General features: G+C 40.3%; 2 protein-coding genes across 6 annotated transcripts; one reads left to right on the top strand and one right to left on the bottom strand.

Annotated features, from left to right (window-relative positions):
- The first annotated feature begins 12,786 nt into the window (after window positions 1–12,786).
- INTS6 (integrator complex subunit 6) lies at window positions 12,787–65,359 on the top strand. Of its 5 annotated transcripts, none has more exons than XM_064504876.1 (19): window positions 12,787–12,853; window positions 13,244–13,329; window positions 13,596–13,673; window positions 14,222–14,371; window positions 33,717–33,806; window positions 44,373–44,556; window positions 46,235–46,360; window positions 47,215–47,369; window positions 50,351–50,503; window positions 50,643–50,775; window positions 51,314–51,408; window positions 51,865–51,975; window positions 53,654–53,869; window positions 53,978–54,104; window positions 55,425–55,567; window positions 56,227–56,461; window positions 57,229–57,600; window positions 58,097–58,190; window positions 64,765–65,359. In XM_064504876.1, the coding sequence occupies exons 2-19, from the start codon at window positions 13,258–13,260 to the stop codon at window positions 64,856–64,858; spliced, it is 2,628 nt and encodes an 875-aa protein (XP_064360946.1). In that variant the 5' UTR covers window positions 12,787–12,853; window positions 13,244–13,257; the 3' UTR covers window positions 64,859–65,359. The 5 variants fall into 5 exon arrangements, with proteins under 5 accessions (XP_064360946.1, XP_064360947.1, XP_064360944.1 ...); XM_064504875.1 differs by having other exon boundaries at window positions 12,790–12,853; window positions 13,169–13,329; XM_064504877.1 differs by having other exon boundaries at window positions 12,787–13,329; window positions 53,786–53,869.
- Window positions 65,360–66,657: 1,298 nt separating this feature from the next.
- On the bottom strand, window positions 66,658–87,835 carry SERPINE3 (serpin family E member 3). The gene is made up of 9 exons (XM_026108378.2): window positions 87,783–87,835; window positions 86,666–86,964; window positions 82,822–83,058; window positions 81,450–81,647; window positions 75,966–76,164; window positions 74,779–74,879; window positions 71,340–71,426; window positions 69,276–69,359; window positions 66,658–66,802 (listed from the first exon to the last, which is right to left on the bottom strand). The coding sequence occupies exons 2-9, from the start codon at window positions 86,922–86,924 to the stop codon at window positions 66,762–66,764; spliced, it is 1,206 nt and encodes a 401-aa protein (XP_025964163.1). The 5' UTR covers window positions 86,925–86,964; window positions 87,783–87,835; the 3' UTR covers window positions 66,658–66,761.
- Window positions 87,836–108,536: the final 20,701 nt, after the last annotated feature.

Genomic DNA, 108,536 nt, shown 5'->3' with positions numbered 1-108,536 from the left:
TCTCACCTTTACTACCAGTCCCATGGCCCAACAATGGGATTTGTTAGGCTGAGAGGATGCTTTCAATCATTTGAGTTTTGACTACCACCTATCAAAGTCTGGTCTGAGAAAGTCAAACAAGAAAATTACTATTAAATAGTGGGTTTTGCTTGCTAAGTTGGAAGTACTTTAGAAGAAGCAGTGAGGGAATATTTTACAAAAAAAAAAAAAAAAAAGTCTGGTATAGAGAGAGCTTATGACCAAAATGATTCTAATACTGCTACTGCTAACTTCTAGCATCATTTTGATATGCTTTTTTTTGATAGGAACTATCTGAAGCTGGGCAGTTTTCTAGGAGTCAAGCCATTTTGTAGATTACCTCTTACTGCAATTATACAAAAGGTTCATATTGTACAAAACAAGCATCTGAGTCTTTAAGAAAATAGGTAGACCCTCACTAATATGTCAATTTTTGTTGATTTAAACCTGTGACACAAGATTGATTTAAAAGTATGACATTCCTAAACCAGTGTGGATGAACAACTCCTTTCTGTGGAAAAGTAAGTCCTGGAGGAAGCTTGACAGTAAAATGCAGAAGTGTATACAGGGGGCTTATGACTCAGTACTATAGCCTGCAAGTCAAAAACAAATTGCAGATTGTCTATTCAAACATGTTCATGGCTTACTCTGTGTAAATGTTATGACAGTCACCTTTGCGTTTGCAGGTAAGTCGGCATTTCTGTCCTTCACTCAAGCAAGGAGTTCCTCAGTCTGTGAGCATAGATAAGACATCCCAGTGAAACTGCATTTAGATGGGTACTACCACAGATGGTGTCATGGAGCATTTGGTTCCCTGATTACTTCATGGCCACTCCTGATAAGCATCATTTTTATTCTAGATAGATTACAGCCAGAATGTCTGCTTGTTTTGAACATCTTGCAGGCCCATATGTCTATAGTCAGAATCCACAGAGTGCGCTTTGATTTTGAAGTGATAATCATATCTAACTCTGGTTTAGTTGCCTTGGGGAGATGTCCTTTGAGACAAAAGTGGGTGTGGAAGCACTGGCCTATTCCAGGACAGCCACCTAATGAAAGGATTAATTAAAGTGGGTACAGTGCTCTTTGTAAAATTGCAAATGCTCTAGAGACAAGAGGCCACAGGTTTGGAGGGGAAAAACAGTTATTTAGCCATGTCCTCATCTATAACTTGGTGACCTCCTTGTGCAAAGCTATCATCTGAGAAGATAGTAGAATTACCTCTGTGGAGATTGAGGAATAGGGAATGTGCATCTTGTACCTCTGAAAGTAGATGAGGAAAGACCAGATGGAAAACAAAGAAAACCCCTGAGTCAGCCCATCTGGGAGTGACTGAAAAAAAAAACTCTGACATTCTCAGTAGTTTAGATTAGCCGTTGATGTTCAGGTTAACTGGAGCCAGAGTAGCTGCTGTATTGTATGATTAATATGAGAACAGGAGAATTTCCACACACAGGCTGTACATCAGAACTGAATCAAGAAGAAAGGTGCTCAAAAGGCCAAGTGATGCTCTGAAGTCAAAAGAACTCACCTGTTATGTTAGATCATTTTCAGTAGTAGGAGGGAACCAGGCAATAGTTATTTTTCCCTGAAACACTTCAATCAACAAGAAATGTGATAAGAATTAGTTACATTAGTGGTCTTGAAGTGTTAAGGTGAGAAGACATTAGAGGAAGGACAGAGATTCCTTAATCCTAATGAACGAAGAGTTGGAAACAGGTTTCTCCATTTGAAAGCCAAATGGATATGTATGTTTGCACACATTAAAAAAAAAGAAAATAAAAGAATTTTCTAAAACTTAGAGACCCTGAGGCCAAAACTGTAGCATGAAATTGTGGTACCTGCATCAGGATTGGTCCAGCTCTGTTACTTACTAAAATAGGACAGAGATTGTTTTTTTGGTTCTGAGACCAGTGTGGCCCAGCTTGTATCACAGAGCTAAATTTTTTTTCCTCCCCCTAAGAAAGTGTGGTGATATAAAAGTGCCTATTGAGAATGGTTCCTATTCCATGCTATCCTTGAAGCCATGCCCAGATATCACTTGGGAGAGTGCTAAGTGACACATGCCCAAATTGCCAAGGAGCATGCTAACAGTTCAACTGTAAGAACTCTTTATAGCAGTGCTGGAGTGCTGGCCCTGTTAAGTTTACTAGTGTAGATTCAGCTGACGAGACTTTCTCCATAGTTTTGGTACCTCCCAACCAGCAATTTGACTGCAATGACCCTTCCATCACAGAAGCACATCTCAACAACAAACCTAGCAAACTTCTTGGCATTCTGGAGCTATGTGATAGGAGTCCCAGGCAGCAGCTCAGGAGTCTGACTGCTGCAGAAGCACTTGTGTGCAGGCAGTCCAAGTTCTCCCCTTCACAGCGGCATGCAGCCAAGTATGGCCCATACTCTCAAGCAGTATGGTTCATATTCTAGGGACTTCAGCATCTGGCTTGCAGAATCCGCCCATAGGGATAGCTGAGCAGATCTGTATCAGTCAACATTCAATTCCTCAATTCCCTCCTTGCAACAGGAGTGCCAGATGTTACAGACTGTCTTACCTCCTCTCTGATGCAGTCCTGCTTGATACTTTTCTTCCCCCAAATGCAAGGTGTCTGAAGAGAGAAAGAGAAAAAGCAGAGAGAAACGAGGACAATTTTCCTATGTAGGGATGGGCTCAATCCTGATCCAAATAAGGAGAAGGAAAGAGAAGGAATGACTGCGCAGCTGCAGTGTGAGGTTGGAGCATGTACAGCACACCAACCAGGTCTAACGATCTGGCAAGGGGTCCTCAAAATCCTCTGGTAAAGCTATGTCTGCCATATGCATGAAGGTGGCATTCAAAGGGGCTTTCCTATCATGGACTTTTCTAGGCATCCATCCCTTTTCCAATTTGAGGGCTGAGTATCAGTTCTGGATTGCATTTTTAAAGTATTTTTGTTTTGAATTTATATTTTGATGCTTTTCAGGTTTTTTTATTCATGTTCTCATATGCTTTGTTTTTGAACAGAAAAAATTAAGTATGCACATGTATGTATGTACACATGTGCACACGCATGTGAACATGCAGATTCAAAGGAAAATGAGGGAGAAATACTACTTCTGACTAGATATAACAATTCTGAGGGGAAAATTTACACACTTCTAATGCTGTTGGTATTTAGTAAGAGGTGACATTCTGTCCTAGTGCTGACTTGTAGCAGAAGAGATTAAAAATTCTTGTACCATCAGTAGCAAGAAATCACTGGGCTGTACTTAGAGAGGTCATTAACTGTCCAGACATCTGTTGGGTAACAAATTCTGCTAAACATAGATCATGAAACAGTTCTTAAATTATGCAGAGGATAATTTCACAATCCAGAAAACAGAGAATTCAAGCAGAGAAAAAAACATATAAGACCTCCTTATTGCCAGTTGGGGAGGAATTCACTACAATGTCAGAATTATAGGAAAGTTTGGTACTAGTGACAGTGGTCTACTGGATTGCTACCAGTGTGCTAAGGAACAGATTTAGATGATGGTCACAATTACAGTTCTATACTCCACCAACTAACTGACTTTATAGCACAATTGTCCATATTAATTAGAGGAACGCTGTGCCAATGCTAACTAGACAAAGGTGAAAGCTGCTAATACAGTTTTAATACAATATAAAACATGCTAATACATGGGTAATAGATTGCAGTATTAAAAAAAAGGGAATTAGGAAACAATGAGCAGATGCAGCAATGGAAAAAATGGTGTTATGGTGGAAACAGGCTGGAACATTCCAAACATTTAATTAAAGCACAACAAATCTTAATTCCTCTTCAAATAAAAAGGAATACTACTCCATTCCCTTTAAGTTAATTGTGGTAACCACTTGGTAGAGGATCACAAGTGAGTCCAGTTCTGCTGCACTGGACTGTAGTTGGCTTAAAGGGCTGTCACTTACCTCTGAAATGAGAGCTCAAGTGATATCTGTCAACCTTTGGCAGCTTTTGCTGGATCAGGAGTTACTTATTAGCTACTGCTGAAGTCAAGCACACAGCACAACCAATCATTTACAACACTGAGAGTGAAGAGACTTGTCAGGGCAAATGAATAGTTTTGGTTTTTTTCCCTCACCCAGCTGAAGAGAACCACACTGAATATCTAAGTAGAGATGGCAAGAAAAAAAATAGTAACTTTTTCTAAAGGATAAAACAACATAAAAGGGACCTGAAATGAAGGACATTAAGAAAAAATAAGAACTGATTAAGGAAATTTAAAAAAAATACCTTGAAAATAGCTGAAATGCATATAATAGTCAAAAGCCTGATTTTTGTCTCCTTTGCATTATTAACTAACATCTTGCTTCAAGACCACAGTTATATAAATCCGTTGTGTATTCACAACTCACAGACCAATCAACACCAATTCATGTAACAATGTCAAGGCTCTAGGAAAACTGAAATAGCAGGTACCTTAAAGGAGAGAAGGAGCAGAAGAATCTCAGAGACGATGTTACACTAATCACAGAACCAGTGTACACAATATACTTCGTCAGAATTGGGGAAGTGTACACTTAGTAAGTGTTGGTCTGAATTACAGGATGAGCTTCTGTGGACTTTTTATTTTGGACCAGTGTTTGGAAAATAACCATAAACTACATCACCTTAAAAAGGCTTACAAGCAGGAAACTATTAGAACTGATTCTGAGATGTTCAAGGCTTTCCAATTGCAACATCATGAAATTCAAAGCCATCTCCAACAACAAAAGAACTCACTGCTGACCAAAACACCACTGTTTGGTCATGACTGTATTTACAAAAAAAGGTTATGCTTATCATTCAAGGTTCATTAAAAGCCTGTCTCAACTCTATTCTAAAATCTTCCTAATGAGAAATGCTTTTGTAGTTTCAACTAGTTAAAAGTTATTCTTTTGTACTTCTCAAAGCTGTGCTGTAAGTGTCCTCCCTTTCCATTAGAAGTACTTCTAAAACAAGACCCTTTTTCTGCAAGTTAGTGCAGGAGAATTTGCACACTGTGGCATCCATTCAAGTTTGCTGTGCAAGACCCAGGACCACCTGTAACAAACAGGCCTTATCTTAGGACTTCACTGTGTATATAAAAGTAGAAAAAAACTCTCATACAAAAGGTATAGCTAAAATGAAATAACATGCTGAGCAAATAGTCCCAAACCCATAGTCAAAGATGCTTAAAGACTGAGAATAGATATTAACAGATTTCTTCTCTTGATGAGAAAAGTATTTTTATCAGCTTTGTTTTATCCCCAAAGACCTATATCTTTGCTTCAGAGGTGTCTTTTTCAGAGATTTCCAATTACCTATTAGTTGAGATTTGGCAAGTTTTCATTAATTGCTAAGTGGCAAAAGAGAGACCAACTGATACATATTCCATCTGACACCAGTCATGCCAACTGCATTGTAGAGAGCAACCAAGTGCATATTTTTTTGAGTGTATTTTGATTTTAGGCAAAAGATGGCATAATAATCACTTTTTGGAGTAGAGGTTGGATAATAAACTTCTACAGTGCGGCAATATTTTACAGAAACAGCTCCCAGCTCTCAAATACCACATGCAGGTGTGGATACCTCCACGGAAAACAATTTCTGGAAAAATGAATAATTTTGCCTTGTTGCTTACAGAGACTATACCCATTATACTGGCTATTAAAGAAAAAAAGAAAAAGCACACCTCCTTTTTTGCCTCCCTTGGAGGTGCTTGTAGAGTATCTTTTAGCTGTAGCCACTTTATACTCCAAGTTGACTGTAGCTGGGATTGGTGTTCCTTAACTACTCGATTGGTTAAATAAATTCTGCACTCCTGTGTCTGGGATCCATGGTAATAGAGTTACGTTGCTATGCTATGAAATGTGCAGGAGAGTCCAGCACTTCAGAAAGGATATGATTTGCTGGGCTACTGAAACTTTGTAATGTAGGCAGGAAAGAATGCTTAGAGGAACAAACAAAAGAAATCTCTGGAACAGTGACAAATGGGATTGCTCAGGTCACTGGATATGGGCAGGGCACTAATATCCCAAAGAAAGTTTTCTTCGAATGATTTAACAGCTTATCTGAAAGATGGTTAAAAAATGGTGTTGTGGGGGAAGATTATCATAGTTTTGTTCCTGTCAGCTTGAGAATAGTCTAAATGCCAACATTGTGTATTACATGTGCTTGTGTGAAGGACTGAATTAACCCATTATGGTATATGCTGGAGCTTTCGACCACAACTAAAAGTGCAAGAAAAGAAAGCTAAACAAAACCAGGATGGATTGCTACAAATATCTTCTCTCTCAAACCATCTGTTGGATATAACTATTATCTCTGGTCCTACTCACAAGAAAAAAATATTTTTTTTTGCTGGCATAATAAGCAAAGATCTCCTCAGACCTGTTGTTCTAGTGAATACAGAAGACTCTCCCTGTTTCTGTGGCTTGGGCACAGTGGGGAGAAAGATGAGAAGTCTGCAGCAGTACTTCCAGGGCACTGCGCTATTATCAGGAATCAAGTGGAATGCTGCTGCCTGCTGCTACCAACATCTCAAGGGACAGAAAATAACTTCAGAAGAAAAAGAAAATGACAGGTAAAAAAATCCCTAGCTTCTGTATGCTAGAGGGTGTTTTCTGTTCTCTTTGGGTCTCAACACTGCCAGCTGAGATACCCAGGAGACAGGATAAATTTGAAGGACTGGAATCAAGACAGGTTTTTGTTATTGACCAGGATCCTGCCTTGAGTGAAAGGAGCAATGCAACATGTCAAGAAGGATATATAAAAACTGCAAATCAATTTAAACTCTCACATGTACTACCTTAATACAACTGTAATTTTTAAGTGTTTGTTTTAAGCAGGTTTCTCCATGTTAAACTTAATATTCCCCCAGAGTACCAAATGGAAAAGGTCCTACTGTGTTAAACACTATTAAATACATACGAAGACATCCCATTGCCTAGGAGACCTTTCAATCTAGGACCAGTAATACTAAAGAAAAAGCATGCATCAAACATACAGTTTAATTTGATTTTATTGACAAAAGCCTCCTCATCTTCCATTCAGGTGCCTTGCAACCTCTCCATCATTAATCAACTGACTTCCCTTAAGCGTCACAGGATAGATTGCCCTTGAAGAGGTTAGTTTTTCCTCTGAAAATAATTTTACCATGCACTTCTATCATAACTTCCTTGGGAAGATCTTAAATAAGATCACAAATATTCATGAACTTAGTCTCTCAGTACCCACATACAGTCTAAACAGTTAGAAAACAAACTAAGTCAAAGCATCAAACTACTATAATCCCAGTTTCCTTGAAATTCCACATTAACTCTATACTCCTGGATTGTGCACTGCTGTTCACTGTGGTTCCAACTACTGAGCCTGAACACAGCAAAGGATTTGGATGACAGAAGTGGTGGTGGGGAATACAAAAATCCTTAGGAAGCTTCAAAGGCTATCCTCTGGGTTTCCCAATCTAAGAATAATGAAAATGAGGCTGGCTTTGAAGACGGGCCAAGAGAAGCCAGAATGCAACTTCGCTTTGCAGAATGATGACCTCTAAAAGAAGTTGTTTCACTGCATTCTGGTGTTGGGGAAGCCAAAATACAGACTTCTAAAAGGTACCAGACAGTTTCAAAGGCAGGCAGCTGGCTTTGCAAGTTAAAACAAAACAAAACAAAACAAAACAAACAAAAAAAAACCCCTCCCAGACATTTTCAATCAAAGTCCTAGAACATACATAAAAACTTAAGATCCAGTAATCTTAATGTCATCTCAGTTGTACCTCTGCTTAAAGCCTTCTTAATACTTTGAAAAACTGAACAAGGATGGGGGGAAAGGGTTGTGTAATAATGTAGGAATTATGAAGAAAGAATCGCCATTGTTCTTGTTCTGTAGGTAGTAAGTTCTTATGATTTCCATTGACATTGAACGAAAGAAAACAAAAAAACCCCATAGTTTCCAACTCTAAAAATCAACCTGTGCTTTTCTAGAAAAATTTCTGGGTTTACAACTCAGCTTAATCCAGCTTTCTCAGTAATTGCTCACTCTAGACTGAATATTGTATGTTTTCCTAAGCTACCTTGAATTGTAAGGAGGAATCAGTTTCTCTTTGGTAATAATTTGGGGGACAGGGGGAAGCAGGGTTAAAAACCGCTGACTGAAATTAGGTAGAAAAACAAAGCACCAACAATATAAACTGCCATGTATACAATATAAGTGGAAAATAGCATTTTATTTATAAAGAAAGCAAATAAAGTGAATGCACAGAGCCTGGCTAAAGTAAGACTAAAAGGATTAGGGTACATGTATTAAAAGATAATAAATTGAGACTCAGAGTGCTCCTCAAGGATAAATATTTTAATGATAAGCAGTAACATAAAATTAAGCAATGGATAATTTAAGACCTTTAAATGGGGGAAAAGAGTCTTAGTAGTGACAAACTATTAGGCTATGCAATAGTTTTCTGAAGGAAGCTATGAAAAATTTGCTCTGTGTTGTTAAACTTGGGCTGACCAAGATCTTGAAATAAACTTCATAAAACAGTTCTGTATTGAGGAGAAGACAAGCCAAAAAAAAAAAAAAAAAAATCAAAGTAATATTGTCAATTCTAGTTCCAAGATCCACTTGAAGGTTTTTAACATAACATCTTCCATTCAAGCCTGTTATTTAGGACAAAATAATGCTAACAATATGTGATGATACAGAAAAAGATGATTGCACAAATATCATTTGGGAGAAGAAAAAGTTTAACTTTAAAAAACAGCAATAGCAAATGATACCAAAGTAGTTTTGCTATCATTTTTTCAAATGATTTTTTATATACATTTTCAAATTCATATTTAAGTTTTGATTTATGGATTTAGCATTCAAAGTTAAAGCCAAATTTGCACTTTTAATACTGTTATTGTCCTCAAATGGACAATGGCCTCTCCGAAGATGAGAAAACGAGCCTTCTTAGACATGCATGTGTTTCCATAATCCTTCATGGATGTATGAAAAGTAACAGAAATGAAATCTGTGTAAGAAACAAGCTGGAAAAGAAATAATTCCTACATCTTAAGTCTAAACTGATAATCTTATGCATTACCACTACAGCAAAAGTATTCCTTCAGAGAGAGCTGGCTGAGACCATTCATCTAGATTTAAGAGAAAACATAGAACTGTCTCATTTAGACTACACATGGGGTATAAATTTGCCCACCATGGAAAAAAGCTGAAACCACAGAAAGATGCATCTGTTTTCACAGGGATAGTCTCAGGCTCCCTCCCTGCTCAGCTGTGTCAGCTCTACCAGTAATGAGCATAAGCACTAATATCACTGGGTTTTGTTCCTTCATAGCAAATCCCTTGTCCAGATTTATAAATGCAGCACTAGCCACTAAGACTCTCACATCAAGAGGCCGATATGCACTTTAAGACTTGGGTTGATTATCTTTTTTTAAAAGAATCTTTCTCAACATTAATCAAATTGGCCAGCTCCCAACAGAAAAGTACTAATGCCTACTACAGGCAATACAAAACTAACCTTCATTCTGCCCTATAGGGGATCTAATACAGAGCTAATATAACATGCACAGGAGCAGGAAGGACCAAATGTTCCAAATGGCTTCAAAGATAATAGCAAGAAAGTATGTATAGAATTCACAGAGTGGTTTTGCTTGTATAAATTCTACTGGAACTGCATATAAGTTTTGTGCATGAGATTCTTTTATCAGCGGTAATCCCTGGGTCTGAGGGGACTAGGGACAGAGTAGGCCCAGCTGCTTCAGTCCCACCTTCCTCTCATGTTGGTAAGAGAAAGTTACAGTGTGCCTACAGCTTGCAGTTTTCATGCTGATTCAGAACTCATGCTGGGTTGTGACCAACTCTACCACTAAGAGTTAATGTCTTTTCCCCTCTCTCTCTCAGCTTACTGATAGTAAAAGAAAAATCAAAAATTCCAAATGACCTTCTAAGATTTATGCAAAGTCTCCATGTCTCAGGCTACCTTTCACAATGACATTTTTCTTGTGTGGCAGTGCTATAAAATGCCTTTGCCTCCCCCCCGCCCTTTGGATAAGGCTACATTACAGAAGTTGCCCATTTTTACAATGCTCCTCAAGAAGATGCATAATGCTTGGCACTGAGGAGTGACATTATTTTTATTTGGATGGTCAATGAAACGTCAGTGACATAGAAGAAAAGATGGCATATCTGAAGAATGTGCCCATCTCAGAGATTTAAAGGGAAGCCAATTAGAGGCTGACAACATACACTTACTCAACAGTACTCCCAAATGAAGCTACTAATCCCAAGGCATTATTCGTTAAAGCAGTCTTTACTTAACAACTTGAATCCCACCAACTTTGGGAGATGATTAGTGGTCCAGCAGCAGCCAGTCTTGCTGACCTCAAGAGCGGCACACCTGAGAACCAGAAGATACATGCCACTTTCCACAGAGGGCCAAGAGGTAAAAAGGTGCTCCAGTACAGATTTGCAGACAGAAAGTGACCATGAACCACGTCTCTCCGACAGTCCAAATGTTTTCCTGCATAATGGGGCTTGGCATGCAGCTGGATTCCAGGGCAACCCAGCAATCCGGCCTCAGCAGCACCTGCTGGTTCGCTTCCTCTGACAGCAGGGATTCAGATTAACTGACAGAATCTGGACCCGAATGGCCTTGCTGCTGGTCACAAGACACACCGCCACTGTTGGAGATCTAAAATCGAGCTCCTGGAAAGATGCAAGCTGCTCAAGAGCCAGCGGGTACACACAAGCTTGGTCACTCTTATCACTGCCAGCAAGATCCACACTGAGAAATACTCATAGCAAGAAATGTTACTTATTTGCCAACAGTGACCGTATTTTGTCTGCACAGACTCCAAAGTCTCCTCCTTCCTTGCTCCCGTGGAGCCCTTCACACTGGCAACTCCTTAGCGGCCTTGAATGGACAACTGAACTGAAGGGAAGCATCCCTCTCTTCACCCCAATGCCTCACGTCACAGACACAGCCCCAACAAGAAAGCCAAAATAATCTGCCCATAGGCATAAGAATGCACACAAATCTATAATGGAAATATGATTCCTACCCCTCTCTTTTCAGCCTCCTTAGAAACTAAATGCTGATCTTTCATTAATCTTAAAAAAAAAAAAAAAACCCAAAACCAAAAAGCCAAAACTAGCTCTTGCCTAACAAGGCAGAAATCTTGCCTGGAAAAGCAAGATGAATCAAACCAGAACACTGCTGCTATTTTCATATTTTAAGGAGAAGGAAGGAGCACAGTGGCTTCCTACCTGCTAGAGCAGTGGCTGGGAGAGCACATCAGCTCAAGCTGGGGAAAAAAATCAAGTCAGATAGGAAGCAGAGCAATCTCCTGAACTGATTATGCTACGAAATGGCTTCAGAGCCGGTGCTCCAAGGCTGGGAGAGCATAAACAGCAGAGACACAACTGCTGGGGAAAGAAAACCCCCAAAACAACCAAGAACAGAGATCTTCATCGTTAATTGGTTGGAAGCACTCCACAATTACATGACTGATAGGGAGTAAATTTGGAGCGCCCTGCCATGGATCAAAGAAACATTAGTGTTAATCTCTGTCTGTATGTAGGGGAAGAGGTCACTGCTAGAGCTAGCCAACGTTTACTTTTTTTCTTACATTGAGTGAAAAGCCAGTCCACGTCTCTGAGAATTTACCATTTAAACGGCCCTGAGCGGTGTTTTCTGCAGCCTAAACCCACTGGGTAGGGTAAGGTGGGCTAGGGAAGCACTGCGTGCCAGAAGCCCAAGCACCAACTTCTCGAGCAAGGAGCTCCCTGTCCTCCCATCCCGGGCTCTGAGGCCGGCACGTCTCGGACCTTGGGCCACCTGGCCTCACCTAGGGAACAGCTGCGCCGTATGAACAGCATAGAGGACCCCCCGACACAAAACCCCTCAGACCTTGGAGGGAACAGTCCTTCACGCCGTAAAGGGGTGACTGGGGGGGGGGCACACAAACGCCCAAAAGCAGGGCCAAGGGAAGCCGCCGCGGGTCCAGGCGAGGCCGGGGCAGCGGCGGAAGGGCGCCGCGGTAAAAAGCCCCCACGGGGCTGCGCCGGGAGGCGCCTGCCCCCGCCTCCCAGAGGAGGGGCCGGGCCGGGGGGGGGTCCCCGTGCCGCCCGGCCCGCGCGAGCCCTGCCCGCAGCCTCAAGGAGAACCGCGGCGGCCGCCAGCAGCGCGGGGGGCGGCACCGCCCCCTCCCCCGTGACTCACCCGCCCGCTCCCGGCCGAGGCGAGCCGCCGGCGCAGGAGTCGCCGCCCCGCCCGCCGCGGGGGAGCCGCCGGCGGCCCGCGCTCCCCCGGGCCCCCCCCAGGTTTCCCCCCCCCCCGGCGGCCGGCCCCAGCAGCAGGGCGGGCAACCGCCCGTTACTACCGCAGGCAACGGCCGCGGCGCCTCAGCGCCCACCGAGTAACGAGCGAGACTGGCTTCCCCCGTCCGCGCCGCCACCCTCCCCCCCGCAACGACCGTTTTGCGTGGAGCTGCGCCCCTCCCCGCACAGGGCTATGTCACCCTTCCGCCCCCTCCCCCCCGCCCCGCCGGGCACGGCAGCGCGCCTGCGCGGCGGCAGTACCAAGGCGCGCGCTCCCCCTCCGCCTGCTCCCTCCGCGGCTGCCACCGCCCCCCCGCCCCGCCTTCCCCCGGCGATTTGAATATGCTAATGAGGGGGCTGCCGGGAGCCCTATGGCGGGGCCGGGAGGCGGTCACGTGGCGCGAGTACGTGTCCTTCGGGGGCGGGCCCCGACCTGCCCAGGCTGCCTTAAAAACGGGCGGCGAGCGAGGAAGCGCCTCAGTCAGAGAGAGAAAGTGCCGGGGTGGTGGGGCTGCGGCTGCTCCGCCTGAAACTTCTGAGTAACATCAACAGGGGGAGGGGAGGGCGGGCGGCGGTGGAGGAAGGTGGGAGCGGGGGGAAGGTTAGCAGCAGCGCAGCCCTATCCGCCGCTCCCTCATAAACCAGCCTGTGTTGGGCTGAGCAGGCCCCTCACACAAAGGAGGGCAGGGCAGGCAGGGCTGCCCCCCTTCCCCCCCTCCTCGGGCGAGGGGCAGCGGGGAGGCGCCCTTCCCCGTGCAGAGCACTCACAGCCACTTACTCCTCTCCTGTCCCCCCCCCGTCTTCTTCTTCTCTTCCCCCCTTCCTCCCACCCCGCCCCGCGGTTCTCCCCTCAGCCCCCCGCCCTCTGTCCATGTAGCCGCCCGGCCGCCGGCCCCTCCGCACTATGCCCATCTTACTCTTCCTGATAGACACGTCCGCCTCCATGAACCAGCGCACCCATCTGGGCACCACCTATCTGGACATAGCCAAAGGCGCTGTAGAGACTTTCATGAAGGTACCGGCTCTGCCTTGCGAGAGGCGGCGAGAGAGAGCGAGAGTGACTGTGCGGGGAGGGGAGCGAGCGAGCGAGGGAGGGGGAGGCCGGGCGCGGGGGGCCGCCGGGGCCGGGGGCGCGGGGCGAGGGCGGGCGGGCGGGCGGCTGTGCGTGTGTGTGCGGGCGGGGAGGGCAGCGCCGCGCCGGGAGGCCGCGCGGGGGGCTCCGGCGCGGGGGCCGCCGCCGCCTCGGGGCTCACCGTCTCGCTTTGTCCGCCACCCCCGCAGCTCCGCGCCCGCGACCCGGCCAGCAGGGGCGACAGGTACATGCTGGTCACTTTCGAGGAGCCTCCCTACGCTATCAAGGTAACCCCCGTTAAGCCGCGCCGAGCCGCCCCGCGGGCGGCCGCCCCCGGCGCCGCCCGCCCCCCGCCGCGGCCCGGCGCGCCCGCCCGCCCAGCGCGGCCCTGGCTGCGGCTGGGGCTGGGGCTGGGGCTCCGGCGGCGGCGGCGCTGACATCAACATGGCCGACATCCCCCCCCCTCCCCGTGCGGTGCGCGAGCAGCAATGAACTGTGGGGGATATTTACCCGAGTTGGGAGAAGTGACAGCAACTCCGCCGGGAGCCCCGCCGCGGCAGCGGGGCCGCCCGAGCCGGAGCCCCGCTCCCGGGAGTCGCGCGTGGGTGACCTGCCCGCGGCGAGTCCCGCGGGGCGCCCGAAAAACACGCGGGTCGGGGGGGGGGGTGTGCGTGAGGATCTTAATCCACGCGCGGAGCAAGGCCAAGTATCGCTTTCGAGGTGTTTTGGTAGCCCTTTCACTGTTAGGAGCGCTCCGTTGTAGCCCGAGAGGAAGGCGTTATCCTGAACGCAGCTCCTGTCCGAAGAATAAGTCTTGTCACGTTTCTCTTTTCAGGCTGGATGGAAAGAAAATCATGCCACGTTTATGAATGAACTCAAAAACCTTCAAGCTGAAGGACTTACGACTCTTGGCCAGTCCCTAAGGACAGCTTTTGATTTATTAAATTTAAATAGATTAGTAACTGGCATAGACAACTATGGGCAGGTAGGTTGACTATTAATAGGGGGAAAAGTCATAAAATACAAACTTCCCAGGGATAACAGTTAACTAATTGTCCAAAATGGCATCTTCATGAAAAACAGAATATGGGGCTGCTTTGAAAGAAAAGCAGAGTTCAGGCAGTTTGAGGAAATGTGGTAGTTGACTGTTTTTTTTTTAATCCAACTTTCCTTTTTTATTTCAGTTATTCTTCAATTTTTAAATGCTAACTTAGCCTTCAAGTTGACCTTTTCACTTAAACTTTATCATTTTTTTTTCATAACAAATCCTGTGCTTCAGAACCCTAGCTGATAAGCATGGTGGGATTATGAAAACTTTTCCCTGCATATACAGTGTTGCATAATCAATTAAGTACACTGAAAAATGAGCTGCTTTTCTAAAGGCGCTGTGTGTTTCAGAAATACTGAATAGAGCATGTCTTCTTCAAAATCTTTTCTTTCCAATGAGTTACTACTTTCTCTGAACACCTATATTTTTGTAAACCTGCCCATTGTATCAGAGCTTTGAAGCTGTGCTTTTCTAGTGCCTGTGATGCAGCTGTCACTTTAAAGCAGGACATCTTTTGGGGTATTCCAACATTCTCTTGCTCAGTAGTATGAGTTGTGATAAGCTGGTAACTTTACATTAAACATATGCTTTAGGAAGCATACCCAGTTTTTTCTGGCACTGGATCAAACCCAGATTTGTTCTGCGTAATAATGGACATTATTAGTATCAGGCAAGTATATTGTGTATTTTTTTCACAGGAGGCATACTAATGTGAATCTCCCCATTTCATTTGTTGCTCTCATGAAAAATACTTCTTTCTTGTCAGGGGTTAGTTACTCCTCTCGGGAATTAACATGGGCGTGTGGTTGTGAAAGTAAGTCCTGTCCCCCCAGCCTCCAGTCTGAGCACAGTCTCTGTGATAACATGCACTATTTGTTTGGGAAGGAAATTCATCTCTCTCACGTTGCATTGTATGACTTTGCCACTAGGTGATCAAGTGAGCCTAAACATTTTTAAAATGCCAGTTTAGTGATGAAACTTTAAAAAGAAAAAAAAAGTGCTAGTTCCACACATGGCTTTTTTCTCTCTCTGTTCCCATCTGCTGTCCTCTTATACATCTGTGTGCTAATCTCTTCTGCTTTCCATTATTTTTGGTTCAGTTGCATGAACTATACAAAGCTTTTTTAACTTTACCATTCTAGGCACACACATTAAACACTTGCCCTTACCATTGCTATTGACGATGTTAAAATTCTAATTAAGCTCATGTCACATAATTTGCTCCGAGTGAACCAGTTGTGCTCAACTACTCAGTCAAGTGGGCAGCTGAGTTCATGTCATGACTGTTTTGAGTGGTTAGTGTTCATTACTGCAAATAGCTGCTCTTTTGTCTATATAGCAGTGGCTTTTCTTTGTCTGGTTTGTTTTGATTGCTAGTGTCTCTCAGGGCTTGAACCCATCCCTGCTTATGTATTTTAGTTGTTCTGTTCCACATGTGGAACAGACTGTTGAAGAGATGCTCAAATGTGCAGTCAGGTGACTAGGTGCTAACCTTTTTTTAGTGCCTGCAATAATAGATGTAGCAAGTGCCAGATCATCTGCTGAAGTCTCCCGTTCTCATTCTGGCCCTACTAATCAAACTAGCAGGTTTTCATAAATTAGATGAAATTTGGGAGCGCTTAACGAGTCCTTCAGCACTCATGGGATGAGTTTCAGTGCGGTTAACTTTCCTCAAGTTCACATTGGCCTTTGAGCAATATGCTTTGTTAACTCACCATTGTTGATGTTAGTTACTTTTGCTCAAGATAAATGTGTATTTAAACATACATGCCATGAGAAACTTAAGAATTCAGGACAATAAAAGTGGTAAGAACACTCAGTTTTATTTGAAATAGTCTCCACCCCGAACATAAAGTACTGATTCACTTGTTTTTAAAGAGTTAAAATTAAGACTATAAAATATTTGAGTTGTTCACTTAACTGAAATACAGCAGACAAAGGTGTTTGAAGAGTGATTATTTTAGAATGTGAGGAAAAGACAATTCTACAAAAACAATATTTAGATGATCTTAGGTGTGGTATTGTGTGAAGTAATAAATATACACTTTTTTAAGCTTTTCTTTTTTAAAAAAAGTTGTCTGGCTTAACATCTTTTCGCTAATGTGCTTATTTTTGATGGATTGACAGGCTTCTAAAATATTTGCTGAGATCCACTTTTGTTTCTCATATGTGAATTGTAAATCAGATTTTTAGTATATATACATATGACAAGATATGACACAAACTTGGTGAGATTGTCTGGTTATGCCATCCAACAGTGTGGTGTCTTATCCCCCTGCTAACATTGAACTGTTTGTTTAAATGGCAGTGTGACTCACTACACTTGATTTCTTTTGAAGTAGACCAGAGTTCTCCATCAGCTGACTTCCTGAACAAGAGCAATGGCTGAATGGTCATTCTGAAATTGAGGAAAAGCTCCTGCTTCATATTTTCTTGCAACATTAATGTGCACATCTTTAATACAAATATTTCTATTTATCATATTACTTTTTCAGTAAATAAGCACTGACTAGGTTGCTCATGATGATTGAGTTACCAAGTGTACAGCTGTATTAGCTGACCATGGTCTGCATTCGGGTCTTAAAGGGACACTGTCAACACATTTAGATTATCAAGAACCTGGAAGATTTTTTCATAAACCGCTTCTCATTTTAATGCTATAGTCTTTATAAACCCTTTGTCTTATCAAGGGTTGTTTAGATCCACATTTTTGTGAAGATTTTTGTCCATAAACAATACACAGGGAAGCAGTAAAACTGACTAGAGGAAAATATTTTGACATACTTAAGGTAAACTTGTTACATTTTTAGATAGGGTATATATTTTTAAGGTGACTCTCCCATTAATTTTTACAGCACTTTCACTTTGATAAGTTCTGTGTTATGTTGCTTGAGTCCAATAATAATCTTTTCCATATACTGTGCTTTCTGCTGATTATGATAGCAGAAGGATGAACCTTCAGATAAGGTGTCAGCTTTTTGTGTTAGCTAGAAATAGTGGTCCTCTTCACCTTCTGTATTTTTATACAAAGCTTAATAGAAAAGCACACAGGAGCTAGATGTGTTTAGTAAGAAAGCAGTTTAAGCACATTAATTTCACTAAGCTCACTATTATATCACACAAAACATGGCACTCCATTGGCACTTCGTTAGCCCTGTTTGCACTTAGTTAACTGTCCTTTTAGTTGTGTTTTCCCTGGGTCAGTTTCTCCATTGTTTTGGGTACTCTGAAAAACCAAGCCTTTTACTAGCAAATTTCCCATCCTCTTGTAATACACTGGTGAATCTTGCAGCTATGGCTTGTTCAGCACAACATTTGTAGTCACAATTTGACTGAATGTTTTTATGAATGAGGCAGACAACAAATGCAGCTTGTTATAATTGACAGAAGGGTTAATACCAATAAATGCATTCCTGAAACTATTATTTCCACTGAAATAAAAAGCATGAAAAACCATAGTTTTTATCTAATACATCAAAAATGTAAATAAGCGGTTGAGTTGGGCCGCCTATATACAGAACTTTTTGTAGTTTGTAGTAAAGCTGCTAAGCTGAATTTTATATGCTAAGCTTAGTTTTATAGCTGAGCTGTAAAACTAAGGTAGGTTAAAATATGCATCACTGGTATTTCAATACTTGTATGCAAAGGACCAGTACAGCGGTATCAAAACTTTAATCTGATGGATGTTTGAAATAGCTAAAACTCTGATTCTCTTATCATCAGCATTGCATAGAGTGAGGATAAAATGTACTTATTCGAATGGATTTTCAAAATAGTTGTGAAGCTTTTTTGTGTTAACTGACAACTGTACCTTCATATTTTGTCCAGGATCAAATTTTCTTTTAGTATTGTGGGTAGAAACTGTTCATGCCGAAAGCATGAGCTCTTTATCTCAGTGGAGTATCTTGCACTTCTTGAGAATCATGATTATTGATATGGTGAAACTGGCTGAGAGATAAGTTTAATTTGATAGATTTCATGTAACAAAAGCACATGCTAACTGAGTTGCTGTGAAACAAAAAAGAAGACTTCAACACTGTTCTAGTCCAAATGCACTTGGGAAAGATGCTTTTCTTTCACAGTGATGAATAAGCTACTCTGAATTTAAGTTAATACAAGAAATACTGTTACGAAGACTTACAAGTCTGTGCTTAGTCTGGTGGAAGTTCTTTTCTTACAATGCATGTCACATACATACAAGACCACGACTAAACCTTTTGAAACAAACTAAAGTCTAAATGCAATTCAGTAGAGTAAGGACATTTTGAGACATTTAAAAATATGCCAAGGGCTGGAAGGTTGTTTTCCTGACCTGGAAGTTGAAAGGCGTCCTGCATGCAATGGAATTTTTTTAACAATGCACTTTATCCAAGGCTTTTATTTATATCATGTGTGGCCATCAAATAGTCTAATCTTAGGTTATCTACTACATTATAGTTTTCTCTGAATGTATGATTAAACCCATTTGTAGCTACAGTAACAATATCGCTGATGTGTTCACACAATAAAACTTCACACTGGTCTGTAGAGAGATCAGCACATTTTGACGTAATGGCAAAAACTGCTACTTTTCAAGTACATATAAACAACATGCTTAGGAGAGCAATTACAAATGTATTTGTAGGCGTACTTAAGCTTTGATTAAGAAAGAAAACAAGCATATATTTTAGACTGTGTAGATTTTGGACTCCTTGCATATGTGCTCATTTATGCTAAAGGTCTGCTGAAGTTAGGGAAAGATATATATATATATCTCCCTAAGATTGCATGCATTGTGTTTCAGCAGTGATAAATTCTGTTTTCTTTAAGTAGTTGAGTAATTTTATTTTCTGATGGGCATCTGAGGATTATTACTGGAATTCCTTGCTTTCAAAAGTCAAAATCCCTGAAGTATGACTTTTGTCTTGGCATTTTAGGGTCATAAACACTGCAGTGGAATGGCCTGTGTGGAGTGTACATCCAAATTTGGAACCAAAGTTTAGATTAGCATTTCCTGCTTTGTCATGCTGGCACTGTTGCACAGGCAGTTTGCTTTTCGTGTTGGTAGAGGCAGTTTTGCACTTTCTAGAGCAGCTGTTCTCTACTTTCCCCTTCTCCAACAAAAGCAAGTGGCAGAATTTCACACAACAGAAAACATTAGCAAGCTTAAGCATGGTAATGGTAACGATAACTTTAAAAAGCATTAAATTCTAATACATATAGGAACAGACTTTTCATAGTCTCCTATTTTCTGTGGAATAGTCATGGTCTTAGTGTAAACCTATATAGTTCCTGTTATGTCAAAGTCCTGTATGTGAAGTGCTGGTGGAAGTCTGAATCTTTCTCACCTCTTTCATGTGAAATTCTCCCCCCCCCCCGGCCTTTTTTTTGGCTGTAACCTTTAGGCATGCCATCTGGCCCACTCCTTCCTTGAAACATTTAATTTTTAGGTAATTTTGTTTCATGGTATCCTTTAATGAGAGCCATTGCAAACAATGTTGCAGGTGTCTCTTTCACATCTGAAAGTGGAACTGCATGCTTTTCCATGAACTTTTTTGCTCTGGGCAAGCTGAAAGTCTTAAGAATAGTAATCAGTTCAAACTTACGTGTCCTTAAACTCATCTGGTTCTAATCCAGCATATTTTTAAAGAAGAATTAAAAGTTAAAACAAACTTGCACAAAGTATTTTTCTTCCTGGTCAACGTGATCTCATCATGAGTCTGTTTCATTAATGGAAACAAGGGAGGAACTTCCTCATGTTTTGAAAATTAAAGGTGCTTTGGCCATTTTTGTTCTTTAAGTGCTCAGTATTTTAATAAAAGTTGATTTGGAAGGGGTGTTACCTTAATACGTTAGTTGTGGCTTTGATTTTAAACATTAGGTGAGGGCAGTCATGCTGCCAAAGCTTAAGCAGCCGATCTAGGTGTCTGTCTTTGGCTGGTGGTATTGGCCTCACTGAAGAGTGAGCAGAGGAAGTCTGAGGGCAGTTTGGAGTACCAGAATTATATCTCTTGCCCTGACTTTTTTTTATCTGGAGAAGCTTATCTGCCTCGGTTCATTCAAGGACTCCTTAGATATACTGGCTTTCTTAGGTGCTTAAAGGTAGGTGGCCTGTACTTGAAGTAGTCTTGACTTTTGACATCCATTTGCACTTCATCACAGCCAAATGTCAGGGAGGCAAAGAAGCAAAGCAAAAGCTTTTATTTATGTTTTGATCATGGCAGGGAAGATTAAACCCTATAGATACAGAGCCTGGAGATCAGTTATCTTGTGAAGCATGAATGTTTATTTTTTTTCCCCTGGTGTCTGCATCATGATGTTTGTTCTCTTTAAGCTTGTTTTCACTTACTGAATAGCTACAATTTCTAAGCATTGGATTTCTGTTGTAGATGGTCCATATGTCTTGACGCTTGAAGGGAGAAGGGAAGAAATGTTATTTGTGTATATCTCTGACTTTCCTTATTCAACTGAGGCTCAGTTGAAACTGTAATTGTGTTGCATGAGAGTCCTGTTTGCTGTTACTTTTTTCTTCTTGTAATACATTGTGTACCTTTAACAACAGAATGAGTCTTTTAGTCCACAGAATATTCCCATATCTGCATCTCCCACTTAAAGAACATATTAATGTTTCTGTTTCGTGCTGTGGTTTTTAGCATTGTGTCATGTGACCGTTTTTTCAAGTTGCTTTCAGCTGCTCTTTATGCAACAGAGCAGAACTTCATATAATTTGTGATCCTGTTTTAGTATCTGGCTAATCCAGAACGCTGTCAAAATGTGTGGTTTGCCTTGCATGATTAGGGTGTTAATTTTAGTTGTCCAAAGTGGACACCAGTCTCATTTCAAAAAAGGAGATATCTCAAATAGGAGATAATGGTCATTTGAGTATTTAGGATAAATCTTTGTTGTGTATCAAAAGGTGGACTAGCCAGTGACCGAGCAGGTATTTCTGATGATCCTGTGGTATATATCTGTGGTGTCTATATAAGGTACCAGATGATCATGAAGTGTTTCCTATTCATCAACATTTTTTTACTGTCATAATTCTAAATGTTGATAGCAAATAGGATTTTAAGTTCTTTATCGTTGCCTGTATATCTTATTTTAAATTAAGATGGAAAGAATGTATTTAAGGGATCTAGTACTGTGAAGCTGACCCCTAATGGATGAGGTGTTTCAAAAACATATTCTGCAGGCAATTTCAGTCTTATAGTAATGAGAAATCAAGTATTTGTCATCTGAGCACCTGTTGTTCTCATTCTAGAGATAGTATCGATGCCAAGTTAATTGACTTGCCCTAGCTTACATAAATCTACAGTCCGCTATAGATTTAAGCCTAATTTTTTCCAGTGGGAAATTGGGTTAGAGCCTACAGCTGAATTAAAGCAGGCAGGTAGGAAGTCACTGACTACAAGATATGATATTAACTTTAATCAGGAAACTCGAATGAGTATGATTGGGAAACTGAATAGATAAGATTTCTGGTTGCATGAGAGGACAACAGATTCGTCAAAATCTGATTTGCAGTTTTGCTAAAAATGGGTGGTAAGCGTGGGTCTTGCAGCACTGCAGTGGTAGATAACTTAGAGTAGTAGATAAATAAAGTGTTGATTATGTCTAATGTAGATCCATGGCTTTAACATTGAGGTCTTTTAAAAAAGACTCTGTCACTGTTCCTGCCAGATCAGATTGTATGGTTTCTGACTATAGCTGAAGGATATACATATTGAAAATCATGCTTCATATGCCACTGTTGACTTGGTCAGGAAGCTTTTACCTGAGCAATTGAATTTGGTGTCTGCTCAGTGTAGCCACTCTAACTTTTCTTAACTTATGGGTTTTTCTATCTACGTGTAACTGCTGCTGCTTGTGGAGAGCAGAGTGTTAATCTGATTTCATCCAATGTGGTAACGTTTGAGCATAAATGATCTGAACGTGCTATGCATTTTGTCAATGTCTCCTTGAGTCAAAAAGCTACATTAAAAAAATCCAGCATATTTGTCACAGGAATTAATTTAAGACTGACATTTCTGCTTTTGTTAAAGTGTACAGAACATGAGCAAAAAGCAGCTATCTCTTTCCATCCGACACCCAAACCCCAGAGTCTTTGGATCTCCACAATGTTGACTTGATTTTATTTATCACTGTTTGCAAGACAGCTGAAGAGGTGTCCATCTCCTAGCTGTCTGCTCTGCTCCCTTCCTGAGCTTATGGCCCCCTCAAGAGGTCAAAGTTGTGCTAAACTTGAAGCAAGTTGTGACTGTGACATGAAATTAGAGTGCTGACTGATTCAGATAGTTCAGCATGCTGGACTGTGAAATGTGGTGGTTCAGAAACTGTTCTGTAACACTTAAGTCACTCTGGCTGTAGTGGTGATAAATTCCAGGAGAGAATCATGGTGGAGTGTTGGGGCAGCTATCCAATGTTCATGCATCAATATACCACCTTCAGGCTGCTTATCAGTACTCTGGGTTGATACCCCCCTCCAAAAAAAGGGGAGAATTTTGTATGCAGCCCTCTCTTCATCTTTTTCAGCTATGCCCTTCTCCAGCCATGGGCCTGGCTTAGCGTTATGAATTCCACTGCCTGAACCAGGATCAGCTATGTAAAGTCGCTGCTGTGAAACAGAAAGGCTGCAATAATTAGGGACTTGATCCAAAGCCTGACAAGGTCAATTATTTTTAGAAGAAAACATTCAGAAATAGTTTTAGGAAATATGACCAAAATAATCAGGAAAGCCAGATTCTTTGGGGCTGACTTTAAAGATGAAGTTGTTACGTTTGGGTCTGGATTGGTTATTTTAGCATTTGTTTTTCTGAAGTTTATATAAGCTCAAATATAATATACTTTTTAGCAGCTTGCATTTGCTTAATTCAGCCACTTAGATTTCAAATAAGTTTGGAAACTTCCATGATTAGTCAGCTGATTTATCCAAATTCAGAGTGACTCTACTAGCGATTCATTTACTAATCTGTAGCTAGCTGATAAGATCCATCTTTTTTCAAGTGACAGCTTCCATTGCTTTAAAAATAAGTTCCAGATGTGCTTACAGTTGTTTTGCTGTTTATATATTTCAATTAATTTCATGCAAAAAAGTTAAACTTCTTTCATTTTTAGGATTATCACAAATCTGTTACTTCAGTGCTTACATGTTTAAAATATTAGTAGAGTTTTTTTTTTTGTTGTTGTTCTTTGGTTTATTGCTGTTCTTCACTGTTCAGTTATGTGCTGGAGTTCACTACATATGAAGTCCATTCTACATTTTTCTGAGGATGGCAAGTAATAAGCTATTGTCATAAATTGCAAAAGACTCAAGGACTGAATTGTTTTTGAAACTCATCAAGGACCTAGTCTAAATTGGAGCACTTAGAAGTTAATCAAGAAGTTATCACTTACATAATATGTTATTTAGAACTCAATTAAATTTGTTCTTAGATGAAAGAAACAGGACAAACTTTTATACTAAAGTGGCATTTTTGAAACTGTATGATTTAGGAACATTAGTCTCATTGTTTTTCAGTGAGTCTTAGGGTTTGATAAGTGCGATATCTTAAATTTTACTGTGTGTTCATCATTCCTATATTGTTCAGTATGAGCCTAGTCTATAAAAATGCTTCTTTGACATGCATCCCTTCTGTTTTCACACCTGCACAATTCAATATGGAGATTTAGTATTCCAAAATGATTCTGTCTTGCATTGAATCTCCATTTTAGGCTGCTTTGAGTTACTTTTACAGTGGTGTTTCTTGCTGTTAGTTTCGTTTTTGTTCTTAGCACAAACTTTTTTAGTACAACTCTGAAATGACTGAAGTTGCACAACAGGTAGTTAAAGAGTCTTTAAGCAGTATATTCAGTGCCACATTTGGGAGCCTAGAATGTATAAAGTTATGACTTCTATAAAAATGATACTAAGCACAGATAATTTTTTGTGTTGCACATTTCAAGATGGTTATGCAATGAAGTAATTATCTATAGAACTTAAATTTGTAAGCGCAGGTAAAGCAAGAAGATTATATGCTTAAATATATTTCTGTAATTTCTTTTGACCAAGGGTTTGGGATTTATTTTCTTAGGCAATTCAGATGTTCTGTCTCTATAACCCTTTTACCTATAGTAGGTGATATTTGATTTGATCTTAGCTTTTGGTGTAGGGCTTCCAGGCTAAGAAGAAACTAAGATGACGTGTTTGGAACTTTAGTAGTTAATTAAGCCATAAATCATTACATTTTGTAGGACTAAGCATCGATATTATGTTTCTCAGTAGCTATTTAATAATTTATCCATTTTAATTTTCAGTTTCTTAACTTTATTTAGTTCTTTACCTCTCATACTCTGATCAGGAGGAGGCAGTCTTTTTTGGGTCTTGCAAACCTTAATATGTCATTCTGGCTTTCATTCACATGGTAAAATGATTTGCACTGAGTGGAGGAATAGCAGTATAGACCTTTAAGGTATTTGTTACAGCCATGAGATGTGGTCTGGTTGCTTTATCATCTTTTGATGTTCTGAGTATGAGGAGCAAATGATTTTTTCATCCCATTTCATCCATCCTAACAACCTGAAATCTCTTTTTCTTAAATGGAACTTACGTAGCCTGTATTATGAACACAGCTGCTGTTTCAAGAATGCTCCCTTTATTCATATTCTGTAACTGGTGTGCTGATGAGTTTAATATCTGGTCTGGATTTAGGAAAAGTCTGCTGTTGCACTTGTGTTTTGAAGAACCTTTTGCTAACTCTGTTTCATATTATCACTTTTGTTTAAACCTGCAACTCATTTATTTTGTCACCTGAAATACAGAAAACTTTAATCATACTACAGAAGCAGTGTTCTAACTGCATATGCAAAGATTGCTTAATCTACTGGTAATCTGTAGTGTCACTAGGGGATGAAGTGACAACCATGTAACTATCTTGTGATCTTCCATAGGCATGCCAAATAAGAAATTGTGATTATTGCATGTCTTGGACGTTGGAGCAACTCTTAGGTATTTGTAATGTAGTTAACTAAAGAAGAATTGTCTAGGACATGAAAAATTACTTTGCCTATAATAATCTTGCTATAGTTTGTGGTGAAGGAAAGTTGTATTCAAATGAATACAGGTTTTGGAATCTCTTTACCTCATCGGGGGAAGATCCTTTGTGGTAGCCATTGTTGCTGCAAAATCCTTTGGATCGATACCTTGACTTTCAGAGTGGGAATGAGTGGAGGAGAAATCAAGGCTGCTTGAACTGCGTTCTCCGTTTCTTTTGGAGAAAAGAAGATGAATTAATGGAAGTATTAGTTCAGACCTTGCTAAATTCTAGGAGAGTGTTTCTTAAAACTCCGTTTTTAAGAAGATAAAGTAGTTCTTTCTATCTCTTAGCTTCAAAAACAAAGGGGGGGATACTGTTGAATGTTGGTTGCCAAGGCTTCCAAATGATAGGGAAATAGAATAAGGGCAATTGGGATCAAAAAAGGCAAAACTGGAATAATGGTATATTCTTTTCTTCATTTCAGAACTATTGGATTAAACATAGAGGTAGATCAAGAGTGTAAGGTGCCATGACTGATTGCTTCTAATTTGTGCTAATACAGTCATTTAACCTTTCTTTGGGTATGTACACTCACAGAAAAAAGTACTTACCTGTTCATGTGTATTTTGACAGTATTCATACAGAACATGCCTCAGGTTTTCTAATCTCATTGTTATGTGATTAGCACATGAAAGGATATATTATTAACTTGTGCACCCTCTGCTGGCTAGTTTCATAACTACAAAGTAAAAATACAAATCTGTGTTGATGAGAAACTCTGATACATAATTTTAGCCAAATGCCAATTTATAAAAGTTCCTTTTATGGAATTAAAGCTATAATGAAAACCCTGTTAGCTCAATTTATGGGAATCAGTGGTGGTGTTTGGAGCTGGTGCTCTTGCAAGTCATCATGTCACTCGTAGGGTGCAGTTATCATTGTGGGCTGTTTGTTCAAGCTCAGTCAAGACTCATTCCACATTCATCAAACCATTTTCTTTTCCTTATCCCTCAGTGGTAGAGGGTTTGTTTTTGCTACCCTGTGTTCAAATTCCTTACGGGCTTGGTTAAATTGTTGCATATATGGAGGAGCCAGATCTTTATGGTCCTTGGGACTATTGAGGGCTGCACTTTGAGCTCCTAGGAACCTGCTACTATCATTTGTATTCCAGATAGCAGTCACTTTGAAAACAAGCGGTGAAACTCTCTTCTTTTGGGTAAAGTCTTTATGGAGCTCTCTCAAATTACCCTTAATAGAAGATTAATTTACCTGTGGTCTTCCTGAAACCTGTCCTTAAGGGTGAGGCAGTATTCCCTCCTGCTGAGCTTGAAAGGATGGTAGGGCAAGAGTCCTCCCATCTTGGATACTGCAAGGATAACAAAAAGGTTTCAGTGGTGTGATAGAGAACCTGTGTCTGTACCACAGATGTTTATGGATTGCAGAACTCAAAGAACTAGAATTAATGGTAGATAGCCTCCCTCTGTTCTTCACCCCTTTCAGAAAAATATTGACATTTTTCATGGTGGTACTGGAATTCCTGAATAGTATTTCACTAGGTTATTTCATAAGGTTCCAGTCTATCTTCTTTGCTATTGAAAAAGGCATCAAGAGAGATTTCTGTTTCATATTAAAATTTCTTCTATTACTTGGAGACTAGATAACAGACTTCAAAACACTTGTATCTTGGGTAAGACTCCAAATTGTTAGTTTAGCTTTCATAAAGCTTTCTTGTGAGGCTACTGAAAATGATCTTGAAATACATCCAGTGTACAAATATTTGATATTCTAGTAGCAACTCAGAACTACTACCACTGCAAAGTTTTGTTGTCTTTTGAATTATCAACAGGGAGTGTAACAAAATCTTAGAGGTAGCAAGGCAAAGATGGTAGTTAGCAGCCGTCTTCATGCATGAAGCCTGACTTGTCAGAGAGAGCTTAATCATGTGCAGAATTCCAGGATATTCTTCAGCTTTTAGTCATTCAGGCTGAAATCATCAGGGTCTATCTGACACCTACACAGTGGTTCCCATTCATGGAATCAGTTTCAATTCCAAGACAGCCATAGTGAAGACAGTTAAATGCAGTTTCAAAGCTGTTTTTATCATGCGGCATAAGTCCCCTGGATAACCCCATGATGTAATTCCTGGGTACTTTGCTTTAGCGGGCTTGGCTTTCCTAAGTGGTCTGGCCTCAGGATCATGGAGCTCCTGTGGCATATCCAGTGAGAAGTCAGTCAGTAATGTTCAGGTAGACCCTGATTGCCCTTGTTGCTCTTTTTCCTCCCAGCATATTCTTCCTTGCATTTTGGAAAGTCAGTGAGTATCGCAGTGTGTTTGTGCTACATATTAGTTAGATGATATGCAGCATAGCTTCCTCTGGGAAAGCTGCTGTTTAGAGCGGTTTTGCTTCTTATCAAGTAGTAGGAAAGAATTTACTACTCTACTGAACTGGAAAGCTTATTCATCTGAGTACTGTATACTGTGTAGGTATATGTGCATAGTTATGGTGCATGTCTACATACATTAAAAAAATCTCAAAGGCAAAGTAATTTCTAGTAACAGTGGTATAGCCAATTATATATTCACTAAAATACTAATAAGATCCCAATGTATTCAGCTATGTTTGGAACTTGGGAAACTGTTTACTGAATGCCTAAAATAGAATTGAATCTACAGCTCTTCGTGACTATATTGATTGGTTTTGCAGGGATTATGGGCAATAGTGAAAGCTGCTGAAAATGTAAGTGGAACAGATAAGTTGAACAAGGTGCTACAGCTCTCATGTTGCTGACTATCAGAGCATGGAGCAATCCTTGCATGCCTCTGGGTACTTGATTGACAATACTCTGCCTTGAGCAATTAAGGGAGAAGTCTGTAATAAAAGAAATGTTAAATTAGTGTTTTAAACATTTCATAATTTTGCTAAAGCATGACTGAAATTGCTGAGATGTAAAAGGGAGTATCAACATATTATTGTGATAGACTTCAACCATTTATTTTAGACTACTGAAATTCAATTTTGGTCTAATGGTATTTTTTAAACTGTTACAAGTTTAGAGTCCTAGTTATGGGTATAAATCCTCCAGCATCAAAGCTAACAATTCTGTTGTAATTCTGATATTTTTAGATTTCTCTTAAAACTGTTGCTTTTGAGCAGTTATTGCTCACAGATTCTCATGATCAATTATGAGAATCCTTACCTGTTAAATTTGCAAAAAAAATGAATTGAAAAATTGGGTAGCGCACTTCTGTACTTCCTAGTCAGATAACTAAATTCACCTTACTGGCCGTTAGGGCTGATACTTCTGAAAATAATAAGAGGCTATTGAGATAATTTGATGTATGATGGATGTGCAGGAGAACTTTTATTCTTCTTTTAAATGACATGATGTAGTAAACAAAAGCATTCCTTTTAGACACTTCATCATGATCTTAAAAAAAGTGCAAGGAAGGTTTTTGTGTAAACTTTTTCCTAGTGACTAGCAGTATGTTCGGTTAACAATGTGCACCTTTTTCGGTTTACATTTAATTTCAGCTTTGAGCCTTTGGATTTTCCTTAGATGTGAAACTTTTGCACTGCTGAATACTTTTTTTCTTATCGTATGTGCTTGTTGAACAAGTAATTTTTAGTCTCTTTGACTTCTTCTTTTTGAAAGTCATGTTTTTACCTCAGCTATTTCTTAAGTTTTTGAACACTTCTGACTTTGAAAGTAATATTTAACTGTGTGCATGAGGTAACAGTGGTCTTCAATCAAATTTCTCTTACGGTATAATCCATGTTTGCACATCCAAAGACCAGAACTGCTTTTTATTTGCTCTATTTGTACACCTTTAGGAAGGAAAAGAATCCGTGGATGTATTCATCAATCATGCTGAAACTAGTTAGTAAACTTATTTGCCTATGAAAGTGAATTTGTAGTTTTGACAATCTTAAGCAGGCAATAATGTCACTTGATAGTTTCATACAATTCTGTGCCTCTTACTGTGACAAGAGAGAAGTATCTGTTGGTGAGGAGCTTTCTAATGTCCTCAGCTCTTGCTTCATTTTGTATTATGTGACCACAGAACTACTTCATCTGGAGACAGAAGAAATGGTGACTAGCGAAACTGAGTTGCTTTGTGATTTGGAACAAATAGTTACGAAGCTATCAAATTGTTCAGAAGAATTCATGTTGCTTAACAGTTATGTTAGTTTTAGGGCTTTGAATATCTTGCCCTGGTATTTATGCTAATTTTAAATAGCTTTCTCCCAGAATTAAATGTTTGGGGTTTTCTTCTCTCTTTGCATATCTGTTCTTGAGAAGGCAGATGGTAGGTGAATGAAAAGCTCCTGTACCACTTCCTAACACCAGGTGGTTGAATAGAATGATCAAATACTATAACCTCAGGTGCTTTTTCCTTGGTACCCTTTTTTCACCACTGCAAGAAGCCTTCAGAAGGAAGAACGTGTTATTCAAAGGAACTTGCAGTCAGATGACCCTAGCAGCTATTTGGACTAAAACGAATATCAAATGAGCCAATTTGCCAATATGACAGGTTTAACTGCAGTCCCTGTAGGAGCTAGTTGCCACTGAGTTTTTAAAAAGAAAAATAGTATTTAGCTTTTCCAAGGTACTTGTTTATAAACAAATATAGTTTAAATAAGCAAATAAAATTTAAAAGAATACTTGAATATACCTTTCTTTTATTGTAGCTTGAGTAGTAAATTGTCAATGGTTATAATCTATCTGAGGATAGATAGCATAGAAACAGAAGCATCTTTCCTTATGTGCAAATAAATAGAATAAGCTTTTATAATGCTAGCATAAATTGCGAGCAAGGCTCTTATGTTTCCCAGGCATTGATACTGAGGCTGAGTTTTTGTTTACCCTGTTTAAAGAACTCAGCGTTTCCTGTGCTTCACGCTTTTGATCTTTTATTTTCCTGTTTAGGAATGTTAGATACTGTTAAAAATTTGGTTCTGGATTATTTTTGCTTTTGACATGAACAAAAGCTCAGGGTGATTAGTTAGTTGTAAGAGTAAGTTGTAAGCAGACCTATTAATATTTATACCTCACCTCAAATTGTGTACTAGACTGATTTCTAGTACATTTCAGCATATCTGTAACTTGTCAAAGAACTGGTAATTGTGCTCTGTCACTATATCACTGATTATGACTAAAATAATTGAGCTGTGTTGAATTGATTTCATATATATTCACAGTCAATGGTGTAGCTATGTTATTTCTAAGATGTGTAAATTAAGTGTTTTATCATAATAGTATATTTCAAAAGAAAGGAAAATGGAAAATAACATGGTTAGGTTAAAATGAGAAATAAAGTTCCAGAACAGAAATTGACAAAAGTGCTGCAGCTTATAAAAAGGGGATGCACCGAAGTCTGTTGGCATTTCCTTTTGCCAAATACGAAAACATTTCTAAATTCTGATAAATTATGTGAATAAGTCTTTTTTTTTTTTAAATAAACACCTGACTTAATGCTGATTCTTATACCTTTCTGTGAATAAGGTGAGGAGAAGAGTCAAAAGGATCAGTGGTCTCCTTTAAAAATTAATGACATTGAATTTTTTGGTGAAAAATAGGAAACTTTAATAATAGGCCTTTTACCTGAAATTCTTCCCTCTTGATATATATTTTTATTGCTTCTGCTCCTTTAGGTGGAAAATAGATATTCATTTCATGTTCTGAATTGCATGCAGCTGTGAATTGAGTCCAGTTGATAAGCGAACTCAGCTCTGTTCACTTGTCTTTACATACTACTTTGATTTGATTTCATTGCTTCTCTTTAGAGAGGACAATGTTCACAGCTGTATTGATGAACTAAAAATTACTGTATTTTTGCATGTAGCTAGTAAAGAAGAAATTTCCAAGGGAAACCTTTCCTTATTACTTATTGAGATATGTAGCATTCAGCCACAGTGCATTGCTGGTGTTTCTGCAGTTAACCTGTAGATTTTACATGTGAAAATATGACAGATCTTTTTGATCAGAGATTCTCAAATCAGTTGTTACTCTGGCTACAAATGAGCATTGTTCTTGTTCCAGTAAAAATAGATTCTTGCTTTTGTAAATATGTTTTTATACTATTTGCATTCTTGACTTAGTATCTTGGTTGTCATCTGTTTTACAGTTAAAATGCTTGTGAAATTAGTCAGAAGATAGTCTGAGGCTGAAGCTGGTATTCAGCAAATCTCCCTCAGACTTTAGTCTTGGGACTGGAGCTTAGAATCTCTATTTCATTTGTTATAATTTCATAATCATTCTGAACCCAAAGTGTTTAAATTTAAAGCTTAAATTTTAGATACATAAAATGGTAAAAGTTAAAATTAGAGTACACAAAAAAAAAAATTAAGATAATAACGCTGTCTGGACAATAGGGGTTGTCAGAGTTGTAGTTGTCACTGAATTTTTAATATTTATACTTCAAATTATAAATTGCACCAGAATAAATTGCACTAGAAGAACATCTTCTATAACGTTCTAAATCTAAAATCACAACTTTATTGTCTTTTTGTTATCATTTAGTATTGATAGAATCAACGTATTTCTCGTATGTTCTGTGTTGAAGAGAATGATATCCTTTTCCTTGAGTTAGAAACACCATTTTAAATATTATTCCAGTGCAATACAATTAGCTTCCAGCTGATACTTTGCAGTTGGAATGAACTACTAGTTGACAGAATAATATACTGTAACTGTTCTTGAGAGTTAATAAGACTAAATATTCCTGAGAAACTATTTTAATTAAAATTAAGTTTATTTGAGAGTTTTCAAATTATTCTGAGTAATTGTTTAAATTAGATTATAGACTAGCTTACCTTTTGTGGAGGAGATTGATCTTTACTGTTTAATTTCTATTTTTCCATAGTTTTTTCTTTAGTAATGATGTGCTATATTAAAAGAAATATTACGATTTTGACAAAGTTTTGAGAAAACATTGTGCAAATCTTTTAAGCTTCAATTTTTCTACTGGCCTGTAGTAAATTGTGAAGATGTTGCCACTTAAAACTAGGCATCTCTTACCAAATGTAACTGAAATTCCTTATGGCGATACTTCCATTCTAAACACACAATGAGTAAGTGATCCTTTGTATTAAATGAGTTTAAAGAAATGGATCTGAAAGATCGTTTTATTAATACCTATTAATTCTATCTCCATGTTTTTGGAATGAATTAAAAGTATTCATGAGAGTTTCTGTTTATGTCAATAAATAATTGTTTTTGATTATATGATTTTGTTTATGTGCTGATTATGGCTGCAAAAGTAAATGAAATAGGAACTTCAAGCATGTAGTAAGGGGTAGTCAGATTAATGGTGCAGTGCCTTTCCAGACATAATATTAGACAAAACTGGCAAGAAAGAATGTGTATTTTGATAGGCTTTTAGTCTAGTTATACTTTTATTCATTGTTTTCTGAAGAAGAAAAATAAGGCCTCAAGCTTGGGGATATAAAGAGACTAGGAGCCATTAAACAAAAGTTTGTGGTGGCCTTTATGCCTTTTCTGTCTTCAATCCTAGCTAGAGCAAAACGTGCTTACTCAGCTTGGTTTTGATATGTCCATGGATTACTTTGAAATCCTTTTCTTTCAGGAGGCACTGAAGGCTCTTAGCACACTAGTGGTAGAAATAGGAAGTGCCAAAAGCAAACCAGGTCTTTTTGTTAAACAGGTTGAACAGCTTTGTCAGTGGTATCACAGAGTGTCTTACCTTGTATATGCTTGTATCTTAAATGATTAATGTAGAAAGTTAATTTTTTAAATTATTTAAGTTGTTTCTGAAGTAAGTGTTGCATGCATGGTTGAATTGCTTTGGTCAGAACATAACGGGCTATTCAATTCAAAATTTTCCTTCGTACACAGAGCATTAGTTCTTAACTGTAGGATCATGATCTCAAGATACTACAAAAATGCTTTAGTTGGTCACACTAATTAAATCAAGCACAAAAATCAACCCTGGAATAAGGGAAATTAGAAGTAGTTCTGGTCTGAAGAGAATGTTGCTCCTTTAAGTAGCTGGAAGGTTACTTGAATTCTGCAGTACGTATTGTTCTTGAAGTCATATAGTAACTTTTTTTGACACATTATATGCATTTATTGAATGCAAGTACCTAGCTTTATATGACCAAACTGTAATAAGGCTGAGAAACCCATAGCACTGTACTGTTGTACATGGGAATAAATGCTTTCCTAGGGCCTTATCCTTTCATCAGTGGATATCAATGACAGTTTAAGGACTGAACAGAAGCTTACAAATTTGTTATGGCATTTTTAATGAAATTATTCTTTTTCTTTAGGGAAGAAACCCCTTTTTTCTGGAGCCAGCAATAATTATAACAGTTACTGATGGGAGTAAATTAACGACTACCAGTGGGATACAGGAAGAGGTAAGATCTGACCTCTGTTTACAATGAACTATACCAAACACTGCGTTAGAATGCTGTTACAGTAGGATCATGAATGACTCTCTGAAAGTATGCTTGTTAATTGCTTAAACTTGCGTGGTTTTTCCTTTAACTTGAGATAATTTTATGAAATAGTACTACAAAAATCTGAATAGCTTTTTTTTTCTTATCACGTGAACTTCTGGCAGAAGCATGTAGTACAACTTCTGTTCTGTTTAGTTGACTCATTGTTTCACTGTTTCTGTCAAATGAGGTCATGGCTTTTCAAATATGTTAGCAAAAGAAATTGATTTCTGTGAAGCGTGTGTATCTTCAACTGGTATAGATCTAAATTCTTTGCATATAGACCCAAATTAATGCAGTGATTTTGCAAAGGATGTGGCCAGTAGGGAACAGATGAAGCACATACCTCTTTCACAAGGGTCCCTTCAGTGATTACTGATTGTAATGTCCTTATAATCTAAAATAAGAGCTGAAGAATATATCTCAAATTAAATTTGCAGAACAGTTTAGAACACCAGATCTTAATAAACTGAAGTACCTGTTCAGACATCTAGCAAACTCGGAGCTGAGGCACTGAACAATTTTAATAGCAGCTATAAAAGGTCTATGAAATATAAGTTATTGGCTGCATTGATTGTTGGACTTTTTCCTTGAAAAGATGGAGGGATGTATGTCTTGGGATGTATCTTGAATGATTAATGTAGAAAGTTACTTCAGAAACAACTTAAATAATTAAAAAAATTGTGTTGCATGCGTGGTTGAATTGCTTTGGTCAGAACATAACAGGGGCTGTTCACACTGCCACTACCGGCAGCAAGAAAAAAAATGAAGCTCTTTCCTTTTCAGGGAAAAGGCTAATATCCAAAGGACTGTTCTAAAATTTAAAGAAAGAGTTCAGGCTTTTCTGTGTGGTAGACAACAGTTGAATAAACAGATTAGCTTATTGAGCATCACTGTTCATTAGTTATTCGGCCTTCTCCTATTACTCTGTTGTATTGCATTCTGATGGCATTTACAGAAGTTCTTTGTATGGAAAGGTGGTATGTGAGTATTTTTGTAATGTGTCTGACTTGCAGGAAAAAGTCGAGTGACTTTGACTTTTTCAAAGCCAAGTTGAGTATGTAATTCTATAAGGACTACTAACAAATAGCCATAGCCAGTAACTGAAAGGGCATGCCTGGATCCAAGATATCAGGTAGTTATCTGTATAAAACCTCATTTTCATTGCTTTTTTTTAAATCCAAAAAGCTACTTTCAGCTAAGTCCAGTGGTTGATTGGGTGTGGTCCAAAATGCTGAGTAGAATATCAGCATCATATCTGTCCTGATTCTCAGTGAGCTAGTGTTAATTAAACAGAGGGCAGTTTGTCATTTTATACTCCTACAACATGGAGTACTGTTAGCAGCAGAATACTGGTGATTTTTATTTGAACAGCCAATTGGGTAAGCAGTGAGCTTCAAATGCCTAATGCTTTTTCACCTTAAACATTACAAGAAGACTTCTTATGGTCAGGCAACCACTTGGTCACACATTCATATCTTTAAATTGCTGCAAGTTGTATTGAGACATGCATTTTCTGTCTGCTTTTTAAATCTGCATTAAGCTTGGCTCTTGAGCAATGCTGACCATTGTGTATACACTAGTGTTTTACAGCCTCATGAGTAAGTTGCTTCATGACAGAAAAAGGCGTTTACAAGATCTTATGATTGCTAAGCTACATTCTAGAGAGGCCACATCTGCCCAACCAGTGATAGTGGACTTCTTAGTAATGGATTTCTTAGATAGTGGATTTCTTAGTAAATGAGCAGATTCAAAGGCATGTCACCTTCTGGAGAAGCTGAAAGTGACCACTATTCTTACTTCCTGAAAAACAAAATGCAAGATTCTTTGAGTGCTTTTCTATGTGTGTTTACAGGATATGTATTTCATACCCAGTGCCAGACGTGATTTTTGTTTGCTGCGCCTGTTACCGGTTGGGACATCCCTAACACTATCAAAGAGCAGGGGAACAAAGCATCCAAGGGGGCTTGTCTTTCAGGGATGGTCTTTTTCTTCTGTCAACATGTGTCCTATTGATCAGAATTTTTCTTAGTGTTGCTTGTGTGTCCTTTACAATCACCTCTCAGGTTGAACATACAGAAATGAAGCACAATTTGTACAGTGCCATTTTAGTTCTTTTCAATCACCCAGCTGATATAAAAGTCTGTTGTTGCTATTCTGTTCAATAACAAAGGTTTTCAGTCATTTCCGGATGTCTGTTCTGTTCCTCTGGGTTTGACTTTGGAGAGTTGTTCAGAGGTGGTTTTGGAAGTGATCATGTCCCACTGAGTGACTATGGCATCAGATGTTTTTACTTCCTGTGTAAAGTTTTTATGAACTAAGGCAGTATGATTTTAGTTCTTTTAAACCTTATGTACAAGAGAACTGGCAGAACGTTGTTTTTGGAAAGTCTGTGAAGACAGTATGGGACCAGGAGGCAAATTTTCTCAAAACTGTCACGCAGATGAACATTTTCCTTCTTACCAATGAAATCAGCTTTATCACTGCGGGGACTTGAAAATTTTGTTATTTGCCCCAGTGTGAAGCAGTCAAGCATAAACTCCGTTTCAGAACTCTAGCCTAATTCTTAAGATTTCCTGTTCCTTTGTAGAATTTAGTATGGGTCTTGCAGATGATGAGCCTACCCATTCAGCACTACCTTGTCTCTGATGAATGTGGTTCCTCAGACTGAAGACAAAGATATGATATGATCTATCCAGTTGTCATCTCCACCAGCACAAATTAATAGGGTTTTCAGTCCTGACTTCTAATGCACCAGTGCTGATGTACTGAGAGTGCCAGCATCAGTCGTACGGTCAGCATCATGTGTTGACCTGATTCTTTTCTGGATTTGCTTGACCCTGTTATAGCTTGAACAGATGGGCTCATACTGTTGGAATACCATCATTAATTATGGCTCTCATGCTATAGATTCCTTCTGGGGGGGAGGGGAAGCTTTACTTTCTGGTATGGCCCCTCAGATGTGTTCTTAGCCCTTCCCTGACCAAAAGGGGGTTCTTGACCCATTGATATTTTCCGATGAATGATTATGCAAACAAAAGACATGAGCAATCCTTCGTGGCTTCTGTATGTTGTCATTCTTCTGATATTCCCATTACAAGAGTCTTGGGAGAGACTCTGTTCCCTCATCCCAGAACTGATTGCACTGTCACATTGATCCTTTCAAGGACTAATCATTTTGCTTCCCTGCTGTAATAACTGTAACAAGTGGCAAGATCCTGCTTACTTTCAAGAGTGATCAGAAACTATTTTTCCTAATGTTTTTAACAGTAATTCCTCTTCAGCTGAAATATTAGTTTCTAATCAGCTCAGCAAAAAATATGTGGCAGAGCCCTTTCACTGTATGTTCTTCTTCCTCATCCTTGTTGAGGAATGTGTAGATGGCATTCTAACAAAGGACATTAAGGTCCTCTTTCATCTAGTCCATTTGTTACGATGTACTGTTTTTTCAAAGCCCCTGAAATTTAGTAGAGACAGGATTTGATAAACAAAGACATACGCCTTAGTAGTTCTTCCAGCTAGACTCTGTGCCACTGATCACAACCCTCCGAGTTCTACCATTCAGCCAGTTCTAAGTCCACCTCACTGTCCACTCATCTAGCCCGCACTTCCTCAGCTTTATGTGTGAGGATGTTGTGGGATACAGTGTCAAAAGCCTTGCTGAAGTCAAGGTAGACAATGTCCACTGCTCTCCCCTCATCTACCCAGCCAGTCATCCCATCATAGAAGGCCATCAGATTGATTAAGCATGATTTCCCCATGGTAAATCTATGTCAACTACTCCTGATCACCACCTTTTCCTTCACATGCTTAGAGATGACAACCAGGATGAGCTGTTCCATCACCTTTCCAGGGATGGACGTGAGGATGACTGGCCTGTAGTTTCCTGAGTCCTCCTTCTTGCCCTTTTTGAAGACTGGATTGATATTGGCTTTCTTCCATTTCTCAGGCATCTCTCCTGTTCTCCATGACCTTTCAAAGATGATGGAGAGTGGCCTAGCAATAACATCTGCCAGCTTCCTCAGCATTGGGGGTGCACCCCATCAGGACCCATGGATTTGTGGGTGTCAAGTTTGCCTAAATGATCTCTAACTCGCTCCTCCTTGACCAAGGGAAAGTCTTCCTTTCTCCAGACTTTCTCCCTTGTCTCCAGGGTCTGGGATTCCTGAAGGCTGGCCTTAGCAGTAAAGACTGAGGCATAAAGAAGGCATTCAGTAAGTCTGCCTTCTCTGTATTGTTTGTCACCAGGGCACCCACCCCATTCAGCAGCAGGCACACATTTTCCCTAGTCTTCCTTTTGCTACTGATGTATTTGAAGAAGCCCTTCTTGTTGTCCTGGACATCCTTTGCCTCATTTAATTCCAAATGGGCCTTGACCTCCCTCATTGCATCCCTGCCTACTCTGACAATGCTCCTATATTCCTCCCAAGTGGCCTGTCCCTTTTTCCACCTTCTTACACTTCCTTCCTCTGAGTTTTGCCAGGAGCTCCTTGCTCATCCATGCAGGTCTCCTGCCCCCTTTGCTTGACTTCTTGCTCATAGGGATGCGCTGATCTTGAGTGTGGAGGAAGTGATCCTTGAATATTACCAGCTCTCTTGGATCCCCCTTCCTTCTAGGGCCCAACCCCCTGGGATTCCTCCAAGTAGGTCCTGGAAGAGGCCAAAGTTTGCTCTCCTGAAGTCCAGGGTTGTGATCCTACTTACTGCCCTGCTTCCTCCTCGCAGGATCCTGAACTCCTCCATCTCATAGTCACTGCAACCAAGGCTGCCCCCAGCCTTCACATCTTCAACCAGTCCTTCTTTGTTAGTACAGGTCCAGCAGCATACCTGTCCTTGTTGGCCCCTCCACCACCTGTGTCAAAAAGTTATCATCAGTGCTCTGTAGGAGCCTCCTGGACTGTTTGTGCCTAGCTGTGTTGTTCCTCCAGCAGATATCAGGGTGCTTGAAGTCCCTCATGAGAACCAGTGCCTGTGATCATGAGGCTACTTCCAGCTGTCTGTAGATGACCTCATTGACTTCCTCTTCCTGATCAGGTGGGCTGTAGTAAACACCCACAACAGTGTCACCCATGTTAGCCTGCCCTTTAATCCTTACCCATAAGCTCTTGACTCGCTCTTCATCTGCCCCTAGGCAGAGCTCCATACATTCCAGTTGCTCTCTCACATAAAGAGCAACTCCACCACCTCGCCTTCCTGGCCTGTCTTTCCTAAAAAGCATGTAGCCATCCATGACAGCATTCCAGTCATGTGAGCTATCCCATTGTGTCTCTGTAATTGCAATGAGATCATGGCCCTGCGACCGCACGCAGATCTCTAATTCTTCCTGTTGATTCCCCATGCTGCGTGCATTGGTGTACAGGCATTTCAAAGAGGTAATCAAGCACACAGGTTTCCCAGGAGGCGTGCAAGAGGATCCTCCGTAGTCATGTCCCATGTGCACTTCCCCAGCTGCATGCACCTGCTGAAGGCATCCCAACTTGAGCCATGTTTTGCTGACTACATTGTCTCTATAACTCTACCCTTCCCCCATCTTTCCTAGTTTAAAGCCCTCCTTACCAGGATTGCCAACCTGTTGGCAAAGACACCCTTGTTCCGCTTAGTGAGGTGGATCTCTGCAGCTCTGCTGGAAAGCAGCTCTGTGAAGAAGGACCTGGGAGTTCTGGTGGACAAGTTAACTGTGAGCCAGTAATGTGCCATTGTGGCCAAGAAGGCCAATGGTATCCTGCGGTGCATTAGGAAGACCATTGCCAGCAGGTCAAGGGAGGTGATCCTTCCCCTCTACTCAGCCCTGGTGAGGCCACACTTGAAGTACCGTGTCCATTTCTGGGCTCCCCAGTACAAGAGAGACATGGCAATACTGGAGAGATTTCAGTGTAAGGCTACGAAGATGATTAGGGGACTGGAGCATCTCCCCCATGAGGAAAGGCTGAGAGCTGGGCCTGTTTAGCCTGTAGAAGAAAAGATTGAGAGGGGGTCTTATCAGTGTATACAAATGTCTTAAGGGAGGGTGTCAAGAGAATGGGGCCAGACTATTTTTAGTGGTGCCCAATGACAGGACAAGAGGCAATGGGCACAAACTGAAACACAGGAAGTTCCATCTGAATATGAGGAAGAACTTTTTTACTGTGAGGGTGACAGAGCACTGGAACAGGTTGCTCGGAAAGGTTGTAGAGCCTCCTTCTCTGGAGGTACTCAAAACCCGCCTGGACACAATGCTGTGCAACGTGCTCTAGGTGACCCTGCTTGAGCAAGGGGATTGGACTTGATGATCTCTAGAGGTCTCTTCCAACCTCAACCATTCTGTGATTCTTTTTCACTTTGTATGACCAGTTATTACCTAGACATTAATTATTGAATAAGCATTCAAAACATTTTTTGCTATTGACTCTAGATATTTCTTGCTAGTCTTGGTTATATTCTACTAGCATCATGCAACTCTGATTCATTCCCCTCCTGAATGATACCCAGCAGTTCAATCTAAAAAGAGTAATTTTGCTCCTTATCTTCCATCTCAGCTTCTACTGAAGTTGTGGGTAACTTTTCACAGCACGTGACACTGAGCCCTAGTGCTCTTGATGTGTGAATACAGCATGACTGTAAACCCTGTCTACACTTGCTCATGGTTAGTTGTAGTATCAGGATGGCAAAGTGCATCATGCCATTGACATGGTGTGGCAGCTGGCCTGCTGTGTCTGTGATCTTAACTTATCTCCTGTGGAAGAGCAAACTGTGGCATTCTATCTCTGTCTTACAACTGCAAGTGACTGGATGGAAAAAGATAGGAAAACCTAATTCTGTCATTTCCTAAGGATCTAACTAGGGTTTCTTAGCCTGATAGGGGCCTGTTTTCTCAGCTGGACTTCAACCTTATTCTCCATCTTTAGTCCTTCTGTCCTCTAAAGGATGAAATGCTATATGTTTGGAATGTCAGATGTTCCTTGTCTTTCTTACAGGTACAAGAAAAGCTTCTTCAAGAAGTCTACTTGCAAATAGATGTTTTTAGATACAAAAAGACAAAGAAGTTCACTCGCTCAGTATGAATATTTTTATGGGGTACCTAATTGTGCAACAACCTTTTGTGAGACTTCCCAAGGCATAACTGCCTGTAATTGCCAGGGTACGCTTCACTAAAGCTTAAGCCCTGCTAATGCTGTCCCTTGCAATGTATGAGCCTCTCTTTGCAATCATTACCAGAAGTGCCTTGCACTCTTTCACCAACTACTGTGCCACTGCAGAGTTCTCTAATGTAATGCTGATCTAGCTTTTATTCAACCTAGAGATGCTAGGATCCTCTCAATGATGGTTTTTGAGAACTTCAGACTATGCTTCTACTTAGGATAGCATGAATGTAAATATAGACAGGCGCTTAAAGACCTGCTCACCAGTAACAGGATTCTTTAAGATGTCTTCATGCAACAGGTTGTCCTCCAACCCCTCTCATTCATTTCTTGAACATTTTAGTGAATTTAAAGGCTGAGAAGAAGGAGGGCATAAGGTGCACGCTTTTATCTTAAAATAGCAGTATGGCATTCTGGAGTGGTAGGGCTTATGTATACTCTTACAAAGAAGTGTAAAACAAAACAAATCTGGTTTTCAATACTAAGCTGGGAGGATGCTTATGTGTGATTATAGATAGACAACATGTTGAAGACCATTGCTCCCTTTCACTTGTTCAGTCTATCTTTTTCACAACAACCAATACGAAAGTCAAAGCAGAGTAAGACATGCATGCCTTCATGTTGATACGTGAATGGGGAAAGGGAAATAAGATGCGAGGTGGATCTTTTTTAGCCCATCTTACTTTCTTATTATTCATTTGAAGTGGTAATACCAGTTAAAATAATTAACAAGAGATGAAAAGGCTAAGTTACTAAGCTCTGTGAAGAATGAGGCCTAGATTGAATGCATATCTTCTCTGATAACATGGATGTTAAATTTAATTTAGATTAAACTGTGGGGAAGGAATTGAAGACATTTGACTTGATGCTGATAGTTTTTCATGTCTTCTTACAGATTGAAGACATTTCTGATAATGTGTACATAATGCAGTGGCCTGCTCCCGAGAACTATTTGTTTTTTGGATTCACTCAGTGTAACTGGCTGAGCCAAGGTTTCATAGTTTGAGATAAACTGAAGTGAGAATAGCATTTGTGCAGGATCCATGGGATCTTTGTATACACTTCTCCATATCCCTCAACAGTCCGAACTATGTTGCCTGAAGAGGTAGAATGCTGTTTTATGTCTCCCAGAGGAAATGTACTCTGTAGGGCTTGTAAATGCTACTCTTCTGTTGCTCAGAGCTTTGTAGGAAAGTTTGGTGAATGTCATTCCTTAATAATAGTCTCAAGTGAGGACAGTGTGATGCTTGCAACTGAACCCTCTTACAGTCAGGATTCTGGGCTGCTTACTAGGAATGTGGCTATGCTTTTAGCTGAATTTCCTTTGCCAGGCAGGCATTGCTGGCTTTTTGTATGAGGGAAAAGACATGCATATGAATTAGTAATGAGCTAGGTGCATAGCTGAGTGCTCTTTGACCAATTTCACGTGAAACATTTGGGAGAAATACTGCTCTTCTCATGTGTACTATCTGCTTGCATCAGCAAAAGCAGAAATTCAGGAGAGAAAGTATCAGGTAGGCTGAAAAGTCCAAAGTGTCCTGATGCTTTCTCACATGTTACAAGAGTGGATTTGTCATGTTTGTTCCAGGCTTTGACATTGCATCAATAAATTGATTATTCTTCAAAAGGCATGTATTTTTTCCCAATGCAAGATGCTTGCAGTTATGCAAATAAAAATAACTAAGCTTTCCTGTTTGGTAATTAGGTTTAATGCTTTCATGTTCATCTATTAAAAAAAAAAATCTTCTTTTTCAGCAGTTTGTTGCAAACTCCTCAGCTAACCAGTATGAACTAAATGAAGGCAATTTGTCATGTTAGCTTGTGCAGATTTAAAAACTGGACATCCTAAAATATTTTTTTATGGGCATGCATCAAGATTTGAAATAGTTTCCTTTGCTAACATATAGATGAGATTTAGTACCAGATTTTTTTTTTACTGCTGTGTGAAAAGGAGAGTGTTTGAGATTCTATTTAGGCAGCTGTACCTCAGATTCTGTTTTTTGAGCTTAACCCTTGAATTTGGCATCAGTGTTGTTGGCCAGGTAATGGAACTGTTTGAACCACTTGAGTCATTGCTTGGGGTTTCTTTTCCCCCATGCTTATGGCTGTGGTGTTTTAGATGAAGCCAGGGTTCCACTTTTGCTGAGAATGAGATCTTCAGACAGGTATCTATCAGATTTTTCCAAAACTTGGAATTATTTGTGAAAAGCCTAGTTTAGCTCTTCAGGGATGCGTTAGTTGAAGATTTTGGTCAGTCGTCTTGTTCCTGCTAAACTCTCTGTGTGAGGTATATGGATACAAATAAGATACTACAGTCTTCTGAATGCCTTGTGCTATCACTTAGAAGCTGGAGCATTTTTTTTCCTCTTGTTTCAGTTAACTTGTTATGAAACTACTCGTAACGCTAGGAATTTTAGATGTTCTCTGAGTCTCTCAATGGTAGTTATTGTTGCTGTTAGTGGTTAATAAATAATATCATGACCATTGCTGTATCTCTAGCTCAGTATGTTTGAAGTCAGAAACTTTTGAATATTTTTACCAGTTCTTCTGGGAATTAAAGCAAAAATGAAATATTGTCTTGTATTGTGCGTTCCTGGATGGTATCTTCTGTCTTTTAAATTAAAAATTTTGTGTAGCTTGTCCCAAACAGAGGCAACACAACAGCCCATGGCAAGCAATTCTTATATAGATAGCTACAGCTGTTGCCATCTGTTGCCTAAATGTGAGAACTCATTTTGCATTTCCATATTGATTTTAATTGCCTCTTTTCAGTTAGAGCAGGGCATGAGTAGCCTTCTTGTTCTTGTAACATAACCACACATTAGTCCACTTGTTAAAGCTGTTGTTTGGAGTAGATTACCATGGCAGCTAGATTTTTTGAGTAGCTATTGCAAAGATATATTTCTTCTGCAGAGTTCTTAGATTAACATTACCTTTTCATTTAGTTGTACCTTTTATGTTGAAGAATCAAAAAAAGACTTTGAGCTGAGAAAGGGCCTACTGTGCAGAAAATCATTTGGAAATTGAACAAATGAGCGCTGCAGTTGAGCTTTTCTTACTGCTGAAATCATAAAGAAAATATTCTATGGACTCTGAGGCTTTTTTTTTAGTTTAAAAGATGGTGTTCCCTATTGACTTGTAGCTCTCAAGTTTGCACATCATGTTGCCATAAAATGTGCTTAAAGTGTTGATAAATGATGAGCGTCTAGCTTGGCATATATGGTACCTGCATTTGAAGTATAAATATCCGTGAAGCATTTATAAGTGTGTTGGTATACTGTGAATTGGCATCAGTGTAACCTGAATCCTTGAATCTTTTTCTTTTTTTTTTCAAGTCGTATATTCACAGATTTAAATTCCTTTTCAGCTCCATTTACCTCTCAATTCCCCTTTACCTGGAAGCGAGTTGACTAAGGAGCCGTTCCGATGGGATCAGAGGTTATTTGCTTTGGTTCTCCGTCTGCCTGGTATCACAGCGCCAGAGTCGGAGCAGATAGCAGGAGTGCCTGTGGATGATTCGGCAATCACACCGATGTGCGAAGTCACAGGAGGTGAGTGCCATGCCTTTGCCTGACGAGTCCGTTCTTTGAAAAATGAAAATCAATTGTCCTTAGCTTTGTTAATCATCTACCTATGGCGGAAGACATGTTTCTGAATTCTTGTATTACTTGTAAAAACTCAGAACTCAGATATAATAAAACTAAAGGTGCTTTTCTAGTAAATTTGCAGATAATTGTCTAACCTGTTGTGGAACAATGTGGATTGGCTTTCTTTAGCGGCTTTTTAGAAGAGAATTTTTTTCCCAGTGCATTTTAGTATTACAACTAGAAATTTTAAAAACTGAGTCTGTTCTATATTACAGTTTTGTTAATTTCCTGGTATACTCCCATCTAAGCAAGCCAAAAGTGAAGGAAATTGTTTTAGCATTTTTTTTCCTGAGTAGCTAAGTGCAGAATAAATATTTCTGCTAAAGCAATATTTTTCTCTCGATCATTACCCACGTTCTTAACCTATTAAATATTATATTTAAGCTCATAAGCTCAGGCATTAATTTCATAAGTTGTTTGTAAAAAGTTTTGATAACATCACATACTGAAAATATAACGATTCCTTTGATACATTGACAGGGATGGTAAAAAGCAAGAGAAGGAATTTAAAAAGCATTCCAAAATTATTTGATTCCTCTGCGTTCTGACTGTAATGCAGACTACACTATTGCTGCTTTGACTGAAATTCATGGGCAGTTTAAGTGTTGAGCTCTGTCACAAGGGGGAGCCTATTTTCCATGAATGAACAGAGATTTTGAAGTAAAATCATTAAGTAGTGAAAAACAAATATTTCTGATGAGATGCTTATAACACAGTCTCAGCTTTGCTGTGCTACCTTGCTGCTTAAACAAAGCAAAATAACTTTTTTTTTTCCTCTCTATGGAGAGAACCTGAAAATAGATCAGCAAAAATAATCAGGAAGTTGGAATAGGGTGACATACGAGGAAAGGTTAAAGAGGTGAAAATGAATAGCATGGCTGCTGGATGACTGAGAGGATGTAATTCTAAAAATATATGATAGTCATTGAACCAAATGGGAGTTAGCAATAGTTGAGTGATATAAGTGATATAATAAAGAATAAAAAAGTGCTGTTATGAAGGAAAAGCTTTGTCAGTTGCCTTAATAAATGAAAGATTCCCAAGACAGGTGGCTGAAACTTCATCCTAAAAATAGGTGAACCTAAAGGCTTCACTGTAAGAAAAACCTTGCACTCATTGTGGAGAGAATTACCTAATAGGTTTTCTTACAGAGCTTTGTGTAAAGCTAATTTCGAATGTGAATTGTGTCTGTGAGTATGATATCACGTCCTTGGTATCAGATTTTCTAGACGCCACTAAGATTTGTGAAAATAGTACTTGGTTATAACAGTGATACTATTAGAATATTGTGGTACCATTACAATATAACTGCATTTTATGAAATACCATATTGCAGTAAATAGCATTACTGTAATCGTCACCCCATATGCATTAGGATATGTTTGTATTTATATTCCAGATCTGAGAATATAATGCAAGTATAGCATACATTCTTGTTTATAAAAGGTAAAATGTTTGGTAGGTGCTTTAATTCAGTGATCCATAAATAATCAGTGTGTGTCAGGGGAACAGCTTTGAATGATCCAAGATAAAATAAGGGCATGAACACTGAGCAACCTGAACCTTGACTCTTTCCTTCTAGGTCGATCGTACTGTGTATGCTCTCCAAGAATGTTGAATCAGTGTCTTGAGTCATTGGTGCAAAAAGTGCAGAGTGGAGTAGTAATAAATTTTGAAAAAGCTGGACCAGATCCCTCACCAATTGACGGTACTTGAAAATTTTTACACATATATTGGTGTCAAACCAGTGGTGACTGTCAATATAATTTAGCTTAATGTAATAGTTGCCAGAAAGTTGTTGGGATTTGAAAGACATTGCTGCAAAAAGGACCTGCCATGTCTAAAGTTCTGTTATACTTTCTTTCCAAATACTGGCTTATAACTGTTATACACTCTGTATAAAATCTCTACATTTGGTCATATTACTCAGGTAGTCTTACATGCAGTTATTCTCTTCTAGCATAGTAAAAGGGGTTCAAGGGTTTTGAGCAGTAGTTTTCAACTGGCTAGAAATGTAAATAGCTTGATACAGAAAGTCTATGGGTTTAGACACTTTTTGCTTAATGTGGTAAAGTGGCTGTGTTAAGAATTAAAATACCAAATGTGACTGTGTAGCCTTAACTCCTCATTCTGAATGGCTTAGCCAGGTCTCTCTCAAGATGTTACTGGAAAGTGTTTGTGGGATCTGATAATCCTGCTTTGCTGCAGTAAAAAGTTAGTCATCAGTGTGTCTTAGTTGTCTGTATCACATTTTCTTCATGCACGGAAATCTGAAGCTTTTCTGGTAGTTACGATGGGAGGAGAAAGAACCCTCGTTGTTTTGAAGGGCTCCAGGTAATTGGCTTTCTCAACTCTGGTACGGTAAACGTTCAATGCTCATTCAGTTTCTCAACCTTTCTGGCTTTTTGCAGAAATGCTTGCTGACAGCTATCTGCTATTCTTAGAAGTATAATATTAAACTGGTAAATGGTTCTTGAACTTTTCACAAAAACTGTTTAATACAATTTTTGGCTAGTTCAATACTATTTTGACTGAGAGTTATAATGCCTTTTTCTTCCATAGATGGACAGATGGATATATCTAGACCCTTTGGACCCCAACCTTGGCACAGCTGTCACAAACTTATTTATGTCAGACCAAACCCTAAAACTGGGGTACCCATAGGTCATTGGCCTGTACCTGAATCCTTTTGGCCAGATCAAAATTCTCCAACACTGGTAAGTACTGAAGTTAGATAAAACCAAAGGGTGGGGTGGGGAAATATTCCAGGGTTTCCTACTTACTGATTTTTGAAGTCTTGAGGTATGTGCTTCATTGTAACCACCATAAAGGTTTTGTGAGCCTGGAAGAAATGCCACGTGTAAACTTGTGTTACAGTTGTCCCAGATAAATTACCAATGGACAAATAATACTGTGATGGTCACTTTTTAGTAACTTCGAGGCATTAAGAAACTGCCTGTCATAGATGTATTTGTTGAGTTAGGACATGCACATAAAACTGATACTGAAATGTTTGCTTGAACTCTGTTCAAAAGTCAAGCCAGGGTCTTGCCTCCTATGACTCAATTTAGAATAGGAAGGTTCTAAAAATGAGATCGTATTTTGTCTGATTATATCCTACTAAATATAGACTACTTAAGAGATGCTATTATTGGAAGATAGTGTGATCTTCTCAACTTTGAATTGTAATGATAGTTCTGTCTTCACTCTAGCAGGTGAATGTAAATTTGTCTGCTGTTGTTCAATATAGCGGTAGCTTTCATTTATCCCAAATAGAGAAACTTGCCTTATTTTCTTAATATTTATTACCTACAGAATTATTTTTATTTGTTCTTTGTTCGTAAAGAATGCATGCCACAACATTTTGTTTTGCATGAGAACTAATTGTTAGTATAGTATAATGTATTTTTGTATTTCTGCTTTATCTTTGAAAATCATTAAAGTGGAACTGATGGTCATGTGATTGTGTTCCCTACTTTTAGTGATGATGATTATTAATTTTTGCCTTTTTGATCTGAGACTAGTGTACCGACTAGCAAACTCATTACATTTTCATGAAGCTTATCTCCTTGGTTAGAAAAACACAAAGTCCTTTGAAGTACAGTTTGTTGAGGAGTAATAACATGTATGAAATTTTAGTCACAGGTTAAAAGCTTGGAGTGTGGCCTCTGTGGCCGCATTCAGTGAAAGACATGGATGTCCTCCTAAACCATGAAGCAAGTTAACATTTGTGAATAAAAGTAAATTGTCTGTAATAGTCATTTAAAAAGCAAAAAATGCATTGCTCACTGGATACTGAAAAACTGCCATGTAGGAAAACTCCTGTCCTATGCATTTCTTGCAATTACTGTCAATGGTGTATCTGCCTGCCTTCATTCACTCTAGAGCCTTTAGTTTGTCTGCTATTGCAGATCTTGATTGGAATTGCTAATCTAGATCTCGCCATGTGAAGAGTTGTAGTTCTAAATCCACTGAAAACACAAGGTTGGCTTACCCAATTTGCTAGAAGATAAGAAAAAATTCTTATCTCATTTGTAGCATATATAGCCCTCATAACTGCATAAAGCACTGGATTATTGGATATGCAGCTAAATTCCTGTTGACTTCAATTGGAATTCCACAGGTGAATTGAGTCCAAATTGAACCTTCCTTATGCAATGTGGGTGAGTTAAGTTTGCTGATAGTATTTTCAAGACTTGTATTTCCTGACTGTTCTGAGAATATAGTGTTAAAACTTAGCATATATTGTAACTCGTGTCTATTTAAGAGTCTATAGTTGGATATTTTTCTTTTTCTCCCTGTCATTTGATTCACAGTGGAGTTGTCTCAAACAGTCCTACCCCAGCCAGCATTTCATATAGTGTAAATAACACTATTAAGGCTTTCTTAAATGTTTGTGAAAGTCTGCTAATGTTTCTGTTGGTAGATAAATATGTGAATGGCTGCTCCCACTGCTCTGGGGTAAAAATAGCTTCTGCTGTCCACCCAAAAGTTTTTACGCTTCTCAAGTCTTAGCATTCAACTTCTTTTGCAGCCGTTTTATTCCTAGTATAACTGCTTCACGGCTTGGTCAGAAACTCCATCACAAGTATTTATGGGAGGTATCTTCTTTGAAGAGACTTGCAATTCCTTTGGTTGGTTGAGCCTCCTGTTTTGTGTGCAGTTGGCCAGTACACCTTCCTCAGAGTGGAGACACTCAAGGCAAGACCAGCTCTGCGGGCAGATAACATATGGGTGGCTCATCCTGAAAGGAAGGGACTAGAGTTTACAGACTTTTAGAAAAAATATTTTCAAAATGAGGTGATAGGAAGGTCTAAGAAACCCTGTGTTTCCCAGCTCATCTTATGTATTTATTCGTTAACTTCTTGTAAAGAAACTAATTGGAGGGAGACTTCCCGGTTAAGCTCTTCCCCAGATACTAGTGGTCTTGGAGCTCAAGGGTAAGTAGCAGAGCTTAAGTTCCTCTCCTGAAAACTGTTCATTGGAAGGCTTAGGGCTCCAATTCTCATCATAAAGGAAAAAAAAATCAACTGTTTCCATTTCAGCAAAAGAAGTTTCAATATATTATCAATTTGAAAGTTGAAGCAAAAAGGCCTTTTTCTCATGTTAATAAAAAGATGAAAATTCAAACACTTGAATTGCCTGGAATGGAATCGTTTTTCACAGGCCTGTTTTTAAATGTTGTAAAGCTGATGTTTTCTGGAATCATGCTGTTCTTGGTCATTGTAATTCACTTTGAATTTTATAACTGATGTTAAATTTGACAAGAAGGAAATCCGTTGTTAAATAGAGGAGCTCAGCAAATATGAAAATACGATGTCAGCTTCTGTGGGGAATAGAAATGTGCATGCCCCAAAGTAGCACTGAAGATATATATGTGTTTTTACTCCACACTAAATTTACTTCTGTTTGTAGAGTTCTTGTGTATGTGCACATAACTTTATTTGCATAACGCGTTACCCATAGTAGGGAAAATAAACAGCGTTAATTTTGCAAATAAACTTTCTTCAGATTTTAAGACTGTGCTTATTTCATAAATTAATTGTTTAGGATTTATTAACAACAAATATGAATCGTGCATTGAATAGGCTCCTTAAATAAGGCTGTTTACACAGAACCTGTATTACTTCAGTTGTCATAGCCCACTTAAATTTTAATCGTTGTGCAAACTCCTTAACGCTGGAACTTTTGTGTTTAGCCACCCCGCACATCGCATCCTGTGGTGAAATTCTCCTGCACTGACTGTGAACCGATGGTCATTGACAAACTGCCTTTTGATAAATATGAGTTAGAACCTTCCCCACTGACCCAGTTTATCCTGGAAAGAAAATCCCCACAGACCTGCTGGCAGGCAAGTAGAATGCGTACGGACTTGAAGTTCTTTAGAGAATGCAGTTTTTCAGATATTTTACTCTGTAATCAGAATAGGAGATGAAATTCTAACATACAATATTTTGTATTTGTGTACAATGTGGTATGTTCTGTTGCAGGTGTATGTGAGCAATAGTGCAAAATACAGTGAACTTGGCCATCCTTTTGGTTACTTGAAAGCTAGTACAGCGCTGAATTGTGTGAACTTATTTGTGATGCCTTACAATTATCCAGTCCTCCTTCCACTGCTAGGTAAATACCACTTTCTAAAAATGTTACTAAGTGGTAGGCAGTTGAAAAATAAATCTGATCTAAATAGATTACTATGAAATTAATGCTGTTGGTGTTAATCACATACCTGTAGAAAATTAGAATGTTGAGAATGTATTTATTGTATCCATATTCCTGTTTCATTTGTCACCAATCGACTGACCTTTGTGAATCTGACCCAACCTGTAACAATGATCTGCTTAATCATCGTTCTTTCAGATGTAGTGTGGTCCCACTTCTTTTGCTATTTCATTAGCCATTTTTCCTGATCTATTGTCTCAGATTATCAATTCAATTTGTTAAATAATTTATTCAGTTCCACTGTTTGGGTGCAGCATTAATCTCTTGTGTATTTATGATTATTTTTATGTATGTTAAACTGTATAGTTTAAGCCCTGATAAATTATCATTTCTTTGGAAGACTCCCCTATTAGGGAAAGAAAAAAAAAAAGGATACACTTGAATGGAGCTATAGCTTTCATTCTATCTCTCTCTCTTTTTTTTTTTAAATAACTGTCAGATGACTTGTTTAAAGTACACAAAGCAAAGCCTACATTAAAATGGCGGCAGTCATTTGAAAGCTATTTGAAGACAATGCCTCCTTATTATCTTGGGGTAAGATGACTTACTGTTTTAAATTCTTTTTTCTTATGTAACTACAATTATCTTTTCACTATAGATATATTCTTCCCTGTTTCAAGTGCAATGTATGTTAATCTAAGAGCGAGCTGCTAGTGGAATATATGTTAATCTAAGAGTGAGCTGCTAAACTTGCATGCATAATGGTACTTATTGCTTATACTGGGGTCCTGTGGAAAGCTCGAGACATGAATGTTAGGAAAATTTAATCAGCTGTAACTAGTATATAAATGACATCTCTGTTATTAATTGGCAAAGTATGAATGAAATACTGCTTAAAAACAATAAAAACAAGAACTCAGCCCCAAAGCCTTTTTTCTTTTTCTTTTCTGTATTTAAGGACTTCAGATTCTATTTGAAACAGATACCTTAAAGTATGTATATAATACTTGTAAAGTTTAATATGACTATACAATATATTCCATGTTTCAGCCTTTGAAGAAAGCTGTGAGAATGATGGGAGCACCAAACCTTATAGCTGACAATGTGGAATATGGACTTAGTTACAGTGTCATTTCATATCTCAAAAAGTTGAGTCAGCAGGTAATGTTGAAGCAAAAGAGCAGTAAAAACTTATTCTAATATCAGGATAATCTTAAAATACCCAAGCCCAATGGTTTTGAAGGAAAAAGAGCAGAAAGATCAAGTTAGTACATTCCTATAAGTGATTAGCAAGAAAGCATTTTTGTTTTCTGAACTGAAGAAAAACTTGACATTTCAATATAGACTTTTGTAGCCTGGTCTATAAAGATTTGTATGGAGGTACAAATTAAGATTTCTTGTACTTAGGGAGCATTTTTACGTGTATAGTCAGTAATATATTTTTGTCCAAAAGAAAACATGTTGTCTTATTGTAGATCTTAAGGATGTTCTAGCATTTCTCAGAAGAGAGGGATTTGTACTTCTGTACATCTGAACCAGAAAGTGTTCTTTCTTTGGCTTGTGAAATTAAATGGAAAGTGTTTGGTAAATGTAGAGCAAATTTACATAAATCAGAGTCCTAAATGGAGATACAGACATAGAAATAGCAAGTAACTTTTTGAAAGTTATGCAAACTGTTGACCATATTCAGAATAATGCCCATATCTCTGACTAGTCTCCTGCACCAGCTAAGACATTTCTGCCCTGCTACCTCCACTGTAGTTTTTGAACTGTGCATGTTAAGCTTGTTCAAGATATTAAAAGAATGCAGTAGGCTTGAAACTTCAGGAGATAGCAAAGCAAATACTTATAACTTAGATAACAAGTTCTTATGGACTAGCTTTTTCTTAAAACATTAATATAAATTGTTATTTGAGGGAAGGAACAAACCTTTTAAAGTCTACAGTACGTTATGTCAAATCATGAGGTCATATTGTTCAGTATACTGCTAAATGAATTAATCTCTCGAGCTAAACTTTTTAGATTCCTAAAACATAATGACATATACTGCAATAGCATCTAAAATGATTATACTTAAAAGCTTTTCAGTTTTTGGAAGACTACCACAAATTGACTCTCAGTATACTTAAAATAAGGATATATTCAAATTTTGAGAAGTCTGTGAACTTATGTGAAACTACAAAACAAACATTGGCAGGTGTATTACCAAATTACTTTTGGCTTTTTGTTCAGCTGTATTCTGCCAAAAAGTTGGCATTATGAACATGTTTAATTTTGGTACAAATCTGACAGATAAAAAATTGGGAGTTAGGACTGTCTTATCAAACAGAATCAGGTATTATCAGGTATTTCCAATTTCTTTATTTAATCTCATAGCTATCTGTATTGAGCTTCTTAAAAGTTGATATCATTATGTTGACTGATCACAGCTATAGTTGTGGGAGAATCAGTCTTTTGAGAATTCTCATAGTATGTAGCTGTTACCAGAGAAAACAGTTTATGTGAGTACAGACAGATTTGCAGAGAATTACTAGTCAAATTATGGCATTTTTATGAAAATAAAAGCATTGCATGCATATTGGTGCTTAGATACCATAATGGGCAGCAGAGGAGAAATATGCAGAAGACCTAGGCACAAACTGTTCACTTTATTTAAAATTGTAGTAAACATTAAGCAGTTATGTATTAAGCACTCCTTAAGCACTCATGCAGGTTATAGTCTTCATAGTGTATTAGCACATTGTTGAATCTTCTAGGTAGGAATTTAAAATGAATAAGTCTGACTAATCCTTTTAAGAGCATATTGTCAATTTTATTTATTTATTTATTTCAAATTAAGGCCAAAATAGAGTCCGATAGAGTCATTGGCTCTGTAGGCAAAAAGGTAGCGCAAGAGACTGGAATTAAGGTCAGAAGCAGATCACACAACCTGTCTATGGCACATAGGAACGATTTTCAACATCTGCTACAGGGGATTACTGGGGAAATTCCTCATAGACCTCTAGACCTCAATATGAAGGAGTATGCTGGGTTCCAAATAGCTTTGCTGAATAAGGTAAGCACCACTGTGTGTAATGTTGTTATTTTCAATATACTTCCATTGAAATGCTAGATATTATTTCATATATGGTATTAATTGAAGCTTTATTTACTGAAACCATAGGATTTGAAACCTCAGACTTTTAGAAATGCTTATGACATACCCAGAAGAAATCTTTTGGATCAGTTAACACGAATGAGATCTAATTTACTGAAGAGTACTCGGAAGTTCCTCAAAGGACAAGATGAAGGTTAGATAACCGTTTATTTTTTGCCTGCTGTGATGTGGATAGTACTACCACTCGGTTGCTGCACTGAAGGAAAAGATAAAGACTTTAACAAATAGCTTAGTTCTTTAAAAAAAAAAAAAAATCAGTGGATGTCTGATAGTGTGGTTAAACTTCATGTTTTTTTAGATTTGTTTTCTTTACATAATTTTATTGCAAGAAAAACAGATGAGGGTAGAGAAGATGCAGATTCACTGCTTTTCCTGTAGTCCATCTGAGAAGTCTTGGGCTTTTACTTAAGATTCTGTGTTCCACTGCTTTTTCTCAACTTGCATGATATATCTAAGGAGAAAAATCACAGGGCAGTTCTGAACATTAAGACCTATGTCCATGTAATAAGTGTATTGGGGCAGTGGCACCTTGGTCTCTGGGTGCTGCCAATGTGATTATTTTGCCCTTCAGGCCAAGAGTGAATAGTTCAGTTGCCATGCTAATTTATTCCTTTCCCTTCCTGCTGTGGCTTCTGGCACTACATTATGGCATCTAACAAGTAGATGATGAAGTAAGTGAAGAAAATGGGGAAGGGCAATACAGGAGAAAGTGTATTTTTATATTATCACTTGACCACAGATGTTAATCTGATAGTACTGGCAGAACTATTGTCATTTGAAATGTACAGAAGTTGAAATTTGGGGAGGTAGTTGTATTACATCAAAAAATATATATATTTTTTCTTATACTCAGCATACATGCAGCTTGATCGAGGGACTGGCAACTTTAACACCTTGTTAAGTCCATAACATGTTCAGAATCAGGTCCTATGGATTTTAAGAACTTGTCAATTCCAGTAGTCCAAAATGACTGTTGCTTTAGGAAAATGCTAATCTGTCAAATACTGGAAGTTTTGGGTAGCTAAGAGTAGGTAGTCTTATATGGAAGCTCTATGCAACATGAATTTGCTACTTTGCATTGATGTTGTAGCTTTTGCTTTTAGTAAAGGTTTGAGATATAATTTATTCTCTGCCTCAGGTTTTTTTTACTCATATGTCCTGTGGAAAACCTGTGGGACACACTGGAAAACTAAAATGCATGCATAAGAGAACTATTGCATATTTCCATGTCTGGATGATAAATACACAGAAAGTACTGATTTATTTAAGCAAGTTTTCTGTACTACAAAAGTATTATGAATACCAGTTAGTCAAGAACAAGTGGGTTTTGCACATCTGTTTTGTTAATACATTTGATGTAAGTCAAGACTGAAAACTGGAGATGTGAGGTGGATATAAGCTAAATTCCCATAAGCTGAGCAGTATCATAAATAAACCCTTTCTGTTATGATAGATCAAGTTCACAGTGTACCTATAGCACAAATGGGAAACTACCAGGAATATCTAAAACAAATACCATCTCCCCTCCGAGAGCTTGATCCTGATCAACCCCGAAGGCTCCATACGTTTGGCAATCCATTCAAATTGGACAAAAAGGTGACTTTTCTATAACGTTTTTTTTAAGTGCTATTGTGTGTTTTTGCTGAGATTTAGGCGATGCAAAGGGCAATATGTAGGAGAAACATTTCCAAGTATTTGGAAAGTCACTGTTTACAAGAAAATTTCTCGGATGTTTTTAGATCACTGTTATCACAGGGAGGCATTATTAGAAACCTCTCTGAATTATGCCTCTCTGAATTGTTTTATAAATGAAATACATTTGTCACTGTGGTAGAGCTAATATCTAATAATTTTGTCTTTACCAAACTTCCCCATAGAAAGCTTGTCTTAACTTTGAGTGTATGATGTAACTAATATGCGGACTCCCCCTTTCTTCCAAATCTTTGTCTTGAACTTGACCGAATTATCAGTATCATTTGAGTCATACTGCAACTTATTTAAAAGGAAGTTTGACAGTCAGCTGTCCAAGTCTTACTTGGAAGACTGTTGGAGAATGGCCTTAAGCATATTACTTTAGGAAGGATTAGATAGTTTTCCAATGTTACTTTGAAATATGAGAAGTCAGTACATGATTGCATGTTGTACCTAATTGCCTTGTATATGGTAAACATCATAACCTCAAAACATTGACCATATTTTATATTGCATGTTTTTGGTATAAAACTCAAGTATTGTCCCCATGAAATTGATTACAGGGAATGATGATAGATGAAGCAGATGAATTTGTATCAGGACCTCAGAATAAACATAAAAGACCTGGAGAACCAAATATGCAAGGGATTCCGAAAAGACGTCGGTGTATGTCCCCGCTGCTCAGAGGCCGACCGCAGACTCCTCCAGTTGTGAATAATCATATTGGAGGAAAAGGGCCGCCCACACCGATCACACAAGCACAGCCAGACCTTGTTAAACCTATTCCGATTCACAAAAGTAAGTGAATCTTCTTTAGAGACGTCAGTTTTTATCTTGTACAAAAAAAAATGTTTATGTACAAATACTTGTGAAGAAACTTAGCTGAAGGCTGATTTTTCAAATATGGCAATTTTATCCCTCCCTTCTGAAAATGGGTATTTAATTGTGAATCGGGGCAAATTGCAAGAGAGTTAAAGTGACTGATATATACGTGGCCTTTCAAACAGAAGTCTCTCTCATGTGCGAGGATATCAAGGATAAACAATTATTTCCTGTATTAAGTTAGGAGACAGTGTAAACAGTCAACTAGTGTTCTTCCTTTGTGTGTGAATCCAGATACTCAAGAAGTAACATAACATAAATTTAATTTGAATGCACTGTACTGCAGTGAATTAAATTCCATTTTTGTGGAGTTGAGGTGTGGAGTAACAGTCTTTTTGGCTGTTTGGTACTAAAATAAGCTTTTGTTAGTTCACTTTAATGGGGAAAGACAAATGTCGTAAAAACATTTTACAGGTGTTTTCTTTTGTTCATCGTCTGTGTCACCATTTCCCTTTTCATGTAAAGAGTGTACTTGTGATTTTTTTAAGCCATTAATTACCAGCAGATGTACCAGTAAGACCTGTGTTACAGCCCACAAACATGTTTTCTTTCGCCTGGCACGTATAGTAGACTATCCAAGCTGGATCATAGTTTTGCAAGAATTTCATCATTACTGAACTGGCTTGATGAGCTCTATCAGATGTCAAAATGTGAAACTTGCATGTGTAATCTTTGTTTTTCAGCATCAGAAACTAATAATGAGATTGCAATGGATGATGTGATTGAGAATCATGTTACAGACCCACTCTCATCAGATGTTTTCCCAAATACTGTGGATTCAGAGTTTTCAATGTCCTCTTCTCCATTCAATTCATTGGATCAACCAGCAGCTCATATGGAGGATATAGATCACGAACATTTAGGGAATAACTTGAATGTTGATGGGTTTTTGGAAAATCATGAGGAATCAGGTAATAAAGAACAAAGTACTGAAGAGAACTTGCCGATGTCTTCACCCAACAAAGGGAAAAAAGCAGTGCATTGCAGAAGTTCCAGGGAGATTAATATAGAGCTAAAAGCACAAATTATGAAAGAGATCCGAAAACCAGGAAGGAGTAAGTATACCAAATCACTTTTTTCAGATGACTGGCACAGGGGAGCTAGGCAAAGAGTTCAGAACAGATCAGTATTTTAGAAAAATACTAAACCATGAGACTGAAGCAAAATAAATAAATGTAAAGCTGTAAAGCTATGTTATAAAACCTCTTCTAAAAACTTCTTGGATGAGCAATTAAAACGTTACTGCCTGTATCAATGTTCATGAAAGTCATGTTTTCATATTGTGGGTATTAGAATTAGTAGATTAGGTGTTCCAGTAGTATCCTAAACTCCAGTATCTTGTGTTTTTTGTTTTCTTTTTTTTTTGTTTTTTTTACATTAATATTGATAAAAACATTATGTGGTTGTTACAGGCCTGGTTGATAAGTGGTATGTCCTAAAAACTTACAAAAGCTCAGTGAGAGCTGTTGTATTTCACTCAGATAAAACAAAGTGTTACAACAGGTATAGACACCTCTTAAATAACTATGTTTTTGCTCTTATCTGTTTAAGAGTATGAAAGAATCTTCTTTTTACTGAAGCACGTGCAAGGAAGCTTACAAACCCGACTGATATTTTTACAAAACATTATTAAAGAAGCTTCAAGGTGGGTGGCTGAATTGTGTTGATCTTAAAAAACAGCACCATGTATTTCTATACCTAACTGCTAGATAGCCATTCAATTCTTTGTTTGAAATTTCTCACACTATGCTTTGCACTGCAAAAGTTTTTCCTAGAAAAAACAGAAATATGTAAACTTCCTGATGTATATTGTTTGCACAAGCTCACCCTTTTGCCTCTTGTTTTCAATACATTGTCTTAAAAATGTTAGCAGCTATGACTGCCAAATCAAGATAAATGTAGGTAGACAGTGGTATATAAAGAGAAGGTCAGCTAATTAGAAAATCACTCAACTTCTGTAATTCCGATCTGAATGTACTGCTAATTTGAAAAACTAAAGACACTGGACACTACTATGAATTAAGTCTTCAGAAACTGTTGACATTCATTATTTTGCATCCACTCAAAATCTCGTCCTGAATGGTTTTGAGATCCAGATATGCTCCATGAGGACATCTCTGCTTTTCAGATTTATTTCCTTCAGAAATACTGTAGTCCTTTTTCCACAGCCTCAGACAGGAGATAGTTTAGATCACTGAAGAAAAGATCCGTGCTGGGGATTTAAAAGTAGTGGTGTTAATCTAGATAGAAACTTGTCCTTACAGCATCCTTGTAGACTGACTATACTTGCTTAATCTACTGCATGTTCACTCAGAAGAAAGGAAGGAAAAATAAGTCATTATGCTTGGAACCAGGAGCGTTTAAGGTACAATGAAAAATTAATAATTTTAACATCTTGTCTTGACAGTAAGTATAACTTTAACTATGATCGAGGGTTATTTCAGTGAATAGTTGATTTTTTGCTCCCATCCATTTTTCATAGTAGTAAACTTTTTTCCTATGGTATTATTCATCAAACTTAAAGATCAAATAAAAATCAAAATAACTTTTGGACAAAATCATGCTGAGAGTTTGTAAGGTACATTGAACATGGGATGTTCATGCAGCTCCTCTAGCCTTCATGTTCCACCGTGCTGGCAGTAGCACACATATGTGGATCATGCTCTTCCTATAGCTACAATTACTTATTGTGCTTTTCCTTGGTCTGTCTTTATTGTCATACTGTCTGTCAGAGTTGTTCTGTAGCCTGTAGAATATACATGCTTCCTCACCATCTCAGTACACCAAAACTACGCTTAATTATGCTCTTGGAGTCCGTGACAGCTCTTATTGGGGTTGGGAATATTTGTGCCTCTAAAATCAGGCTCTTTAGAACTTTTGTGATTCTCCATTTCTGTTGCACAGCCGCTCTATTTCGTTCATTCAAGCTGATGACTCTTCCCCTACAAAACTTGGCAGCACTTGAGTGTTGCTATTGGATGCATCAGAATTAAATACTATCTCAAGTACCAGCCAACAGTTTTCTGCATCTATTGGTAGAAAAAGTTGGCAATTCTGTTTCTCATGACTGTTGTTTAACTTCACTTTATATTGGTTTGCATGCAGGAACATCTTAATCTCACTCTTCCTCCTCTCCTGTCCTGGATAAGATTTTTGTAGTGTGATCATTTTATCCACCTGGATAATATTGCCTGCAATCCTCATGTGCTTTTCTGCTTCTGTGGTTGCCCAGGCAAAGCATGAGATTTAACTGAGGTCCTGGCAGAAAGCATCTACAGGCTCTTCAGAGGTCAAGATAGGGTTTTGTTTTGTTTTGGCTTGGTTTTTTTTATGTTAACTGATAGCTTACCCTTACAGTGCCATGGAATGTGATCCAAATTGGGGGTGCTTGGCCTCTTTCCCTGCTCCAGAGAGCAGGTAGCTACCAATACAGACTTAAGAAAACTCTTGAGCATTTCAGCAGGAAAGCCTGTGTATAAAAACACTCTTCACTCAATTCTGGAGGTCAGTCCTCAAAAGAGTTGTGGAGGGATAGGAAGATTTCTGAAAGAATCCAAAATGTTCAGCTTTCTCTGGGAACTGACTGCCCTATAGCTCCTCTTTCTTCTACTATACAGTGAAAGACTCAGGGTTACATCTTTCAGAAGAGACTGCAGAGACTGGCAAAAGAAAGGTATCACCTTTGAAAGGCAGAAAACAGGATGGGGTAAATAATGAAATTTGTTTACGATTGGTGCTGAAAATATTAAAAATGAGGAGATACCACGTCGCAATTTCAAATCATCGGCTATTTCTATTCTGACAAAGATTTTTCTTACGCTTAGTGACACAGCCTAAGTGATTTTGTTAGCAATTATAATGAGTCCTTGGTGCGCGCAAGAGCCATGAATTTGCAGTGGATTGCTATAAGTTTGGATACAGAAGACGCGTTATTTAAGAAAGGGTGAAAAGGAATTACGCTACGCAATGGAGAGGTCTTCAGTTTTTCTGTCATCAGTGTAGCAATCCATTTGTGGCCCTAGTACTAAGAATAAGTGTTTTTATTCTCTGTAAAATAGTCTAGAGTGAAAGCTGACATGAAAAAACTGATCAAAATTCTCCAAATCAACAAATTCTTAGGATGAGAAATGCAATTCCCTTTTATCTAAACGGGAATTTTATCCATTTTATCTAAAAGTTATCAAACTAAGAGCTTTAAGTTATTAATATAAGTAGCAAAGCCTAAACTGTATACCTGGACAACATGCTAGGCAGTGTCTATTTGTGATAAAAGTACTGGAAAAAAAATACAAACAATTTCAAAGTAAAAATGTTGTGCTCGATATCTGGAAGTTTTACAACTCAGAGTAGTAGTTTTCCTAGCAGAGTGAACAGTTCAATTACTAGGAGTCAATGCTTAATTCTGTTAATTACCTGTTAATGCTGCTAATTAATTAATTGCTACAGTAAATTGTCTGTGCAGGCTTAGGGGTCTTACTACTACATATTTGGTTTCCTAAGCTTCTCAAAAACTGTGGCTGCAAAGAGGTGAATTCATAGGTGAATCCATTACCTTGTACCGTGTTAACTTTAATGTAATTTACAGATTGATTCTAAATATTTCTGTGGGAAATAGGTACAAAATTGTTGAATAGGTTCAGTTTTGTTAAAAGTGAGACCAGTATTCACGAAGTTTCTTGCATGCATCGGGTTAAAATTTCTAGTGCTGGGAAAATTTGCAAGACAGTCTCAGTGCATGTCCTTTAGTTTGCTTTGATACTTCTATTTTTGTTTGAACATATGACCAGAATCCATCAAGTTCAGCAAGCTTTCTTTACCAATGCCAGTTTCTTTAAAAAGACATAAGTAGCTGTGTTGCTCATTGAGGTGGTGAGATAGTCTCTGCCTCCAAGCAGCTGATAAAAAATGGGGATTAAGCAGCTCTATAACTCCAAAACCTAACCATAATGCAGGTAAACATTCTCTGTGATAGAAATTAAGTAAGAGTAACTGCTACGCTTCAGTAATCTTAAGTGAAAGAGGATTGTGAGAATTAGTCTTCCTTCTAGTTCTTTGCTAGTCCAGATGAGACTTGCTAGCTAAGGAACTGTTACTGATAGCCTATGACAAAGGCTTCGTTTCCTGAAGCCAAATGAAGACCTCACTTGAAAAACAATGTTCCGTTACCTATTTTGGGCAACACTGGTATTGAGATGAATGTTGATGAGGAGATATGATTTACTGATCTGGTCGTCCTTATTTTCTGTTTAAAAAAAAAAAATGCTTGTAGAGAATGATATGAGAAGAAAGATCTGAAAGTTCTGTGTGTTGCCTGGTACAGTGGATCTCTGATCTTTATATAATTCTGTCATCTTCCAAGCCTTGTCTATTACGATTGCGTTATTTTTCCTAGAATGGTTGAATGGATGTGAGCTAACATGAACAAACATTAGATATGAACTATAATGTTGTTTAATAAAATAAACACATCAGTGTTACTATAGATTTCCCCCCAAACCTAGGAGTAATTAGAGTAAGAGGTCATACATCGTAGGCTGCCCTATTCATGGTCATTTCAAAAGTCAAGATGGGAGAAGAAAGAATGAGATTCTTAGTCAGGAGAAAAATGGTTCCTGTAGCTTTGAGGTCAAGAATGTAAACAGAACTTTTAACAGAAAGAAAAATTGCTTCCCTGTCATAATGTTCTGCTAAGTGATGCTTCTTTGAAAGATGGTGATAATGAACGACCATTCCTAACTATTGAGGGATACTTTCAAAGAGTACTGAGCGTGCCTGTACCTTGTTGGTCTCATCTGGAGCACTGTGTCTGGTTCTGGACTCCCCAGTACGAGGAGGACATGGACATACTGGAATAAGTCCAGCAAAGGGCCTTGAAGATGTTTAAGGGTTTGGAGCATCTGGCGTACAAGGAGAGGCTAGGAGAGTTGGGATCATTCAGACTGGAGAAGAGAAGGCTCCAGGGGAATCTTATCAATATGTACAAATACCTGATGGGGAGGGACTAAAGCAGAGGGAGTCAGAATCTTCTTAGTGGTATCCAGTGACAGAGTGAGAGGCAATGGGCACAAACTGAAATATAAGAAATTCTCTCTGAGCATAAGACAAAACTTGCTTGCTGTGAAGGGAGGTTGTGGAGTCTCCATCTTCAGAGCTACTCAAAACCCGACTGGGCATGGCCCTGAGCAACCTGCTGTCATTGACCCTTCTTTGAGCAGGGGGTTGGACTAAGTGACCTCCAGAGGTCCCTTCCAACCTCAACTATTCTGTGTTTCTGTGACACCCCCCCCCCCCCCCCCAAGAATCAGATATTAGATTTCAAAGTGAAGATGCTAAAATTCACACAGGTTAGTATGTTCACATTTAGGAAATTTGCAGAAATCTGCTAGGACATCTGTACAGAAAAGTGATTTTCCTTGGAAAATGCATGCAGTAAGCGATCTGTGCTCTGGGCAGGCCATCTTTGTAAGTGCGCTGCTGGGCTGCTTGTTACATAGTTGCTTTTATTGTAAAAGGACATGAAGTGTAAATTTTTGAAACTGTGCTTACTCTTCCCAGTATTTGCAGGATTCATGCAGTCTCTGTTAGTAACAACTAAGGGGAGAAACTGCAACAGAATGAGAAAAACTTAATTGGTAACATTTTTTGTTTCTTTCAGCCTATTCTGGAATGTGATTTGAGATCTTTGTCAGGGAAAGCTTACATGTGTGAGTCCCAAAGATAGTTTTAGTGACCTGTTGCCTGGGAAAAATTGGTTGCTGCAGGGCTTAGCATTTGGAAGAGAGTTTTCAGTGGCACGTACAGAAGAGCAGGATGATGTCCCCCATCTGTGCACTGTAAATCTGAATTCTCGTGGCAGCAGTAATGAGAGAATAATTAGGAATGTGTTATTCCCACCTTTTGGCAGGATTTAAGTTTCTAGGAAATGTGTCCTTTTAAGTTGTACAGCTGATTCAAAGGGGCTCGACAGTATTCTGAAAGGCAACATTGCCCAGTCACTTGCACAGACTCTGAACTTGTTTGATTTCCAATAGAATGAGTTGTGGTGAAGCACTTCACTATTAGCTTAAATCATTTGGCTTTTCCTAGAGGGAATGAAAAAGAATAGCTATCCATTTCACAGATTATCCTGCTTTGTGACAGGCTGGGAGTAGTTATGAAAAAAATAAGAAAGAATGGGAGGGAAGCAGCACTGAGAGTGTGGGGTTTCTTTGGTGTTATTGAGAAGAGGAGAACTGTGATGAGAAGGATAGGTGAGGGCCCAGAGCGTGGGTATTTAATGAGATAGTAAGGGTTGGGTATGGGAGCCTGTTTCCCCATAGTCAAGCTGGGATTTTGGAGAAATCTGCAGTCTGGGAATTAGGGCAAATGTTTATGTGAGCCAGGAGGCCTGGTTGAGGCTTGAGGCTTTTGTCAAGGTTTAATAAGGTCACAAGACTGGACTCACTGTACAGTTCAGAATAGTACTGAATTGAGAAAGTGTGTGATCTTTTTGTTGCTTCTTGTCTTTGAGTATGCATACCTCAGCCAAAGCACTGGTCAGAAGTTGTTTCTCAGGTGCAGCATTGCAAGGGGAGGGAGGGTTAGCTGGAAACAGCAAGGCACTATATGCTGCCAAGCATGGGTGCAAGCAAAGGAGACAAACTGGTCTAAAGTTCAAATTTCTGTAATCAGTATGGAATAGAACTGCAGAGACTCCAGGTATGGATTACATTTATGTTTTCTTTAATTTATCTCTCAACTTTTCTTTGGTATTTTTCTTGTCAGGAAATCTACTCTCCCTATGTAATGGCTATCCCTCTACCAGCACCACCTTTGCCTAACTTCCCTGAATGCACCATGAAGGCATGCAAATAATCCCTAAAAGCTGTTGCCAACTTTAGGGATACAGTTCTTTCGGCATATACCTTAATTCTCTGCTTCAGAGCTTTACTTCTGAAAATCACAGACAGTTAATTCTGTTTTTCCCTGGCTTTCCAAGGGTTGAGTGATGTTCAGCACTGTGCTAGAACAGTGTAGTGACCCTAGTTTTGTGTTCTCTCACTGAATGGAAAAGCAAGTTAGTAGCTTACCAGAACTTTAGGAGACAACAGCATATATAACCTCATTATGTGCTGGATCTGGAATAATAACTGAAGTTTCCAGGGTTCCGTAAAAGCTTTTTAAGTAATGTTTCATGTATTATAGTGTGCATTCATTATTATACTTTCTTTTAAATACAGGTTTAAAAAACGAATGCTGATAGAACAGCTGGAGAGTTTTCTGGAAGAAATCCATCGCAGATCCAATCAGGTCAACCATATCAACAGCAGCTAAGAGACTCTGCACACCAGAGAAAGCCACAGCAGGGCACTGCTGTCCTTACTTGCATTCATTTTTGACATGCACTCTTATCTCAAATCCTGTATCTGAAAGAATGAAAAGCTGCTCTATAATATGATGAGAAAAGTATCCATCATCTTTTTTTCTTCACTTCTGTTATTTTTGTAATGTGAAAAATATCACTAAAACATTTTTATTTAACTAAATGGAGAATTTCTTGCTTGTCATTGACTTAAGTGTCACTTTCCCTCAGGTTCTATTTTCTTAATCCAACCTTCAAAACTATCACCTCTAAGGTTGAACTTTGCCAAAAAAGTTGCTTTGTAATTTTCAAAAAAAAAAAAAAAAAAAAAAAGCACATACATTAAACAAGGTAATGTTTTGTATATACAGTTATTTTGGATATATTATTGCAAGTTGTATAAATGTATTTTGAAAAAATATTTAAGAAAAGCACTTTTGTTATTCCATCAATAAAAGCTCTATTTTAATCTTTGTGTGGGATTGAGTACGTTTTTTATTGAAATGGTTTGGTCTGCCTTCTCTTTCCAGAACTTCAGTGTTTTAGTGTTGGTGTTAAGTAAAAAGGGAGCAGTTTTGTATCACTAGAAATTCTGTTCTTATTCTGAGAACTAGTGAAAAGAAGCTAATGCTGAATCATGACTAAGATAGGATGATAATCTATAGCCTTATGTACTTGTGCTTCGCTGTTTGGTGAACAGCATGGCAAATTAATGGACTGTATGCATATCCAAAGCAATGGCAAACATCAGTTTTATGAAAATACAATGTAGTAAAATGGGACAGTAGCTTCTGAGGAATGGTGCATGGAATTTTTCTTTTCTGTGTTAAAGTTTTTACCCATTTACAAGTACAGCAATAGCCAGAAGATGCTGTCTCTGGGACACAAAATATCGTTGAATCCTTTATTGGCCATGTTTTTCATCAGTGTTAGATGCTCCTAACATCTGGAAGCTTCAATTCGGTGGGAGCAGCTTCTCTCTGATGCTTTTTTAAGATTCAGTGGTTTGCAGTCTTCACCCAGAATCATTATGGGCATAGGTTTCCGATGCTTGTGCCATGAATTGCTGACTCTTGTCCTAAAACACCCTCTCTATCCTAGATTTTATTGGGATGCTAAAAAAAAAATTTTTTTTGAGATGCTTTTAGCCTCATCCTCTGTTCCTCAGGAATGTCCATTCTGCATGGTGTTCGTTTAAAAAACATCCCTTACGTAAAATCTTTTTTGGTAGTGTTATTTGTTTTGTTACTGATTCAGTGGTATATCTGCTTCTTACCTGTTCTGCTGTCAGTTTTTAAACAGCCTCTCAAGTTGATCTCCTTTTCACAGCATTCTGGGCTGCTCACTGGCTACCTTGCTACTTCAGTTTGATAATACATAAAGTTAAGTCTGGGACGAGACTGAAGATTTCTTGAGTCTTTGACTTCAGGAGGGGGGAATGAAGTTATGCTTGAAAAATAACATACATTGCGAAGCTTTTCTGTGGGACTCGTTCTTTCAGATGCGCTGTGTATTCAACAACAGTCAGGCTGGCTTTTGCTGATCACCTGCAGGCACGAGAAGAAGCTAAGCAGAAGCTGTGGCCCATGTTCTTAAACATTTAAGTGGCAAAATCTGTTGAGGTTTTTCTCGGATGTTTATGTGCTTACTATCTTTGCTATAGTTGTGACTCTAATACTTCATATACAGCTATAAAGTAAGTGTCCTATAGTGTATACAAAGTGATAAGGTAGTGGAGGACTTGCTCAGTCTTATTTTCTTGAAAAACTGATGTTTTAAACATTGTTTTAATAAATATACAGTGCAGATTTTAATTTCATTGAAGGAAAGCTCACCACAAGAGGAACAGAAGACAGTGTATTATTCTGCCATTTATTATGAAGGATTTGTAACTCTTCCTATAAAGAGTACTGAACCTGTAAATGAAAACAAATTATTAAAATTATTTAAGTGTTTAGGACCAAGTTTTCCAAGTGTGTAATGCAGATTTCTGATCATTCATTGCATGGATGGAAAAAAATTTGTTAGGAACAGTGCAATTGCATGCTTGCCTGGGACAGTTTGAACATTTCTATATTAAAAGAAAAAATCCTCTGCCAAAAAGTTGGTAGCCCAGACCAGAAACTTTCCCAAACAGGTGGCAAAAGAACACCTTGTGAGCTGAACAAAATAAGGCCTAAACTTATTTCTTTGTTTTGATGTTAGAGCTACAGCAGAGATTTTTACAACCCACTGAATAACACCACTGCCTCAGATGTATTGAGTCTGTAGTTATTTAAGTTGTTTTTGTTGCTGTTACTAGCTTGCCTGCCCTTCAAAGGGGATGTGTTCAAAACTGAAGATCTGCAGAAGGAGGGGGAAAAAAAGCAAAAAGCTTTTCCCAGTTGTTTCAGACAGAGCTATGTTGTTCTAAGCTTTGGAAAGTGCCTAGTACATTTCTGCTATTACTAGAAGACTAATGCAATGAGGACTTGGGTTTTGTTGTATACTGAGATTCATTGTGAACTTTTTGGGGCTAACAAGTTTCAAGTACCTCTAATTAGGTTAATAAAATTCATTAAAATCAGAACAAGTTTGCCCTTCCCCCTTTTCATACATGAAGAACTTCATTCACTAGGTCTGTATAAACATAACCTTGAATGTTTTGAGTTTTCACATTTTGCATTTAAAAGCTTAAATTATAAAAATATGGTTGTACTTATTTCTTCCGAGTTGATTGCAAAGTATGTATTTTGTTTCATATAAATGCTGTTTTGCAATCTGATTTCCTTCCTATTTATTTAATTCATCATATACTGTAAGCTGAACAAATTTATTTACCAAAGTCACTTTTCCTCCTTAATCCTGAAGGCTCTGTGGCTCAGCTTCCATAGGTCACGTTTCCTTTTTAATGCCTTTTCTAAAATTTTGCACTTGCTAAGTAAAAATATTTTCTATTCGCTGAAAGGTAATGATTACCCAAGTGTGTTTAAAACAAAAACTCCACTGAGACAGTGTTTTTGTCTTTAAAAAGACATCTCTGTATTTTGGTCAAAACAAGATATTCCTTCTAAAGCAGCATGTTGCATATGCAGCTATTCACCAACTAAGAGAACAAAATTGTGTAGCTTGAAAGTAGATAAGGAAAATGATTCCTTCAGTCTTCTTGCCAGGCCCTAAAGAGTGTTTTACCAAACCCTATAAATGCTTATATATCTCCTTAAAATCTAAACAGAAATTATGCCAGCTTTGAGAGAAACCTGGTGACTTGACGGATTTTTAGAAAAATACATAAGGTGCAAATGTAGTGTGTTTGTAAGAACAGTAGGAGTTGTGGGAGGTGGCCTGGCATTTCAAAGGAGCAAATACCTGCTGAATGACGCATAATGTAATTCTTGGTTATTCGTGTCAACAAGCTATATACTGCTTTCCTTTGCCAGAGATTCTGGGGTAGTCTATGTGATTACAGAACTGAAATGAGATATTAGCATAATACTGAGGCCAAGAGCACAGCGATCCTTCAGATTTTCAGGCCTGTTCTGCATGCTTTTGGTTTTGGGGGCCAGGCGAGTTGGTTAGCAAAAATGAGAGTATCGCTTGCAAAAGAAACACACATTTCCTGGCAATTCTTGCAAAAGTGAAGATACGAGTTAGGCTCTTTCCAGAGCTGTGGTCTCAGCTAAGGAGTTTCCTGGCTACATATGGTGTATACGCACTGCTTTTGATGGCCTGCATTTCTCAGGAAGGTACTAAGCAGTGAAGAGTCCTGGAACATAAAACTATTCCGTCAAAGGTGTTGGTATTTAAGATACAGGGGGAAGAGAAACTTGTTTCTGTATATTCTGAGCTACAGTTCAGTAAAAGGTTGTTAATCTCCAGAATTTCTGAGAAGCCTCCCTAAAGACTGCTAAGATAGGTATCAATACAGTGATTTTGAGGCCCGGGAATTCTGGTGCCTACAGTCAGAAGCCTGGTTGCTATGTGCCGTCTCTGTAAAAGGGCAAGTTTCATGTACAGGAGAAGATGCAGATTTTAACTTCTTCAGATGTTAATCCAGGTGATACCAATTTGTGTACCAAATTGCCTGTAGAGGCCTGTCTTAAATCTTAGGGCATTTCAGTTTTTTAGTAAGATATTTATGGTGCCTACAATTATGATAGAAACCTTTAAAAGCACATACTACATATACATAGAAAACTGCTAATTTAACTTCCCTGAATTAAAAGTTTTTCATGCCTTCTTTTTTAAAAAATTAAACTTTATTGTATGGGTTATGCTTTAAAAACAAGCCCCCCAGATGATGCTGACATTTCCAAGACTGAAAAATGGCATGTTATTTAGGAAGAACTTTTTATTGATTTCAGTGCTACTTGTGAATGATTCTCCTACTGAATTCAGAAGTATGCATACCTGTATTAGCTTGTCTCAGAAAAAAAGTAAAAGGTCTGTCTGCTTTGAAAATAGGTGTTCGCGATCTTTTTAGTAATACCATTGCTGCAATGCAAGGAAGAAAACATTAGTAAAATGCATCCATTTTAATTCCATTTTCTGTACCGTGCTCTCAAGCTCCAATGTTTCATACCTTGAGTTATTACTGTACGTTAAGAATAAAAAAAAAAAAAAAAAAGATTTTATCCAACAATGAAGTCCCTCTAGGTGTCTTTAGCAAGTCAAGTGTTGGGAGACAACACGCAGACGATACACCCATACTTAGTTGCTAAAGTGACTCTATCTGGCTTTGGATTTCAAAGGTAATACAGTGTCATCTTCATTTTTACAAATGAAAACTGCTGAAGACATACCATGCTATTACCTGACTGTTAGCCAATTCCTAGCTGTGCTGTTCCAGTAAAAAAAATAAATAATGCACAAATGTAGTCCCCATTTATAAATGGGAGACAAACAGCTGAGAAAACCTAAGTCATCCTGGAATTTCTCTGTCAGAGCTCTCAACAAAACCTAAGTATCCTCAGTCTCAAACTGCTTTATGATTATCCTTTCCCTCTCTGGTTATCAATTAATTATTGTATTAAAACTATGTTCTTTCAGCATTATGATGGCCCAGAAAACAATCATTGAAATGAAAGCCTTGTTTAAATACAACTTCACAAATGGGACAATTATTCCACTTAACTTCCTTGTAGCTATGAAGTATAATATTCTCCAAAAAGCCAAACAGATCTGGATTATGTTAATGAGCAGTTGGAACAATGGAATCGCATTGAAAATTCTGGTGAGGCTCAATAACACTCATCTGGGTGGCACCGTTTCAGCGCTCCGGAAAGCGGCGCCTGCTGTAGCATTTTTTCCGCATCAAGCCGGTGTGTGACTAGATGCACGGCTTTTACAATAAATAATAAATATAGTTATAACTTGTTAAACCAGCTTCTTAGTTTGGTCTGACTGGAATTAATGGAAGTTCTGGCATTGGCTTCAGTGGGATAAAGATCTGATGTTGTCTACTGCTTGCTGTTAGCCTTAGCCAGGGTACGTAATCAAAGCCACCTAAAAGCTTTTCTTGGTATGGGAATTGTCAGAAATACTACTAAAAGTACTAATGCTGAATAAAAATGAGAATTAACATAAAAAGTTTATACCTTTACAGTAAAGTTAACTTAGTTAGGTCAAGTATTCACTGAAGCGTCTCCATAGCATCCCAGGCTCCCAAAAGGGAAACAGAAGTGCGATGGCCTTTGGTAAAGCTCATGTGATAAAATAACTGGCTATCCAGCCCAACAGTTTTAGTTCCCCTGTTCTAAAGCTTTCACTTTAGGTAAGCTGTAATGGAGGATTTTTGTTGAAATGTCATTCAGCTAGAGAAAGAAGGTCACTTGTTGAAACTATAGTGAATACCTGCGATTTTACTCAGAATTTTTCCTCCCCCTCTAGCTTCTCACGTGGAAATGCATCTGTTACCAGGAAGTACTGGACATAAACATCACTGTTCAAGGCATATAAAGAACTAAACCTGCAGCACCTCCATGAAGACATAACTTTTACATCCTGAACGTCAAAACTACCAAAGAGTTCATCCTCCAAGAAAACCCTCCTTAGTGGTTAAGGAAATATGGATAAAATGTTAGTAGTTTTTTTTAATTGCTTGTTTCTATGATCTGAGCAAACAGATTTGACCAACAGAAAAAGTGGTTGCTTATTTCATTAAACTGGATTTCTCCTGGGCCAGTAAAACTGGTTTTCACTCAAGCCTTTTCGTGTTGGTTTAAGATCAAACATAAAAAAAGGGATGAGTTTTAAGAATTGTTATGAGCAAATAACAAGGTGAAGCGGAAGCTTGCTAAATACAGATGTTAAAATGTGGATGTGATATGGTGAAGAAGGAAGGTATATATTTAAATTTTAAAATAACTGAAGTGATCTATACGCTAGCATGCCTTGTTAGATAAAAGACTTTAGTACTGGTTTGGTAGTGATATGCTTCAGAAGTGAAAAGTAAAGTTTGTTTATTTGATTTACCTGTGGTTCCTGATGCCTTCGTACCACCTTCTGTTACCTCAATCTTTGCTTTGTGAATAGCTTCTGAAACATAAAGACTGCCTTGCTCTGACAAAAAAAAAAAAAAAAAAAAAAAAAAGAATATTGACAATTATGTGAGTCCTATTGCTAACACCTATTTTATCAGAATACTTTAACCATTTTTTGTGCAGAAACTGAGGTTCATGTAACTGTCAGACATTTCATCTGAGCAATTAATTTAATGACTGAAACATAATTGCCCTGAAGATTAACCAGACCAAAGGATTCCAACCCCTTTGCCTTTAGCTGGAGCAATGCTATCTATAAGCATCATCATTTAATGCTGTTTGACAAATAGTGGCATACTCCTGGCTCCTGACATTTTCTATTAAAAAAAAATGAAACAAAACTACGGTTACTGGTTATTAAAATTTTGCAGCCCTTCTTACAATTTCTAAAACACCATTCTCAAGATACAACTGCTTACAAAATACTTTATGCTTTGTAAGAGGAATGCAATTTTAGACAATGTTTAGCTTTCAAGGAATTTACTGCAGCAACAGTAAGTACATGTCCACCGTAAGACACATGAACTGATGCTGAACACAGTATATGTCACACATATTAGCTTCTCTTCTATCACAAAGTCCTTTCATTCAGCATTTCCTTCAGCACTTAAAGTTCAGAAAGACAGATGACATGGTATAAATCTACCTTTCAGTTGCTTTTCTGCACCTGTTTTCAATGTGAGCAGATCCTGAGCCATAATTCTGGCTCTGCTCCTGCTTTTTCACAGGTGTGTCTAATAGGGATGAGTGCAGACGCCCCCAGGCTCTGAGCTACCTTGATAGGTAGAGCTTGGCATAGCTGAGATAAGGTGACTACCTGGCTTTTGGACCTGCCTGATCTCAGGTGCAGGCAACTTGGAGAATAAGCTAAAAAGCTCACGTGTACCTTGAATCTATCTACCTAAACATGTCCTGTGTCACAGAGTGCAGCTTGTTTGATAGCCCAAGTGCCTTTGATGTCCCTGTAAAATGCAGATTCAGCTTTCAGATGAGCACAGAAGTTCTTGGGAAATTATCATTGCTATGAATGCAAAGTTGGGATTTTTTTACAGGCATTTCTGCTGTTCTCTATTCATCCTTCTGACTGGCTTTGTAATTTGGGGAAGGGGAGATGATGGATGCTGGTTGTATTTGCATCGGTGTAAACCTGGAGGAGCTGTGACGTTTGCCCAGCTGTGTGTTGTTTTTCTGCTGAGAGAGCCAGCTGCTGCCTGGCCTATTTCTGCAGACACCCAGGGACAGAAACTGGGTTCAAGCTGCAGAAGAGCAGTGTGTAGGAACATCTTCAGATGTTAACACATGAGGAAGGCAACACTTGCAATAGTTGCTTTAGCTGAGGGAGACTGGCACATCTCAGATCTCGGTACTGCTAAAGGATGTAGACAGGTACCCTGAGAGAGCAGGAAGGCATAAATTTGTCTGCCTCTCTGATTACAGACAGCCTCTTTGGGGGAACTGTGTAATGTTGTGAATTAAGTTACTTCTCCATCTCTACCTCTGGTTACCTGCTTTTTTCATCTTTACGACTTTATACCCTCTACACGGACAATGCTGGACCGAGTGCTGAACCCTAACAGTGACCAGCGGTTTGAGAGGTCTCCCAGAGGTGCAGTGGACAGCAAGAGTAGAAACTAATTAACACGGGGGGACAATGAATGACTACTGGATCAAGTAACCACTGTAAGGGAAAAGGCAAAAATGCTGCTGTCCAGGAAGAAGGGGGCTGGGACTGTGATGCAAAACAGAGCTTCAAAAAAAAGGAATTTCAGGTACTGAGTGTCACAAAGGTGTTTCTCCCCTGCTAACTGCAGAGGGTGGAAAGTGGGGAAGGTCGTGAGGCTTTTCTTTTTTGTCTGAATATACGGACCAAGTCTGAATTTTATATGTGAAAAGAAGGAAATACTAAAAGAACACTCTATCTGTTTCTCTCTGACTATTGTTCAGCCGAAAATCAGGGATGGAAGCAAGAAAGACAAAACTGGGGAGAAGCAGCAATTTTTAATTAGATAGACTAGCATGTTTTGGAAAAAAGTAGACTTTTCAGGCATAAAGAAGCTTTTCCAGGTCTGAAATAAAGCAACAAATTTCAGTACTGCAAGTGAGCTGAGAGTAAATATTCTGAAAATTACAGTTTCTGCTTCATCCTGAGGGCAGAACTGAAAACTTACCTGTTTTTTTTTCCGACTATATCTATTGGTGAAATAAAAACAAAACCCTTTCCTGTAAACTCTGCCTCGTGTAATTCTTAGACCATGATGGCTATAACCCTGCCATTACAGAACAGAACTGTGTCACGTAAGGACAGAATTGAAAAGGACCTCAGGATATCCTCACTCCATAACCCTGCCATAGGTTGGGCAGGATCAAATACTTCTACAAGCCTCGCCCTGTATGACGTAAAGCAAAATGCCACCAAGCTGCATACGTAGGAAAAGCTGCTGAAGCTGCTTTAAGGTTGCTAAAATATGGTGAAGTGCATCTCCTCAAAGTATTCATCTTAACAAGCATCTCCTTACAGTCTGAGATACATACTGAGACACAATAAAACAACCCTATGTTCAATTTTAGAAGGGGTATCCAAAAAAAAAAAAAAAAAGTGCCTCCTGAGGTTTGTCCCAGGAAAGCAACTTTCTGGTAAAAGCAGGGTCTTCTGGCTTGGAGAAATCTCTTATTATTTTATCTCTGTTAGTTCACTCACACACACACAAGTATCACAGGATGTCTCTGTATCTCACCAGGCAGCTATCACTTTGAGTCTTTCTACGAGCAGGGATGTCCAAGTTGAAATAATTTACTTTGCTGGAGTAGTTGAAAATAAAAAACAAACAAAAAAAAAGATAATTTGGAGTCTTTTTAGTATTTTTTGGTATTTTAACAAAGGGAAAGTGAAATTTAGTCCATTGGTTGTTGGATGAGCAAGACAAAGTATCATGGGCACTGGCCAATACTGTTTGCGATGTCAGGAGCTGGAATACAGACTTGTTGGACCGTCATCCCTAACTGCTAAATGACCACTTAAAAATAATATTAGGAATGCAAATTGTAGTAAGGCATCATCAAGCTCTGCATAAATAACTGCTTTCCAGGTCTATGCTGTTTTGCCAGCTTCAATCTTAAAAAAAAAAAAAAAAAAAACAAGAAAACTAAAAGCAACCCTGTCCTTACCAGATTCTGCTTTCCCACAGAACAATAGCTTGACATAGAAATATCAGTAATAAAGGTGAACAGTTGAATATGAATTGTGTGTTGGAGTCTCACAGAGACAGAAGTATGATCAATTCATGAGGCCCAGATCTGCTGAATCACTCAAATATGATCAGAGAGTCTACAACTATTCAGTCAATGATCACTTATTCAGTAGAGTCTCTTACCCGAAATACCTCTAAAATCAGCGTTGATAGGATCAAATATGTCTGTAATTCCCAAGGCAGAAAAAGCTGTCTTTAGGTCAAAATGGTTTTGGATACTGAATCTGAAATGAACATGATAGATTTTATTTAAATGCAGCATTTGTAGTTTCATAGAGCTAAAAGGTGGAAAGGACACAATTTATTTGAAGATGACACATTTCACCCATCTATTGCTTTAGGAGCTGAATGCTTTCTGTCTGATTAAAATATACTTTCCAGAAAAGCATCTCATCTTGATCTGAAGACATGAACAGACAGAAACCTCCACCTACATCTACTGCAATCAGGTCGCCTCTTGGTTTTCTTGACACATGAACTTTGCATTTGCCTGAATGTGTTCTTTTTAACAATCTGTTCGGCTGTAGCAAAGGGCACTTTGAAACATTTGCAAAAGATTATCTTGGAGAAAAAGGCATATTAATGTACAAATTGCTTTTCCATGCTTCATTAGCATGGGGAATGTATTGTAAGAGCTGCATAGTAAAGCCCTCCCGTGCTGATCCACACAATAGGTACCACCACAAAGGCCCTCCTGCTCATGTAAGAGATGTACCTGATTCTTCCTGCTACCCAGTTTCATTGGGATAGTTGACAGAAAACGCTGTCAGGATATGTGCATTTCCTAGCAACGGTGAACGACTAGCAGGCAAAATGGGCAGCTGAAACTTGTGCACAGAGAGCTGGTTATGATTGGTGGGGGCTTCTGAATTCTTTTTTCATACATTTTTTAATGTATAAGCAAGCTGTAAAAATAAGTTTGTGTATGTGGTTTTTTTAAGGCTATATATTTACTCTTCCTTAAGCAAAGAGAAGAATGGGGTATAGGAAAGCGCAAAGAACATTTCTCTCTTTTCAGATCATCAAAGGATCATTATACCCCCCAAAAATTTTAAATAAGAGTTGTAGAATCAACCCAGATTCCTTTTTTTTCAGGCAGCACATAACATACCAGAAAGTATTAGCATTCCCAGCTCACCTCTTTGTGGCTTAAGGGAGGGTTAGAGCAGCTTTTTGGATGATGTGATCAGAAGAACAAAACCGAAAGTGTCTCATTTGGTTTTGCTCATGTCAGTGCTATCATACATAATGCTATCATACATAATTCAGCAGAAGCAGCAAAGCCATCTCGAAGTAATAAAATCACTTACCGAGGTAGAAAAATATCCATCCTCATTCTCTTTAAGCTGTTGGCCCAGAGGGTTATGGCTTTGGCAGAAAGGTGCGACTCAATCTGGGACAGCAATGTCCTCTTGTGGCCGGGAAGCACCACAAACATGCTGATTTTCTCCCCAATGTATGGTAACTCCACCACGCTGAACGGCTCCAGAGATGCAGTCTGGAACTGGCCTGGAGGCAAATATCATCCTTATTTCATCAGGCAAGTGAATAAAACCCATTTTGGGGGAGGCAGGTGGTTCAGAGCACCAGTAGTGGGACGCAAGGGGCTCTCCCACACTGGCCCTGGGACCACCTCTGGCCACGATAAACTGAATCGCAGCGACTCATCTAAACACACCCGGTCCTTTCAGCATATATATCTTGGCAGAAAGGTGTCCATGACCATAATCACAATATCTGAAGCGCTGTCTCAACAGCTCATGGGTACTTTGCTACTTTGTCACGTAGACGTTGCCCTCCTTGCTCAGAGTTTAGAAACATTGCTGAGGCAATGCCAGCAACTTCCCTGGGTCTGGTCCTGCCGTGCTTGTTCTCTGCATAAATTGACAATTTTCTCAGTGATTTCCATCTAGCACCTTTCACTAAAAATTCACTGCTGAAAGAAATTACAAAAAGAAAATGAGAAAAAGAAGTGGACTATTTAATTAGCTGAGAACTACTTTGCCCCATGTTTCCATCTTTGCTACCCATTAAAATTCAGTTTTAACCTTATTTCAAGAAACAAACAGCTACATTAAACTATAAATTAGTTAGTTAGGGTCATACTTATTTAAGCAGCAAATTTCTTGGTTTTGAAAATCCAGGCCTAAAACCTATCAAAATCAGATGAAGGTCATAAAACTTGAAGTCATAGACTCAAAAATAAAAGCTAGTGGGCTTCCAAACTTGTAAATACTTATGGAATAGCTTGCAACAACCATTTAAAAATACTGTTTTTTAAAAAGAGATTCCTTATTTCAAAGAAGAATTAATCCAGGCATTTCAAATGGACTCTGCTACAGAGGAAAACAGATTCAGTTATCACAATTCTCCTTTCCTATTTTATCTTCCGTTAATTCAATAAATGATTTTTTTTCATTTTTTTTCATTTTGAGAATGCTCAGCAATAGTTAGCAAAGAGTTAAAATAGAAGTTGTGAGCAGGTGATTAATCATTGCAATTGTTGTAGACCATCCAAAATACTATATCTAAGCCCTCTCCACTCAGCTGTTGTAGCTCTGTCTTTGAGGCAGATACTCATGCTTTTTAAGTAAGTCAGTCAGGTGTTGTGAACAGCAGAATATCGCTAGCTAATGTCCATAACATCTAAATATTTGCCCATAAATACGTAATTACAGAATATCTTGAATGTTCAATGGACAACATTTGTTAGTTCTGTAAATCCAGATTAGCTAGGATTAATTAAATGTTTGTTATTCTCCTAGATTAAATTTTAAAGCCTTAGACTTGCCCTCCCGCCATGCAACGCTTAGAGGGAAGCACACTACTGAAAACACCTTCCAATACATGAAATCATTTTGCTGAGAAAAGGCCTTCTGGTTTGTAAAGCACAAGCAGAGAAGGTTTAGGTTTGTACTGCACTGAGCATGAATGGTTTAATTTATGGGTATGCTAAACATTTGAAGTCTTCATGTTGTCCACTGAGGTTATAAAGACCTTATTTGTAAGTTGGAAAGAAAAACAAAGACTTGAGATTGTTGAGTTAGGACATTTAGCGTTCCTTACTCAAACTGATTTTGAGCCTCCCGTAAGGATTATATATGCTAAACTAGTATCTAAATATAGAACAAACTGCTTGGAAACAATGATTATGTAAAATAGATGCAGTGTTTAAAAGGCACATGTACATTGTAATCTTGGCACTTTCTTAGAACAACGTTGGTTGACCCTGGGCTATTCTTTTCTACATGGCCATGCTAAAAGGATAAACAAAGCTGTAAATACCGAGACTGATAATAGGCCACAGCTAATCTTTCTTTCTCTGTATTTTGCATCATGATGGTAAACAGCTGCTTCCATTTAATAAAGAAGGAAAGTTATCTCATGTCTCTGTTTTATTGTAGTAAACCTGACTTTTGTATTAATTTCAAACTGATTTGTCAGAAATGCTTCTAGCATTTCTAATGACAAAGATTGAATTGGCCCTGTCAAATCTGACAATCAACAAATTAAAGGAAAAAACCTCCCCTTTCTACATTTCTCAGAAGTCTCTCCAGCTGCAGAGAGCTCACACATTTCAGACTGCATGAAAAGAAAAATCTCAGTATTTTAGCTAACTTTCCTTTTCTTTGCTGTTTACTTCAGGAAGGGAAGGATGGAGTTCTTGCAGTTATGGAAATGGCCAGACAATTACAACTAATAATTTTACACCATGTTTACAAAGGCGTGGGAGGAGATATCTGCTCAGTTATTGCAGCTCAGCTAATGAATTTGTTTTTCATCCATGGTTTCCCCTTGTGCTGTTCATAAACACTGGGGATCCCCTGCCTCTAGTCATTTTAAGCGCCATTTTTTTAATCTCTCTCTAATAAAAGACTAGGTTCAGAGGCAAGGTTTGTTTCTGAGCTAATAAGTGTGTGCTCGTCCAAAAAACCCTGTATTTATTTGTTTGTTTAACTGAATAGCTAACGAAGCAATGAAGGGTGACACTATTCCAGATTTCACAAGTAGCAGCAGACCTTGCAGGGAGCTGGTAACACAAAATCACCTGGGGCTGAATGACTGTGAGCTGCTGCAGCACTTTACATCATCTGTAAATGAAGATGATAAGGTTTAGGATCTGCGAAAGGCAAGATGTACTCCTCAGTAAAGTCAATTACCTTCCAAAAGATTTGAATGCACAAGAGGAATGGGAATTGGACTCTAAGTTGGAGGAGCTAACACGCTTGGGAGCTTGTGCCCGAGCAGAGAGAATAAGACGCAGGACATGCCACAGGCTTCCAGGAGGAATCAACACCACAGACAAAGGTGTGACGGTAAGTACAAACTTGCAAAGAGAGGACAAAGCGGTTCCTTAAATGAATTAGGTTTCAGAGATTAAGAAGTGTAGAAATAAAGAGTGGACAACTGTCTGCTTGATGTGACTGTTGCACAGAAATGAAAATGTTTTAGCCATATAAAAAGCAAGAGAAAAAAGCATGAAAGAATGGTGCTGCTGAGCACTGAGAATTTCAGAATTTCCTATATTCATCCCAATTATTGTACTGGAACTGATGGGCAGGTGTTAATTTGATGATATATCATAGGATAACGGTGAAGTACCTAATGGAAATGAGCAAAGGACAAGAGAAATTAGAATGTCAGAGACAAAAAACCCCTTAAACTACTTCACTACTCTTTTCCTCACAAATAATAATCTGGGACCTGGATAACCATGATCCCAGAACTTGGAAGTGATTTTGCAAGTGTGCTAGCAAAGATTTTTAATAACTGTAGATTTAGAGGTTGTGTCCCATAACTGGGAAACAGTCCCATTTTATATTTATAAAGAAAATTTATAAAGAAAATGTATATTTATAATGATAAAGAAAGTGATCTGGGAAATTTAAAGTCCTTGTTTGAAAAGCTTTAGAACATGCACTGGAGGAAAGAATAATTAAGTCACAGAGGGAGACAGAAAGTGAGATAAACTGGAACATCAGATAGGCCAAAGCAAACAAATCTATGATCTTTTTTGGCTGCATAACTGTTTCATTATATAGCAGTAAATCCAGCCAACTAGTTTTAAGTAAAGCATTAGACACAGTTTCACCAGGACACTACTTACAGGTAGGAGTGACAGTGACTACTGGAAGGAATGAAAGGTAGGGAGCAACTGCTTGAAGAGGAAACAGCTATGAGCTATGTTAAAAGTGGGGTTCCCAGGTTGAAAAGAGGCTACCAACGGTTTTCCAAAGTATTGCCAATATTCAGGAAGGCTTTCATCAAAGAAGAACAAGGAAGTTAACTTGATGACTGGAGTGGTGGAAACAAAACAATGTTCCAAAAACACAAAAGAAGACATGTATTTGTGCAGATTTCCCTCCCCTTGGTTTACCTAGCACTCATCAGTGTGAAAAAAATGGAGAGGAAAGAAGAGTGAAGTTGTAGAGCAAAAAAGAACATGGTGGGGTCCACCCTGAGTACCCACCCTGACATGGTTCGATGATGCTCTAAGCAAGGTATTTTTAGCAAGACCATGGAAATACTAAAGGCATTGACCTCATTAAAAGTATTATGTATGCTTTGGTCACTTATCGTCAAGAAAGTTCCAATCTGGAAATTGGAAATTAATTGGAAAGTATCCAATTAATTTCCAAATTGGATAAAGTAAAGAAAATGACTAGTAGAGGACTGGAATATCTATTTTGTGAAGAGAAATTAAAAGAGCCTGGCATCTTCAGCTTAGCCAATACAAAATTGAGAGGTAGCTTGGTGACTCATAAGTACATTTGGGAGTAAATATTAAAGCTGAAAAGAAACTATTTAAGTTAAAGGATAAAGCTGACACAATATCAATGGCTATAAAATTAGTCTTGAAATTAGACGGATTTCTACCCAAGTAAAGTTCTGAAATAAGGTAGAAAGTGAGGGAAATTGGTACAATTTAAAGGGAATTGTAGAACTAAGTGGAAGAATTTCTGAGGGTAGGAAATTAAGTCTGCAATAAATAAACTCATCTTTGGGTGAACAACCCATGTGCTCCAGACTTTTGAAAGGAGCATGCATGATAACTTATTTGCCCCATGCTTATCCTGTTGTAGCCCCATACTGAGGACTTCCACTCGTTGGATGTAAGGGCTAGCAAAACTCCTCTTGTCTTTGTTGCAGACCTTGGCCTTGAAGATGTGCTACTATGCCTTGGAGACAGGTTGGGACCAGAGACAGGAGGAACGGGTGTGCAGCGCTGGTGTTCACGGTGCTGTTAACATCACTCTGGTGCTCACAGGCTCAAAGGGCAAACAGTGATCAGGTTTGGAGGCTGCAGGAAATGTCTTATCTACCCCACAAGTCAAGTTTGGTAGGAGCTTGATCTTGTTTTAGTTTCTAACTCCCCTTTGTTACGGGGCCAGGTGTGCTCCTTAGGTCCTTTGGGAGCTTTATTTAATGACCTCCCTGCCCTTGCAAGGGACTTTATGTACGATGGCACACTCAGGCTTGCTTGCTCCCTTCTTGTGGCACACCATGCTGGTGTCTTTTGGTTGTTTGCTACAGCTAACAGGTATGTTATGGGGGGCTAGGAGGGATGGGCATGGACAGTAGATGTTTTAGGAACCATTTTGAACCAACCATCTGTTTCATGATTGCCTCTGGTTATAGGAACTCAATTTGGTTGCCCAGACGGTCTCTTCATTTCATGGGATTGCGTCATTTCAAGCTGGAAAAAGACATCTTAGTACAGTGGTTGTGGGAAGTCAATACATAAAACTCTTCCATGTTGTATAACATACCAGATCCGGAACAACGATAGTTACCATAGTTAACTTCAGCTGTGTGATGCATTGTGGGCACTTTCAGGGTTGAGCCCTCTGCTGTAGTAAAAGGCAAGATCTGGGTGTCCATGAAGGAAAATTTCTTTTGCCATCTGCTTTTGAAGTACGTGGTGCTCACCACAGCGACCTGATTGAGCGGCGATGCAGCCATCTCCAAGGGCATGCTGTGGACATCTCCATCTGCACAGAAAAGAGATGGGGGAGATGCACTTAGTGCTGCTTACACAGACATAAAGCCCAGGTCTGTATTAGTAAATAAAGTAGCAGGTCAGGACCTCTCTCTGGCCCTAACAGCAAGAGGCATGGTACAATTTGCATTCACACAGCTAAGCCCTCTTCACCCCATATGAACATGCTCCACACCATGCCCTGGCCCCAAACCAGTTTACTAGTATTGACTAACCTTAAAATTGCTGATATGTATTTTGCAGCATTTGATCTTTAGCTGCAGAAATCCCTCATGAAATGTATTCATGATTAAAGATCACTTTATGAAGTAACTAAATGAGGTGAAGCTGAGATCCTAATTATTCCTAGCCCTTATTTAATTGGCAGTTTAACTGATCCTGCCTTGGGTTTCTCAGAGATTTTTGAAAGTGTGATCCACTCTTTATTCATCAATATTCATGTGACTACCAGATTATGAACTCCCATTTCCTTACTTGCTTCTAGAGTAATACTTTTCTATCCTAAAATTGAATCACTTATTACAGTTCATCTGAGAAGAATAGAAATTTTTTCCAATAGCAGCTTTAATGCATGTATGTTTAACATCACATTACTTTTAAACACGTTGATGGCCAAATTAACACTGATGTAACTTCAGTCAATGGGCCAAATCAAGGATTAATTTGGTCTACTGGTTATAAGGACTTTCTTTTTCAATTATTTTTTCATTAGCATTCAATTTAGTTTCATTACTTTTCTTGCTTGTGTGGAAAGTAAATTCTTTTTGTTTTCCATTTTGACTTCAGAGCCTGAGTACTGAGCTTACTGCCCTGCGTATTCCTCACAGTGGCACGGAAACATCCAATGCAGCAGTCTCGGTCTCTGGGGATCTTGGCTGCTCCTCATTAAAATTCAGAACACTGCAAAGAATTGCCATTTAAAAAATTAGAGAAATAAGGCCAAGTGGGTAATGGCTCGATACTGCAAACATACTGACAGGTTCAGACTTAGTCCATGTTCTTTCCTCACATTAGAAATGAGCATCAGCACAGGGATTAGACTTCGGGGCTCCTTGTGTTGGTTTATGCAACGTGGAGCGTAGCAAAAAACTTTATACTGGTTAAATGCAGGATCTCTAGTTCCTCTTATTTTAGATTTTCATCCCATACAATCACTCTCATGTTACCTCCAATGTTGCTGGTAATCCATTCCTGTATCTGGGTTGCAGTGGCATTAGGGTCGCTGAAGTTGGCTTGCTGCAGGCTGCTGTTCACCCAGCGCACGGTATGTGCAACGAAGCGGGGCGAGAGCTGAACTCCCGCTTGCACAAAGAGGGAACAAGCCTGCTGGACCGTAGTACCTTGGCTGGAGCTGCCAGTCGCCCCTTCGTACACCACGTGCAAGAAATCCTGCACGCTCTGATCTGCCAGGCAAGACAGAAGGAAATACTGTGATTATCATGTTGAGGCTAAGAATAGCAGAGATCGTGTCAGGGCTTGGCAGCTCTCAACTCCAGTGCTGACACTGGGGTCCTCTGAAAATTAAAGCAATATAGTAACTGAAGCACCCTTCACTTAATGAAGTGCTACTGTCAAGCGCTACTGTCACACACGGTGATGCCCTGGACATGGCAAAGCACCCTTCATGTTGCTGTAGAAATCAGTGTAGTGCAATATGCCAAGTGGCTGATTTCACATCCCAGTCTGTCTCACTCCTCTATGTGAATGCAGCTCTTGTTTCATAAGGAATATTACTCTTTTGAGCCCTCTCTGAATTCCCGTGATTGAGATCTGGCGCCTCTGGTTGTGGCGGGTTGAGCTTCCAGGGGCACAGTCCTGCTGTCTCCCTTTCTTGCCATAATCAATTCTACCTGTCCCAGAAAAGGCATCTCTCTGACCACCCCAGGGCTGTCTCTGCTACCATGCACCCTCACATTTGTTTGTTATCTTGGAGAATCTTGTGTATCTGAAATCAAAAAAGTTTCTAATATGATTCTCTGAAGGGTGATTTAGCAACCATTTCTGCCTGTTGTTATTTTGCTCATGCTAGTGGTTTGTGATGGGATGGTTAATACTGAGGTTACCTCCCAAGGTCTGGGACTTGCGTCCAGTCGGAGCGATGCTGGTGGGCTCTGTGTCAAATCTCCTCATGTTCATGGTTCAGCTCCTTTCCCGTGTACCTCGTTGTGCTTCAGAGGTGACCTGCTTGCACTCACCAGATAAAAGTCCTGTCTAGATTGTCAGTTGCCTCTAAGGAGTTATTAACAGGTTCCTGCTCTCATAAATAAGCTTTCCCTGAGGACTGGGAAAAATTTGGAGGACTGTTGTTCTTCAGCGAAGAAATGAGTGCTTCTTGGCTCTGCGGGACCAGCAGGGCCCCTCTGATTTCCCAGGTAGACAAGGTGCCAGCACCCAGGTGTCCTAATTCTTGTGTGAAATCTCAGCAACTCACTGCCGAATAGCTACTGCTGGCCACCATGTCCGAGGCGGCCAATATTGCACCTCTCACTTCTCCAGGGTGCCATGCTTACCTCAGGTGTTTCTCTGCCTCAGCCTGAAACTCTGGGGCATCCTGAGCAGCTCATGGGTATCCAGCTCCCCCAAAGTGGGCAATTCAGGGCTTGCTGCTATGACCTCTCCTGGAAATCTTGTTTACGACTCCAGAGAGACTTTAGCTTGATGGGGTAGAGGTGGAGTTTAATGTAGCCTGTTTACTACCACCTGAGAATCCAGTGTATGTTTTCTAACCTAATAGTGTCCCTTTAATAATCTGGGACCTGGTTAACAACCTAACCTTTAAGACCTGTATGAAGTTTGGTATTAAAATTTAGACCTACTACTTGTTAAGGGATAAAACATTGGACTCCTTGAACAGATGTCAAGAAAATTCACACGGTTTGAGGTGCAAAGTGCTTTTCTTGTGTGTTTTGCATTAGTGCACTAGCATTTGGCAAGCTCTTTTGAGGATGTAAGAAATCAAAGATGGGAAATTGGAAGCAGATGTTAATGGGAGGTGCGGTATCCTGAGCTTGTAACTTCAATAATATCAAAGTGCTTAGCTAACCAAAGTCCTGAACTCTTAGTCAGAGAACAGTTCAAAATTGCTTTAAAATATTCAAAATTGCTTTAAAATATTCTACCATGGATAAAATAAAACAGCAAGAAGAAAAAATTTAAAGATACTTCATTTTGTCTGTGCTGTCTAGAAAGACATCTCTTTATAGACTGTTTTCCTCAGTACTAGAATGGAGGTGAACAAATCTTCCAAACATCAAAAATTACAAGTACATGTAAGAGCTGATTCTCCCTGAATGGTGACTGAACCATCAATGTTTTCCTTGTTTTCAGTCTGCTAAGTTTTTTTACCATGTCCTTCATTTTTGTTGGAGACAGATCAACAAAAACATTAATGCAAACATCTAATAGAAGAACAGAATTTTATCAGATATGCATATGTATATATGATAGGGTCTTATTCATGTGATAGGAAATGTAATCTGACTTGATTTCTTTGGTTTGAAATGGGCTGTTTGAAGAAGTGGTTTCCTCCTGGATGGAGACATCACTGGAAACGTGCTGTTATAACCAGTAGCAGTAGATTCCATCCTACTTCACTTTCCCATTCACACATTAATATATCTGAAAGCCAGAAACTGGTGGCTTGTGACATACACAACTAAAACGGTGAGAAAATGTCTCTTTGATATTATGTGCTATAGGAAAAGAAGTAGAACAACCAGCAAAAGATTTAGCAGGCTGTTAAGAACTTCCACACTTTGTGTTACGTTTTTTGTGGAGATTCGTGCCTAAATTTCACTGTGCAACATTCTTGTTCAGGTTCTTTCTTAATAACTGAGCCCCTGCATGACAAGAAGCGTAGCCATTAGCAAGGTATAATCCTTGTATGAATGAATGTTATTTAAAACGACCTTGCTGAATTTACAGAAACAGTAGTCTTAAAAGCAAGACTTCTTTATATTGGCTGTTCATAATACAGGTGCACTGTCCTTGTGTCAGTACACGCAGCAGTATCTGTGTATATTAGCCAGTGCTAATACTGTGTTGATTTTGACTGTGAACAATATACAGAATGGCAGTAAGGACTAAGAGAGGTTACAGCACAGGACAGTGAATTTACTGTGGATTTTCTCTTTAGTCTTCGTAGGATGAAAGTAAATTTTATGCTGAGAAATAGTGGTGTCACCTCTATGTGTACCTTGTATGCAAGCTGCAAAATTTGAAGTTGAGGCAGTCATTTGGTTTTCAAAAACTTTGGGCCCATAATGTAAAATAGCTTTTGATATTTAGTGTGAGATGGCAGGATAATCCAGAGTTAAAATGAAGACAGCATCCTTCAATTCAGCTGACTTAATGCTGGATTCCAAGGCATCTGCCTTTTCCATATTCCTTCCAGATTTTCAGTGAGCTTTTAATTTTAGTCTGCTTTCAGGAAAAGATGCAATTGCACCATCTGTCTGTCCATGTATCTCTCCATCTGCCAGTCTCCTCCTAATAACTTTTTGCCTTGCTGGCCAATTGCAATAAAATTAGAAAAAGGGGTAGAGTCTTCAAGATCAATTGGTTCCTCTGAATTTCATACAATTTGTCAGGGGCACAGGAGACGAAACAACTGCTCCAGTGGTGGGAAGCTTGGCGGCATCATGGGGCAGCCAGGGCAGCCTGGGAGGAGACTAGGGCACACAGCACACCAGAAACCCCCAGGACACCAGGAGCAATTCTGCTGGCTTGGAAGGAGCTGCTCTAGATGGAGCTGTATTTTGGTGTGGTAAGAGTAAGCACTGAAAGAGGAATATGTACATACAAACTACTGAAAGAGTTTCCACTGTCCAGCTGATACCTAGCTAGCAAATAGGGAGAAAATAGTTCTGAATTGCCTCTTGCAGTGCCTGTTAATAGGGCAGAAATTCAGTATGGTGTGTGCAGTTGCTGCTTCCTTAGTAAAGCTGTGAATTGACTGCAAAACGTAAGGCAATCACTATCAAGAAGTATTTTTTTCAAACAGTACATTACCATGAATGCTGTATCCTAGGGCATCCCGCAGCTCCGTAAAGGTATTTCCTTGAGCTCCGAACTGCAGCAGCTCCAGGGAAACTGCCACGCTGGCCGGTGACACCACCAGACTTGTTCTGTTCTCTGCTTCGGCCATGTGCTGGTAGAGGTTGATGGCAAATTCAGTCTTCAGTTCTTTCAGCTCATTGTGGGAGATGCAGCTGCCCTTGGTTAAGCAGCAAGCGGACAGGACGAATGCAGCGAAGCAAATGGGCAACATGAAGGCAAGCCAAAGAGCTGTCTCCACCAGATAATCATACCTACAATTAATAATAGAGGTATTTAGAAAAGCAGCATGCCCAAGTGACAGAAGAATTTTCCCTTTACATCAGCATTAAACTATCACTTGCAATTGTAATGATTACCAGTACAATGCCTGTCCAGACCTTATCAATAGCTGTTGTCATAAAAAATAAAGTGTAGGGACATACGGATGACTCTGTTGGCTAGCAAGGACCAGGTTTTTCCAGGATGCTGTACCAATATAGGATGGGTGACCATGAGAGTACATTGAAGCACAGTGCCCACCCGTTTAAAAGCTAGCTACCTCATGTATGATGGAACACCTTAGCGAAAGCTGCATGTCCTCTGAGGTGCCGAGCACCCGCAGCTCCCTTCTGCCCTACTGGAAAAGGTGCCATCCGCAGCCCCCCAAGAGGAGGGCCACCCCTCGGGAGGCACAGGCGTTCAACCGGGAGCTCCAGGCTGGGGTTTAGCTCTAAGTTTGCAAAAGCTGGCTGAAAAATACACCCCTCTGATTGATTCTCCTGATATGAAATATATCCTGGTGAAAAAAAAGGGTGGTATTTGCAAAAGGCACCAATGCCTGCTGCACAAAATCACTGCTTTGGATTTTTATGGGAAAGCAAGCATTGGTCAATGTTATATTAAGAGAGACATAGATTTGTATGTAAAGGAAAAAATGCTGAAATGACAAAACAGCTTTCTTTACAGAATTTTGCAGTATGCAAATATATTTTAAAAAATACGGCACCTTCTTTCCCTTCAGCATTTCCTACAAATCTTTCTCTATGCCCTTTGCTCTAGAGAGCACCTCTAATGCCTCGTATTTACTCACAGTTAGCTCTGTTAAATTGTCTTGCCTTTCTGGGTCCTTCTGGGTGTCTGAATGGAAGCTGTCTATGTACGTCTTGTCCCCTTCTTTAATAGGTAATGGAGGAAAGACTAAGTCATGAGACTGTATTTAAAGGGATAGTCAGTGATCAGAGTCTCTGTCGGCGATGTCTGTACCACTCTGTCCAAATTCCTGTAGGCTACAGGCTCTATGGAGAGCCAGGCAAAGCAGCATGCCACTGACCAGCAAATCCAAGGCAAGGAACAAAAAGGTACACATGGAGATACGGTCAGCAGCTTCCTCTCAAACACTGCTCAAGCCTCATTAGGCTTGTGACCTGCTGGTACGAAGCAAGGCATCTCCTATCTCTCTTCCCACCCCCTCCTTCTTTTATATGAATTCCATTGATTCCTCTGCCACAAAGGGGAAGAGAAAGGGCTCTCTGTGTACCAGGCACATAGTTATTTTTTTTCCACTTTGAAACCTTATTCAGAAATCCCATGCAATTAAAATGTCTTTATTTGCTGTGCTTTTTTTTTTCTTAATACCATCCCAAATTGTAAGATTTTCATTTACTCTTTCGTTTCTGGATGAAAAGAAACAACAAAGCAGGGCACTTGAAGGAGATCAAATGAGGAAGGGGTCGCCTGGAATGAGCCAGAAGCAGAATACCTGGGGTTGTAACCACTTTAAATGCAATTTCAGTTCTTCTTGGCTTTCCACATGTGACAGGGTGAAATCCTGCTCATCATATTCACAGACTCAGCCTCACAATGGCACCTAAGACAAGCAGGAATATAGCCTAAAAAATGTGTAAAATGCAGCCTACCAATGGGAAAAAAATATACATATATATATATTCTCAGTTATTTTGCAGTGTACATTCCTGTTGCAACTGGGAAAGAAAACACAAAGAAAAAATCATAATAAAGTAATCATGTTTAGGTGCCACTGTTTTCTCTTTAGCAGGGAAGGACCAGCCACTCACTTGAGTCAGGGCCCGAGGGAGCACCAGAGCAATGGGCAGCTCTTGTTGGACTTGTGCTATTCCTCTCTTCCTGCTGTTTTTAGAAGATGACAAAAAAAGTGCTGATATAGGGCACTGTCTCAGCATCTTGGGGTTTAGATCACATTCGTGGTAGGACGGATGAAGAAGGGCATGATTAGGACAAGCGAGCATGAAGATTTTGCCATTGATTTCAATGGCAATATTCTCATGCTGAAAATTACAGGTTGGCTTAAGAGCGGTGTTGCATGAGGACCTCTCTGCTGAAGCTATCATTAGTGGTGTCCACTCATGTGCAGATGGTTATTCACAGGGGATTAAACTGAGGCCACCGAATGATTTCTCAAGGTGAGTTGTCATTAGATAAATTGCTTCTGGTCACTAGTGAGGACTGGATACCTGGATTTGACATGATATTGCCAGAGGCTCCAGGACCTATGAGGCATTTACTCTGGGCCCTAGCTGACTCTCTCCAATGGAGTTACTAAGATTTAGAAAAGGGATAGGGAACCCCTGAAGGTTTTAGATATTATTGTCAAAAATTAACCTTTTTTCGTAGCCTTTCCTGTCCAAGGGAAATAAAACCTTTAAGAATGCTGTGTATTCAATTCCCACCTGGCAAAAATGGGCTAAGTATCTGTGGCAGATGCAATTGAGAACTGGACCCAGTGTAAATATGGTGCAAGAGAGCAGCTTCCATGAGAAAGGGAAAAAAAATCTGGCCCATATGTCCTCACAGAAGGGACTTAGAAATTAGACTGTTTGTTTTCATATACCCCTCCACCCTGCACCCACCTGCTTTAGGAAATGAAAGGTTGGGAAGCCCCTTGGCAGTGTAAACAGAGCTTGCAGACAAGGAGAGAGGCCTTAAGGAAACTGAAAAGAATTGTTGCTGTTTAAATAAGCCCTGGGGAATAAGGATGAATAATGAATAGAAAAGAAAACTCATTAGCAAATGTTTAGAGGGGTAAAAGGCAGCAGAGCAAGAAGGAAGGGAGAGTCTGGGAAACTAGCTGTAACTAAAGAAAAATCGATGAGATACTGGGAGGATACAAACATGGGGGATATGCACGTGGTGGAGGCCCGGGGCAGCTCATGCCCCTTCAGGTTAGCAGCCCCAATGTCCAAGTTTTATGTTCCTCATCCCCAAAGTGGGTCCAAACCCCAGAGCTGGTGTCTGAAGAGCAGCTGGTGCCACGAGAGGGTGAGGCAGAAGGTGACGCTACCAAGCAGGCCAGGCGTCTGGCTGTCGACCATGGGCAGGAGCTGCCTCCCCACAAAGCCCAAGCCTGGAGCATGCCAAGCAGTGGTAGGATGAAGGTACAGACAGGCATTTCACTTTAGACAAAGGTGACGGGGCTGGTCCAGCTGGAGTAAGCCAGCTCAAACACTAACCACTACTGTGTGGCAGTTCCCAAACTGAAGATATTAAATTTGTCCGGCTGCCAGGAGAGGCGATAGCTTGGCCAGGGGCCCTGCAGGCCCACACAGTTGAGCTTGACTCGCTACATTAGTCAGATGTGTTCATGGCAGCTGTGTTTTGTGCTGATCTTGACACTGTTGGCGTGTTTTTGGGTGTGCTTTGAGCACATTTGTCAGACTAGACCTCTCCAGGGACCTGTGAGCCCGTCTGCCACATGCCCAAATCCCACAGGATGAGCCGCAAGCAAGGAGCTGAGCTGTGCCACCAGGGGTAGTTCAGGGCATACCTGGGGGGCTGCAGACCATTTAGGCCAATTACAGAAATCTCAGAAAGAAAGGTGTCCTGGAGACTACAGAGGCCTTAGGGTTGAGCCACAGTTGAACGATGGGATTCTGGCTCTACTTTAGGTTTCTCTTTAGAGTCTTAAAACTTGTCCTAGTTTAGGCATCACATCCTTGTTTGAGTCTTAATCTGGATATGCATCACAAGGTACCGAGGAAAATACAGATAAATTTTCTGGAAAACATTTTATTTTGAAATGGAAAAGCTTCTTTAAAAAAATAGTTAGTGCTCAAGATAGCTTTTCCAAGACAGAAAGGAGCAGAGGAAAAAGTTGTATTTTGAGAAATGCTTCTTGACATTGAAACGACTTAAACTGCCTCTGAGGGAAGTGATGAAAGGCACAAACCTAGCACATCTGGAGAAAATATGGCCTCATGGTGTGCTCATTGGAGGCTGCAGCATGTGGGGCTGTGGGCTCTGTGGAGCTTGGAGGGCTCTGGGGGCAGCACAACCTCTTTCCTCGCTGACCTGACCAAATCACTGTGTTTGGGAAGGAAAATAGCACAGAGCCTCCTGATCTGCGAGCAAACCCCCAACTAGGGAACAAAACTGGGGGGAAGAGTATCCTAGTAAGACATCTCACAAAAATCAGTGGAGCCAGACACCAGAGGCTGATGGAAAGCACTGGGGAGAAGCTATGGGTGACAGCTGCTTTCACCAATGGGTTTGATCTTGTCAGCCTCTGTTGTGTGCAAAAGCTGTTGCTGTAAAAGCCCTCCATGTTCTCCTGTGTGAACATCACTGCGGACAAGGGGACAAACTGCTGAGCACTAATAAATGCTGCCATACGTGTCTCTGCAATGTCGGCTGTGAAAAATGTGCAAGAGCAGAAAGAATGGACAAGGGAAAGAAGTGAGAGCAGAGCTGGGATGGGAGACACATGGCTGGAGAGTGGCTCTTCTCCAGGCCTGCCTCCTCAAGGTCTTCATGGGCATCAGATTCAATCTTGTGCTACCTATGGTGGCAGATATCGTGATTTGGCCACGCTGGGGTGCCTACATGCTGTACATCCCTTACAAAGGGGACAGCTATGCAGGTTGGGTCCTAGTGCGCCTCAACTCCTGCATGCTGGGTTGGTGAGCCCTGAGGAAGGACAGACAGGAACTGGCAGCAGCAACCAACTAGGCCCTAGAAAACAACTAAAAGTTGCTGGACTAAAACGTGGCCCTGGAGAGAAAGGCACAGTCTACACAAAAACTGCACAGCAGGAGATTTTTTTTGCAAGCCCTTTTTTTCTCTCCCAGGAAACCAGACTTCTTATTAATTTGTATTCACTGTTTAAATTGTATTACTTGTTCCTAATAAAATGAAACCTTGGGTTTGGAGTGCCCGCTTAAAGGAAAGGGAGAAAGGAGAAGTTCTGCTTTTAGGCTCTGGCCAACCTGGGCTCCTGCTGCACTAACTTTACACAGCAATTCAGAGCAAAATCGAGCCCAAAGAAAGGCTTTGAAAGAAAAAGTGGAGACGGCAAGCTGTGAAGCAGGTTTTTTTCTCTTTAGAAGCACCTCGTTTGCTTTCCTGTATCAGGTTCAGTCTCCAACAACCTTTCTTTTACTCTAGGAAGATAACGCTGGTATCAGCAGAATTGCTGTAGATTTACCCCGTCATAAATGAGAAGGGAATTTAGCCTTCTGTCTGTGTCTTTTTTTGTGCTTGCTCTCTCTAAAATATACAACCCCTGGGAAATTAAATTGAATCCAAACCAGCTTCCTTCCTGCTTACATCTCTGGTCCACAAGAGAGCTCTCACTGCAAGATACCAACACATTCGTTCAATTAGGAAATAGGTTCTGCTGAATTTCAGGATAAGAAAAATTTGCATCATTATTACATATGGAGATTATTCCATGGGGAGGCAGTTGGCTGTGGAGCTCTGAAACACCCAGCCAAGCAATTACAAGTGAATTTACTTACAGCTATCCATGTGTCATATAAAAACCACTGCTGCCTCTGCCTCTTGCACTGCCCTTCTATTGGGGCATGAAGGCAAAATCTGGCCCTTCGAAGGACAACCACTGTGAATGAATGTGACAACTCAGTGGCACTGTAACAAGAAACGCTATAGTGTGAAAAACCATACAATCAGCTGCAAAGTGAATCATTTCCATGGGGTTTTACTAAAAGAAAAGGCAGCCAATGGACCCTGTGAATGTGAAGGATGCTCGGACCAAACTCCACTCCTTCCCACAGGAGGTCCCCAGTGCTGGTGTGATGAGGAGCCTCGTGGCCACCTGAGGCTTGGACCATCTCCTTCATGCATCAACTGAAGCAGGTCCCTGGCCTTGCTGCGTGGTGGCCTTGCTCTTCCCTCCGTCCTATGGTGTGGGGAGGGGAGGATAGGGAGCACTGCTGTGAAGACCACTTTCCATGTACCCAGAGGGTCAGCTCCAGCTGGTAAGAAGAGCCTCTAGCAGCCGGGTCTATGGGGCAGCAATAAGAGCTCCTTGGCTGCTCTCAGAAATGAGAGGTAGCCTCACTGGCTGAGGCTATAGACTATATGGCAGATGAGCAGTGACACAGGCTGGTGGTGTCCAACCTGCGCAGCACTTGGCTCTTGGTCCCCTTCAGTCCCCAGGGCTCTGAAACTGAAATATCATGTTTTTGTGCTTTCATTTTCCAGTATCTGAAATGAAGTGATTGGCTCATGCCAACAGAGGGACATTTTTCTAGCACACCCTGGAGGATCTGTGGTCTCTGCCCTGGGAGATGCCTGGGCGCAAGGGCAGCCAGGCTGGTCTTGCAGGACCCAAGCTCAGCGCAGTCTCATCCATGGGGGCTTTTGGGAACAGTCCTTGAATGAACCAGCCCCTGAATGGTACCCGGGGCAGTTTTGGAGAGAGGTAGTGGGAGCAGCCCAAAACTGAGTCAGGCAGCAAGCTAACAAGTGGTGTGGGCTATCAGGGAGCTGTGGCGGACAGATGAGTGAACTTTTGCCTTAAATATTTCTTGGTACATAAGGTGCAAGCAAACCATAATCCCAAACAAGCCATCTGTTCCCGGCGGGAACAGGACTGAGCTGCTGCGACCCCCGAAATGGTCTCCCTGCGACCACCCGGGACACACCGAGCCTGCGCTGAACCAGACCACGATCGGGCAGAGACTTTGGGACCTGGACTATAAATTACTGCTGCTTAGCACAACTTCTATAAAGCTTGCTTAGCATGAGTAGCTAAATTTCCTGAAGCCTTAGGCTGCACTCCCTAGTTCAGTGAGAAAGAGCCCCAGAGCTGGTGCAGGCAGGAAAGACAAGGGGGTTACCAGCAGTTTGCATTTCCATGCTTCATGCTCCGGGAGGAAGGATGTCAAGGCACTGAAGTGAGGCCTGCTTGGGCACCGGGACCCTGGGGAGCAGGGCCTCCTCTCGCTGTGGAAACAATGCTGATTGGGGGGTCTGGGCTATCTCGGGGTCCAGATCATATTCCCTTTGTCTGGACCTTGGGAAATAACACCTACCGTCACTGCTGGGGAAGTAATAAATTGTCAGGGCTTTGAGAGATAAGGGCAAGATCTGAAGAATGAAAACACATCTGTCAGCAGAAACCACAATGGTAAACAACCTACCTAGGGACCCAATAAGGAGCAGGAGACCCCAGACCTAAATATTACTATTGGTCCAAACTACTGCGTGAAGGGCGGAGAGCTTAAGATTGGAAAGTATAATTGCCCAGGGATTTCTTTGTTCGGGGTCCCCTCTTCGGAGGCACCCAACTCGAGCTGTAACTACTGCACGCGTGTCATTACAATTTATTTATTTAATTTGCCTTGATTTGGCTCCGAACTTTTCAGTGGGAACCTAGGGTCGGACCCTGCTCGAGTTGTAATTACTGCATGCGCTTCACTAAAATTTACACCCAGGGTGAAGAGGACCAACAGGACGCCGCTGGATCCACGGGTGGTGATATCCCTTTCTCTCTCGCTCTCTCTCTCTCTTTTTCTCTCTCTCCTCCCCTTCGCCTTTCCCCACCTTTTCTCCCCACTCCATGGAAAATAAAGTTAAAAGGTTGTATGATATTTGACTGGTTTTAGCGTCTTAATCTCATCCTTGGGATCGTAACGAAACCCCCCCGATATTGGATCGGGACAGGAGCCAGTGGTGGAGTCTGCTCCATTTTTTATGCTGCAGGGTAGGTGTCTGGGTGGGTTATGTGTTGTCTTCTGCAGCATGCTGAACAACGCCTTTCGCTGGCAGAAAGCAAAACAAAGCAAACAGGAGTTCCTCTTTCACTGAAGCGGGGTCAATATTTTAATGCTGATGAAATGACACAAATTTCCTTAGGCATAAGCATCCACTGAACAAGAGCCCAAATCAGGTCAATCTTCTGATGGCTACTGTTCATGTTATACGATTTTCAATAGGCAGAATTCAAAGGGGCTGAGAAACAACAAGGACACAATTACTTTTTTTTAAGGTTGATGAAACTTATTTGAATTAAAGAAAATGAAAAGCTGATGGAGGAGAGAGTAAAGATTTTGTACATACTCATTTTAGTCCAAGTAGTTCTCCTATACATGTCTCATAGGGGATAAAGGCTTAAGAAGCTCTGTTTGGCAAAATCAATGTGTGAGCTCCAAAGAGATAATCTCAGCTCTTCATCATCCCACAAATTTCCTGTGGTGTTATATGAAGAACTTGGTAGTACAGCCCGGTCCCTGTGGGCGCTGAACGTACGACAAGCCCCTTCCTCGGTGGGTAGATGACCGGTGAGGGCAGCTGCCACGGAGGAGCTCTCCTGCTGCCCACAGCAGCCTGGAGGTGCTGCACCAGCGTGCTGAGAACCAACTTGCCAGCCTGTGAAATGCCACCTCCGCCCCGAAGTGTCACCTTTTGGGAATCTGCGTATTCAAAATGCATCTGTGAGAGAGTGAGCGCCCTGCACCGCGGGCCTGGTGCAGATTCACACTCGGAGGAGACACACTTGTGAGCCAAAAGCAGGGGTGGGGCGTAACGCTGTGGCAGCACATTTTTCTCACAGATGACTACATGAACTGACAATTTAAATACATTTACTGCTGACAGGAAATATAAAATATGTTAAAGGCTTGTTTTAACGTAGCTGCCCTCCCTCAAGTGCTTCTAACTGACTATCACAATCTTCTATAGTGCCAAATAAATGTTGCCAAATAAATGACACTGGAAGAGGTCCTCAGGCGAGCATGTTGCCAACTGCAGTTTCTGCTACTGATCTGGCTGGGAAGACAGGGAACCAAACAGGAAAAAAAAACCCTGATGATGTTTATGAAGTTGCAGAGCTGACTTCCCATAAGAAGCTGATTTTCAGAAAGAGGGATTCGACTGAGGAGAAAAAAGAGAAATGAAATCAAATATGAACTTCCAGAGTGAATAAAATGGAAAAATGTTATTTACAGGGCTATTCTGCATAGGCTGATTCATCAGTTGTGCTTTTGCTTCCCCTGTGGCCTGTTCCAACCAGGCATATCCAGTTTGCAAGCTGCATTGCCAAACTGGTTAAGTGCAGAGCCAGAGTTAATGCATGCTATCTGGCATCCCACAGTTACCGTCTCTTCACCTTGGAGATCAGGTCAGAAACTGAGCAGGCCCACTGATCTCCTCCTTGGAGATGATGCCTGAAACTGAGCTTTTGGCTTTCCTGAAGGCTATTGCATGAGTGTCCTGCCTGCTGCTGGTGTCCTGCCCTGCGATGCCGGCTTGTGATGTGCTCCTGAGCTAGGGAGGGAAGCAAGACTGTCCAAATTTCCTTGCAGTACAATGGGAAAACTTTAAGTGATGGTCCTGCTTAACCATGACAGGCTGTGGGAGAAAGGGTAGGTAGGGTTCTTCCTTTTCCCTCTGTTAGTCAAGCAAAACAAACCCTTTATTATTTAGGAGCTGATCTGTTTTTGCAGCTTACAGCCGACCTCAAGTCCTAATCCTGTGTTGATGACATCACAGGTATTGCCACAGTGGTCAAGGTGACATCACAATGAGAAGCTTATGACTGTAAATGGGGAATAAGCCACAAGAACAGATGACCTCAAAAGGACCTAATATCCTGTCATTATATAAATGTCCCTAACACTTCTGTACTAGTAATAAAAAATAAGAAAGGAAAAAGGACCCACTATCAGCACGTGTGAAGATGTGTCTAAATTTTTCATTTTCCCATGGACCTGGTTTGTCTTGCCTCTAAAAATTATTCTACCATTATCTGCATTTATGTGGCTACTCAACTGCTTTAATCAACCTCAAGATGTCTTCTCATTTAAAAAGCACAAATGATCTCCAAATTTTATCTTGACATGTCCAATAAAGGATTAGGTGCTTAAAGACAGTTAAGTAAATTATGAATGTGTTCAGTAATTTGAACATATAAAAATAAGGAAAGGTGTCTTTTCTGTGAGCTGGGTTCCACAGGGAGTGCCATCGACTGGGTGTAAATATAAAACTATCTGATTATTACCTGCTTTATTTTTATGATAAACAAGAACTAATAAAATGGAAAACTAGGTGCAATAATAGCCCAGAAAAGCTTTATTGCAGCCAGAAAAAAATTATACTTCATATGCTGAACCTTTAAAGGCTCAGAATGTTTAAGTCCTTCTCTTTTTTTTCTTTTTTTTTCTTTTCTTGATAGATGTCTCCACTGTGCTGCTGGTTTATTACTTTCTGTGGTCAAATATTTATTATATTTCTTCCTTGGAATTTTTAAATGGATTTTCTTGTCTTGAGAGGATAAGATGAATATTTAAATGCTTCTAGGGGGCAAATAATTTCACATCAACACTTTCAAACACAAAGTCCGGATCTTCAACAGGTTTTACATTATGCAAGTAGACATTTAAGGTACTTAATACTTTCTAACCTCTAGTGCCCTTTTCACACAGAGACAGGCAGTCAGCTGGGATTAATCTGATCCTAATTAGCCACAAACTCTTCTGATACTTGGTCACTGCACAGTAGCGTGCTGCCAGGTACACAGAGGTAAACTGATCTGGATTATCTGCCGGTGCATGTGCTTCGTGGAGGGAGGTCTAGTACTTGGTATTGTGGCTGAGTTGCAGGCAGATACGGCTTTACATGCAGAGCATGGAAACTGCTGTATAAAGCTGAAGTTTTAAGGAACCTGGTAACCACTAATTGGAAGGCCTCTTCCTAATAGCCTTCTGTCTGGGTTTCCCAATTTCCTTTTTATAGGCAGCATCTGTCACTGTGGCACTTGAACAGGGCAGAAACTTATAAGCATAAAAATCCAAAGAAAGGAACAGTTTCTTGTTCTTTTTCAGCAGTAAAAGAACACGACTTCGTTTGTATGTCTCCTCCTTCTCTCCTCTTCATTGCTCTGTACAAGCACCATTTCTGATGGATCTTTAACTGCATTCTGCCCACTGTGGCTTTATCTTTCCTTACAAAACCTTGGGCTGAGCTGCTGAACTCTTTGCCCTCCCTGCATGACAGGGAAAGCAGAGGGCTGAAGGTGTTTGTTGTAGCACGTAAAGCAAAAGCAACATGCAGCAAAGTGAGGAAGGCAGCTAGGGGAAGACATCTTACTTGGAGCTGGGGAGAAGCCATATGTCAAAAAGTCTTGCATTGCAGCAGCCTCTCAGGCAGCAAGAGCAGCAGGGAAGTGAAGGATGGGTCTGCTCAAGGTGAATGAGGCGGTGCGAAGCGAACCTGCCAGAAAAAACAGAGATGATAGCGAAGCGTTGAGGTTGCCACAGTCCAGGTGTCCTGGTGTAACCCTAAAGCCCAAAACAGCCTTCTCAAGACCTGGATCCTGCTCTCCCCTTCTGCCTAACTGGGGATCAATGAATAATCCATGGTTTCTTGTACCACTGTGAGCTAATAGCAGGTGAAAGCCTGTGGCTTACTGGGCTCCTTAGAGAAACTGTGATGTGCAGTCCTTCTACCTACTGGCCAGGGCAATGGGTTATGTCAGTCCTTGTCACCATGACGAGCAGGAGCTGAGCAGTACTCCAGGACCAGCCACGCAGAAGAACAAAGAATCCTGCTTGAGAAAAAGCAAGCTTAGTTTAGACTGGTAGGGATAAGAGCAGGGGAAAAGCAGAAGATCCAGAACTGGATCAAAAAAGAAGTTCAGTGGGACCGTCTTTCAAATGAAAACATCTCTCCGGTCATTGAAGCTAGCCAAATTCAGTACAGAAGACAGCAATAAGTCGTTGATTTACATCACAGTGGGTGGGCTGCACCTCCTCATGGTGTCCAGTTTAATGTGGCCTGGCACATTTGGCTGAGAAAGGGACCATGACATCAAAGTCTCCCAGCAATGTGTGAGCGAAGTCCCCTGGCCAGGTAGCATTGTTGTCTTCCTCACAGTTTTCTGAAAAAATGTATGCTTTCAGAGTAGTTCCTTTCTCTTCTAGCAAGGAAACTACCCTCTCACACATCCTTTACAGGTGTGAGCAGGTCTCAACCAACTCCAACCCTGACCTGGTATTTGGTCCCTGAGCAAGGAGGTCCAGTTCTTGAGACCAGTGTTTGTCCTATCTCCAGACGGACTATTTGAGGGTATCATTGCTCATCTGGAAGGAGGGTCCTTGTCTCTTGTCACTGTGTTTGAGAGAGAGCTAGCTGTTAAGAAACAGCTATGGAAATAGAGCTTTTCCTCACTAGCAGGCAAAGCAAATCTCTTTACTCTTCAGAGAAGAGCTCAGTAAATTATCCACCTGGTTCTCCTGCCAGTGGCTAGTCCTGTGCCCTCAGTGTCTTCTCCAGGAGGTTGTAATGGCCTGGCGCTGCCTGTTGGCCATTCTCTGGCCCTGGCTTCCTCCCTTGCTCTGCCATTGCACGCTGAGGCCTCCAGCAGCTGTCTCAGGCTGTGGCACCCTTGTCTTACTCACGGGAGCTGCATTCCTCCACTGCAAGATGGGGATGGTGATGGCACGGAGGTGCAGGGTTAGAGCTGAAGCCAACAAGTCAGGTTTCATGGATTTCAGTCCCACAGGAGAAATACTGATCTTCAGTTGTACACTCCTACTGAACTGCTGTTGAGATGTGATGGTGCTCAGCGCCTATCAGGGTTGGGCCCGCTATCTGCTAAGGTGACAGAGAGAAAATTGCATACATGAGGCAGCAGGAAAAGATTGTTACGAAGCCAAAAAAGTCATACCCAGTGTTCACGCTGAATGCTGGCAGCTCTGGTTACTTGATCTTTGCAACAGCGGCACAGCAAGACCAGCACTTGAGCAGGGAGCCAAGATCTTAAAATAAAACTGGTTTGTCAAACGAGTGGGTCCTGGGCACTGTAGGGATTGCTGCCTGGAGGCTCTGCAAAGGCCCTCAGTCCTGCTGGACTGTAATTTCAGCTCATGTGTGGTGGTAGCTCAAGACCTCCATGGGTATAAAGGCAGGCTGATATGATCATCTTTACAGCTCAGGAAAACAACTTTGAAATTGATTTTTTTTCCCCTCTATATCACTGCAGATGTTTGTACAGGTGAAGAAAGGGTGGAAGCAGCACATCAAAGATCAGAGAAGAAGAATCTCCTAGAAATGGCATCCAGAGAAGCAATTCTCTGATTTGGAAGCAGCTAATGATGAGGCAAATTCCCCAAGGAGCTGCATGAACTTTCTTCAGGTCTCACAGATGCAACAGTGACCGGGGCACCTCAGAAGCTCTGGGTGCAGAATAATTCATTGCTTGAGTTTTACCTTCGCTAAGCTGGCTTTCGACAGGAAAACCAACTGACTTACTCGACAGAAGCAGGTGAGCATGCACTCACACTAACAAATGCTGGTGTCCAACATGAAGTTCATCAGCTTGCTAAGCTCTTTCTTCTTTTTCTCAACTCTGAAACATTCTTCCCTAAGCCACAGCAGTTCTTGGAAATCAAGAGAGCCAAAATAATATTCAGAGTGACAATAATTTTGCGAAGCTGCCCTCTCTCGTATCAGCGTGCAGTTTGCTCAGTTCCCAGCCATGAGTTCTCTCTGTGACAGCTGGAGTCTCACAGGAGTAGAGAGCTGGCTCCACGCTTAGCTTTTAGGGCTCTGAAATGCAGGCCCAGCTCTTAAAGAAAACATACAATGTCTTCTCCTCCTTTAAACCAAAGGCTGCTGGAATAAACATGCTGCTAGGATAATGTTACATATAGGCTTCTCTGCAGTAAGCCTCTCTAAATTACTGTAAACCTAGGCTCAGTAACAAAATATTGCTAACTTCCATGTTCCTGTGGGGAAACCGAGGCATCCATGGTTGAGGGGCTTGTGTGAAGCCATGCAGAAGGCATGTACCATAAACCCCAGGATGGCTGGCATTTCAGGTTAAACTCCACATCTCGAGTTGTTCTCGATGTACTTTTGTCTTGAGATCCCTTCCAAACTGGGACCCTGAGTAGTTATATTCCCAGACTCCCTGGTGTTGTGTGTTTAAAAATGTAAACATGGGAAATCTGAAATCTGGAAGAAAATAAAATGTAACTGTTAAACTATCTGTGTTTCAGGAGAAACATTATGGGTAAAAGAAAAGAAAGTGTTAGAAAGCTAATTGTTCTTTTTGAGGGTCAAATCTTCAAGGATACAGTGCTGCTCTGAATCTGCTTTTGAGATGTGGCATAGCACATACGCTCACTGCATGACTGCTATAATTAAATATAAAACATTTATTCCTCAACTGATTTTTTCTCTTTGTTTAATGCCTCTCTCTCTCTTTCTGCTTTGTCTCTTAACAACTCTGTTAATTAAGAAGACGTGTCAAAGGACCAGCATACAAATGAATCAAGAAATTAAGAGTGCTGTTTTTCAATGTCTTCTTTGCTTTAGAGATTGAACCTGTACATCTGTCTGTAAGTGCTCCTTTCAAATACCAGGACATTTAATATTGCAGTTCCTTGGCAAATAAGACTCTTCTTTTACTTCATGTTTCAAGAAAAGAAAAAATTTTCACTGTTTGTTTAGGAAAAAAATAGATCTAACAGTTGTCACGGTGTCAAAATCAATTATTTTGGATTGATCCATTTGCCTTGATCTTTATGACCCTCAAGAATTCTAAATACTTACCAATCAATCATTTAAATTCCTTGGCTAAATCCAGTGCTTCATTAAATAAAGAAATAAGGAAATCTTGATGTACTTTTCTTTAGGCCTGTCACTCCACAGTCTGAAATACATATTATTGCTTCTTAAACTATTCTCAAGAGCATCCTTTATAAATCGCAAAAGAGCCTAATGTTCCTCTGTAAATCTGCCTTCTCATCAGTGTCACTTTCTTGCTAGTCCCTCTTAGGACTATCTTCAGCTATCAGCTTTAGTTTCAGTGGTGGAGGTGGCCCAAAGCAGCATGGGACATTAAATTTACTGGTGACTGTGCTAATGTCACCAAACAACAAAAGATTGTTGGCTGTTGCAATGGCATAATGAAAGGGAAGGGAAAAGACAGAAAGGGTGTATTTAGAAAGCATATGTGGAAAAATTTAAGAGATGTGTGAACCCTTTGTGTGAGTACTGCCTTCTTAAAGACACAATGATCTAATAGGAGTATTACAGAATGGAAGGAGGGTCTCAAAATGTTGCACTATAGGTTTGCATATGTCCTGGATTCTGTATATTCTTTATTGTAGGTGCAAAGTAAAATCTGGTGATGAACTTCTGCAACATATACCCTGCTGAACTACAGATCACACTGAAAAAAAAGCAGAAAATGCCTTCAGGCATTATGGGTGAGAAAGGCAAAGGACTGAAGGCAAAAAAAACCTGAAGATGTTTCCCCAGAAACCTACTGCCTCTCACAAACATGGGAAGGAAGTATAGGACTGAAGTCTTCCATTACTGGTGCTCAGTGTGGAAAAACCTGTCCAGTCCCACCATGTCCCAACTGCTCTCTCAATGCTCCACATCACCTCTGTGGTCTCAACGCAAACATGTCCCAGAGGCTGGGATTCATCTCACCTCATTTTAGCTATTTCCAAAGTAGGTATCCTGTGACGCTTCAGTGATGGGAGACCGTACCTGGGATAAGAGGGACCTGTTCCCACCCTCTGCTGCTTGATCTGCAGCAAAGTTTTAATGCCTGCATCTCTCTGGAGATCTTCCTTCCCTTGCCTCCTGCCACCTTCCCTGGGCAGTTGAGGTAGGCTCCGCAGAAGTCCTCCTGCTGGACCTTTCCACCTTGTATAAAACCAATGAGTTTGTAGGGAGACACAGTATCTTTTACTGGATGTAGCTGAGAAACACTTCTGGGCACACAAGCCCTTTTCAGACTGCTGTGGTTGTAGCAATAAATGAACCACTTCAGAAATTTTGAACTGCTCCCTAGAGATCTGGATGCTGGCGCTCCCACGTGAGCGCCTGGCTATACACCACACAGCAGAGGGGCCTTTTGCTTTCCCTGAGGCGCAGGGAGTATCTGTTATCGACAGCGAGGGAACAGACACCATCACCTGCTGCTCCTTCCTGGGAGGATGTCAAATGTGCCAAGAAGGAGCTCGAATAGTAGCACTTCCATCTAGGCTATTAACAAATGACTGTCAGTCTGAAGGGGGAAGCGACAACTGTTACTAGCTTTCACACACCTCTGCTAAGCTAAACAAACACGTTTGAGAGAGCTTTTGAAATACCACAAGTGCTCCTTTGAGAGAAAAGCCAGGATCTTCCAAATGATTCTGGGTTTCCCCTGTATTGCTTATCCAAATGCATTTCAGTGGGCTGAGACCACAGTACTTCCGTGAGCCGCAGTAATGTGCAGTACAAGAAGCACACATAGCATCATCTTTCTCTTTCCAAACCATAGTAACTTCACAGCTGAAGTTTTGCTGACGTGTCAGATCCAATGGTGATAACCCAAAGTGCCTAACTAGATACATTTTCATTACAGTTCTGGAACCAGCAATAAGAAATAGGGCTTTCAGTCTTTTTCCTGCCACCTGTGGGGGAATTCCTTTATGTAACTTCTTTTAATTAGTTTACTTTATATATAATATATATAAAGTATATATAATACATTGTTTTCTATCTAGCATTCTTTTTATATACCCGAAATCTTCACTTCTGTATCATGCATTGCAGTCCCCTGTCTATACCTCTCATCCATCCCTATCTCAAGTCTTTCTCTCATTCCTGTCTTTACATCATTGCATATCATTTTCAGAAAATTTCACACTTCTGAAAGTCCATATGGTTGTCAGATTCTTTTCTGATGCCACTTGTTTATGGCTTCAAAATAATCAACATGGATTCACACATCCTCTCTCTCTCTCTCTCTTTTTTGCAGTGTCTTTTGCACACAACTCCAATAAGATTAATTCACTTCTTCACCAAATGGTGCTGCCAAACTGAACACATCAGCAGAGATGGCCTGGAGCAAAAATCTGTTCAATCCTGCTATGCTATTCATTCTTGTCAGGCTGAGGGCTAGCTGTCACTGCAGAGAGCAGCCAGGTTTTCTTTGGACTATCTACCAAAAATCACAGCTTCCGAAGTCAAGCAACTGTCCCAGAAGCAGCAAACAGGCATGCATCAGGAAAGACACATTTTGTGACTTGGTATATCTGACAGACAACAAACCATCCATGAGCAGAGAAGAGCAGGGCACATCTGCAGCTGCATCCTCAGGGACGTCACTGAGCAATTCCCAGTGATGCTGAAAGCAAAGGTTTGTACCCTGCAGCATGCTAGAGCTAAGGTATGTAGCGAAACCCATCAATATAATAAGAAGATGCTAAGCAAGGGAGTCTTGTTGGCCAAGGAGGCTTCAGTGCTGTTCTGAGTGTGAGTTTATGGGGCTGGGGTTGGGAGAGAGGGATGAGCAGAATGGGTAGACAAAGAAAAGGGAGGATTGAGGAGAGAAAGGTAAGGACAGGAAAGAGGAGGGGCTGTGGGAACCAAGGAGGAGGGTCTGTGAGAGCATGAAGATCTCGTCTGCAAAGGAAAGGGAAGAAGGGGCAAACCAACCCATCAGCTCAGAGCAAAGGTTGTCCTGGAAACCTGTGGAAAACACTCTGTGCACTCGGGCTCTGTTGGCAACCTGACAGCTTCAGCGTTCGTGGTGCCCAGGCTGACGGCTGCCCTGGACTGCCTTTCTTTCTCCCTCTGCATCTTGAAGAGGAGAGCCTTGTGTGGCCCCCGTGCCCAGAGCTGGTGCACCATTTGGGTCCAGAAAAGGGGAGGAAGGTTATGGCCAGATCCCATCTTTCTGCTCCTCTCCCATCCTTTCACTCGGCCCAGCACGCTGCTGACCTCAATGCTAGCTCTCACCTCCCCAGCACGTACCCAGGTAGGAGGCAGAGGCAGCCCTGGCAGTCCCCATTGCTGCCACAGGCAGCCCTGAAACTCCTTTCTTGGAAATTTCCACACAGCCCTTGTAAATGTGGGAGGGTGGCAACAAGCATCCTCACCCCTTCTTGTGGGGAAATCAAGGTGCAACTATTAAAAGAAATCAGGGCAGCAAAGTGGCAAGGGGAGAAATTTAAGGGCGGAGGCTGGATTTCCATGGATTTATGTGGCACAACAAGGGAATGCTGGCAACCAGTCAAAATCCATAAGTGGAACCACAGAGCAATTAATTAAAGCACTGTTTTCTTGTGACAAAAAAAGGGTGTAGAAAAAAACAGGAAAGTCGTAGCTATGTAATGGCAAACCATGTAAAAAAATAACACTCAATCACTGTTCTATTCAAAAAAGTCTGCCCTTTTAAATGCGCATGTGAACTGCAAATACACCGGTGTTCTTACTTTGTTTTTAATGACATAAAATCTATTTAAATTCCCAAAGTAGAATGAACTATAAAATTGGTACTGAAGTATGTATTGTGTTCTTAAACTGCCTCAGTTTCTGGAGGTCTTGTCGCTATGTGACTATTACACTTAAGGAACAGGAATGCTCTAGTGGTACTGCTGGAAGTTCAGGCCTAACAAGAAGCATTGTCTTGGCTGGAGCTGGGTCATACTTAGCAGGGAGAGTGGAATTTGTGACAACCGGCCAGCTCACAGCGCTGTGCTCCAGGGTTTGTCCTCAGCAGATGCTCGGCTTGATCCCAGGCACAGCTCTGAACAGTCGCCCTGTGGGCTGCACACACCTCCTAGCACATGGCACACAGGTGCCACTGCTCTCAGCGCCGGCGAAACAACACGACATGGCAGACCCGTTTGGGTCACCAGGCAATTCAGTTATTCCGCTCACCAGCTCTGTGACTGAAGGGAGCACAATGAAACCCACGGATAGGCTGGAAGCCCGGCACAAACACTGTCAGCAAATACAAACGAAATGCAGCACATGCACGGCATGAGGGCAGGCAGGGTGAATTAGCAGGTTGCTGAAGCAAGGCTTTCTATTGAGCTGTGAAATGAGTGTCACTGCATTCATGAAGCTGCCTTCTTCGGGGACGCTTTCTACAAAGAGCCTGATGGACCTTTGGGAACTGGGCATGTCTATAGCCACTGGCAGGCAGCCCCTGCCTGGGTGCAGAGGGCTGGATGTGGGGGTCCCGCAGGGTGGGAAGGGAACCTTGCGAGGATGTCACTCACTCTGGCTTGCAGAGAAAAGCTGCTTCCTGCTTGAACGCTTGTGTTCAGAAGAACCACGAGATGGCACTAGCAACTTTTGCAGGCCAGTGGTTTCCTGGCATGTTAAAAAAGGCAGGGATAAGTAGCATGCTACATTGCTGTGATCTCATCACAAAACACACAGATACTCTGCAGTTACTGAGATGCATGAATTCCCAGAGCTACCTTCAGTCCTACAGCTGGTTGGGGTATTTCTCTTATTGTTACCAGGACTACACTGCCTGGTTAGCTTTGGCTAAATCTATTTCAATTGCCATTTCATTACACTTTAATGGTCAGCAGGTTTTATTTATGATGGACAGATTAGATTAATGGCCTCCATGTACCAAGTTAATTTTGTATTTTATGCCTCGTACATTCAGGAGAAAAGTAATTAAAAAGACAGCTGATTCTATAGTGAACCACGTTTAATTCAAAAGGCTGACTCAAAACAGAAACAGTGAGCCTGCTCAATTGTGAAGCTCTTTAAGATTCCAGCTGCCCTTTCTGTGGCCAAACTTGACACACCACAGTCTATGTATAACTTGCTAAGCAAAAGAGGGCCAAAGGCTGATCTCTGGCTCCAAGGCCAGAATAGCATTGTTTGACTTGTGTCCACATACCACAGTGCCCTTGGCTCATGTTTCCGCTTGGCCTGCTTCAGGATCCTTATGGCGGCTCCAGGACACAATTGTCACATTTTGAGGTGGAGGCTGTTGTCTGAAATAATGTGAGGGCTCTGTTGCAGCCCAACAGAGGGATGTTTTTACAGCATGACCCTGAGGGAGAATGTTTCATACCCTGTGGGATGCCCAAGGGCATATAAGAGGACATGAGGGTGCAAAGTCTGAAGGGACAGTGTTGGAGGCTAAAGGGATGCAGACTAGATGTAGCGCCTTCCACACTGGGAACAGTTCTTGGGGTGAATGGCACCAGGTACCATCTCAGAGAAAGCTGCTTGAGGAGGTTCAAACCAAAGCCAAGTGAGCAAATGACAAGGAATCCAGTGTCTGAAACTTCTCCCCGACTCTCTCCTTTTTACCAGCGACAATCTACCCAACTATACATTTCACAAAAATTTACAACGCCTTACAGGACTTCCAACATGCAACAGTCAGATTCCTTACTCACATGTCTATGTGCAGGACTTTTCCTCCTGAATTAACCTTACCTAGCACAATACATTAACTTCACCTGGAATAGGAAGCACTAAATGAAATTATCAGGGTGAAAGTTTCAAAGAAATGGGAAAAAGTATCTTTTCATGTAGTGCATGAATTCATTGCAGTTCATTGCCACAAACTGTTGGGGTTAATAACAAGGGCCACAAACAAGGTAGGTGAATAACTGGCTGGAATGTCAGGCTGTGCCTGGCAACCAGTTACAAGTGGCATTCCTCAAGGGTCAACACTGGGGCCAGTGCTGTTTAACATCTTCATCTGTGGCTCACATAAGGGGATGTAATGCACCCTCAGCAGGTCTGCAGATGACATCCAGTTGAGGGGATACACTTAAGGGCAGGGCGGCCATTCATAGAGATCTTGACAAGCTGGAGGAAGGGGCCAACAAGACCCTCATGAAGCTCAGCAAAGACAAATGCAGGTCCTGCACTTGGCATGGACTAACTCCATACAACAGTATACCTACCTGCTTGGGAGCAACTCTTCAGAAGATCTTGGGGTCCCAGCAAATAACCAGCTGAACATGAGTGAGCAGTGCACCCTTGCAGTGGTAAGGCCAACAGCATATGGGGCAGCATAAGCAAGAAGTTGCCAACAGGTTAATGGAAATGATTCTTCCCCTCTACTCAGCACTCCTGAAACCACCTCTAGAGTACCGTGTCCAGTTTAGACCTCCCCAGTAGAACGACAAACTGGAAAGAGCTCAGAGGAGCTTGAGCCATTAAGATAGTTAGGGAGCTGGAGCATATGATGTACAAGCGGAGGCTTTGGGAGCAAATGCAGTCTTCCATTACCTAAAGGGGGATTACAGAGAATACAGAGCTAAACTCTGCTCAGAGGTACACAGTGAAACAACAAGAGGCAAAAGTCACTAGTCTGAATGCAGGAAATTCTGACTGGACATTAGGAAATAATTCTTCACCATGACAGTGGTTAAGCACTAGAACAGGTTGCCCAGAGAGGCTGTGGAATTGCCACCTTTGGAGATTTTTCAAACTTGGCTGGACAAAGCCCCGAACAACCTGACCTAACTTTGAAGCTTTGAGCAGCTTTGAGTCTGCTTCGAGCAGACAATTTGGACTAGATCGTCTCCAGAGGGCTCTTCCAACTCTTGATGTTTCTATGATGCTGTAACTACCGCATAAACATATAAAACCACACTGTTAAACCATAAAACTCTAAAAACTAAACAAAGCCAAACTTACATACCTTTCCATGTACAATGTAATGTTGACATACAGACAAATCCCATGGGATGGGGGTGGGGTAAAAAAATACAATAGACAGCACCATGCTGATGGAAATATGAGGCAAGCACTACCATGAAGGCCAGCGTATGTGAAATGAACAAAA

Source organism: Dromaius novaehollandiae, chromosome 1 (assembly GCF_036370855.1).
Source record: "Dromaius novaehollandiae isolate bDroNov1 chromosome 1, bDroNov1.hap1, whole genome shotgun sequence".
NCBI lineage: Eukaryota > Metazoa > Chordata > Aves > Casuariiformes > Dromaiidae > Dromaius > Dromaius novaehollandiae.
The sequence above is the reverse complement of the archived record's forward strand: the minus strand, read 5'-3'. Positions and strand labels throughout refer to the sequence as shown.

Bases quoted from the DNA above. Each gene is read 5' to 3' on its own strand.
- INTS6 (XM_064504874.1), top strand. From the start codon at position 13,219: ATGCCCATCTTACTCTTCCTGATAGACACGTCCGCCTCCATGAACCAG. The intron at 14,372-33,716 runs GTAGGTTGACTA...CTTTTTCTTTAG, and splicing joins GCATAGACAACTATGGGCAG to GGAAGAAACCCCTTTTTTCT. The intron at 44,557-46,234 runs GTGAGTGCCATG...CTTTCCTTCTAG, and splicing joins GATGTGCGAAGTCACAGGAG to GTCGATCGTACTGTGTATGC.
- SERPINE3 (XM_026108378.2), bottom strand. From the start codon at position 86,924: ATGTTGCCCATTTGCTTCGCTGCATTCGTCCTGTCCGCTTGCTGCTTA. The intron at 81,648-82,821 runs GTAACATGAGAG...TTTTCTGTGCAG, and splicing joins GATTACCAGCAACATTGGAG to ATGGAGATGTCCACAGCATG. The intron at 76,165-81,449 runs GTAACTATCGTT...ATTTGCCTCCAG, and splicing joins CACAGCTGAAGTTAACTATG to GCCAGTTCCAGACTGCATCT.